The sequence below is a fragment of the Megalobrama amblycephala genome, linkage group LG20 (assembly GCF_018812025.1).
Source record: "Megalobrama amblycephala isolate DHTTF-2021 linkage group LG20, ASM1881202v1, whole genome shotgun sequence".
NCBI classification, from domain to species: domain Eukaryota; kingdom Metazoa; phylum Chordata; class Actinopteri; order Cypriniformes; family Xenocyprididae; genus Megalobrama; species Megalobrama amblycephala.
In genome coordinates, this window is record NC_063063.1 from 12944531 (window position 1) to 13088709 (window position 144179).

At 36.3% G+C, this 144179-nt stretch overlaps 2 protein-coding genes and 1 long non-coding RNA gene across 4 annotated transcripts; 1 reads left to right on the top strand and 2 right to left on the bottom strand.

The window, feature by feature from the left end:
- Window positions 1-9229: 9229 nt before the first annotated feature.
- Window positions 9230-13125, bottom strand: foxl3 (forkhead box L3). Its single transcript, XM_048170941.1, is given in 4 exon segments — window positions 9230-9986; window positions 9988-10389; window positions 10682-10850; window positions 11595-13125. Coding segments are annotated over 4 exon segments (693 nt in total). The 5' UTR covers window positions 11702-13125; the 3' UTR covers window positions 9230-9971.
- Window positions 13126-17684: 4559 nt separating this feature from the next.
- fam20cb (FAM20C golgi associated secretory pathway kinase b) lies at window positions 17685-85597 on the bottom strand. Its single transcript, XM_048169887.1, has 10 exons — window positions 84295-85597; window positions 83430-83605; window positions 81573-81651; window positions 33316-33408; window positions 29470-29585; window positions 25663-25843; window positions 24598-24707; window positions 24104-24185; window positions 22942-23001; window positions 17685-20251 (listed from the first exon to the last, which is right to left on the bottom strand). The coding sequence occupies exons 1-10, from the start codon at window positions 84810-84812 to the stop codon at window positions 19993-19995; spliced, it is 1674 nt and encodes a 557-aa protein (XP_048025844.1). The 5' UTR covers window positions 84813-85597; the 3' UTR covers window positions 17685-19992.
- A 10801-nt stretch (window positions 85598-96398) lies between these two features.
- LOC125255666 lies at window positions 96399-112913 on the top strand. 2 transcript variants are annotated; one of them, XR_007181961.1, is made up of 3 exons: window positions 96399-96488; window positions 107763-108805; window positions 112620-112913. It is a non-coding gene; the product is annotated as an uncharacterized LOC125255666 (long non-coding RNA). The 2 variants fall into 2 exon arrangements; XR_007181960.1 differs by having other exon boundaries at window positions 107763-107890.
- Window positions 112914-144179: the final 31266 nt, after the last annotated feature.

The window sequence follows — 144179 nt, forward strand, 5'->3', positions numbered from 1 at the left end:
AAAGCTCATTATGAAATAAATGTTTTTGGCACAAATATTTTGGAGAAAATATTTGTGCCAAAATTATTGGCACCCCAACAAATTCTAATGAGTAAAAATCTAACTGAAGTATATTCCCATTCATGTGGTATGTTTTTAAGTTCACCTTAGTGATCAGGAACACTTAAGAAGTTTAAATCAACTGGATATTGTAACGCACTGAGGGAAGATGGTTTGATAAGGATTAAAGTTGGAGAATTGCAGATGCTAGTTGGGTTTTGGGGTTAGAATGTGTCCAAAACTATGATCAGACCTGACCTATATAACCACAACTTGTTTGCAAAGGTTGCAATAAAAAAGCCTTTGGTGACATTAAACAGCAGCCTCATGCACCTATGGTTTGCCAGGCTTTACTGGAACTTTCAGTGGGACTGGGTTTATGGTCAGATGAGACCAAAATAAAGCTTGTTGGAAAAACCCCAGAGATGGTTTTGGCATAGACAGAAACATCTGTATAGCAATTTACACCCCCACTGTTAAGTATTGTGGTGGATCTTTAATGCTTTGGGGCTAATTTTCTTCCAAATACCCTGGACAACATGGAATCATAAACGCCATCAAGTACCAGCAGATATTAAATCAACAGCTGACGGACCCTGCCTGTGGTTGGATCTTGCAGCCTGACAATGATCCAAAGCACATCTCAAAATAAACAACAGGATAATTCACTGACCACAGAATGAAGGTTTTGCCATGGACTGTCCCCTGATTCCATAAAAAAACTGTGGGATGAGCTGAAAAAAGAGTCTACAGGCATAGAGCTCTGAATCTGAAGGATCTGGAGAGCTTCTGTATGGAGGAATGGTCTCAGATCTATTGCCATTTGTTCATCATCACTATTACGCATTCTAGGAGAAGATCCAGAGCTCTTATTGGCAAAGGAAGGTTGCACAAAGTATTACATGAAGGGTTGCCAATAATTGTGGAATACATATATTTCAGAGAGAAAATTATTATCAATTATTATTACTTTCAATTATTATAGTTTTGTTTGGAGTCAGTTGTTTTATTTGTGATAACAATGAAATTGTGCTGACAATTTTTTGGCCAGCCTGTCATATAAAGAACAAAACAAAAACAACAGAAAACCAACAAAATATTAACTGTTTATATTGTAGTCACTGTATGCTTTTTCCTGAGATCTTTTTGTTTTGTCAGCGGCTATTTACACTAAGTGCAAATAGCATATTTTCTTAGAGACAGATGCTATTTACAGTGAAAATAGCAATATATTCTATTTACACTAAGTGACAATAGTAGCATTTTCTTAGCATTATGCTATTTACACTACAGTCCCTGACAAAAGTCTTGTCGCTTATCTATTTTGTAGAAACACCTGCTATTAACCTGACTTTTAATTAATCAATTGGTGTTAGAAATAGCTCATATGAAAAGCTAAATCCGTCCCAAATGATGTTTAATGCACTGAAATAAATTAGTTTCACTGAAAAAAGATTTATCATTTAATCAAGACAGAAAGGTCAAATTTTGGCAAGACAAAAGTTTTGTCGCCTATACAGAAATTGAACAAATTTACTGTAAATACAAAAATATGTCAGCAAATTAAGTAGTGGTGCTGTGAGATCCAAATTTAATATCTTGTATGACTTCCATGAGCTTGAAGGACTGCATCCATGCGGTTTGGCAAGGATTCATACAATTTATTGATGAAGTCATCAGGAATGGCAAAGAAAGCAGTCTTGCATACCTCCCAGAGTTCATCAATATTCTTTGGTTTCGTCTTCCATGCTTCCTCTTTCATCCTACCCCTCATATGCTCAATGATGTTCATGTCTGGTGACTGGGCTGGCCAATCCTGGAGCATCTTGATCTTCTTCGCCTTGAGGAACTTTGATGTGGAGATGGAAGTATGCGATAGAGCACCATCCTGCTGCAGAATTTGGCCTCTTTTATGGTTGGGAATATAAGAGGTAGCTAAGATCTCTAAGTATTTTAGACTATTGATGTTGCCTTCCACCCTGCAGATCTCTCGCACACCCCCATACTGGATGTAACCCCAGACCATGATTTTTCCACCACCAAACTTCACTGTTTTCTGGGTGAATCTCGGATCCATGCAGGCTCCAGTAGGTCTCCTGCAATATTTGCGGCGACTGTGGTGTAATTCAACAGAAGATTCATCTGAAAAATCCACCTTCTGCCACTTTTCCAGCGTCCATCCTTTTAGCAGGCTGTGGGCCTTGGCAAATGCCACACGGTTTTTCAATTGTCTTTTGTTTAGTGCTGGTTTCTGGGCACTGATTCGACCATGGAGGCCATTTCGAGACAGAATCCGACAAAATGTTCTGGTTGACACCGGGACTTCAGGTGACCAGGTCTCGTGGAGCTCTGTTGCAGTGGAAAATGGGCTGGCCTTGGATTTTCAGGCCAACAAACGGTCCTCTCGAGCAGTTGTCTTGTGGGGTCTGCCTGACTTGGGCTTGTCAAAATGTCTCCAGTCTCTTCAAATCTATTTTTTATCCTCTATACTTGACGCTGAGACACATTGAAGGTGTCTGCCACATCAGCAGTGGATCTGGTCTTCAGCCTCTTTGTAATCAAAACTTTAGTCTCAGGGTGAATCTTAGGCATATTTGCAGAGGTCTAGTTGCAGTTGATGTGAAGGTCTAGTGTACTGGGGTTCTTTTTATACACACCTGAGACCTAATTGATCCATTATTAGTCATAGGTAAAGCTAATATGACAAGGCGACAACACTTATGTCTTTGCAAAAATTGACTCAATGGGCTTTACCAAGCTGTGAATATTAGAATACTTTTTGACAGTTTCGTTTTGCACTGAAACATTATTACAAAAGCTGTTGGGATTAAAATGAGCCATTTCTTGTAAAAAAATATTGATTAGAAATATATTTCAGCGGCACTTCAGGTCAATTTGTACACAAGCGACAAGACTTTTGTCAGGGACTGTAGGTGACAATTAGTGATAGATTCTATTTACACTATGTAAAAGTTTCAGTTTTTTGCAATAAGAGTAAAAAGTAATTGGATGCTATCTATACTTCATATTGGCAGATACTATTTGCACCTCAGTATTTTTGTACATTAACAGGATGCATTATAATATCATTGAGTGTAAATGATTATATTTATTAAAATTATTAAATAGATGCTGCCTTATTGGGAGAATAAAAACACTCCCTTCACCTTCCACCTACCCAATAAACACTTTTAATATTATTAAACACTCGTTCGCAGTTTATTTCCACTTTTAGATCATAATTTTCATTTTTATTGAAAATAAATGCGAGCTCGGCAAAAGGCGGATTCGAACCCGCGCCAAATGCGTTAAAAGCAGGTCTGCGAGTCTCACTCGCTACTGCTGTGCCACTAAAAATGTTGAATTCCTTCTGTCTTTTTTAAAACTTGAGTGGTCCAACCAGACATTGGTGGCGCGGAGCTAGTGTAAATAGTGTTTGCCAACAAGGGACGCTATTTGCACTTAGTGTAAATAGACACCCCGTTTATGCATTTTTTTTTTTTTTTTTTTGCATAGTAAAATAAAACCTGTAGCTTTAGTTTTTTGCCAAATGATTTAGTCAAGTTTAGTGTTCTTCCTTCATATTTGAAATATTTAAAAAACATAAAATATTTTCCTCATATTTTGATAGTTTAAACAAATTAGTGTCATTAAAAACAAAACATCCCTTAAAGGTGCTGTAAGTAAGTATTTGAACTACGCTGTTGGACATTGTTGATATTTGAAATCAACCCAAACAAACCCACCCCTCTCTTCATTGCTCCGCCTCCAAAACTCACACTCCAATCTTAACCACCCTGCTCCAAGTCAGTCTCGAACCCCGGCCCGATCGCTGCTGGCATATGAGGCGATTGCACTATCAATGATGCTAAACACCACATTCTCTAGCAATCGTCAGTGTGCAGTACTATAAATGCAAAACTCTCACTATTTGGCCACTGTTACACACGCAATGCGAGTGGATGTCTGTTTATCACAGCTGACACACAACAAAATGCTTCACGAAAAATAAAGCGCAGTTGATGAACGTACGACAAGGAAGCACAAAAAATGAACGTACAGTACACAAGAGTAAATACAAAGTGTTCGTTGTTAATCGCCAACAGCACAGCAGCTCCAGACAATCAAAACCCAGTGTTACTCACATGAGCGGATCAAAGCAGCCTCCACATCTGTTTTCAGGCCTTCCCACTTAGCTCTCTGCAGCGCTGGAAAGCTTTTCTAATATAAACATCATAAACCTTCATTCCAGTGATATTCTTTTGAGCTTTTGTATTGTCCAATTTCTCGTTCTGCAGTTTTTTCTTCTTATTTTCAAATCTCCCTGTTGCTCGTTCTGTCTCCTCGACCGTCATACGCCCCTTAATGCTGATTGGTTTAGATGTTTGTTGTTGGACTCAGCCGACTAACTTCCAAACAGTGTATTTAAAATATTACTGAATACCCCTTTAAATTACATTTTAAAATATATTACAATCGAAAACATTGATTTTAAATCATAATATTTCACTATTACTGTTTTATTATATATTTTTTGATCAAATAAATACAATCTTGGTGAACTTAAGAGACTTTAAATTACAAAAATCTACAAACGTTTGAACGGTTGTGTACTTAACACACAGACAGCCTAGAAAAGGCACAAGGTTCAGTTTAAAGAAATTTTTTCAGGAGAAGGAAGAAAGCACATTCAGAGCGAACCTGTTTCAGACTACTAAAAAGCTAGTCTGGATGAAAGCACAACTTTCAGCAGGAAATGATCTCAAACAGAAACGAGTGTTAACAGAAAGAGCAGCTCCACGTCTAAAAGGTGAGTGTTTCTATCATAACCACCTTATTTCAGAGATATTTTATTAATATTAATTCACATGACTGCCAGTGAAGGGGTTGCGTTGTTTCTCGTAAACCTTTGAAGACAAGAATCCTCTGTGCATGTGGACAAATTTGACAACAATTTAGAGGAAATGATGCAAGCACCAATGAGAATCAGGCTCGCATGGCACATTCCTGACTAAGGGTTAAAATTAAAACCTCTTGTGTTAGAAATGCTGTAGTAGTAAACACAACAAGTGCATAAACATTTTCATCAAGGGCGATGGAAATTAATTATTTCCTGATCATAGCGCAAAGGCCCATTAACGTGTTCCCTGCCTCAAATGACTAAGTATTGCATAGAAAACATGGCTTGACAGTCATGGCTTTGTGTTGATAGAAATGCAGGTTTGATGACTGTAACATTTTCAAGACATGGCTAGTTAGGTTTATGGTCTCCTGTGAATTTTTAGGTATTTAGACTTTAGAATGTTGATTACCACAAAATATCTCGATCACTATGTGTGTAAACATGATAATATTCAAATAACTTTCTAGTTACATTTAACCAGTGTCAGTCCAAAGCATAGCATCTTAAAGGTTTAAAAACCTCATAACCCGCGGTTATTTAAAGAGCTCTCTTTAGCTCTTTAGGTTATTCAGAAGCATATGTACACATCCGGCTTTATTCATTGGATCAGAAGTTATTCAATGAATGCTACATCCTTAGTGTGCACTAAAAATCACACCTTAAGGAAATCATGATTGTTAATCAGGGACTTTTTATTGCATTATCGGATTGCTTTTTTCCCCTTTTAAGAAGTATTTCTTAAAGGTTTCATCGTTTTTGTAATAATTTCCTGGCCAAAATCCAATTTTAAAACAGGGGAAAAGGCAATGAAAGCTAAACATTTTGCGTAAATTAGCTGTTTATGTTTATTATATGGGTGCTATTATCGTTGCACATCACTGATTTCCCAATTTCCTCTTTCAGTGCTGTTTACTTAGCCCTAAGCCTCTCATTTCACCCTGCTGACAATGCTTCAGTATAACGCAATAAATATATGCACAAAAAGAGGGTTTATTTACAAATATGAGGGGGAAAGATACAATTTTTATCTTAAGATTTGTACAACAACAGACAAGCCAAGCGAGCAACACTGTCACAATATTCCAAAACAAAAGGTGACACATTAATCTATGAACTGTAAACTGATTTTGATTAAAAAGCATAGCAAAAATGAGCTTTTACTCCTTACAGTAACAGTATTCCTAACGCCACGGCAGGGTAAAGGAATGCAGCCAGAGCTTGGAGTTTTTGGGGGGGTATCTTGGGCCTTTTAAGATCAAGCCTTGAAGCACTTTATGCTAAGTTAATTTACCCAAATATATCCACACCAGAGCGCACAACATCAACAATGCTGTTAATAGAAACCTGCTGATCCATAACAGTTTTAGAGTTAGATGTTCACTGGGGGCAGTGCAATATTTACCTTAATATCAGTGATCGATCAGAGGATTTGCAAGCCGGCATAAGGCGTTTAATTATAATTGCATCAGGATAGGTGTTGTAGTGGCAGCAGGATTTGAATAAGGTCACATCTCCGGCTAACCTTGCAAGTGTAATGCTATATTAAATGCCACTCATGTTAAGTGTGTTGAAACCTTTCTGATGCAGTCACTCCGTAATATAAAGGTTAAATTGAAAAATGTCCCCTCCTGAGCACAAAGCAAGCCATGATTGATACACCTTAGAAGGAAAATAAATGTTAACAGGCTTCCGTTCTAAACTCACAGCTTTATGAGTGATATGTATTCTAATAGAGTGTTTGGATCGCATTTAGTCAGACTTCATATAAATGGAAAAGGTCAGTCAGAGAGATTAAGGAGATTTGGAGAAGGTTAGACTGCACTTGTCTGACAGTTTGTTAATATTCAGTTATGTCTATTCAAATGTGCCAAAGCATTTCTATACCATTAATAAATATTTTCATGTCATGTGAAATGGACTTTCTTTATAAAAAGTATATATAAGTATATATAAATACACACACACACACACACACACACACACACACACACATACATATATATATATATATATATATATATATATATATATAGTATATATAAATACACACACACACACACACACATATATATATATATATATATATATATATATATATATATATATATATATATGTGTGTGTGTGTATATATATTCACAAATATATTTTATATATTTATGTAGAAAGTCATGAAATTTTTTATTAATGGTATACAAATGCTTTTATATATATATATAAAGAGGTATATAAGGGTATATAAGAGACCACTCTTTACATTTTTTAATTCTTGATGATAAATTTGTGCTTAATTTGAACATTATTAAAACTGGCTGAGATTTAGTGTTATTTATTTATAACCTGTTTGTGTTTAATGCTTCATTTTAATTATATCACAATTGTTTAGACAATTTTAATGTCTGAATATCTGTAATAAAATTGTTAGAAGATTAGAATTTAAATAGAAGATTTTCTCAAATCTTGAATCTTGAATGTTGTTGACTGGAAGAAATGAGGCCTTAAGCAATATATTCATATATTCAATAATTACTGCTTTATTGCCTTATATTGGCATTTAAACAATATATCGTAGATCTAAGCATTGCTCCTAAACCTACTAATTTAACAGATTTTTAATATATATATATATATATATATATATATATATATATATATATATATGCAGTCAAACCAAAACTTACTTAGACATTTTTGATATTTTTGATATATTTTTTCTAGTGGGTGCAGGACACTATAGTTAATTTATGTAAGTGCAAAATAAAGTAAACTGTGACATATTATAACCCAAAAATTCTTCATACAGTGGACTACCAGTAAAATTGATAAAAATTTGGAACCAGAAATTATTCTGATACTTTGACCTGACCATGTTTTTCTTAAGTGTTATCAATTTTTTCTGACACAGTTTAACTCTGAGATCTTTTCATATTTTATTACCATTTTTTAAAACTATAGTGAATAAATTGTATTAATGAATGAAATGTTCAAGGTGTCTGAATAAATTTTGTTTAGACTGTATATATAAATACACTCAAGGCTATGAGACACTGCAACCGAATCAGCAAAACAAGAATATTAGGACTGAGAATAGTGTAGCACATCTCACTTTTTCCTTTCGAAAAACTGTCATTCTGAAATCATCTTTGTCCAAAGTTTAAAGATGCTTTAAAATAAACAGAGATCCCCAAATAAAACATCAAAAGCAAAAAACACCCCGGGGAGGGCTTTAGATATGGAGAGCTCTGTTTTTGCCCAGGGGAGCATGTGCTCAGTCTATCAGTGATTGATACGGATCACAGACTGTCAAGGGCCAATGATACACATTATAAACAACATATGTAAACAATAGAGTCGTTCAGCAGTTGTGCAGTAAGCAGGGAATGCTGATTACACTAACCCCATAGCTATGTTAGAGCATTTGTTTGCAAACACTTCACTAACTACAAACCCATGTCCGAAACACCAACACACCTCAGGTGAGCATGAGATTTGTGGTTTATACTGTTTTTACTAGAGGAAAATTAAATCGCGAGTTATGTATTGGTAGTAAGGTCCTATTAGTTAACTTTAGTTAATGCATTCATGAGCAATACATTTGTTACAGCATTTATTAATCTTTGTTAACGTTAGTTAACAGTAATCCTCATGTCATGTTAGTCATGTTCATGTTAGTTCAGGTCCATTAAATAATATTAACAGATAAAGCTTTTGTTTTTAATAATGCTGTAACACTTTAGGTTACACTTTATTTGGTAACACTTTATTTTAGTTACACATGTTACATGTCGTTACTGTAGTAATAACTATAAATTATGCATAATTACATGTGACTAACCCTAAACCAAACCTTAATCCTAACCTTACCACTATAGTAAGTACATGTAGTTAATTGTCATTACTCGGTACTTAAATGTATAATTACACTGTAATACTGACACCTTAAAATAAAGTGTAACTCTTTGTAGTAAAAAAGTGTAAACAGTGTAATTATATATTTAAGTACTGAGTAATATTAACTAACAGTACTTACTATATAGTTAGGGTTAAGAGGGTTTGGTTTAGGGTTAGTTGCATGTAATTATGTATAATTTACTGTTATTACTATACAGTAAGTTATGTAACATGTAACGACACTAAAATAGTTTTACCACACTTTATTTTACAGCGACCTTGTTACATGTGTTACATGTAACTATAAATTAGGCATAACTACATGCAATGAATTCTAAACCAAACCCTAATCCTAACCCTACAGTAAGTACATGTAGTTAATTAACATTACTCAGTACTTAAATGTACAATTACACTGTAACAAGGACACCTTAAAAAAAAAAAGTGTAACCAATAATACATTAGTAAATGTTAAAAACATTAACTAAGATTAATAAATGCTTTAAAAGTATTTTCTATTGTTATTCCATGTTCACTAATGTTAACAAATGGAACCATATTGTAAAGTGTTACCTATGTTTGACATTAAAAGTCTAATTGGTTACATTTTATTTTAAAGCATCCTTGTTACATGGTGTATTTATGCACTTACGTACTGAGTAATAATAATTAACTACATACACGTACTATAGGGTTAGGATTGGGGTTTGGTTTAAGGTTAATTGCATGTAATTATGCATAATTTCTAGTTATTACTATAGTAACTACATGTAACATGTGTAACTGTAAAATAAAGTGTTACCGTCTAATTGACTGATTTAATCAGAGTCTATGCCTTCAAAAATTCATGACGAAGTGACCTTTTCAAAGTGAGCATTATACTGAAATGTATATTCTTAAACTCTTATTATTAATCATTAAATAATTCTATAGGCCTACTCATAAGTCACTTTGTGTATTCTTATTTAACAGCTTTGCTAACATGAGTGACAGCAGACTTACTGACAAGAGCACTAGCACACAATAAACTGCATGTGCCTACTGACAAGCCAATTTGCATTATGGGAAGGACTTTTTGCACACTATTGAAGCTTAATTTGTCTTTTTCAGGTATTTACTGAATTTGTTCTATAGTTTAGGTTACATGGTCCAGAAGTCGTAGATTGAGATGTTGTGGCTCCAGGTGGTGGATCACAGCTCCAGCTACACTGTTAGGGGCTCTGAACCCTGGCAGAGGGTCCGGCGTGGACAGAATATAGTCAATGCTGAATTTGATCTCGGGCTCAGGTTTACTGAGGGGTGGGTTGTTTTGGGCCGGTCTGTGACTAGTGTTCACAGGGCAGAAAGAATCTGAATCCGAGGATCTTACTGCAACGCCCTGATGAGTGTCCATGGCAACAAAGGGTTCGGCTGGCTCCTTCAGGCCCATTTTTAAGTTGCGTCTGCGGCGGCGGCGACGAAAGTTGCCATTTTCAAAGAGGTCCAGCATGGACTCGCAGCCTGTGGCGAACGTCCAGTAATTACCTTTTCCTTTCTCGTTACCTTCCGTACGGGGCACCTGAGGAAAACATGTAATCAGCAGCCAGTTACAGCAAACCCCTAAAGTTAAGAAAACCATTAGTAATAATGCCCTTGCAATTATAACTGTGGGTTTTCTTTACTTTTTCTTAAAACGTTTGTTGCAACTGAGCACAGATTTCAGAACTTCCAGTCATGCCTGGTTGCGCAGCATAACAAAACAATCTGGTTATATTTATATAATGAAAATTGTTCATCCACTTATTATTATTTTTTTTAATCTAGGTACTTTGCGTTTAGGTTTTAGCACACACATCCAGCCTCCGTAATACCTTTATGAAGCAGCTGTTTAGAGAGAGGTTATGACGAATTGAGTTTTGCCAAGCCCTCTGGTTGGATCTGTAATAAGGAAATCTCTTCATGATGAACTCGTAGATTCCAGATAGGGTAACTTTGTTCTCTGGGCTCTGCTGTATAGCCATCGCTATTAGCGCAATGTAACTAATAGAGAGAGAGAGACAGAAAACGCATGTCAGAGAAAGAGTCCGAGAAAATTTGTCCTTCAAAGAGGCTTGTATCCCCTAATTTAAGGGAATTAGAGATTTCATTTCATTCACACACACACCTACACACATAAATAATTAATAAGAAAATAATATGCTTTAAATGTTCTGAAACACGTTTTAATCTAGCTAACATTGCAAAAGCTTACAATATTTGCAAGTCTTCACTGATCAAGACAGCATAAAACTTATTGTCATAATATCCTTAATAAGTACAGTCAATTATTATTACATAATACATATTGTTGTTATTTTACATAGTATACAGCCTATATGATAAATTATATCTTTAAAATGATTTGATATTATTAATATAATATAATATAATATAATATAATATAATATAATATAATATAATATAAATAATATAATATAATATAATATAATAAACTTTCATTAATTACTTATACATAGGCCTATTATGCTCAACACTTTTTCTTATTAGGTTTTTTTTTTTTTATTTATATATATAAAATAATAAAAAACAATACAAGACAAAACAAAGTATTTTAAAATATATTTTACAATATTTTTAAAATATTTTAACAAAATATTAAAAATCGACAACTTTTACAACAAAGTATTTAATTTAATTTAGAAATTAATTGTAAAAGTGCTTAAATAAATTATTTGTATATCCTATAATATAATTAAAAAGTAATAAATAATAATACTGAAATACCTGTAAGCCGGACGACACACTTTCTTCTCTTCATCTGTGCCACAAGAGGGATATCCTTCTCCATCATAGTTAAAACAGTTATAAGGATATTGCGAGCTGTCAAACATCCTAAGACGTCCAGGGTGGCAAGCCTTGGTGATTTATAATGATAAAAAAAGGCTCTAGCTGGCCAAGACAAATGAAGCAGCTCTCATGAGAAGTGTGTGTGAGTGTGTGTGTTGTGGAAGTGACCGGCTGCTGCTCAGATGCTCATGTAATGGGCGTACATGACTGGAACTACTGTAAACGTCTGAACCCGGGGCGTGATCAACAAACTCTAGTCACTCATTCACTCTTTGATTCTGGGTGGTCCAGTCCTACTCGGGATTCGATGTTTTGTTTTGTTTTGTTTTGTCGTGTTTCTTTTTATAGTCTGACCCTCTTAACTATAATTGAATGACGAATGAAACATTAACAAACATGTTTGTCGTGTCTTTAGTCTTAACTCTTTCAGGTTGTTTGTGTTCCTCTCAAAAGTTGTGGCCCCTTGAATCACATATCTCTCGGCAACAACTCTTGGCTTCTGTAGATGCAATCTATAATGCGACATAATAGCCATAAATTGTGTTTCCGTGACTAAAAAGGGGATGTGTGTTCAAAAGAACATTAAGTGGCATGTGAGGGACTGAGAAACACGAGCAAACAGCCCGCGGCGCGAGATGTCTGTGTGTGGCCTGAGATCGATCTCGCTGCCTTGTTTGGACACAGCTCGGACATTGTGGACAAAAATCGTTCTTTTTTTAGTTATAGTCTCTACGCTTCGTCGAAATTTGGCCTTGATTTGACATTTTAGCAGGTGAGAATTAAACAATCAAGGATTAACGTCCAGTTGTTTTGCGTTATTTCGTTTTAAATGAAGTTAACAAACGCGAGTAATGATCACACAGATATTTGCGCTCATGTGGCGTTTCCTGTCTGACTCTGAGTGCACAGAGAGTGCGATCTGATAACGTTCCCTGCGGAATCCCGGTCCGTTCCCATGACGCCGTTTCCTCTGCTGGACCGTCTGCGGCCGCTCTGATTACTGCAGTCCGATTAGTGGTCCCTGTCCCCCCAGACCAGACTCACAGAAGACCATTACTGCACCAGCACAAAAACACTGTGCATCAGGGTCAGACATTAGCCAGGGCTCGAGGCAAAACTGCCCCAGATATTTAAAATGTGGGGGGCAAAAATGAATGAATTTCTCTATATTTTGTTTGTACCAAATGTTATAGGTATGGCGAGGCCAGAAATCTTAAAGTGGGTGGACCTTGGTGAAATAGAGTGGACCTCTATTTTTTGTCAAATATATATACTAAACAAGATAATGGTTCTGACAAAATTATAATTAAAAAATATAGCTACAATTTTAATTAATTATTGAAAAATATGTTTAAATAGATGATTAAATGATTCACTCATAAAGTTCAGTTTCATTTCTGGACAAATGAGCATTTTTGAAGGAATCTCTTGAATAAATGATTAAATAAAAAAATAATATTTTTTATTAGTCACTTGTGGCCACCAATTGATACAATCTTTATTTGAAGCGTCTATAATTTCAAAAAGATTTAGGCCTACTCAATTTTGATTTCTATACTGTAAACATCAGTTTATATCTAAAATATAAAATGTTATCCAAGTAGCCTATATTGTTCTGTATTATATCAATTTGAATGTTTGTTAGACAGAAATAATGCTGAAAAAACTTTCTGTGTTTTTTGTTTAGCCTATTAGGCCTATATTTTGAAACAGCCTAAACAAGATAAATATAAATTATAGCCTATAAAAAAACTAGAATACTGCTCAAATATTTAACTGGGATATTTAATTAGACATGATGAACTAAATAGTCCACTACAAAAAGGAAAAAGAAATGCCATATGGGACTCCGAACGAAGTGATTCACTGGAATGAATCAGACTTTCCAAAGCTACACATGAGAGGACCATTTAGATGAACCGATTCGCTAGACTGAATCTGTTTTTCCAAAGCGACACAAGAGAGGATGATCGTTTAAGACGAACCGATTCAACAGAATAAATTGGACTTAAAGGATTAGTTCACTTTCAAATGAAAATTTCCTGATAATTTACTCACCCCCATGTCATCTAAGATGTCCATGTCCTTCTCTCTTCAGCCGAAAAGAAATTAAGGTTTTTGATGAAAACATTCCAGGATTTTTCTCATAGTGGACTTCAATGGACTCCAAACGGTTGAAGGTCAAAATTACAGTTTCATTGCAGCTTCAAAGCGTTCTACATGATCCCAGATGAGGAATAAGGGTCTTATCTAGAGAAACCATCGTTCATTTTCTAAAAAAAATAAAAAATTATATACGTTTTAAGCTTTAATCTTAAACTAGTTCTCTTCTTTTTCTTCTCTATTAGAATTCCAGCAGTTTAGACACTGCTAAGTGTATTACTGCCCTCCACAGGTCAAAGTTTGAACTAATTGTTATATACTTGCACTAGCATATTGTATATGACAGTTTAGTTCCAAAGGTTCTGAAGGTATAGCATTCAATATATTTAATTTATAATGGATTTATGCCTCTGAATGCATTGACCTGCAGATAGGCTTTTAACATGTTTAGGCTTATAGCCTATTTAAATTACAAAATCTACATGAAATACATCAATGTATATTTATTGTGTTATTGAATATAATTTTCAGCTCCTTTTTATTTGAAAGAATTCCTTTTCTTTCAAATACCTTTTCTTTAATATTTTGAAAATATTTTATTTATTTACTTTATAATCGTAGTGTAGAAGTTTTTAACCTTTACAGGAACTGCTTAGCAAACTCATGGACCTCCAACATAAAACAAATTCCTGTGCTCAGTAACACTTCATAATACCTGTCGTTAAATACTTGAAAACATTATTAACATCTGCATTACTTACATTAATGTACCTAAATCTAATTATTTCTGAGGCTCTATTTCAGGGATGGGCAACTCCGGTCCTGGAGGGCCAGTGTCCTGCAGAGTTTATCTCCATCCCTGATAAAAACTCACTTGCCTATAACTTTCTACTAATCCTAAAGACCTTGATTAGCTGGTTCAGGTGTGTTTGATTAGGGTTGGAGCTAAACTCTGCTGGGCAGTGGCCCTCCAGGACTGAAGTTGCCCATCCCTGCTCTATTTTAAATACAGTCCCATTTTAGCCTATGTTAAAGTTGGACAGTTTTTAAAACTGTTCAGATGGATTATGATCATTAATTACCATTATGAGCTAATATACAGTATAACCATGTCATATTAACAGCCTAGAATTTTTCTAATCACTTTAATTGTAACGAGTGGTCATTAGCTGATCTAAAGATGATTGATCAGTTGGACAAATTTCTATTTCAAATTTAAATTTCAACAAATTTCTATATTTGATCACTTTAGAAAAAACAATTGCTCTAAAGGTGGTTTTGTAGCAATTAAATTAAAGCATATGTTTTCTGTAAGTACTTTTTTTAAAGATACAGTAACACTTCACAGCAAGGTTTCATTTGTTAACAGACAACATGAACTAACATTGAACAATACTTTTACAGTATTTATTAATCTAATGTTAATCTCAACATTAATTTCAAGATCAAAAGTTTATCTGTTAATGCACTGTGAACTAACATGAACATGAACATTTTTATTAACTAACATTAAAGGTGCCCTAGAACGTTCTTTCACAAGATGTAATATAAGTCTAAGGTGTCCCCTGAATGTGTCTGTGAAGTTTCAGCTCAAAATACCCCATAGATTTTTTTAAATTGATTTTTTTAACTGCCTATTTTGGGGCATCATTAACTATGCACCAATTCAGGCTGCGGCCTCTTTAAATCTCGCGCTCCCTGCCTCCCCCGAGCTCTCGACTATAAAACAGTGCATAAACAAAGTTCACACATCTAATATAACCCTCAAATGGATCTTTACAAGATGTTCGTCATGCATACTGCATGCATGCTTTGGATCATGTGAGTATAGTATTTATTTGGATGTTTACATTTGATTCTGAATGAGTTTGATAGTGCTCCGTGGCTAACGGGCTAAAGCTAACATTACACACTGTTGGAGAGATTTATAAAGAATGAAGTTGTGTTTATGAATTATACAGACTGCAAGTGTTTAAAAATGAAAATAGCGATGGCTCTTGTCTACATGAATACAGTAAGAAACGATGGTAACTTTAACCACATTTAACAGTACATTAGCAACATGCTAACGAAACATTTAGAAAGACAATTTACAAATATCACTAAAAATATCATGTAATCATGGATCATGTCAGTTATTATCGCTCCATCTGCCATTTTTCGCTATTGTTCTTGCTTGCTTACCTAGTCTGATGATTCAGCTGTGCACAGATCCAGACGTTAATACTGGCTGCCCTTGTGTAATGCCTTGAACATGGGCTGGCATATGCAAATATTGGGAGCGTACATATTAATGATCCCGACTGTTACGTAACAGTCTGTGTTATGTTGAGATTTGCCTGTTCTTCGGAGGTCTTTTAAACAAATGAGATTTACATAAGAAGGTATGTCTTTTCCATGTACTGAACTGTTGTTATTCAACTATGCCAAGGTAAATTCAATTTTTCTATTCTAGGGCACCTTTAACAAAGATTAAAGGGTTAGTTCACTAAAAAAATTAAATTTCTGTCATTTATTACTCACCCTCATGTCGTTCCACACCCATAAGACCTTCGTTCATCTTTGGAACACAAATTAAGATATTTTTGATGAAGTCCAAGAGGTTTCTGATCCCCAAGAAAAAGCAACATAATTATCAAATTCAAGGTCCAGAAAAGTAGTAAAGACATTGTTAAAATAGTCAACGTGACAAGAGTGGTTCAACCTTAATGTTATGAAGTGACGAGAATACTTTTTGTGTGCAAAAGAGAAGAAAATGTTGAATAAAGTCATTATTTTTGTTTTGTTTTGTTTTTGCGCACAAAAAGTATTCTCGATGCTTCGTAACATTAAGGTTGAATCACTGTAGTCACATTGACTATTTTAATTATGTCTTTACTACTTTTCTTGACCTTGAATGTGGTAATTTAGTTGCTTTCACTTGGGGATCAGAAACCTCTTGGATTTCATAAAAAATATCTTAAAGAATTAGTTCACCCAAAAATGAAAATAATGTCATTTATTACTCACTCTCATGTCGTTCTACATACTCAAGACCTTTGTTCATCTTCAGAACACAAATTAAGATATTTTGATTAAATCCGATGGCTCAGTGAGGCCTCTATAGACAGCAATGCCATTGAAACTCTCAAGATCCATAAAGGTACTAAGAACATATTTAAAACAGTTCATGTGAGTTCAGTGGTTCTACCTTAATAGTATAAAGCGACAAGAAAACACTGCTTCGGAGCTTTATGAATCGAATCAGTGATTCTGATCTCCTATCAAATGAACTGCTGAAATCACGTGACTTTGGCACTCCGAATTGCTGATTTGATTCGTAAAGCTCCGAAGCAGCGTTTTGAAATCGGCCCATCACTATATTGTTGAAAAGTCTTTTTTTTTTTTTTTTGGTGCACAAAAAATATTCGATTTATAGAACCACTGAACTCACATGAACTTTTTTTAAATATATTTTTAGTACCTTTATGGATCTTGAGATTTTCAATGGCATTGCTGTCTATTGAGGCCTCACCGAGCCATCGGATTTAATCAAAATATGTTAATTCGTGTTCTGAAGATGAACAAAGGTCTTACGGGTGTAGAACGACATGTGGGTGAGTAATTAATGACATTATTTTAATTTTTGGGTGAACTAACCATTTAATTTGTGTTTCGGAGATGAACAAAGGTCTTACGGGTGTGGAACGACATGAGAGTGAATAATAAATGACAGAATTTTCATTTTTGGGTGAACTAACCCTTTAATAAATGCTGTAAGAATAAAGTGCTCATTGTTTGTTAGTTAATGCATTAAACAATTGAGACCTTATTGTAAAGTGTCACCTAATGATCTGTCACATTTTCTATGAAAAAAAGTGAAAAGCAGTCTATTTAATCATATAAGTTATATTAAAAAAAAAAAAGATTATCTGTATACAACAGTTTGTTTAATCTCTGTTTATTGCACCATAACAAAGGGAAAAACTGAAACAAAAAGCCCAGTTAAGAGACAAAATGACAGCAACAGCAAAACATACTGTAATCCTCTGAAAATGTGAAAATACTAACTGTACCTATAAAGAAAACAAAAAATTGTATGAAACTGCAATGTAGCCATAGTATAATAAACCACGTTTATTCTGCTGATTACTCTCACATCTCCACAATTCAAGTATTTCTCTAATTGCACAGGCACTGGATTCACATGGTATTTACAGAACGTTTTCAGCAGATAGTAGAAATGTGTTTTGTAGTACAACAAAGGCTGTAGAGAGCTGGACATAAACACCCACATCCTTCCCACCCTGAACTAAAAAGACACTGAATGTTAAAATGTACATGCATGTCTATACATACGCTGGAGAATATCATATATACAAAATTAAACTAAGAAAAAAGCTCAATCAGCAAAACTAACATGACCTCTGTGCTACTGCTGACGACTACACCAAGAGGTATTCATGCGTCAGTTAACTGTCATGTACTGTTTCTTTAAGGGCTGTGTCATTTCTAAAACTGTTCTATGGTTCTAAATGGATAAAAAACTAACTGAAGATTTTAAATGATTTTTTTATTTAGTGTGGTCAAAAAGTCTAAAGCTACGGAACTTAGCTTTAGGAACATCATTCACATACTCATCTGAGCACAACAAACATTGTTTTTCAATTTTTTTCTTTAATAGCATGAAAACTCTAGTCATTCAGAGATTTGACATTATTTAATCAGTATCCTTGTGCAATTTAAGGGCTACATTTATAGGTCACATGTGGGTGAAAATGCAGCAGTCTTTGACAATATTGATATTTGAATGTTGAATTTTGATATTGCCTTAAATTTCACTGAAGAGATCTTGATGTGTAGGTAGAGCAGGCAAAGCCAGAATGATGCGAGTTGTTAAATGTTAAGGACATTTCTCTGAAATGCAGTAAACCATCAACTTTTTTCAAACATATACTGCACATTGTTACTTATCTACTCGCTAGCACAAATACTGCAACTGGTTTAATGTACCAAATGAATCTACCTTTTTGATTTTATGTAACAGAATGTTTGAGTGGCATGTTTGGAATAATAAATATGAAATTCAATAAATAACTTCTGATCAGCTATAACATGACAGACAGGACACTTTTGGGAGAAAACTCATTCAACTCAAAGCTTTTTGTCAAGAAAAATACATTGCTATATGAACGCACAGTTCCTCTTATCCTCCTTGTATGGAGAGTGTATAAAGAATTTTATTTGAAGACATGAAAGTCCACATACTGACAAAGGTGCACATGTCATGTACAGCGGCGAAAGAGTTTGTGAAGCTGTAGTTCCTCATAAGTTTGAACTGAAATGTTGCCTTCTTTAGCTGCAAACATTCTTTGTAGCGGTTGATCTGTCCTGCACAGCCGTCGCTCATTTCTTTAAAAAAAAAAAAAAGTTGATATTTCGCTAAAGTTCAAATACTTTCCCAAAGGGACAGCAAATACTGGTTAAATGAGGTTCTGCAAAGACATGGAAATATATGCGCTTTTGTTATGTCTTTAGATCCTTTTACAACAGTGATTCTCAACTGGTTTTTGCTTTGCATCTCACATAAGACATTAAATGGCAGCGCAACACAGGAGCAAAGTTATTTACCATATAAAAGTAAACAAAAATATATTTTTTTCCCGCTGAAAATTATTATTTGGCCTAACAAGAACTGCATAGGCCTAATAATATTTAATGCCAATAATGCTGTTTTTTTTTAACCTGATATAGGCTGAATAAGAAAAATGACCATTTTAAACTTGTTTATAACAATAATAAATATTTATTCATTATAAATAGTTATCCATTTTATTTGATTAATTAAATTTTATTTTATTATAATCTGCTATAATAATAATGATGATGATTTTTATTATTATCAATTGTATTTTATTATTTGCATTTAAGTGTTATTTTACAAGTCTGTGACCCCATTTTTAGGTGACGATCCACCAGTTGAGAATCATTGCTTTATAACACCGGCTGTTACATGTGAAGAGTTACATTTTGGATGAAATAAATGCAGGACTGCAGAACACCGTCTCTTTCTTTGTCTACTGTGTGTCTTTATTTTAACACATGGTCCATTGGTTGAGGAATGAGTCTTTGGAATTCACTGAATTCAGAAAAGTTTATCAACAAGAGCATCTCTTGCAAGACGTTCATGGTCTATAGATCTGCGGTGGGACTTCAAAGGACCCGCCGGGAGCACCTGAACAGTTTGTGCCCACTACCTCTGTGGGACTGTGCCCGTGTTCAAGCCCTCTGTGCCCTGGTCATCCTCTACTACATTGCTGTATCCCTCTTTCTCAATGCAGTCGGCAAGTACTTGGAGCACCAGACGCAGCCGGCGATCCATGGCCTCCAGATGAGGCCTAATGAGGATGGGAGTCAGCGTGTCAGTCTGTAGACTTTCCTCCATCAGAGCACTCAGTTTGAACTCCTCCTTAGCCAACAGCTGAAGCCGTAAATGAGTGGACTTCCTCACCCTGAGTCAAACAGATCAGTCAAAATCACTAACCAACAACTAAAAGTCATTTCCAATCATTGATTTAAAGGATTAGTTCACTTTCAAATAAAATTTTCCTGATAATTTACTCACCCCAATGTCATCCAAGATGTTCATGTCTTTCTTTCTTCAGTCGAAAAGAAATTAAGGTTTTTGATGAAAACATTCCAGGATTATTCTCCTAATAGTAGACTTCAATGGCCACCAAATGGTTGAAGGTCAAAATTACACTTTATCTCTTATCTCTTGAGATAAGTTTATCTCTTATCTCTTGCTGTACGCTGTATGTCCTACGCCTTCCCTATTCTACTTACGGAATGAACGCAGCGCTAGTTCCATTTTTTCTGTAAGTAGAATAGGGAAGGTGTAGGACATTCAGTGTAAGCTTTTTGAAGAAACGGAACCACTTGGAAAGCGATCATTTGTTTATATAAAGCACATACATTTACATTTTTTTCGAAAATGACTGATTGTTTCGCTAGATAAGACCCGTATTCCTCATCTGGTATCATTTAAAGCCCTTTGAAGCTGCACTGAAACTGTAATTTTGACCTTCAACCGTTTGGAGGACATTGAAATCCACTATAAGGAGAATAATCCTGGAATGTTTTCATCAAAAACCTTAATTTCTTTTTGACTTAAGAAAGAAGGACATGGACATCTTAGATGACATGGGGGTGAGTAAATTATCAGGAAAATTTTATTTGAAAGTGAACTAATCCTTTAACAGAACTTTTTTTTGTAGATTTCAAAATTAGGACTTCAATTGATTAAAATATTTTTCATTTCAATTAATCACATAATTATAATAACAGTTCATAGAAATAATATTTATAAATAATTTCAAATCATAATTAAATAAGTAAGGGATAATCCACGGCTAGCTGTGCATTAAACGAAAACTGTTTAATGCACAGTTAGCCTGTGGATTATCCCACTTATACCATGGTCATTTAAAGCTGTTATTGATGTTTGCAGCACAATATTTGACTGGAAGGGTAAAATAAGATGGTTATTTTTGTCAGTTAACGGTTTTAGTGGTTCTACGGTTCTTTCATCAGTTACGGTACTAGCATTCTACCCGCTTTAAATCAGACACGGAGATATAGTAGTGTGGTAAGACTACATTTATTTGAATGAATTATAGCATTTGTTTTAATTAATTATCAATTGTCGAGAGAGAAAGAAGCATGTGTGAATTACCTGCTTCTCTCTCTACTTATGATGAAGCATTGGGCCCTATCATACACCCGGTGCAATGTGGCGCCAGGCGCGATGCAAATGTTTTTTTTCTAGTTTCAGCCCGACGCAGTTATCATTTTCACGTCCTGTGCCATGTTGTTTAATAGCAAATGCATTTCCGCCCATTTGTGCACCCATGGGCGTGCTGGTCTGAAAACGAGGTGTGTTCAGGTGCATTGTTGGCGTGTTGCTATTTTGAGGCAACTGAAAACGACTGCACCATTGACCAACTGAAACCTGGTCTAAAGTCAATGACGCAATATATATATATATATTTAAAGAGCGCATTAGTAATATGCGCCTATATATGCGTGCACAATGCGCGTACACTCTGCTTATTACACACATGGGGACGCGCAGCAGCACACAAACATGTCAAATATTAAAAATAAAAGGATTACAATGTAAAAGATTATTATTGTGGGCATAAAGATAAAAATGCTTTGGTGGAATCCGGCTTTTCCCATAGATGGTTCCAACGAAGCGTTCAGTTTTTCCGCTTGCAAATTCTGCCATGTAAATAGCGAATCCGCCATGGTGCAAGCGCAACTGGCTTTTAAAGGGAATGGGAGGTGAGACTCTGATTGGTTTGTACTGCACGTTATGCCCAAAACACACCCATTAAGACTCATTAAGAGAATAGGGATAACCCTTTTGGACCATGCGCCAACCATTTTTCCCGTCCTTAAACTAGCAAAAGTGGATTCGGACACACCCTAAGTGCACTTACGCCGTGCGCTTTAGACCATGCACTTAGATCTTTAAAATAGGGGCCCTTTGAGTTTAATTACTTCAAAAACAGCGATGTTACCCTGTCATTGCAGAGATATATAATGTAACGAAGCTATTTTATTACTAAATGTCATGTGGCAGTGTTGATAACAAGTTTCTGTACGCCTGAATGTTTCTGTGTGTGCACAGTGCAATCTCATCTCTGACTTCAATGTCAGTGCGACCTTCAATGGAACTACCTGTGCATTAAATGGTTTTAATGCACACCTTCCAGTCAATCAGAATAGAGTATAATACATAACTTTTCCCACATCATCATTACGAGCAGCAGTCATTACGCCATCCCGGCAACAATTCTTCCGGCATCCCTCCACCTCCCCATCTCTATTTCTCTCATTCTCATCTCTATTTCTCTCATGTAGTACCGTTATAGGGGGTTGAGCTCAGAGCTCGGAGCTTGAACCAAGCCTCGGGTTCAAGTCTCTTTTGAGGACAGCAAGCCAAGTTTGTTTACCATTAACTATTAAGACTGGATGGGCAGGCAAACTCGTGAATTGATCATTAATTTCTACCATGCAAAGTGAAATGGCTTTTGTTAAATGCCACAATCACTTTGACAGTCTTAATCTAAACAACTTTTGGAGATTCTTGCAGACAAATACTGAATAATAAATAATTCATAATGCTAATACTGACCTGCAGCACTGACTCAAAGGCACCAGTATGGAGAGCTCATCATGAGAATGTTTACCAAAGCTGAAGATTAAGAGACAAATCAGACAGAAATTACATTTTTACGAAAATGCTTAAGAAAACACACACACACACACACATCCTTGTATATAGGAATGACCCCACTAAGATAGTAAGATCAGGAATTTATGATGTTGTGCAGTCCTTCAGTCGGACCCCACAAAGACATCATCTTAAAAATCATACATAAAAATGTTTGACAAGTCATTATAGTATGGCCCATCCCTAAACTATACCTAAACCTACTCATCACAGGAACCTAACGTAATTCTAACACACACACACATATATATATATATATATATATATATATATATATATATATATATAAGAATGTTATATGGTTCTTATAACATTCGTTCTTATAACGTTCTTATAACATTCTTATAACATTATATACAATGATCTGGCATAACATAATGACCACTGACAGATGAATTGACACTGATTATCTCTTCATCACGGCACCTGTTAGTGGGTGGGATATATTAGGCAGCAAGTGAACATTTTGTCCTCAAAATGGGCAAGTGTAAGGATTTGAGTGAGTTTGACAAGGGACAAATTGTGATGGCTAGACGACTGAGTCAGAGCATCTCCAAAACTGCAGCTCTTGTGGGGTGTTCCCGGTCTGCAGTGGTCAGTATCTATCAAAAGTAGTCCAAGGAAGGAACAGTGGTGGCTCACTGATGCACGTGGGGAGCGAAGGCTGGCCCGTGTTGTCCAATCCAACAGACGAGCTACTGTAGCTCCAACTGTTCAAGAAGTTAATTCTGGTTCTGATAGATATATATATATATATATATATATATATATATATATATATATATATATATATATATATATATATAAGAATGTTAGAATTATGTCATCCTGTGACAGGTAGGTTTAGGGATAGGTTCCTGTGACTGGTTTAGGTATGGTGTAGGGAAGGACGATAGTATACTGAGTCAACATTCAGTCTCTTATAAAAGGGTCCAAGTCAAAGATTCCGCATCTTTCATAATAAATACAAGCACACACAGACACACACACGTCACAATAATAAAAAGTAATTTAAGATGCTATTTTTATTATGACAGCTGAAAAAAAGAGAACAGTGTCTTACCCTCTTCCATTATCAAGGTGAATTATGAAAGTTTCATTTCCAAATTTTTCAAAAGTCTCATAATGATGACGATCCATATTTCCTGTGAAGATATATAAATATTAACATTTATTATATAAATACCTTGGCTGAATTTCAGCTTAAAGCAACACCATGGAACTTTTGACGCTTTAGCGTTTGATAAACTGAACTGTATGCGTCTTGCGGAAGAACATTGCAGCCGGAGCTACTTCTCTCTGTTTATGTCTATGACGAGTCATGCAGTTACTGTGCTACTCCACACCCGACCAGTCTGAAATAGTCCGAATATAAACACTTATTATAGGTGTACCGTAGTGATTCAGAATAAGAAAAAACACAGTTTGGAAAATGGATTCATGATGTACTTGCTCATTGTATAAATTCTGTAAATTTTGAACACTAAAAAGTTACACAGTGTTGTTTTAAGATCTGTGTTCGGGTACAAATGACGCACTTTTGTGAAATCGTCTTACCCATGAGGAAATCAAAAATGGTCATGTCCATGATGTCCAGCAGGCGTGTGCCGCTGTCATAGGGTGGCGTCTGCTTCACCTCTTCACAATAATCTGGATCCACCTCCCACCTACAAACACACACACATACACACCTCATTAGCTTACACTAACACACACACTGTACAAAGAACAACATGTAGAAGGTCACTGTAACAAGACACTTGAGGGCTATCATGATAGTAAGAGGAGAAACTGGATGATTAGAAGTGAGCAGATAAAACATGTGTTATCATACACTACTATATCAATATATTACTATCCAGGAGTTTTAAAATGAATATGTCTTATATTTCACCATTTAAATTCATTATTTCAGCACTGTTCCAATGAAAGTGCTTCATGTTATGACAGCTGATCTTTAAGGGTGCTTTCACACTAGCATTTTTGGTGCTCACCCGGGTTTGACTGATGTCAGTGTTCGGTTCGTTTGGATGATGTAAACGCTGTTTTCTGAATGGTGTTTTCGGTTGTTTACCTGAGTCTGTATAAAAAGGGTGGTCTGGGGTATGGTTCATGTGAACTCCGGTACAGTTCGCTGCTGATATGAAAACAATCATACTAAATTGTGGAAGTGAACCGCTTTTGATGATGTATGATTCAATAAAACTGTGTGTTCTGACTTACTTTCCTTACAAGCATGACTGACACACTGCAAGCAGGAGAAAGATCTCATTTCTGCTCACCTTCAGCATAAATTGACTCCTAAGTTCTTCAGAACATTTGCAGTACATTTGCAGCAGATAGTAGATAGTTATGTGCTGGTGCTTTGAAAACAAAATCAAAATATAACAGTGAGATGAGCAACATTATGCATTTTGCCATCTTCTCCTGCATTGTTGCTACCAAGAGCTGCTGCTTTGATTATGCAAACACATCGTAGTTCGGACCCAAATACTGTAATGTGAACTCAATCCAGCAAACTCGGGTTGGGACCAGGCACCAAGTATGAAAGCACCCCAACACTAATATGTAGTGTTTCTTGGATTGTATTTCTCTAAATGACGAGTGTGATGTGTTCCTCACTCTGCTTTCTTGCGTTTGTGATAGGATCGTCTCCAGGGGTTTCTCCAGGTTCTGCGCTTGGCCAGGGACAGATCGGGCAGAAAAGCTGCTAAAGAGCCCTCAATCTGGTCAGGCTTCCCGCACAGAGCATGCTCGGTGGAGCAGTAGTACGAACATTCACCGTAGAAACAGATGTTATTGGCTGCAGGGATGATAAAGCGTAATAAAAAAGCAAACAAACAGTTCAGTATATTTATAATGATGCTTTTAAAGCCAACATTAAAGCAGCAGTCTGTAAGTTTTGCCTCTTTGTTGCCATCTCTGTTCGAAACCTGCAATTGCAGTTATTTGTGGAATTATCATCTTTATGTGGGTTGTGTATCGGCACGGCTCCTCAGCATGGATGAATCTAATGTTTTGAGGAGAATGTGTGGCCGTCAGTCACCGCACCGGTGGATACTGTACTTCGGAATCACAGATTGTAGTTTTGGAAGTATGACCAAAATAAGAATTTTCACCGGAAAATGTCATCTGAACAAGTAAGTAACATGTCTGCCACTTTTGTTCTGACCAACTGAGGGAAAAAAAGCATTAATAAATATATTGCGCTAACAACAGTTAAATCTAACGGTCACTTAGCTCATTTCACATCAACTGTGCAAATTAGGGGCCAAGCACCGAAGGTGCGTAGGCATCTATTGTATCCGTTGGCATTCTTATTAGGGGCCAAGCACCAAAGGTGCTTAGGCACCTATTGTAATCGTTAGATTTCTTTTTATTCTTCTTCTTCTTCTTCTTCCGCTCTTGAAGTCTATGGCAGCCCATAGAACCGTATGGTAAAAAGTTGTGAAATTTGGCACACAATTAGAGAACAGTCTGATCTATGTCCATAGCAAATTTGGAGTCTATAACTCAATCCCTCTAGCGCCACCAGCTGTCCAAAGTTGCACTTATGTTTATGTTAATAACTTTTGAACCGTGAGGGTTCAACAAAATTCTTTTTTCCTCTGATTCCTTGGGTCAAGCCGAATCGATTGCACCCTATGACGTTGTGAAAATTTTTTCCGCCATTTTGAATTATCTGAAAAACCTACTTTTCGAACTCCTACTAGGCCATTACTCCGATTTTCAGGAAAACTGAACCAGATCATCTTCAGACAATGCCGACAAAAAGTTATGGAATTCAAGTCGATTCCTCAAAGCGTTTTCGAAAAACACGCAAACAAATTTAACATAGCGCTTGCGAAAATGGACGTAAGGCTGTATTTCCGCAACGCTTTATTGTATTCAGAACAAATGCACTAGCGTATCGTTACGAAACTCGGTATGGGTCATCAGCACAATGCCCTGAAGGAGCCTGAGAAATTTCGGACCAGCGACTCCTTGTGGTCAAAAGTTATAACAAAATTTATAAAAATTCTAATAACTTTTTACTATTTTAACTGATTGTAATGAAACTGGTCTCAGTTGATTCCTTGGGTCATGCCGAGAACACAGATATCAAATTTGCCATAGTCGGCTGAACTTTCTGTCTGCCATATTGTTTTTCTTTAAAAACATACTTTGTCGAACTCCTCCTAGACCGTTGCTCCGATTTTTACCAAAATTGAACCGTATCATCTTCAGACCATGCCAACAAAAAGTTATGGATTTCAAGTCGATAAGTCAAACCGTTTTCGTACACCGGAGCAACGAATTTGAGGCATGATGCAAAAACGACTCTTGAAGCTGTATCTCTGCAATGCTTTGACATATTGACACCAAACTTTGCAAGTGTCATTGTCACCTCAGTCTGACCATACTACAACAATTTGGACACAGCGCCACCTATTGGTTGAAAGTGATGAACCAGTAAATCCTCATTTTTTATCATTTTTCAGCTCTTTTGCCTAAAATGATCTTAATAGGTCTTTAATTGCTCACTGTTGCAGTTAGTCTGATGCTCCCAGCCGTGTTGGCTGGCTTCTTGTGCCGTTTTTGTGCTTGGCCCCGTAATGCTGCTTGCAGCTATATTTATTATTATTGTTATACTTTGTTCTCAAATTGTTAATGTTAACAACATCAGCATTGTGTGACTATGTGTTTTTAGTGTATTATGTAGATTTCAATTTCTGTACAGTCTAATCTAATTGTCCATTTGTCATACCATAGAATCCGCCATCAAAATGACAAGTTTAATTATTCCAGCTGCTGTGAGAAAAGGCTATAAATGATCCGTTAATGATTCCATTAATGTTAATGATCTGTTAATGATCTCCACGATTCCATCCTCACATGCCATATAGCCTACTAGCTGGGACTCGTTCTTTATGTAAACAGACGTGACGTAATGACGCAAAGACAAACGGCGACATGCTTAAATTTCCTGTGGAAACCTACCAGTACCATTTGTATTAGAAAACATTATTTTAACTTTATCGTTGTGAATCGAGCTAAAGTAAGGAGATAGTTTTGAACACTGGATGGTTATGTACTTGCTCAACAATTGATTTTGAATAATTTTTAACCAAAAAAGTTACAGACTGCAACTTTAAATCCAAATGCATGTCCCTGGCATTATTATGCAAGATTTTCAGAACGATTTTTATTTGCAATATATATTTAGCTAACTATTGTTGTTTATTTACTCTGTATTGTTATATAGTTTCATATAAATGAAAATGAGTAAATATCATGCATCCTCCTTAAGCATTTAGTGAAAAAATGTGCCTAGATTATTTTTAACTAGAAATGTAATGTGTTGTATTTCTTGCATTAAGCATTTTAAGTCTACTTTACAACACTGGCTAAATTAAAAAGAGAAAAAAAAGAAAAAATCACATGCAGTTCAATAGCAAACTGAATACTAAGATGTTATTTTAGTAATGTTAAACACTTTTAAAAAATGAATCAAATAACATTTTTTGTTAAATATTTGGTTTCACCCGGAAACCTATCACATTGTATTAGGTGTAAATTGCATTTCACTAACTTAAAATGATGATTATCAAATAACAGTTAATCAAAAAGTATTCTGATTGAGACCTTGTTAATATATATACACTACATTCTGCGGAAAGATTTTGTTTTGTGAAAGAACTTAAGGAATTAATACTTTTATTCAACAATGATGCCTTAAATGACAGTAAAGGCATTCATAATGTTACAAAAAAAAAAAAAATCTATTTCGAATTAATTCTGTTCTTTTGAAAGTATTAATCAAAGAATCTTGGAAAAATGCATCACGGTTTCCACAAAAATATCAAGTAGCACAAATGTTTTAAACAATGATAATAAGATATGTTTCTTGAGCAACAAATCAGCATATTTGAATGTTTTGTGAAGGATCATGTGATACTGAAACTGGAGTAATGGCTGCTGAAAAATACAGCTTTGCCATCACAGGAAAAAAAAAAGTTATTTTTAATTGTAACAATAGACCTATTTATTTCACAATAAAGGTCGAGTACATATAATTTCAGCCTATCAAGAGGATTATTATTTGTCACAAATCTGAAGCTGGTGTCAAATGAGGTCTCACTTGACAATTAATTGACCAACAGCACCATCTATTGGTTCTCTTACAGTAGTAAGACAAAATCACAGTCTCCTCTGATTAGATAATAGGATAAGTTCCACATAAAAGTGTTTAAAGATAAGCGCAAATGAGATGTAATGTAAAAGCTGTTAAAAAAAATCAGAAAGAGCATAGCTTGAATTGGTGATAAGAAATTATCTTGCCTCAGGGCTATATGGGTCAAAACAACTGATTTTTGATAAGCCCCTTTAGTCAGTAAATTGATAATAATGATAGAAGTGATGAGATAGTGACTAGTGGATATTGAGTACCTGGTGAAATGAAAAAGGTTCTCCACAGTTTTTTGTCACGGGTCACATCTCTGATCTCTTTGGTCATATTCACCAGTCGTCCAGTCACCGGCGGCACTCGGCGGAAATCCAGGATCCTGATTATCAATCAATGAGACATAAGTTAGTTTTTACATGGATACCACATACAGATACCCAAACAAAAAAATATACATGTTTGCTCAACTAAATTAAAATACATATAACCAAGTACAATACATACAATAGCCAAATTCATATAGCAAATTGTGGGAAGAAATTATAGGAGGTAATATTGGTAATAACATTCACCAGTAGAGGGCGCTCAAACTACACTACATAAAATACACTTCATAGATTGTGAATAATAAATTGATAATTCTTATCAAAACTCTTTTACTTACTGTATATTTCATAATTCATACTGAATAAATAATAATACAAATAATTTTGCTGAATTTACTGTATCTCTTGATGGAACTGAACTTGCACAAAGCCATATATATTGCTGAATGTAACAAATGTGTTAGCATTGATTCTGACTGAACTGGTTATGTGTGAGCATGGTCTGCTCATCCAAGTTTTAAAACATATTCACCCTGCATGCATGTGTAGACTTACTGCTGACAGGGCAGCTTAAAAAAAAGATCACCCTGAAAACAACTAATGGATGGGGCCTAAGGCATAAAAGCACTTGAAGCTACTAATTGCCCAGTCATGCTGACAGAGATGACAGAGAGAGTTTGTGTGCGGGTGCGTTTTCCTCCGCTCTCACTGTCCGATGCATAACTCAGTGGGAACTGTGGGGCAAATGAAAAGTTGTCCTTTCAAACTTCTCTTCTCCTTCAATCCCGTCTTCCTCCCTAAAGCCACGCTACAATGAGCGTTTCCCATCAGCTAAAATCAGATAATTAATGGTACGTTGTCAGATATAGCCGTGGTGGGCTTGCGAGGACAGAGAGGCCCACTGGGTGATGGCGCTTTAAAATAGAAATAACAACCTGCACTTTTGTCTAACCCAGATGAACTTTATTTAGAAAAGCTGGTGTTTTTTTCATGTTCTTGGTTTGCGCTTTCTACCCACACACATGCCTGTGTGTACTGACTAGATTTTACTCCCAGCCAGATGTGCAGATGGAAGTGAGGCGGACCAGGCCGGTCTGGGCCGGGCTGGGCCTGCTGAATGATTATATTGTGCCCAAGACTCATGCTGGGTTCAGTCTGACTCACGCTCGCACTGCCGGAGAGGAGGATCGGAGTACAGACCAGTGCCGGGTAGAGAACAGCACAGGACAAGACAACACGCCAATCACGTGAAGGACCTTCAGATTTTTATGGTTGGGCCCCATCTCCCAAGAAACAATAAGTAGACTATATCAAACAGGACGATACACTCCACAAATCATCTTCTTAATGAGTATTTGTTTTCTTGCTAAAATAAGCATTCTTAAAAAATAGTAAAATAATAGAGATAAATAATATTCAAAGAAAATAAATATGTGAGAAGCAAAATTGTGTAAGATAATAAGACTAAATATAAATTAGGGCTGCACGATTTATCACACGATATGAAAAATAACATGATTCTTAGTGCAAATATGAAATCGCAAAGACAGATTGTCACTGAAGTATGGCTCCAAATGCTAGTCCATCTGAAAGCACTGTGATTTTGAATAGTTTATAATGTACATTTGAAAAAGCATCACACGTCAAACATTTTTCCAGACATGAGAAGCATTTATTAACATCTTGTCCAACAAAACACATCATTTAATAACATGTTTTTATTCCAAACTCACAGTTGAGCATCCTTCTGTGAGATGATGTGGCTTCTTACACAGGATAAGGCAGTCGTGTGTTTATTAGTGATGTTTAATCTTTAAAAGCGTTTCAATCTTCTGTTTATTCAGCTACAGCAATAGTATGATGCCCATAGGGATTTCCTGGAATGATGAGTGTTATATACTTCTATGGCAGGGCATATTTGGAGTTTCTGCGAGAGAGCGCCCTCTGGCTTTCAGATGGAGAAGCATTTACTACTGATCACAGAGCCGTACAGCTCTGACAAGCTGCGCATAAAATAATCACAGCCTTTGCCAAATCGTGTGTGGTTTAATCACGATAAATCATGCGGCCCTAATATAAATATACATTTTTTTTTTACCATTTATTTCCATGAATATTTACCATAAATACTGTTATATTATATTTGTTCAAAAGTTTGGATTCTCTAAGATTTTTAATGGTTTTTTTAAATACACACATAAGTCTCTTATGCTCACCAAGGCTGCATTTATTTGATCAAAAAAAATTTATTCCTCTGATGGCACAGCCTAATTTTCAGCAGCCATTACTTCAGTCTTCAGGGTCACATGATCCTTCAGAAATCATTCTAATATGCTGATTTGCTGCTCAAGAAACATTTCTTATTATATATAAATATTTGTTAGCCTTCTTTATATACAGTGCAAAAGAACAGCATTTATTTGAAACGTTTTTTTAACATTATAAATGTATTCACTGTCACTTTTGATCAAATTCAGAATCAGAAAGTGTGTATTTTATTCTCCAAGTGTGCACAAACACACAAGACATTTGGTTTCCAGAAGCTCTAGATACTTACATACACGCACAAGAGAACAGAGAGACATAATTAAATAAAAACTTAAAGTAATAAAGATTTAAAAAAAAAAAAAAAAAAAAAGTATTAAGGTAAAAACCTTAAAGTATATATATATATATATATATATATATATATATATATATATATATATATATATATCTAGATGGAATTGATGGAGTGAACAGATGTTCACATTAAGTATTATATATACTAAGTATTGTATTGTATATATAAAAATAACATGTATTTACATGATAAATATTCTATTGCCTAACGCCTGATTTGCATAAACATCATAAGGATATTTTTATTTAAATTAAGGGTTCATCCTTGCTGAATCCTTGCTTAAAGAATTTATTTCCTTAAAAAAAAATACTTACTGACACCAAACTTATAACTGTATATTATATTATATTATATTATATTATATTATAGTATATTATATTATATTATATTATATTATATTATATTATATTATATTATATTATATTATATTATATTATATTATATTATATTATACGTTTTTTGTCCAGTGGGCCATCCTCTTCAACAGGGCCGGGACAATATTTCCGGCTGTTCACAGCCATCACAATGATGAGGAGAAAACGAGATGAGAATGGAAATAAACTCTAATGGCAATAAATAGTCTCAGATCACAATCGGGGAAAATCTGACTCATACAGCAAACAACCAATAAACTCGACTGAAATGAGCTGACAAGGACAGATGTACATGGGTTGTTGCGGCTGACACAAATTAAAGCCTCTCAATCACTAACTGACATTCATCAGAAGGGTAATCACCTATAAGCAGACATTGTTGGATGGAGCTCGATTGGTGATCAGATACTGACGGATGTGTTTGTGTTCATTCAGCGTAAGTCATTATGTTCACTCTGGATTTGGTGTTTATGAGAGTTAAACTGCAGGTTTCTGACTGCTTACTGCCCCGAGATATGCTCACATACTGTACTTTCACACATACATATAAACACAAGTTCAAACGTGCTGAAAACATGCAGGACACCACAAGTGTTACAGTACATTCACATGCACACAAAACATTCTTGCGCAAACAAATGCGGCCCCACAGGTTCATATACACAAACAGGCAACATATTTATAAGTGGCATGTGGTGCATGTATGCATACATATGTATTCAGGGCAAGACAAACATCTCACACACACACTATTCATGCCAGAGGCTGACATTTATGGCGCTTTACCTGTCTAGATGATATGCTGCGATCTCGGCATTGTGCCTCTCGAAATCAGAGAAGTAGAAGAAGTCTGGGGGTGTCTCCTGCTCCCGTGTCTGCCTGCAAGGCAAAGGTTAATCTGCTGTAAGCCCCTTTCATCAACAAAGCCATAATCGCAGCCCTAGCCCTTGAAACTAAAGCCACCCTGTCAAGAAAACTTTAAGAGACGCCCCTCCATTATTTCTGATTGATGTCTGGAAGAAAATGTCTTTTCTTAAAGGGTTAGTTCACCCAAAAATGAAAATTATGTCATTAATTACTCACCCTCATGTCGTTCCACACCCATAATGCCCAGAAAGGTACTAAAGACATATTTAAAACAAGTTCATGTGACTACAGTGGTTCAACCTTAATGTTATGAAGTGTCAAGAATATTTTTTTTGTGCACCAAAAACAAAATAATGACTATTCAATGATATCTAGTGATGGGCGATTTCAAAACACTGCTTCATGAAGCTTCGAAGCTTTACGATCTTTTGTTTCAAATCAGTGGTTCAGAGCGTGCATTAAACTGCATGATTTCAGTAAGGCTTTGTCACGTCATAAGTGTTTCGAAACGTTTTGAAATTTCAATGGTTCACGTGACTTTAGCAGTTTGATACACACTCCGAACCACTGATTCGAAACAAAAGATTTGTAAAGTCTTTCAAAAAATCGCCCATCACTAGAAATTCGTTGAATAAAGTCGTTTTTTTTTTTTTGGTGCACAAAAAGTATTCTCGTCTCTTCATAACATTTACCATAAATACTGTTATATTATATTTGTTCAAAATATATCTGAACCACTGTAGTCACATGAACTGTTTTAAATATGTCTTTAGTACCTTTCTGGGCATTGAAAGTGTTAATTACCTTGCTGTCAATGGAGGTCTCACTAAGCCATTCGGATTTTATCAAAAATATCTTAATTTGTGTTTCAAAGATGAACGAAGGTCTTACGGGTGTGGAACGACATGAGTAATTGATGACATCATTTTCATTTTTGGGTGAACTAACCCTTTTAACATATTTTTGAAAAAATTCCTTGTTTCATTCACATTGGCTCTCAAATAATTTACAGACACAATAAAAAATGCATTAAATAGACAAACAATTTAATTTTAAGTGACAAATCCAAATATGTACGGTGCTAATGCTAATCCCTTAATGCTATAAGGTCTTGTATATTAAAGATCATGAAATTGCTTGAAGATCACAGTTTTTCTTCCTGTATTGACTTATTACCTATGGAAAGAGGATGTTTGGATGGGACATATCGAATGGCTTGTCCCCAAGTAATCAATAGGCCATGATCCATGATCTTGTCAGTTGCTATTTTTAGTATTTGCAGGAGGTTTTAGGGGGAGGGACATTTTTGTCTAAGAGAATATTTTATTGGTCAAAAATCTACAGTGCCCTCCACAAATATTGGCACCCTTAGTAAATATGAGCAAAGGCGGCTGTGAAAATAAATCTGCATTGTTTATCTTTTTGATCTTTCATTAAAAAAAATCACAAAATTCTAACCTTTCATTGAAGGAAAATAATTGAAAATGGGTGGAAAAGCTCATTATGAAATAAATGTTTTTCTCTAGTTTATTTCGGCCACAATTATTGCACCCAATTATTGCAATGTCCTTTTCCCAAGATAACAGCTCTGAGTCTTCTTCTATAATGCCTGATGAGTTTGGAGAACACCTGACAAGAGATCAGAGACCATACAGAATCTCTCCAGATCCTTCAGATTCCAGCTCCATGTTGGTGCTTCTTCTCTTCAGTTCACTCCACTCATTTTCTTTAGGGTTTAGGTCAGGGGACTGGGATGGCCATGGCAGAAGCTTCATTTCGTGCTCAGTGACACATTTTGTGTTGGTTTTGATGTTTGTTTTGGATCATTGTCCTGATGGACGATCCAACCACTGCCCATTATAGGATTTCTAGCAGAAGCGGTCAGGTTTTGATTTTTTATCTGTTAGTATTTGATAGAATCCATGATGCCATGTATCTGAACAAGATGTCCAGGACCTCCAGCAGAAAAATAGGCTCACAGCATTAAAGATCCAGCAGCATATTTAACCGTGGGCATGGGGTACTTTTTATCCATGTGTGCACCAAACCCATCTCGTGGGTTTGCTGCTATTTTTTTAGTTTCATCTTGACCATAGAAGCCGGTCTCATTTGAAGTTCCAGTCTTGTCTGACAACTGAATATGCTGGAGTTTGTTTTTGGATGTGCAAAGAAGGATTTTTCTTGAAACCCTCTCGAACAACTTGTGGGGATGTAGGTGCTGTTTGGTAAATTTTTTTAGGCTTTCTGAGACTCAAGACTCAACTAATTTCTGCAATTCTCCAGCTGTGATCCTTGAAGAGTCTTTGGCCACTCAAACTTTCCTCCTCACCGCACATTAGGACGATTTAGACACACGTCCTCTTCCAGGCAGATTTGTAATGTCTTTAGTTGATTGAAACTTCTTAATTATTTCCCTGATGGTGGAAATGGGGATTTTCAATGCGTTAGCTTTATTCTTATGCCCATTTTCTATTTTGTGAAGCTCAACAATCTTTTGCTGCACATCAGAACTATATTATTTGTTTTTTCTCATTGTGATGAATGATTAAGGGAATTTGGCCTTTGTGTTTCCTCATATTTATACTCCTGTGGAAAAGAAAGTCATGGCTGCACAATTTCATGCTCCTAGTCACCCTGGTGTGCTAATTTCTAGGGGTGCCAATAATTGTGGCAAACATGTATTGGAGAAAAAATTTATTTCATAATGAGCTTTTTCCCCCATTTTCAATTCTTTTCCTTCAATGAAAGGTTAGAATTTTGTGAATTTTTTGAATGAAAGATCAAAAAGATAAACAATGCAGATTTTTTTTTTCACAGCCACCTTTGCTCATATTTACGAAGGGTACCAATATTTGTGGAGGGCACTGTAGTGCAGAATGAGTAATCAATAATCTCCCAGTCGAAATTTCCAATAAATTTTATATTTCTAAAGGCTAATTTTGTTAGCATTTAGGAGTACACTAGCATACTGATGGCTCTAAATTGTCTAACTGAAATGGCCTCAAAGCCACAAAACTTCTATTTTGATTTCATGAGGTCTTTAAGAACATCCAAAATTATGATATTGTACATGAGCAGTTAATAACAGACCAAACAATACGAAAACAATATCTTTTAATCAATACTTGTAGGTCAATGGAGGACATCTCAAGTTCCAGGCAAACATTTCTCCACAGACAAGAGCCAGAGAAACTATTTTTAACCTAGGCCGACTTCATACGGTCCCGCTGAAATGTTTTCAGCAGACTCCATTTCAAACATACTTGAGATTTCTCTCTTCTCTCTTCCCCTCTCTCTCTCTCTGAATGCTGTCCGAATGTCAGAACAATTAAATCCAGCTGGGTTTCTCGCCTTTCTTAACAGTCTTAATCATGTAAGGACGGTTCAAAACAAGGAGTTGTCTGGGAACTGAATCTTGTCACATCCCAACATCTTTGTGGCAAACTGGCCTTCTGAACCAAAGGCAAGGTAGCTGGTGAGAGGAGTGCCAGCTCTGTAATGGAAACAGATCCTTATCTTGGCGAAATCAGGCATTCAGTATCGTCCTCAGCTGGCGGCAGTCGTTCAAGGCGCAGCTGTGAGACTGACACGCTCACCGATCGTTAAATAACACAGCATGGGACCTGCCAAACGAGAGTCTCCAACTTCACATTCTTCTGCAGTTCGCTCCTCAGAGCCCCGGATAATATCGCTCCACTCGCCAACTGTGAACCTCTTTTCAGGCATGAAGAGAATTAAAATGGATTTGTGTTTCTCCCGGAAGAAACAGGCCTACTTCTGCAACAAACCCAAAAGCGTCCTGATGATGAACCCATTGGACCCTTGCCCTCAGATACTCAGATGTTTAATTGGCAGAGAAGTGTGTACGGGTGTATCTTCAGCTATGGGCACTTTTTTTGTGGAAAATAAACTCCCCTAAAGCACTTATCACTCTCACTATTTTTTTCCCATTTGTCCACTAGCAACATCTGACAGTCTATTTACAATTAGAAACATATTAAATATTTATTTTTACACATGAAATATTGTAACAAAATTACAGCTTAAATAGAAATGATGTAAAATAAAAATCTTGCTCACAGGAGATATTTATTCACACACAGGCTCTTCGTCAACACCACTGTCTCTTTGAAACACTGTAATTTAAGCATAAATGTTGGTTGGTAGAAAAAATGTCAATCGACGGGGGCAATTTGCGTAATATTTTAGATTATTTTCAGACGTTAAATACGGTTTGTGTTAAAAATGTTCATCAATTTAAAACTAATTTTAAGATAGAAAAAAACAAACTACTGTTGAACACTTATTCAGCAACGATGCATTAAACTGATCAAAACTGAAAGTAAAGACATTTATAATGTTGCAAAAGATTTCTATTTCAAATAAATGCTGTTCTTTTGAACTTTCTATTCAGCAAAAAATCCTAAAAAAATAGCATCATGGTTTACACAAAAAGCCGCACAATTGTTTTCAGAGTTGATAGTAATAAGAAATGTTTCTTGAGCACCAAATCAGTATATTAGTATAATTTCTGAAGGATCATGTGACACTAAAGAATGGAGTAATGGCTGCTGAAAATTTAGCTTTGCCAACATTTAGGAATAAATTACATTTAAAATATATTAAATGGAAAACACATTTTAAATTATTATAATATTTCACTTTTTTTACAATATTTTTTATCAAATTAATGCAGCCAACTTCTTTCAAAAACATTTAAAAATCTTACCGACCCCAAACTTTTGAATGATAGTGTATCTCTAAACATTTATGGGTCAATGATGTGATGGGTCATTTTTTTTGTTCAAAGGCCTTAATAATAATAATAATAATAAAAGATCCAAAGTATGTAAGGTAGTATAACTAGATCTCTTTTATTGAATCCAAAAGGTTTTAATTATATTTTAAAGGTATTTTAAAGATTTTGAAGTGTCAAAAGGTCATTCGGTTTAACCCTTAAATGCATGACTGTTTCGCCAATCATTCTTACATATTCGGGTCTTTATCGACCCGGATCTGTATCTAACACGGAAGGATCTCTCCTGTCGCGATAATATAAAACTCTCTGATATTAGAGTAACAATTATAGAAGAATAAAATAAATCATATTTTGTTACCTTTTGGAGCCTGAAAGGGCTCAGTTTGAGCAGATGTTTTATGCCATCACCACTGTCCTCGTCAGAGCTCATTTCCCAGTAAATTCAGCAAATAATGGGCTAGTTTTATGTTTGAGGTCACGAATATGAGCCCATTCGCGATCTCAAACGTATTCTCAAAACTATATAATTTTCAACATCTTCAAAATCAATATTTCGATCGCTAACAGCTTCACCAGATTCATCCTGTAACAGTTACAGTCATATCTGATTGCGTTCAGTACTTGCTCTGTAGTAAATCGCTGAGCCATTTCATGTTTTTCTTATTATTTCGTTTTCTGTCTAAATGAGTCGTCACTTCAGCATTGCCACCTTGTGGAATAAAGGTGAATTGCACTTATTCCGTCATCTAAGATTCAATTATTGTTGTGCAGAAAAAATACACGTACACTCATACATACCTCGGGTCGTTTGCGACCCTATACAATTTTTACAAAAAATGAATACAAAAATAGGCATTCTTTTATAATTTTTTCTTGTTATATTCTTTATAATGAATTGATTGAGGAATACCAAGAAGGATGATGTCTAATTTTAAAAAATGAACGAGGAGGAGGGTAGTGAATGACGTCCCGGGTCACTAAAGACCCGAGGTATGCATTTAAGGGTTAACTGTCCAAAGGCCAATACAGCCATTTCATTTGTGATTAAAATATCTTAAAGGGGTCATGAACTGCATTGGTTTATTGTTTTATAATATTTCCTGGGGTGCACTTATAATGTTAGTATGCTTTTTACATCCAAAATTGTCATAATTCATGAATAAAAGGCATTTTTCCTACCCTGATTTTAGCCTCTGATTTGAACGCTCCATTTTAAGGGGAGTGTCTGCTGTGAGACTTCAGTGTAAACGGCCACTGCTGTGATTGGCTAACATCTTTGCATATCTAAATATCCAAGTATTACTCTCTCTTTTAGCGCGTTATTACTATTACAGCTCTAAGGTTAACTAATCATGAAAAGTGTTGCATTATATTTAGATCGTGGCATGAAAGGTTGCAGAGATGAACATTGTAGCCGATCACAGACAATGTTGAGCGCATGAAAGCAGTGATCTCGTCATTGCAACTCAATTTCTGTACACTAACAAATGCTTTCATCTTCACTAACAGTGCAAACGCGATATAACTAAAAGATTCGTTGAATAAAATGGGAGTTTTGCGCATCAGTCACTGATAAACCCGCGCTGTTTGATTGACAGCTTCAGCGCGCGCTGCTCCAGCAATTGGGTGGTGCTTGCTGCCCTTTGATGTCATAGATCCCCACTTTGTAAATCCTGTCGTTTTCTGGGTCTGGTGTCAATTAAAGCTTTTATTGGACTAACAAGAAAGTTTTCAGCTCTATCCTGTAATATACTTACAGGATATTCTTATAGTATGATGATCTCTTATGTCAAAAGCTCAAGGAAAATTTGATTTCTCATGTCATGACCCCATTAAAATGTAATAAATGTATATATTTTTTATTCTGGCATGATTTTTTAACATTATATATCAACATAATGCAAAATGGTATTAAAATTATGTGTAGAATTTGTTGCTTTGTTATGATAAAGAATGTCTGGAAAATATAAAGAGACCATTTTGGATCAAGTCACGCGGTCAATATTATGTGAGAGGATGTGACATCATTCAGACACCTGCAAAGGACCACATGGTTGTGAAGCAAAGTAACTAACTCTCTCTTAACTATTTGAAAAATTAATGTTTTCACTTGCTCATACGCATGTCCCGAAACATCAGGTCATTCAGTACAACCGCTATGAAACATGGAAAATGTTGTAATTTTTTAAAAACTTGTACTAAATATAAAATGTTTGATTGTCTTTTTGTTAGCTAGCTAGCAAGCTAACTAGCTAGCTAGCTAGATATCATCCTGTTAGCATTGTTTGAAAATATCGTTCATTCGGTATAACCAAAAGTATTATTCGGTAAAACTGAAATTTTGGTTAAACCGAATGATTTTGGTGACAAATTTTGTCCATCTTGTAAAAAAAATGATAAAAGCAGTGTTAATTGATTATAAAAACCACATAGCTTCCACATAGCTAGCTTTAATAAAAATCATAACCGGACATAAACGTCTCTGAAGGAAACACAGTGTACCACAATTTCACTTGCTTTAGCTCATAATTTCAGTACTCTGGGAACCGCATCACCCTGTTTTCACAGCTATTATGTTAGCTCACTGTCTAATGCACTGCAAAGTAATATTAAGTCTCTAAGCACTTATTGAGCACCACTGTGCCCAAGGACTTGACCCAGCCTAGGCCTCCGCTGCGGTGACAGCACTTAGCATCTGCACACATCTGCCTCTGTTATGTAGTGTGCTTTTTATCAAATAGGATTCCATCAAAGCAAATTCAGTGCATAACATCAACTCCATAACACAAATGGTCCCAACAGTAGAAAATAAATAAACAAAAAACGCAGGCTTTTAAAAGCTCACAGACAGCAGCTGATGGCAAAACCCTCTGAGGAGTGTTCCGTGGGTGGAGAACTCGAAACCCCCTTCTCTCATGCTGGCACTCCAGACAACCTTGTTAAGCTGGAGCTTGAGAGCTCTCATTTATTCCCGTAAAACCCCAGAGAGACACGAGGAAAACAACACTCAACTGGCTGTTGGAGCAGAAAATTATAACAAAGGAAACCAGACACAGGCCAGCCTGTCAAAGGGTCAAAACAATCCCTCCGAAGAATTTTGTAAAGCAAGTTTCCTACATTCTACACAAACGACACCTCAGATAGAGAGGAAAAATTCCCTCAGTATTAGTAAGACAAGTTTACGAGGCACTAAATATAAAAAAATGGCGCAATCTGTGTGCGTTGGGTGTGGGGGGGATTCAGATAGATTGAAAGCTCAAGGTGATTTTTTTCTATTTTCCACAAATGTACGCTCAGTGGATGTGGTTCACCATAAAAGATGCCGAGTGAATTGTCGCCACTCTTAACATACACTTAAATGAGCCTCAAGATGGGCCTCTGGGATGTGTGCAGACATCTTAAAACCAACTCAGCTGAGAGCAGGATGTCTCTAGTGATCAAAATACGCTGAGAGAGCGCTCTCCATGACCCTGCATTTCAAGGTAAACACACTGTTTACTCCTGCCAGGCCGACAGATTATTGGTGCATGCAAACAGTCTCACAAAGACACTAGTAAATTCTAGTTCTCGACTGATATAATGGCAATATAAATGGCAATATTGGAATAAGCAATGAATTGTTAGGGGTGCACCAAATTTCACAAATTCTTTATGATTGTGATAAGCCAATAATTATTTTTAGGTTATGGACCAATAACCATAACTGGCTGATGCCTGATATTAAAATTCAATGATATTTTGTGTAAATGAATTTCAAATAAAACAATAAAATCTCATATTAATCATTGTAAATGCTAAAAGTGAACTTAGGCGTCACAACATTGTAATGTAGAATATTAAAAATGGATATTTGAGATTTTCTGAAGATTGCATTAACATTTTATTAACTTGTAAGTGGGTCAAAGACGTGACGGGTCTTTTTTTTTTTTTTTGTCCAAAGGCCTTAATAATAATAAAAAAAACAAAGATATGACATGCAAAGTATGTAAGGTAGTACAACTACATCTCTTTTATTGAATCCAAAAGGTTTTAATTATATTTTGCTACATATAAAGGTATTTTAAAGATTTTGAAGTGTCAAAAGGTCATTCGGTTTAACCGTCCAAAGGCCAATACAGCCATTCATTTGTGATTAAAATATCTTAAAATGTAATAAATGTATATATATTTTATTCTGGCATGATTTTATTACATCATATATCAACATAATGCAAAATGGTATTAAAATTATGTATAGAAGTCGTTGCTTTGTTATGAGAAAGAATGTCCGGAAAAATTTATTTAATTGATGTCATTTGGAGTAACCAATATAAAGGGACCATTTTGCATGAAGTCATGCGGTCAATATTATGTGACAGGATGTGACATCATTCAGACACCTGCAAAGGACCACATAGTCGTGAAGCAAAGTAACTAACTCTCTCTTAACTATTTGAAAAATTAATGTTTTCACTTGCTCCTATGCATGTCCTGAAACATCAGGTCATTCAGTACAACCGCTATGAAACATGGAAAATGTTGTAATAATTTTAAAACTTGTACTAAATATAAAATGTTTGATTGTCCTTTTGTTAGCTAGCTAGCAAGCTAACTAGCTAGCTAGCTAGCTAGCTAGATACCAACCTGTTAGCATTGTTTGAAAATATCGTCATTCGGTTTAACCAAAAGTGTTATTCGGTAAAACCGAAATTTGACATGAAAAATGTTGTAATATTTTAAAAACTTATACATTTGTTAGCTAGCTAGCTAGCTAGATGTCAGCCTGTTAGCATTGTTTGAAAATACCATCATTCTGTATAACCAAAAGTGTCATTTGGTTTTGATTTTGATTAAACCAAATGACTTTTTTGGTGACAATTTTTTTCCATCTTGTAAAAAAATGACAAAAGCATTGTTAATTGATTAAAAAAACCACATAATCTCATTGTTACCACTTAATAAAACTTAAACAGTAATTATATCTCCATTAAGTTTTTTACACTTTTAAAAACATTATTCGTCAATGACCCAATAACAAATCCAGTGTCTGTAAAACACTGGCTCTTAAGTGATAATGTACCTATATATTGTGCATCTCTAATTATTGTTATTCATTAAACTAATTAACATAGTTCATTATCTTAAGCCCGGGACACACCAAGCTGACGATGGGCCATCAGGCAACGTCGGGCAGTTTTTAAGCATCGGCCGACTAAGTGTTCTGCACCGTTAGCTCTAGTCGGACACCGTCTGTTTGTTTTTTTGGGCCGATTCAACATGTAGAATCGCCGTCGGGCCATCGGCGAGAAAGAGAGAACTCTGATTGGCTGTTCTGTTTAGTGAACGAGTTCGAAGCGCGAGAATAATAGCAAAACAGTGAGCAAACCAGTCAAGGCAGTACAGACAGAAGGCTGTTCTAATTTTACGTCATGTACCTGAGTGTTCCTGGACGAATGTTTCATATTAACGTGAGCCGAGTGGAATATATAAATTTTATCAATGCTAGTTCTTTAGCATCGGTTTGGTGTGTCCCTCCCTACCCTTAATTGTAGGCTGTTTTTGGATGACAAGCAAGCAACTATATAGAAATATAGAATTTAGAGTAATCTATAGTCAGTTTACAACAGTTTCTAATGATTCTCATTCAATTAACAAACCAGAATTTGGTGCTGACACTAAACAGACACTAGGCACTTTTGTTAATAGGTCCAAATCAGGCACGAAATAGCCAAAAATCAGCAGATCAATCGCCCTGGCCGAGATATATCAGTCTCTCACTGTACACATATGGTTTCAAGGCCATGGCTACATGTAAAAGCTGGCCTTGCAAACAATAAAGCAGCTGCAGATGAGAAAATTGCTGATGGACAAAGTGCAAAAGGTACAGACAACTACAAAAAAAAAACCCTGATCTATTAAGAAAACACTCAGGAGCAAATAAATGAATCAAACAGGACACGGTATCTAGGACACTATATTCTGCCAAATCCCTTTGTTGGCCCTACACTGGACAAACACCAAAAAAGCTCACACAATAGCCATGAAAGCAAATTCATCTCACAAAGCCTGATGGCTGCGGCACTTGTAAAAGCTTATCCCAGCATTCTTAGGTGTGTTGGTCAGACTGCGATGACGAAAGGAGAAAAAGCAATATTCAAGCACTTCTGAAGCCTTAAAGGGACAGTTCACCCAAAAATGAAAATGATTAGTCATTATTTACTTATTCTCGCATCTTTTTAAACCGGAACGGTCCCCATTCATTTTCATTATATGAAAAGGAACAGCTTGGACATTCTTCAAAATATCTTCTTTTGTGTTCCACGGAAGAAAAAAGCCATACTGGTTTGGAACAACATGAGGGTGAGTAAATGATAACAAAATTATCATTTCTGGGTGAACTTTCACTTAACAAGAAAAGCTGTTGGTGCGAGTACTAAATTTGGTCACTTCCCAAGCTGTTTTCCACAAGAGCCATGCTGTGACTTTTTGACTGTGAATGATGATCAAACGGAGCATTGTTTAAACTGCAGAAGCATGCAGAAATGACCTTTGGAGCGAATGTCATGGCATTGGGAGCAAATATTAGAGGAGGAGGCACCGGGACGAGAATAAAGCTGCATTTCTGTGGCTTGTTTGTGATAACAGGTAACAGGTAATGTCAAGAGGCGGCTCGCATTACAAACTTCAGCAGTCACTATTTCTCACAGCACTGCATAATAACATTAGAGCTTAAAAAAAAACACACGCTGGTATATATTTAGCCAAGCCTCTTTCCTACCTTTTTCTGCACCAGTGACATGCAACAGAAAAAGCCAAGTTTGTTTCTAGAAACTTGTCAAAGCAAACAGCGGTGTAATTTTTCTTTGTTTGTAAATGTAAGTGGTTAATGCTGTTACATCTCTGAAGGGCGACCTCTCCTGAGTTAGGACTAAGGCCAAATCATTCCTCCTCTCTTGCCTAGAAGTGCTACTGGCAGGTCAGCGGGGATGTCTGGTATTTAGTGTTGCATCTGACAGGGGCGGTAGAGTTGTTGATGAGCGTGTGAGAGGTGACTGATGTCGGCCTTGAGCTTGCTTTATGTGAGGGGATATTCAGACCTGCTGTAAAAATTCCACAGAGAAACAGGTTTTTTTTCTGCCTCTGGATGCTGCTTTTGCATCTCTGTTTTATTTTAAAGCTCTGACAGGTTTATTCATGTACATCCCTATGTTTTCTTACGCACAAGGCCAGCATATATTTTTGGTATATAGGCTGTATGAATTTAATGTGCTTGAATGTGAGCGTTAAAAGGCCAGTTCACCCAAAAATGAATGTTTTGTCATCATTTACTCACCTTACATGCAGAGGTGTCAAGTAACGAAGTACAAATACTTTGTTACCTTACTTAAGTAGAAATTTTGGGTATCTATACTTTAGTGGAGTAATTATTTTTCAGACGACTTTTTACTTCTACTCCTTACATTTTCACGCAATTATCTGTACTTTCTACTCCTTACATTTTAAAAATAGCCTTGTTACTCCTATTTCATTTCGGCTTGTTTTCCGTAAGTAGAACAGGGAAGGCGTAGAACATTCAGCGTAAGCTTTTTGAAGAATGCGGAAGCGGAAAGTACGTTCAAGGCGATATTTTGTTTATAAAGCATAAACGGTTGTATTTTTTTCGAAAATGACCGATCGATTCGCTAGATAAGACCCTTATTACTCATCTGGTATCATTTAAAGCCCTTGAAGCTGCACTGAAACTGTAATTTTGACCTATCAACCTGTTGGTAGCCATTGAAATCCACTGTAAGGAGAAAAATCCTGGAATGTTTTCCTCAAAAACCTTCATTTCTTTTCGACTAACGAAAGAAAGACATGAACATCTTGGATGACATGGGGGTGAGTAAATTATCAGGAAAAGTGTATTTAAAAGGACTAATCCTTTAATGGCATTTTTTTTCCCTTACATTATACTTTTACTTTTATACTTTAAGTAATTTTCAAACCAGTACTTTTACACTTTTACTTGAGTAAAAAGCTTGAGTTGATACTTCAACTTCTACAGAAGTATTTTTAAACCCTAGTATCTATACTTCTACTTGAGTACTGAATGTGAATACTTTTGACACCAGTGCTTACATGTCACTCCCACATGTATTTTTGTTCATTCATAAAGCTCAGGTTTTGGCATGAATGAGATTGCAAAAATAATGGATGAGGTTTCAGGGAGTGTCTGTGACACATGTTTGAAAGCAGTCATTATTTTTGCAATCTATTCATCAAGGCCAGTAGAATCAGGCAAAATTATGAAAAATGTAAGATCTGGTTCCTCCCTGTATGTGAATTTCAATTCAATTAACCATAACCCACAAGAAGCTGATTGGGAATTTGAATTGGAATGAAAGGAAGAGGAATTTACTGATGGTAAAGAAATTCAACATAGGTGATGCCTTCTGGGTAATGCAGTGTTCTTCCATCCTGGTCCGCAAAAACTAATTTATTAAAGGTGCCCTAGAACTTCTTTTTAAAAGATGTAATCTTTTAAAGTCTAAGGTGTCCCCTGAATGTGTCTGTGAAGTTTCAGCTCAAAATACCCCATAGATTTTTTTTATTCATTTTTTTAACTGCCTATTTTGGGGCATCATTAACTATGCACCGATATATAGGTTGCGGCCCCTTTAAATCTCCCGCGCCCCCACCCCGGAGCTCGCGCTTGCCTTGAACAGCATAAAAACAGTTCACACAGCTAATATAACCCTCAAAATGGATCTTTACAAGATGTTCGTCATGCATGCTGCATGCATGCGTCGGATTATGTGAGTATTGTATTTATTTGGATGTTTACATTTGAATGAGTTTGAGGCTATGCTGCGTGGCTAAAGCTAACATTACACACTGTTTGAGAGATTTATAAAGAATGAAGTTCAACATAGGTGATGCCTTCTGGGTAATGCAGTGTTCTTCCATCCTGGTCCGCAAAAACTAATTTATTAAAGTTGCCCTAGAACTTCTTTTTAAAAGATGAATATAAATATAAGGTGTCCCCTGAATGTGTCTGTGAAGTTTCAGCTCAAAATACCCCATAGATTTTTTTAAATTAATTTTTTTAACTGCCTATTTTGGGGCATCATTAACTATGCACCGATATATAGGTTGCGGTCCCTTTAAATCTCCCGCTCCCCCACCCCGGAGCTCGCGCTTGCCTTGAACAGCATAAAAACAGTTCACACAGCTAATATAACCCTCAAAATGGATCTTTACAAGATGTTCATCATGCATGCTGCATGCATGCGTCGGATCATGTGAGTATTGTATTTATTTGGATGTTTACATTTGAATCTGAATGAGTTTGAGGCTGTGCTGCGTGGCTAAAGCTAACATTACACACTGTTTGAGAGATTTATAAAGACTGAAGTTGTGTTTATGCATTATACAGACTGCAAGTGTTTAAAAATGAAAATAGCGACGGCTCTCTTGTCTCCGTGAATACAGTAATAAACGATGGTAACTTTAACCACATTTAACAGTACATTAGCAACATGCTAACAAAACATTTAGAAAGACAATTTACAAATATCACTAAAAATCTCATGTTATCATGGATCATGTCAGTTATTATTGCTCCATCTGCCATTTTTCGCTATTGTTCTTGCTTGCTTACCTAGTCTGATGATTCAGCTGTGCACATTCCAGACGTTCTGCCCTTGTGTAATATGCTGCATATGCAAATATTGGGGGACGTACACCCCGACTGTTACGTAACAGTCTGTGTTATGTTGAGATTCGCCTGTTCTTCTGTACCTTTAGGTCTTTTAAACAAATGAGATTTATATAAGAAGGAGGAAACAATGGAGTTTGAAACTCAGTGTATGTCTTTTCCATGTACTGAACTCTTGTTATTCAACTATGCCAATATAAATTCAATATTTAATTCTAGGGCACCTTTAATCTATCTACCATTCTTTCAGTCCACATAAGCTATAAACAATAGTCACTTTTCCACTGTCATGCCGAATGTTTCTCATTGCGTAACTGTTGCAAAATTGCAGATTTTTGCTCAATTTAGGTCTCTCAATAAACTGAGGTGTGCGAGTTCCATATTTTCACTATATCATGATGTATGAGCCAAAAAATTCATGATGTATCAAATATGATATATAACAAAAAACTTTTTTTTTTTTTAGATGTTTTAAAATATTTTGCTAAAGGTTCAATAAACTGTTCAATTTCAAAAATTACATTTTTGAATTTTTGAACAGAGAAAAAAAATACACCACCTTTAATATCAAGTGTAATGTTTGTATTTCACCTCTCTCTCTTTTTTCACACTTTCACAGCTGTGCTCCAGGGTATGAGATGGAGCTCCGTGACCCAGCTGTTTTCTTTAAGTCCAGCACAAATGTGAAAAATGGCTTGACGTGAATACGAGACTACAACTTGCAAGAAAAAAAAAAATCACCCCTCAGGAACAGGCTGCTTTTTGTACAGAGCAAAACATTTGCTATGAGAATCTTGGCTAGGCTGAAAATAATGAAAGATCCTTTGCACATGTATTGTGTTTCTGAGATAAGCATTGAGTGCTCTCACAATCACTGAACATGAGACTTCTGAGATGACAATGGACTAACAGATCTTGACTGCAAAGAAAACCCAAGGCGCTCACAGGAAACAGCACACACACACAAATGGAAGGAGTCAAAGAGGAAGAGCTGGGGGGTTGATGAAGAGAGAGAAAGAGAGAAAAATAAAAGAGAGAGCACACACTAAGCTGACAGACAGGCAGGCCTAAATAAGCGAGACCACAGCATCAGCCTCTCATGCGCATCATCCCTGTAATGGCATCGTGTAAATATTCCAGCCAGATCAACAGGCCATAAAGAGGAATCCATCATCTGCACATAATCTCTGACAGATTTACTGGCCCAGGCTGACAGGCTTCCCTGTATGATAGCACGTCTGGGATAACACCCCCCCACATACACACACACACACACAAGCCTCAGCACATCTCCTCCCTGACAAGTGGAGGTGATGGCTGCACTATCAGGTTAAAGTGTGCAATGTGTGGACAGTATGCTCTCAGCCTTGATATGGGCTTTCAGATGTTGAAGGCCTGGGTTACTTCTATACAATATTTGGGCAAAAACAAGATACATTTAGTGATAAATGATGTTTTGAGACGCAACAAGTATACTGATGCATTGTGATATATATTGTTTCATTTGACTGCACTAAGACTTTCGTATGACAATTTCATGGGTCACTATAAAAGAAAACCTGAATAAACCTGAACCTGAAAAAAACAAAACAAGATACTGTACAAGTAAAAATGTTGCCAGAGTACTTATCATCATCATTATTTACTATAACTGAGAACTAAATGCATGTTTAAAAAATTATTAAAATAATAAAAAATAAAATAAAAAAATAAAATAAAATAAAATAAAGCAAAGTAAATAAAAAGAGAACCTAGATACAAGTTAAAATAAAAATGTTGTCAGGATTATTATTAATATTATTTACTATAACCGAGGATTAAATGCATGTTAAAATAAAAAATTATTAAAACAAAGTAAAAAGAAAAAGAGAACATAGATACAAGTTAAAGCTGCTGTCCAATTAACTTTTTTGGTTAAAAATGATCCAAAATCAATTTTTGAGAAAGTACATAACCAGCCAGTGTTCAAAACTACCTCCTTACCTTAGCCCAATTCACAATGGTATAAGCTTGTAATAGTGTTTTATAATTTGGGTGGTACTGATGGGTTTTCGCAGGAAATACGAGCATGCAGCCGTTTGTCTTTGCGTCATTGCATCGCGTCTGTATACATAAAGAACGAGTCCCAGCTAGTGGGCTATGGCATGTGAGGTGGATCATTTATAGCCTTTTCTTACAGCAGCTGCAATAATTAAACTAATCATTTGGATGGCAGATTGTATGGTATGACAAATTAACATTAGAGATTAGACTGCACAGAAATTGAAATCTACAGGTAACGCTAATACACACTAAATACACATAGTCACGCAATGCTGATGTTGTTAACATTAACAATTTGAGAACAACAGTATAATAATAATAATAATTTGCACAGTTTGACGTGATCTGAGCTAAGCGATTGTTAGATTTAATCACCATTGACAGCGTGATTTATTGTAATGCTTTTTTTTCCCTCAGTTAGTCAGAACAAAAGTGGCAGGCATGTTACTTACTTGTTCAGATGACATTTTCCGGTGAAAATTCTTACTCTGGTAATACTTCAAGACTACAATCTGTGATTCCGAAGTACAGCATCCACACCGGTGTGGTGACTGATAGCCCACACTCCTCAAAACATTAGATTCATCTGCGCTGAGTCGTCGTGCCGATGCACAACCCACATAAAGATGCAGGTTTCAAACAGAGATGGCGTCAAAGAAGCAAAACTTACGGACTGTAGCTTTAAACTAATATAAAAATGTAAATTTTAAATAAAAATAATAACATGCATTTTTAATGCATTAAGTTCTTGGTTATAGTATATATATATATATATATATATATATATATATATATATATATTTTTTTTTTTTTTTTTTTTTTTTTTTTTTTTTTTTTCAATGTTGTAGTGTAATTCTGTTTATATGTGTATATCAGGATCGCACGCTGTCTGAGGCGTCTTTGTGCGCACGCTTCAGATCTGTCAGTCAGCGCAAATAGGATCGATTTGTTTACATCAGCATGAGTTTGAAAATCACATTACATTGGTTCAGACTCATGCCATCAACAATTCCCTATGAATGCTCACAAAACTGGAATGCTGCGCTTTAAAACGATACCAAACTTTGACTAATGAGGAAGGGGAAATGCTGTTGACTAATGCTGAGGGGAAGCGCAAGTGGTGAAGCGAGCAGAGAAAAACAGCATTTTCAGCAATACACATTGACCCTCACTGGATCACAAACCTCTGAAATCACTGAAAGTCTTACTGGAGGTCTCAGAAACTCTCAGAAATGTTCTAATCTTCCTTGTATTTCATTTCTCAAATTTAAGATGTCCAAGTTAATTAAAGCCTTTGATTTAAAATGGGCTTATAAATACGATTTCCTATTTCACACACGGCCTAGTATCATCCTTGAGAGACAGCATACTGAAATTCCATGATCCACACAGGCCTAACATCCAGAGACAAACGGCTCCTATCTCTGCCCTGCAGGTCTGCTCGTCTCCTCTCTCACTGACGGGAGTCCCTCTCTCATTGGCTGGCCGACCTCATTGAATCAAAACCCTCACTCCTTTATTCGTTTTATTTTGGTCATTCGAACATAAACGTATATTGTTTAAAAGCAGGTCTATGGGGCGTTTGGCCATAAATGCCGCCCCCAGGTGCCTCTGATGTGAGGGGTGAATTCTGGTAGCGTGCACTGTGAAATAGAGCCATGTATCCATGATCAAGGCTGTGACCCTGTCAGTCTCTATTACCGAGCTTTATCACTTTCTGCTCGGTCGTAAAAATCCACAGGGTGCGTTAATGATGAAATGGTGAGATGGGACACATGATTTGTAATGACCTAAAATCAAACGTGACAGTGAACGCTAACCAAGAATAACAGTCATAAACCAGGTGACAACAAGAGATTCAAATCGATGAATCACATTGCCAATACATCTGTCAAAATGACCAATAAAGTTTAAACATCAAACATCTGCTTGTCAGTTGCTAATTATTTTAAGACTTTTTGTTAAATTAAAACATATTGTAAAACATACTACTGTTTTCACCTGTAGTGTTAAGTTGGTTGATAAAACAGAGGACCTCTGCCCTGCAAGGAACCAAATTTATGCTAAAATTAATATTTAATTATGGGTAGGGTCATAAATGAACTTTTCCATTTAGGGGCAATATTGCCTTCCGGGGGCAATTTTTATGATTACCTTATTAAATGTATCTATGAGGTCTTTTACATCAAATACTTAAACTTAATTAATTACATCAAGCAGAATACTACAGACTGTTCAATGCAATTTTATCAACATCCACAAAAGTCATCAGTACAGTGCAAAGATGGAACAGAAGCTGCATCTGACATGGCATGTTTATTTACATGTACGTGTTTATTTACAATGTAGGAATTAACCCTTTGGAGTCTGAGGCTGATTTGGGGCCTGGAGAAGTTTTGACATGCCCTGACATTTGTGTTTTTTTCAGTTGTTCATAAACATATTAATGGAAAAAGTGTCATTACACTGTATTCAGCACAAACTAGGCTACCATAATATGTGAGGAACATGTATGCACATGTTTGTGTTTTTGAAGGAATAACGTTTATGCGTGGTTATTGAAAAAACAAAAAAATTAAGTCACTGAAATAAGGAGGTTGTAGGCTAGAGTTTTTGCTTCAAAATTATGTAAAAATTATAATGCCTACTTGTTCATATAAAACAATATATTGATTTAGTTTTTGTAAGACACTTTTTGTCAAGAAACACAGTATGTGTGGAGGTGTGAATCATCATGAATAATGGGTCATTTACATCTGAGAAGACAAAAGAATCGCATAAAGAACCTCTAATGGTGCTGCATAATATGAAATCAGGTAGGCTGTGAAAAAAAACCTCTGTAATCATGTCTCAGCTCAATTTAAAATAATGGTATTCTATTATATTCTTTAAAATATAATGTATTTCTGTGATGCAAGGAGTCTGACTATAGGTTTTTAGTTTAAAAGCATGCACATTTGGAGAAATATTGATGGATTCTCATATGTTTATGTCAATTTTCTATACAGATTTTATTCTATACAGAGTTTATTCTATATTCATTGTCATCACTATGAGCGCTGGTGTTTTCAATTCATTCTTGCAGCCGGAGGGCGCTCTGTACACCTTTAGTCCACAAATTATTCTAAAGAAGAAGAGGACATTTCAGGAATGGTGTTTTCAATTCATACTTGCAGCCGGAGGGCGCTCTCTGTGCACATTTAGTCCACAAATTATTCTAAAGAAGAAGAGGACATATCAGGAACTAACGGCATGTCTTCCAGAGGTCATTAACCATGGCTTTTACATACAGATATACACTTTTCAAGACAATAAATACATGATTGAGATGATGTATGCCTGTATTGACTCTGAATTTGCCTCTGAATAGGATAATGATAATGATAATGAGCTGAAAAACGGACTTCTGACATGTGTCTCTTTTCATACAGATTACATAAACACAGATTTTTGTTTTCGATTTGACTTGCACGATTTAAAACCTGACATTTCAACGTTTCTTTTGACATAAGTCTAAAAAGCACAACATTTTGTTTTTACTCTGAGTGTATACAAATAAAAGAAGATATTCTATAGTTTCAATTGATATATTACTTATGTCTCTATGACAAAAAATGACGGAGTATTTTAAGTCTGTTTTGCTGCAATGTGAAAAAAAAACCTGCAAAACGCGCCGGCGCGTTTTCAGACCTCAGGGAGTTAATAACAGGGCAGAACCGCAATATGAGAAATGATTATTTTGTTGATTATTGTGTGATATTGTAATAATGATTTATGAATTATGAATTAATTTATTGCTTTCTATGCATTAGAAAATCAAGATTTGACATTGGTTGTCTTAGAAGTATGAAGAAATAAATTATATGCAGAAAGCATACAAAGAACATTGCCGATCACTGGGGATCCATGACTTCAGTCCAGCATGAGTTATGCACTCTTTCAAAAACTTCCATTACAATCATTGAAGTTGTCTATACTGTAAAATGAATCGTGTTTACATCTTATTTGCACTTGAGTGCAGAATTCAGTAAGCGTGTGCAGTAAACAAAACTCTTTATCACTGGTGTCTAAACTAAACGCCTCTGATTGGCCATTACATTCATACGCTCAACAGAAATGCATGTGATTGGTTATGCTAAACGCTGCAAAAAAATAAAAATAAATAAATAAATGTGTATAAGAACTCTTGTTTGCAATGTGAACAGATCGAAATGACCACAATCTACACTTTCACTTGTTCACACTTTACTATTTTATACATGGTGAATGGCACATAGTGCACTATATAGGGGATAGGGAACGATTAATATGCTTTCCATGCGGGCAAATTAAGTGTGGTTTTACGTTAGTGTCACGCAAAAAGCCGCAGCATGCAGTCTGCTCTGGTCCAGAGACAAGGCGCAGTCGGCGCAGACCAGAAAATGGATCAGACCCATGTGAATTCTGAAAAGAATGCTATATTTTAAAGCGATATGGAGGAGATTAGGTTATAGATTAGGTTAGGTTATAGATTAGGTTATAGATTACGAGGAAAACGCGGTTTTACCAAGCTCAGCAGCTCTGGCCGAGCTGTGATATAAACAAAATGCTATTGGCTATTTTAAACAAGGAGAGGAGCTGTTCGATATGTTGCGCCCTGCCGTCCTGTTTCAGTGGAAATTACGTCAACACACTGAATAATGTGGCGTGTTTCAAGGCACTTCAGTGGGCTTTTAAGTGAGCTCTCAGATTCAATGTGTTTCCAGAGTATTGGATTTTAGAATGGCTTACTTTGCAAACAACATGACTCGTCAATCTCCTTAGAGGTTTCTTTATAGTGGAAGCCAAAATGGGTCCACACTTCAGCTCTGTACACCGCGGCAGGAGCTGGTATAATTCTATCGTCTTGTAAGCTGAGTTTGCTAATGTTAACGCTAGCGATGCACCCTCGCTTCACAGTTTCCATTCTGAGATAACACTGCCATCTGGTGGTCAGCTTTAAATCAAACACAACGCCACTGACGCGAGTCTTGGATGTAAACAAATAAATAAATATCAATACAGTGTTTTGAGAATCGATACAGCATCGCCAAACATAATGTCGCGCTATTCACGTGTATCGATATTTACTTACACCCCTAATAGGGACATTTTGGTGGCATTTTGCCCCAAGCCCCTTTTAATTTCTAACTCTGCTTATGGGTCATGTCAAGTTTGTGCAACACTGGAGTTCCAAGCACCTCCATGTAATTGGAATTGACTGCTCCATCTCAGCCACTGCTTTCAAGCAGCAAGAAAGCATCTGCCATTATCATTTATTATTACAAGTGACCCATGGGATCTGTGAGTATTTTTCATTGATTTCGGTGCTTTTGAAAGCAAACATGTCCTTTTCATTGCTTATAAAAATAGAACAAAGCACTGACGAGGTCAATGTTAAATGCATCATCCGAGATTTTGCTTTCTGCTGAAAACAAGTATAATGAGGTTATTGTGATTCCCATCAAACAAAGATCTCAATAAAAATATAATTTTTTTCTCCTTAACATTTTTCAAGGCACTTTAACCATTGACTTCAGTATCTGGACTTCAACCTTGTATAAATCCATGATCTTTATTTTCTTCTGTTTTAACAGTAGCGGCATCCATTACAGGCTTTTACAGCTCGATCTAAAGTTTCTCTAAACAGTTTTACAGGCTCCATGAAATCGAGATTTTATGGCTTTACATTTAGATTTTAGCTTTGAGGTCATCTACAGTGGTGTGAAAAAGTGTTTGCCCCCTTCCTGATTTTTTTTTTTTTTTTTCATGTTTGTCACACTTTAATGTTTCAGATCATCAAACAAATTTAAATATTCATCAAAGATAGCACGAGTAAACACAACATGCAGTTTTTAAATGAAGGCTTTTATTATGAAGGGAAAACAAAATCCAAACCGACACGGCCCTGTGTGAAAAAGTGCTTTGCAGAATTGTTGTAATTCAGCCACATTGGAGGGTTTTCGAGCATGAACCGCCTTTTTAAGGTCATGCCACAGCATCTCAATAGGATTGAGGTCAGGACTTTGACAAGGCCACTCCAAAGTCTTCATTTTGTTTTTCTTCAGCCATTCAGAGGTGGGCTTGCTGGTGTGTTTTGGATCATTGTCCTGCTGCAGAACCCAAGCACTTTTTCCACACAGGGTCATTCATAATAAAAACCTTTATTTAAAAACTGCATGTTATGTTTACTTGTGTTATCTTTGATTAATATTTAAATTTGCTTGATGATCTGAAACATTAAAGTGTGACAAACATGCAAAAAAATCAGGAAGGGGACAAACATGTTCTCCTAAAATTTGTCAAAAAATAAATAAATGCCCCAGCTCATGCAAAGACCAGTTATTTTTATTCTCTTTATTGAATCTGTATAGAACGACATAGAAGCACATCTAACCTCAACATTAGATGGCTGTAATGCTATACATACAGAACAAGAAACAAAAACAAAAAACAGCAAATGATGATCTTTAAATAAAATAAAATAAAATAAAATAAAAAAATGACCAGCAAGTAGCAAATTATCTTTCATGGTTGTGACATAACTTAATCTTATTGGCTATTTTTTTAAAGGAGGATGAGCACTTTATTAGTCCGACTCCATGTTCTTCTTTCAATTCGAAAAACAACACCGGAAAGAAAATGTGCAATTACATGCTGTATTTAAAATGTCAGGTAAAAAAGCTTTAAAAACACAAATGTAAGGATCAGACAATACAACACCTTTTCAAAAAGCCCATTAATCACTGCCGCCTCTAAAACAATCACACGTGTTAGCATGCTCCTGGTACACTTCAAAGCTCTGAAAGGAAAGTCGTGTCTTTAGATGTATGACTTACAGTACAGAGGAGAAAACAAGTAAATTGCTTTGCCTATACAGCAATTAGCACTAATTAGTCAGGCTGAGTCCTCCATTTTGGATTTGGCTCTCAATGCACGTCGCACACCTTAATTGTCTCTCCTCAGACTAAAGCCTGCAGCTGAGAACACAAAGGCAATTCTTCAACCACAGGAAAACAATGCTAATGCTAACCCGGGGAACAGCAGAATAACTGCTCAGGGGATGACCAACACTTCACTTTACAAGGGAACGTTTGCTTTGTTAAAAACAAGCTATCACATCAGCCTTTGTCTTACAGTAGGAGGGAGGGAACTCTGGGAAAAGCCTTTTTACTGAGGCGAATATCAGTCCGCAGCATTAGGTGTTATCTTCTGCAACACAGTCAAAAGCAAAACAGCGGGATATGACAGAGCATCTCGGGAGAAGGCTTTACATAATTTATATCCCATATTCCCCCTCCTCTCTTAAGGGGCATTACCAGGAATGTCTAGCATTCCAACAGCCTAATGGTCATAAGCTGCTGTGTGTGTGTTGTGTGTATGTGTGCATTTAAAGGTCGATTATTTACAGCACAGGATGAGTCAACTAGACATTTTACGATAACTAGGCCCACACGGAATCTGTGCCTGCAGAACTCTGCAGAAAGCTCTGGAAATGTCCAACAAATGACTACACAATCTCAACACTGTTTATTTATTTAACATTGAGAATATTTTGATTGTGTTTTCAGCTACTCTTAGCTCTGTTTAACACAGTTATAGAAGTCTGACTGGGTCTTTCAATAACCTGCGTAATCCAAAATTTTTTTTTTTTTGGTCTCTCCATTCTTCTGTACAAGACATCTGTCAAGTCTTGAAAACAAAAACAAAACAAAACAAAACCAGCAAATGATCTTAAAGTGCCCTTATTATGCTATTTTAAAGGTTCCTAATTTTGTTTTGGAGGTCTCCTACAAAAGATTTAATTGCATCCAAGGTCAAAAACACTTTAATTTTCTCATAATATACATTGCACATTACCCCATTTCTAAAAGAGTCTAAAAATGGTTTGTTCGAAGATTTAATCTCTCTAAATCCCTCCTTTCCGAGTCTACTCTGCTCTGATTGGTCAGATGGCCCAGTCTGTTGTGATTGGTCTACCGGTTACAGCGCGTGTCGGAAATTAAACGCCCATTACTATATCTGAATTTCAGCTCCAGAGGCTTCCTCAGCGCTTGTATACACAGTGATATGAACAGTGACAATGGCGCCGTGTAATTCCGTATCAATTCTAGCCCGAGTCCTCATCCTTTTGAAGTGCATGCAAAGTGGATTTGCAGCACTGAAAACAGCATCTTCTCAACATGTCGACAACATGAACCAAACTCTTCCAGGCCTAAGCTATAACTACAGTGTTTGAGGGCAGGTCAAAATAGAAGTTGTTGGCGATCAGCCAATGTAGACCATAGTCTGGCATTACGCAAATTTGTCACATTGTTACATGGGTTTTTAACAGGAAATGTGACTGGAATTGCTGACGACTCATTTCGGCAGTTCAAAATCAATTCTTTCTTTTAGGAGACAAAAACTTTATTTGTCATGCAATTTGATCTTTAAAACTTTGCAGACATTTTACATTAATAAACAGCTATTACACACTGCATGAAAGGTATTATTCAAAAATGCATAACGGGGCACTTAAATAAAAAAAAAAAAGGCCAGCAAGTAGCAAATCATTTTCACAGTTGTGACATAAATTATTATTATAAATCTTTTTTTTTTTTTTTTTTTTTTTTTTTTTTTTAAGGGGAGCTAATAATCCAAGTATTGGATCATTATTAAAATATGTGAGCTGACAAAATCTCTAAAAATGTTTAGCTGATATAATAGCAATAATTATTCTCCTTTTCACCAGTGCATTCAGGGAGCAGTTTAGGAGTGCTCCTGAATCCATGTGTATAAGCGCATGGGAAAATGGCTTAGAAAAGTGCACGTCTGTGTTGTGAAGGTAGGGATTATCTCTAGACGGCATTCAGAGAGCTTTTTAGTGCTTTACACTGAATATCATATCCACCCCACTCTACCTTCCCCTTAATAGGATAACCCCAACGTCTAATAAAAAGCACATAATTTGTGCCATTCCAGCGCCCGCCTCAGCCATGCAGCAAACACAAGCCCCGCGGAGGGCAGATACACAGACGGGCAGGTTAATGATGACACAGCCAGAATGTCAGGGTGCCGAGGGCACTCCATTCCTTCATATTACAGAGCTGCTGGAAACAGCTTAATGGACAGGATCCGAGGCCAGAGCGCAGCATGAGGGCAGAAAGACAGCGAGAGAGATTGAGACGAGTGGGACATGGGAGAGAAAGAGAAGAAAAAACCTCTCCGGAGGGGATGGTCATTCTGAAGGCAGTGATATCCCTCTGGGCAGGAAGAGAGAACGGCTGTGGAGAATAGAGGGATGCTGTTAAGAGCCAGATTTGGCACCAGATACGGAACATGAAAATACATACACCAGACCTCTCGCTGGGAATTAGGACTCAGCAACACAAAAATATTTACAACTTTTTTAATCAATATATTTTTTTTGAAATACAATGTTGTTGGCAAATGTTTTCTTTATCCAAAAAATATAAGGGTCAGTTCACACAGAGCGTGTTTTTGCTGTTAAAAACATGAGACACAGGAGAATGAAAGTTGAACTTCTTTTAACTTGAGTTTCGTGTTTTTAGAATGTTGTATCATACGCAAGATTTTGCAAAAGACACAAAATGCAATGGAAAAGTACAGTGGAATAAAAAAAAAATGTGTTCTGAGTGAAGGGCCCCTAAGGGTCATTCTCAAAACATTTTGTTCAGTTTTCTCCCATCTAAGTTGATGGAAAGAAATTAACATCTTATCATTATCAGATCATAAAGACTCACTTTGAACAGCCTCTTCTTCCTCTGAACTTTTAAATTATTTGTATTCCTAATTACCTATTTTGTTAAGGAAGGAAGGAAGGAAGGAAGGAAGGAAGGAATGAATGAATGAATGAATGAATGAATGAATGATCAAACAAAAGTGAACAGATGAAGGGAGAGAAAATATTTCAATTTAAGTACCTGAAAAGGCGCCTTTTCAGCCACTTAAATTGAAATATTTTCTAAACGTGCTTAACAATAAGAGTGAAACAGTTTATTTCAAGTATATTTATTTATATTCAATTTAACAAATATTCAATAATTATAGATATCTTTTCTTGACTGAAATAGTTTACATGACTGAAAAGCCAAAGCGCCTACTGTACAATATGAATATAATTATAATTCTGGAAATTTTACATATAATGTCTATAATATAACTCTGTGACAGCTTTAAACACTTTGGCTAGAAAATGTTGGCGTATTCTGCAAAACATTACTGATTTGTTTATCATTAACAACCTATTATTACTAAGGCCTCTCTAAGACATTATCTATTATACAAATTAAGACAAGTTTTTGGTCTCTCCCTGAAGAAGCCGAAATAAATAGGGAGGCCTTTAACATTTTATTTTTGTCTGTTACTTTACCTTCACTTATTTTACAGAATTCACTAAACAATATTTAAAGGGACCTATTATGCCCCTTTTACAAGATGTAATATAAGTCTAATGGTGTCCCTAGAATGTGTCTGTGAAGTTTCAGCTCAAAATACCCCATAGATCATTTATTATAGCTTGTCAAATTTGCCACTATTTAGGTGTGAGCGAAAAAACGCCATTATTTTGTGTGTCCCTTTAAATGCAAATGAGCTGCCGCTCCCGGCCACTTTCCAGAAGAGGGCGGAGATTTAACTCCCTCAGGTCGGCGGTCACGCCGGCGATACCACCGCGTTTTTTTTCTTACCAGTGTGAAACAGACTCAAAATATTCTGCTATACACCATTTTAATCTGTGGAATATCTTCTTTTATTTGTGTACACTCAGAGTAAAAACAAAATGTTGTGCTTTTTGTAAAATAAAGAAAACTAATGCGTGATCTCTCGTCTCCCTCTGAACAAAGTCCAATCTGATAGTTCTCAGAAAATGAAGTGTAACTTATTGAATACTAATGACACAAAAATGAGACTTATGTCTAATAAAACATTGAAATGTCAGTTTTAAATCGTGTAAGTCAAATCAAAAACAAAAATTCTGTGTTTATGTAATCTGTATGAAAAGAGAGCCATGTCAGAAGTCCGTGATTCAGCTCATTATCCGCTAATGCGGCCACGCCCACAGAGCCAGCGCTATTCAGAGGCAAATTCAGAGGCAATACATGCATACATCGTCTCAATCGTGTATTTATTGTCTTGAAAAGTGTTTATCTGGATGTTATAGCGATCTCTGGCCTCTGTTAGTTCCTGGAGAGTCACATGGTTGTTCTTCTTTAGATTAATTTGTGGACTAAAGGTGCACAGAGCGCCCTCCGGCTGCAAGTATGAATTGAAAACACAGTATCCAGCGCTCATAGTGATGGCAATAAATATTGACTAAACATTACTCCTCTGTATAGAAAATTGACAAACATATGAGAATCCATCAATATTTCTCCAAATGTGCATGCTTTTAAGCTAAAAGCCTATATGAAATGCCATCTGGTAACATAATTGTTCAGACACTTTGCATCACAGAAATACATTATATTTTAACAGCTTGCGCTTCGGTTGCTCAACAACAACAAAGTTGGAGAATCTCACACAGCCAAAATGATGATTGTCAGTTACGGTGTTTAGCCGTAATGTTCAAACCGGAGTCAGACACTGATGGAGAGTCTCAGGAAGAAGTTACAACTTATAGAATGCATCTGGACATTTCTGAATGGTTAGTAGATAAATTTATGTTGTTGCTGTGGAGTTGATTTAACTCATCGACTAGCATGTGCCGTCATGTTAATCTTTTGTGCAAATCCAGCATTGAATTGACCCTCATTTGTGAAGCAGTCAACCACCCCTTTAATGCATCACAGAAACTTAATGTCTGCAAGCCATACAAGCATACTCACATACTGCTTACATACAAAGCATTTAGTGATTGCTGCTCTAAGGTTGGCAAAACTGCCGTCCACATTCAAAACAGAAATATGGCGGCGATAAACAAAAGGGAATCAGCAGGATGTTAAAATGCTTTTTCCTTCTATAATAGCCTGTCAACAGTCTTCGGATCAAGCACTTGACATTTATCGACATTTCAAGAGTTTTCTCAGGTCAGGATGGTGTCAACCTCAGCTGCAGCTGCACAGATAATTCAGAAGAGCGACTGCGAGTAAAAGGCATTTCCTCTTTTGCTGGGATGCTGGTCTCTATTTTCCTTGTAAACAGCTTGGCTACTTTGCCCAAAGGGATTTACTGAGGCCACGCTGAGAATGGAAGAAACATCTGCCTGCAGAAGGGTGTTCTGTTGTTTCCTGTCCTTGGTGCTCCGACAGCAGTGGTAAAAATGTCACTGCTGAGAAAGACTCATACAAGAGGCCTTGTACTGTTTATGACAAGAAAACTTCTTTGCTTTCAATATAACATAATCACACTATTACGTGTCATCTTTTGTTATGCTCCTAAACCTAGCAAGCTGCCTACAGTGGCAGCAATTTAAGGCATCATAGCTGTGCTCCAAACAGATGGTGATGGTGAACAAAGAAAAAGAAAATGTAGATTAAAAATACTCCTTTTTCTCCCTAAATATTGAAACCAGGGTGCGAACTATGGGGGAGCTAGGGGGAGCTCGGCTCCCCTTAATAAGACATGGGCTCCCCTGAAAACGTGATTTGTGAAATTTTGGGGGGTCTCAAAAAATAATGACAATGTGTTATCTTGACGTGCAATTTCAGTTTTGTGTGATGTGATCATCATGGATTATTATGTTTAAAATTGCAAAAATATCATTCATTCATGTATGACGGCAATTTAAACCTAATTCACTTCAATAAAGATAACTATACATGCTATTCTTGTCATGAGCATGTGGGTGCGCTGCGGTGCAAATTACACTCATGTTTAGTACATATTAACTCGAACAGCAAAGGAAGCTGACCCCAGGCCTGTGTTAAGGTGAGGCATGTTATTCGCAATTATGTGTTGTGGCTGGGTTGTTATAGATCTGCGTGACTTTCGATGTATTAGACCTAATGTAACAGAGGAATTTTGGTATTCCGTTGTTCTTGTGAACTCAAAGACTGCCTGATGCTTTGTTTATTTGTGGGTGGCTGTTTGTTGTTACACCTATAAGTTCGTGTCGATAATGTATAATAGGGTAAATCCTGTAATCCTGTATAGTGATTTATCCTATATAGTGCTTGCATAAAAGCTAGTGTACACAGGCGTACCTGCTACGTATCTTTGTAACTCATTGTAAGCCGCAAGCGCACGAATATATATTTATTTATATATATATATTTCAATAAATGCAGCTCTTTTGAACTTTCTATTCATTAAAGTATCTTGAAAATATCACCATTTCCACAAAAATATTAAGAAGCACAACTGTTTTCAACATGGAATGTTTTCTTGAGCACCAAATTAGCATATTAGAATGATTTCTGAAGGATCATGTGACACTAAAGACTGGAGTAATGATGCTGAAAATTCAACTTTGCCATCAGAGAAATAGTTTACATTTTTAAATATATTAAAACAGAAAGCATTCATTTTAAATTGAAATAATATTTCACTATTATTGTATTTTACTGTATTTTTGATCAAATAAATGCAGCATAAAAAATCTTACCAACCCCAAACTTTTGAGTGGTAGTATAAATGTGTGTCACATTTACCGTTGTTCAGTGAATTTTCGCAGATGAAATCCAGGCATTACAATAAGAATCCATGAGATCAGGAATTTGTGTGAGAGCGAACGTTTTCGTCAGGCAGATTTTGAAATACACTACACTATATTGACAATAGACAATGAAACTTTTTTGCACATGAAATTTCACAGAAACATTGCTAATGTGACAGCACCCTAAGTAAAGAATTCTAAATTAGTCAATTATGAGGTTCAATTTCAGTTAACTTAGGCAGCTGCCAATGTAGACAGCAAGGCAGCTCACTAGGTTTTGAAGTCTTCACCCCTTCTGTCTCCTGCTATCTCCTTTTTCTGCTATAGTGTGCATTTCCCATAGGCGGGCAGTCAACACCCACTCCTCAGACTCACCCCACCTCCTGATTCCCCAGGCCCTGAGGGGGGAGCAATCAGACGACAGACAATAGCAGCACACTGCACCTGCACCAAAGACGCTCTTTTGTCCCGCCAACGAAGCTTCAAGATCAGTCTCCTGACGCCCGACTTAATTACTGTTTGACCTGTTGCGTGCTGAAATTCTTGATGACAACAACATACTGCACTTGAAGTGCCTCAAATGCAAAATCAATCAGCTTTCCTGTGCTTGGAAATGATTAAGACATGAGAGCAAGTCTCCTTGTTTGCACTATTTTAACAGGTCTTCTGAAGTGAAGTGAGGCTTAAGCTTTGGCACATCAACAAACTGGAGACACACCATTTTTGAAGCGTTCCTCCCAATATTTTAAAATCAAACGCTCCCCAGATAAATTCTATATAAAACATCTTTCAGTTGCTAAGTGCTTATTTGGTCCCCACTGAGTATAATTAAAGATGTTCCCTGAATTCTTTCATGTCTGGCTTCAGATTTATTGCTGAGACAATTAGAGTAATTATACTGCTGGAGTCTGGTCTGGCTGTTGGTGGCAACAGTGCTGGCAAGGCCTGACTCGTGCCCAACATGTTTTCTTATTTTCTCATACTTAATTGCAAAAGCAGCATCCCTTTGTTGTATATGCCATTAAAATTATTTTAGTCATATTTTTGCATATTTTTATATATAATCTTTTTATTTATAATCTCCCTTTCGAGTACCATGGGCAAAGCATGCTGGGAAATATAAATCCCAGCCCAGTTTCAGTTAAACGTAAGTTTGTCTAAATTAAAAGAAATTAGTTCATAAACTTAAAACAATGAAACAGTTCAGTCTACTTAAAATATGTAAATTCCGTGAACTCGAAAGAAAAAGGTGCTAAATACTCATAAAAGATAATTTGACTGAACTAATTAGTTTAATTTAAGTTTGTCGTACTCAAACTAAATAATTATTTTGGTTGAATATCATTTTTTATTTAATGCATATTTCATTTTTTCCACAAAGCTTAGATCTAATAATAATAATTGCCAGACCACCTGCAGTAGTTGCAGACTCCCTGATGGAGACTAATGCAAACCTCCTCTCTATAAATACACATTAGATTACTTTCTGTTTAAAAAGTCAACACATCACAATTGCAGTGCTTTTATCCAGAGTAATATTTTAGTATTCCTTCCAGCCCCCATAACAAACATCATTCCCAGGTAAAATGCAGCCGTAAGCAATGAACAGGAAAAAAACTCCCTGAGTCTGTGGTAAGCATCCCACCATGAAATTAGGTAAATTAGTGGGTGGAAAAGTAAAGCGAGAGTTGATAAGCAGAGCTCTATAAATTAAAGGGCAAGAAAAGGCCCAGCCCTGGTTACAACAGTCTAACGTTAAACAAACACTGGTGTTCGCAGACATTGCGCTTTCACTCCTCATTTAGATGCGAGGGCTTCCCTTCACAAGTGTTTTAAAAATAATATTCCGAGTTCAATATACGTTAAGATCAGTCGACAGTATGTTAAACATAATGTTGATTAACACAACACACTTCGATTCTTCCATCATTTTCTGTAAAAATGTATTCAGAAAATATGCATTTAATTGATCAAAAGTGACAGTAAAGACTTTTATAATGTTACAAGAAAATTCGATTTCAAATACATGCTACTTTTTTCAAAGAATCCTGAAAAAATATATAGCACGTTTTCACAACAGTGTTAAAGTCCCCCTGTAGTTTTATCCCTTAAAACTAATCTTTGATCATCAAAATTACATATTTAAACATTTTGTTTTTTCCTGTGAAAAAAAAAAATGTATTCATGCCTTAAAATAGCTTGAACGTAGCTTGAATGTAACTCTACACCCTTGCTTCATTTAGTATACCCAGATTTATGAATATGCTAATTAGCTCCGCCCCTACCCACTCGGCTCAGAGATCCACTTGGTCAACTTACTGAGGTAAACGCTGCACAATCTTTTTGCTTGACTACGTTATCAAACAGCTATTAATGTGTTGCTAAAGTTACACGACTCCCTTGCTTCAGAGCGGTCATAGTTAATGATATGCTAAAGCCCGACGGGACATTGACATGATTGGTTACAAGGTAGTTTGTGACGTCAGAAACACCAGCGATTTCAAACTGCGTTTTTGAAACTGTCTTTAGATCACTGCAGTTTTAAAGACAGAATACTGACTTGTGAATGTGCACATGGTTTGTATTAAAGCATATTAAAAACTCCACGAAGACATATAAACAACATTAAAAACTTTATTTTCACCACAGGTTGACTTTAAGCAAAATTAAGCAACTGTTTTCAACATTGATAATAATAAGAAATGTTTCTTGAGCACAAAATTATATTAGAATGGATTCTGAAGGATCATGTGACACTGAAGATTGGAGTAATGATGCTGAAAATTCAATTTTGCTATCAGAGGAATAAATTACATTTTACAGTTTTTACTCTATTTTTGATCAAATGAAATTAAGCATAAGTGACTAGAACTGTCAAAAACTTGAACAATTCTTACCGACCTCAATCTTTGTACATTAATTTTTCTGTTAAAATGTGTTTTAGAGTTGTCCTAGTCATTTTTAATTTTTTTAACTTTACAAATAAAAGCTATTGAAACAATATTTTACTACTGAATATAGTTTACAGATTGGCCCTATTTACTTCCATTGTAAGTGCAGCTGATTGATCATTTATTTTGAACCTAGAAAATTCCTTTGGGGTTTTTTTCTGATTCTTTTATAGTTGTGAAGAGTTGACAGACGGACAACTGTAATTAAATCAAAACACAGACTAAAAAAGACAAAGGCTTCTGCACTTCTGAGAACTCCCACAATGAAATATAGCTTTTGTGAAAGGGTCAAAATACTCTAAAAATTCAATTTAAATCACATGCTATTGACCGTGCGGTGAGAACATGGAATCCAGTAGCTGGCCGTAGCACAATAAGAAACATATCGGCCACACTGAGGAAAGCAGTGCCAGAATCGAAATCATTAAACATTTATAGGAACAGTCTGAGATGCTTTATAGAGGGGAAAAAAACAAGTTTGTGAGAGAAAGCTTGGATTAACTACACATTTGATGCTGGCTTGGTTTGAAGAGTTCACATTTTCCAGCTATGTAGAAGTTCCTTTCATAATTCCCAGAGCATAGACACAAAAGACAGGGGAAAGAAAGAAAAAAAAAACACAAAAACACATTTGCTAGGCTGCAAGCCCTGAAATCCTCAGCAGTCCCACTGGTATAGTAAAGTACGTGGCATACTGCCTTTCTGAAGAGCGAGTAGATTACAGGCTATATAGATTATAGAGGAAGAGTAGACAATAGAGAAATATTCTGCATCTCCCTCTCTCTATACAGCATGTGCATACGGAATGTTTTTTCGGTGATATATATTTGTAGTGCAAGTTTTCATTGACTTTCTGACCCAACAAAGAACTTCATACATTTTGCTCTTGGGATGACTCATTAGGCTTATAATGTGTGTTGGTTAGGCTGCTTTTTAGGAGAGACTGTGTTTGTAGAGACAAAGATTATGAAGAACTTTGAGACAGTTTCTCAATAAGAGCTTTTTGGGTGTTGGCCATTGTGAAGGTGTGTCTAACTGTGAATATCCTATGGAACTCCTCCGCATGACAAAAACAATCTCCTCTGAATCCTCTAACTGAGCAACAGCATTATTCTAATGCCCAAAAATATAATGGGTGCACACTGCTTTGCATGATTTGAGATTAGACACAAAACCATGTGCATCAACCAAAAATTAGATTCCAAAGCTCATATTTGCATATGCTGTACCACAAATGGGGTCACATGTTTTCTCAGGTCTATTGCCTTTTTCTGCAATCCTGAGTAAACAGATCAATGGGTTCCTGCAAGCTGTTTTGCTCTATCGCTGTTCAGTCATTAGCCTACATCTCCCAGTCTAACAGCCCATTACAACTATGCCTTAGGTTAAGATGCAGACAATTGTCACTCTTTCAGTTTTAATTTAACCTATTATTAGGTCATTCCTGTTATGCAGTACCTTTTGACTTTTTAAAAAGTGTAATATATTTGCGTTGTAATTTAAGGAAGTATTTCTATGAAAGGGTATGGCAGGCTTTCAAAAATATGCTCTGGTCAAGCTCAGCTACTTACACTTTAATCATTTTGACTTGGCAATAAAATTAACAGCATGGAATCTAACAGGGCGGAAATAAAGAGCTAAGGTTAGCCATTTCTCAGTGAGGATTGTCATATAGCTATGTCAAGTTCATTTTGACACATTTTTAACTTTCTTTTGAGATGTCGGTATTATCATACCAATTTTTTTATATTATCGTATTGATTTATGTGATTTTGTCAAACAAGATTGAATGAGAAACCAATTAATCTCATCGAACATTACAATTTTTAAAATCCATAGCTAATACTGATGTTTGTGCATATTTAACAAGTTATAAAGTAAAATATCTACACTGTAAAAAAGAATTGTTGGCTTAACTTAAAAAAGTAAGTTACCTGGTTGCCTTAAAATTTTGAGTTCACTGAAATTAAAAATTTGAGTTAAAGGTGCAATATGTAATATATTTGCAGTAAAATATCCAAAAACCACTAGGCCAATGTTATATATTTTGTTCACTTGAGTACTTAAAATATCCCAAATGTTTGCAACTATTTGTAAATCGTGAGAAAATTGCAATTTTAACCAAGGCTCCGGGACTAGTGAGGAGTCGCCTGTCAATTGGTTCATACCCGCATTACCCTCGGTTTCCGGTTTTATTTTGTAGAAACCATGGAAACAACAAAGACGCTTTAATGTATTACATGTTTTAAAAGACAAGGGAACAACTGTTTTGATATATTTATAGACAGAAAACTAAATATTGTTATATCGCTCAACACATTTAGTCTTATTGTTTAAATCTAATTTTCTTGATTTTTCAAGTAATGCTTTCTGCCTCAGAGAAAAACATTATTTTGTCAAGTAGCTAACATATCATACTCAGATGCAGCTTTATTTTTAGTAACAGTAATACAGCATTTTCTCCATCGTACAATACGTTTTAAAATGAATTGCATGCCATTTATCAACACAAGCCATCCAATATTTAATATGATATTCTAAAATCGATCTATCTTACTGCAGTGTGCAACAGTGTCTCACAGCAGCCGCCAAGCGAACAGAGTAAGGTTATAACATCATTTTCAACACACTCAAATGTATCTAATAATAAACAGCGCTGTGTTACCTCATACTCATGAACGGAGAAGCGGCGGCGGTGACTGTGTCATAATAAATGTTCTGCTGTCGTGAGGCATGTGTTGCGAATCGCTAGCGGCCTCGTTCAGCTAAAACTCGGTCCTGCTTCATACTAACCTTAATAATCGCATCCATGAACATGACTTCTTCCCGAAGTCCTATCCCTATTCTTTTGCATTGTCCGTTGAGGTGGAGGCCACATGTCCCTAGATTCCACGCTCAAACTTGGCGTCATCAAGCTACGCCTTTGTTTTGAATAGGCCTCTAGCGACCTCTAGCGGACAAAACTATTACATACTGCACCTTTAATACAATGAAGGCAATTGGTTTAATCAACAGAAACTCAAAATATTGTGTTATCTGAACCACATTAATTATTGAAGTTGATTTGACAGAAGAAAAAATGATACAAATCATGAATATACGTTGCGTCAGTTACGCTTTTTTTATAAGTTGTATACGGAAGGTGTAGGACGTAGTGTAAGCATTCTGAACTGCGAGAGTTTTACACTTTGTAAGTTAAATACAGAAGGCGGTATGACGGAAGCTAGATATTTTACTTTAACTTGTTAAATATGGATATTTTTCTTACACAAACGCATTGTTTCGCTTCGGAAGGCCTTTATTAACCCCCTCATTTATTACTATAAATTTTTGTTCATCAGAAAGAAGAAAGTCATATACACCTAGGATGGCTTGAGGGTGAGTAAAGCTTGGGGTAATTTTCATCTTAATCCTCTGGAGTCTGAGGCTGATTTGGGGCCTGGAGAAGTTTTGACATGCCCTGACATTTGTGCTTTTTTCAGTTGTTCATAAACATATAAATGACAAAAGTGTCATTACACTGTATTCAGCACAAACTAGGCTACCATAATATGTGAGGAACATGTATGTACATGTTTGTGTTTTTGAAGGAATAATGTTTATGCGTGGTTATTGAAAAAACAAAAAACTTAAGTCACTGAAATAAGGCCAAAAAAATAATATTAAAACTGTGTTCACAAGACTTCTGGGTATTGGAGGTTGTAGACTAGAGTTTTTGCTTCAAAATTATGTAAAAATCATCCGATATTTCGATTTGACTTACACGATTTAAAACCTGACATTTCAACGTTATTTTTAGACATAAGTCTAATTTTTTTGTGATTAGTATTCACTAAGTTATAGTTCATTTTCTGAGAACTATCAGATTGAACTTCGTTCAGAGGGAGACGAGAGATCACGCATCATGTTAGTTTTCTTTATTTTGCAAAAAGCACAACATTGTGTTTTTACTCTGAGTGTACACAAATAAAAGAAGATATTCCACAGATTAATGGTGTATAGCTCTTAATTGTATGTGCAACATTGACGGAGTATTTTGAGTCTCTTTCACACTTGTAAGAAAAAAAACGCGGTGGTATCGCCGGCGATACCTCAGACCTCAGAGTGTTAAAGTGAACTAATCCTTTAAGAGGTTATTACAAAAAGACGAGTAAAAAAATATATACATATAAATTACTTTTGTTCAGCAAGGACAGTAAAGACATTTACATTGTTACAAAAACGTTGTATTTCAAATGTTGTTCTTTTGAACTTTCTATTGATAAATTGATAGCAATAAGAATTTGTCATCACAGAAAATAAGAGACTACATATGATGAAACTAGAATTGGTACTGAATCTAGAATATTTTTTAATAAACTGTAAATTTTTTATGTCAGAAGTGAGTGGTCAAGTGGCATCCGCTCAAAGCAGAGTGGTGAAATGAATAAAATATTACCCCATGTTCACATAACTGTAATACCATGATAAAAAAAAAAATGAATTCAATCCTCAAAAATTGTGAGATTCACTATATTAAGACATATGATTGGGACATAAAAATGTACCGCACAGTAGGAATGACCCTGTGATGTTATTCTCTGTGCTCTTGATCCTTCACTATGAAAGTGTATGGAGAGGAGCAGAGAGCCCAGATGCAGAGGCTTAAGAGGTACAATGCACTGTGCTTTTCCTGGATATAGTGAAGCGCTTATCACAACACAAACAAGTATCTGCGGTAATCCTGGAAGAGGCAGACGGAGAAATAGAAAGAATGTGAGAGAATAAGCGAGAGAGACAGGGTAAGAGGGAGGGAGTCCGCCTGCTAACACAGATTAGTTGTGGGCATTTGAATCGAAGGCCAGTTACATCATTTATTTTGTCTACCCAGCCTCAGCGTTACTCCAACACAAGCGAAAGTAAAGTAAAGGGGAAAGTCAAGGCCATTCAGCCGAGCAGTCCACATCCTCCACAGATCAGCTCTATCTGAAAGCTATCCCAGAGTTGCAAAGAGAAAACAAAGTTGCGCTCATTCAAAGCTAAGCTGTAGAACAGATGTCTTCAAAGCTTCGCTTGAGTTTGTAAGCTGCAGTTCACTGCAGTGAACTACACTGCTTCACAGAGTTCGTATTAGTGTACTCTGTTTTCCCCCAGTTGTGTACATTCTGTTGTCCCCCAATTATCTCTTTTATTCAGTGTTATGTTTCAGATACTCTGGGACATTCAGGGCCAATTAGTGAGTTTGTCCTACTGAGAACAGATAAAATCGCGTATGTAACGCCTGTGCTGTTATAATTAAGAGTGACGATCAAGAATTTTAACAACTGTGAAAACAGTATTTTACCTTGTGCCTCATTATCAGCTAATTATTCCCCGAGGTGCCCGACTGACAGTAACTACAGGTTATAAAATAGATTCGTTTTCTGCTGTTGTGCTCAGTGTTGCTGCTTATATCTGCTTTTAAAACTACACCAACAGACAGACACTAAATAACAGAGACTGGCTAATATTGTTATGTAAACAGCGAATAAAAAAAAAATAAAAAAAACAGACCATTTAAAATATAAATTAATAATGATAATAATAATAATTAGTAGTAGTAATAATAAATATAAAAATCCTTAGTATCACAACTATATATAACGTAATATTTTTTATATTATTATTATTTTTATTATTATTTCTTTTTAAAGAAATAGTTCTCCCAAAAAAATCATTTACTCACCCTCAAGTTGTAGGAAAAAAATACTATAGAAGTTATCAACTGGTTACCAACATTTTTTTAAATAATCTTTTTTTGTGTTCAACAGATGAAAGAAACTCATACAGGTTTGGAACAACTTGAGGGTGAGAAAATGATGACAGAACTTTCATTTGTGGGTGAACTATCCCTTTAAATTGTGCACTTAGTGGTTAAACTTAAAGGGTTAGTTCACCCAAAAATGAAAATTCTGTCATTAATTACTCACCTTCATGTCGTTCCACACCCGTAAGACCTTTGTTCATCTTCGGAACACAAATTAAGGTATTTTTCATAAAATCTGATGGCTCAGTGATGAGTCCATTGACAGTAAGATAATTAACATTTTCAATGCCCTGAAAGCTACTAAAGGCGTATTTAAAACAGTTCATGTGACTACAGTGGTTCAACTGTAAGCCTCGTACACACGCCAGCGTTTTTCGAGTTCATACCCAAGCAATTTTCACTGGCGATGCGCAGAATGAACTTGCGAATTCACTCCCTGAAGGTATATGGCGCTTGTGCTGAACAGTAGTGCAAATAAACATATTTATGATATTAATAAAATTAAAGAAGTTAAAAATACAGATATAAAATGGCATATACGTGACATGAGGAGATGGTAGTCAGAAACGTAATGCAAATAAATCACAATGACAGTAGTGCAAGTGAACAGTAGTGCAAATAAACATATTTATGAAATAGACATTCTCAACTAGAAAAAAAAAAACAGTAAAAATACAGAAATATAATGGCATATAATACACATCTATTGGTGTGGCCAAGAACTGGCAGAGCACCCATAGTTTGTAGGGGTCTTCCTCGCCTACTTGCTTCCTCTTTGTCGTCTTGATATCAATGTGTGCTCGTCAAGATGTTTTGTGCTTGAGCGCCACCAAGTTGTGTTTTACTGTAACTTCAGCAGCTCCAGGCACTTGAACAAAAGCGGCAATCTAATTGGTCGGCCAGTTTTTAATGCGACGCGTCAAACAAACAAACAAACAAAAAAAACGAACCCGAGGTGTTTTTTTTTTTTTTTTTTAAATGACGCTTTTACGGCTGCCGTTTTTCGCGTCGGTGTGCACACTCACATTGCCGCATTTTTTTTAGTCATGAGGTGCTAAACGTCGGCGATAATCGCACGATATTGCAGTGTGTACAGGCTTTTAATGTTATAAAATTTTGTTTTGAAATTGCCCATCACTAGATATTGTTGAATAAAGTCGTTATCTAGTTTTTTTGGTGCTCAAAAACTCTTCTCGTCGCTTCATAACATTAAGGTTGAACCACTGTAGTCACATGAAGTTTTTAAATACGTCTTTAGTACCTTTCTGGGCATTGAAAATGTTAATTGTCTTGCTGGCAATGCAGGCCTCACTGAGCCATCGGATTATCTTAATTTGTGTTCCGAAGATGAAGGACATGAGGGTGAATAATTAATGACAGAATTTTCATTTTTGGGTGAACTAACCCTTTAAAGGCAGGGTAGGCAAAAAAATGTATAAAAAACTTTTTTTCAAAATTTGTTTAAACTTTATTTATATATCAATACATAATTAAAATGTAAGTACTCTGAAAAAGAAAGTATAAAAATCGAGTGTCTGTAGACCTCTCACGACTGTTTTAAAGACAGCTCATTATTTCCATTCACTCCACCCCCTCCCTTCTGGGCTCCTTCCAAAGCCACGCCCCCAAAACGCATGAACGTGTGACTCCGACCACTGAGCTGGAAGACGCATTATTTACCTGAGACGAGCGGAGAGGAAGGAGCACGGCATGTAGTGACATCATGTCAGAATCACATGTAATAAAAATAACTTTATAATTATGAAGATAAACAAACAAGATGTATTTTAGTACTCACTATCAAGCTAGCATATTGATATTGGTAAAGTTTAAAATATATATTTTTTGATTCGCTAACGAGCTATCTATAAGGCAAAGCTAAAAACAGGTTGCATGATACACGTTTTTCCATTACCATCATTTACACTGTGATGAAGATGAATTTCGTGTAAGATTCATAACATATACGTTGTTCTACAGATCAACAGAGTAACATACACTCAAATATCAACTCACAACTGCATTGCAGACACAAAATAATAACACACACATACAACAAAGTGTGTACGACACACACAGATACAAGATAAAGACATCAGTAAACATAGGTAGAGAATATAAAAACAAAACAAAGGCGAAAAAAAAACGTGCAGGTAAACTTACAGGTGAACATGGTAAAAGAGTTAGACAGAGGGTAAAATTATGCACAATTCAACACTATAGCTATCATTATTTATCGTCTCTACTACGGCTCGCTAAGTAATGTTATGTTAGCTATATTACGCAGCTACGTGTGCTAATGACACATGCTTCATGAAAAAATAAACAAAAAAATATGTATGATCAAAATACAAAAAGAAAGATTTACCTGTCCAGCAGAAATAAAGCCATCAAGGAGTCACTTTTCAGCCCCTTGAGTTCCCTCAGTTCTCGCCATCGCTGGAAAGCCACGCCGATATTAACTCGCGTTTTATTTCTTTGTTTATCCAAAGACTTTTTGTTCATTGCCTTTTCTTGTACTGTTACTGTCTTCCTTTTTTTGCCTGGTTTGCCTTCACTAACTGCATAGGCCGATACTGTGAATTTAGCTTGCTGTTTCTCTGCCATTGTTTTGGTATTCCTAGGATCCATGCCTCTTGGATTCCCCAAATCAAACGTGCGCGCGCAAGTGGGCAGGTCATGTGTGGCAAAAGGGTGGTTGCCATGGTTGCGAGAGAGTGACAGCCGCCTAAGCCAATCCTATGTTTCGTCCCGGATGGAAATAATGAGCTGTGTTTAATACAGATTAAACGGTCTAGAGTCACTCGATTTTTATACTCTTTTTATCAGAGTTCTTACATTTTAATTATGCATGTATATATATAGAAAGTTTAAACAAATTTGGAACAAAATTTCTTACCTACCCTGCCTTTAAGTCAACAAAAAGTTTAAAATAAATATGTAACCATTTAGACTGCAAAACAACAACAATGTATACCATTATATTTATTTTCATCTTTGTTTTTGGCTATGACTCACAGCTAAGTTTAAAATGTTACAAGTTTCCTGCTTAATATGGCTATTAAAAAATGAAGTTACTTCACATGTGAACACTTCCTTTTGAACGCACTGTGCCATTGACTGGTGCAAATCTTTAGAGCCACTAAATGCTGCAATTTATCGATGGTCCAAATATTGAAGAAACGTATCAGTAAATAATATTGGTCAAATCAATTACCTATCTCTAATAAATTAACACTGCAAACAAAACTGAGAAAATGAATTCTTTACAGCTACATGCGGTTTTGGAATTTCATGGGGCATTAAGCTGATATGAATCCCTTTTTATGAGTCTTGCCAAAGGCCTGCAAAAAGGCCTTGATAAAGACAGGACAAGAACTAAGCAATACTATAAATGTGAGTGAGCTCTCAGCTGTCTTATGAAAGACTTAAGATCTGTCATGAGAGTCATATCTTGGATGGGAACAGATATGTGGAAACCATACTGCCAGGGTAGATATCATTAACCTTGTGGATGCACAAAACCTCAGAGCATTCAGACGGTAATACATTATGACAGACACCCCTGAAGCACATGCTTCTGAGACTATGAATCAAGCAGTACAAACCACATGAAATAACTAAGACGCTTTCAGCGAGATCCTGTGGCAACTAAACAGAATAAACACAACACATAAAGACACATTAATTCCAAACGGACAGGTCGAGTCTCTCGCCTTATTTTCCAACTGGTCAGTCAAACAGATAGTCCCACCCAAACTCTGTGATGTTCCGTAGGCTCAGAACCACAGTGTTAACATTTTCATATTCAGGAAGTGAGACAACAACAACAACAAAAAAAGATTTATTTATATAAATCTGGGATATAAGAAAGTATTTGAACAAAAAAAATAAAAAATACACATTTCAGCTTTATAGATTTTTTCACTTGTTGTGTAATTTAATTGCGCTGCTTTTTCCAATGTAAACATGCCTATTCACACACAGTACAAAATCAATATCAACTAGAAAGTAAAGCGGGCAGTAGTCTGTATTATATGCATACGTGATTTAGTGGGAGATTATCTGCTTTGTGTTGTGATGGTCTGGCATTGGGCTCAGGCTATTTTTCAGTCCCAGTCCAGCCCTAGTTAATGTAAAAGCAAACATTTGGCTGGGAGCTGTTTTCCTACTTTTTGGCTTTATACCAGCAAAGGCTAAACATTATTGCATTATTCCATGTGTCCTTGTAATGAGAGTCAATTTCAAAACAGGAATAAAATATGACAAAATCTAGCAAAATCAGACAACAGTCAGTCTCGTAAATAATACTTGTTAGTTGTTGTATATATATTTTTTTAACCAGGGTGGTCCAGCTAAAGCAGATGTTCTACAGTAAACAACTAACAAAAAGCTGATTGGTTCTTTCAATTGAGGATGGGACTTTCATTTAATTTATTTTTTTTTTTCACGAGTGGTCTGTCTCTTTCTCCTACCGTTCGTTTGTGGTGAAATTCATAACTCTAGAATAAATTTAACATTAGCATTTCTCATCAGTCAAACAGCTCAATGAGCAGCAACCAAATGACTCATCAGATTAGCTTAATCAATGACAGCATGTTTGTCCAAAAATCCTGTCTAGTGTGACCAGGGAGGAGCTAATTATGGATGAAGCATGTCAGTGTTTCTGAGGAAGTGTGGCTGCAGTCAGCTACATGGTGAATCAACACTAACAGAGGTTTCAAGAGTGAGAAATAACATGCAAACACTCATCTGATTCATTCAAACTCTCTGTAACTCATAGTCATGCACATGTTCTAAGATTTTCTTTATCTAGTTGTTCTCATCAGGTGGGTGCAGACAACATGGGAAAAAAACTATGCTAAATGTGAATAATAAAATGTACTTAACCCAGGGTTTCTACACACTTTTCATTTATTTTTTACATTTACATTTTACATTTATGCTACTGTACATTACATTTTTACATTTATTTCAAAATTCCATACTTCTCCAGACTTTCAGACCATATTTAAAGGGTTAGTTCACCCATTAATGAAAATAATGTCATTAATTACTCACCATCATGTTGTTCTATAACCGTAAGACCTTCGTTCATCTTTGGAACACAAATTAATTAATAAATTAATAAATCCGATGGCTCAGTGAGGCCTCTATTGCAAGCAAGATAATTAACACTTTCATATGCCCATAAAGGTACTAAAAACATATTTAAACAGTTCATGTGACTACAATTGTTCAATCTTAAAATTATAAAGCAACGATAATACTTTTTTGTACCAAAAAAACAAAATAATGACTTTTCAACAATATCTAGTGATGGCCGATTTCAAAACACTGCTTCGAAGCTTTACGCATCTTTTGTTTTGAATCAGTGGTTCGGAGCGTCATGTGATTTCAGTAAACGAGGCTTCGTTACATCATAGGTGTTTCAAAATTTCAATGGTTCACGTGACTTTGGCAGTTTGATACGCAAATTTTCATTTTTGGATTAACTAACCCATAATACAGCATTATATTCAGCATTATAATTGGTATATAGTACAGTCACCTGTAAATATTCTTATTTTCTCTGTTTGTTTTTTTTTATTAGTTTTCTCAAAGTGATAGTATGTGCTTACATGATGAGAAGAAACTTAAAATGTATTCACATCTGACACATCAGTAATCGTGGTTTGATGTTGAATGATCACCAAACAGCAAAGTACAGTCAGATGTAGACGTTTGCTCTTTATCTGTTGCTGGTTTGAGTGGCACACGCACATTCAATTAGTGAGGTTCAAAAGAGACTCGCTAATGGTAAAACACGAAGAGCTTTGTGTAATGAAAATGTGTGCCTTGAATAAAGGATCACTAAACATTTGCCATGAATATAACCTGCTTGTATGATACATTTCTTTTTAGAAATTCTTAATTGTGACCCTGGAACACAAAACCAGTCATAAGGGTAAATTTTTTGAAATTGGGATTTGTACATCATCTGAACAAATAAGCTTTCCATTGATGTATGGTTTGTTAGGATAGGACAATATTTGGAAGAGATACAACTATTTGAAAATCTGGAATCTGAGGGTGCAAAAAAAGTCAAAATATTGAGAAAATCGCCTTTTGAGTTTTCCAAATTAAGTCCTTAGCAACGCATATTACTTATAAAAATACATTTTTTATATATTTACGGTAGGAAATTTACAAAATATCTTCATGGAACATGATCTTCACTTAATATCCTAATGATTTTTGGCATAAAAGAAAAATTGATAATATATTGTCGGCTATTGCTACAAAATACTTGTGCGACTTAGGACTTAGGTTTTGTGGTCCAGGGTCACAATTTTAAATTTTAGAAAACTGAATAGTGGCCATAGTCTGGAAATATTTTTCCATATTCTGTTTTCTTTTTTCCATACTTATCCAGATCTGGAAATTATTCAAATAAAATTCCATACCCACATAGGAACCCTGTTAACCGTTATCAACCATAATTAGGATAAAAAAAAAAACAAATATACCAAATATGCCTCAAAAACTAACAACTGAACTACATAAGGTAAAAAAAAGAAGTGGTTTCTGCCAACCACTAACTATTTTTTATTTATTTACACACCTAAATACAAGAGAAAACAAAACTATCCAATTCAAGCTATATTAAAATAATCTGTGTATAATTTGTAATTTTGCATATTGTTGAACCTGTACAGTTAATAGTAATATTAATACATTCTCAGAAAAAAATCTTTCGTCAAATAAACAATTTTGGTACTTGAAGTGACATTTGATTTCCACTGGACAGTCTCGGCCCTAAAAAAACGGTTGGGAACCACTGTATGCTTGTCACGTGATATTTACAGGCAGATGTCAAACAGCGCAAGCAGATGAGAACAATTGTGTTGTTGTCCATTTGCCTCTATCTCAGGACAGAGGAAGATCCATTTTTAAGCATTTCATGCCTCAGAGAGCAGCCTTTAAGCAGCGTCTGTTTGCTATTGAAATCTCCTTTATCTTTAAATAATGCTTGAGCAATGATGCATTCAGAAGAGCTGGCCTCTCCTACATTGAGTTCTTGTATCTTTTCTTTATTAAACCTTGAGGAGCCCTACTGTGGAAGTTCTTAAAAAACTATCACCCCCTCTGATCTGTCCACCCACTAATCCACTCACGCACCCATTCATCACAGAGTTTCATTAATTCTGTTAAATAGCCTAAGTACTTCTGCATAAGCAGATGCTTAATCTGACAAACCACATAAGAATTCCAGACCAAATTACCTGCTTTTGAGACCAATCAAACTGCGTTTATTCTATCAAATGACCATATTGAATTTGCTGAAAATCTAGCCAGTTTTCTATTTCAGGAGCTCAGTTACTCTGCCAAAAATACAAGATACAAATGAATAAATGAAGGAGACGTTTAATGTCGTTTAACATCTGTATGGTTTTCTTTGTTCTGTAGATCATAAATGGAGATGTCATTTATGGTTTTAAGGTTTTTCATTTTCATACAATGAAAGCGAATGGCAACTATGGACCAAAAATGATTTTAAAAAAGAACCATATGACCTCTAAATCGTTATCCACTCTCATTTTTGGAGTTTGACAGCCCCTGGTCACCATTCGCTTTCATTAAGTGGAAAAGAGCGGCAGGAACATTCTGCTAAACATCTTATTTTGTGCTCCACGGAAGAAAGAAAATCATACAGGTTTGGAACAACATGAAGGTGAACAAATGATGATAGTTTTCTTGAATTTCTCAGCTACTATGATTAAAAGAATAAAAGCTGATTAGGCAATTTCCTCAGGCTGTACAGTAATATACTGTAGGACGGTCTGAGTGTGTGGCATATTTGAGCACGCGGGCATGAATCAGACGAAGGGAACTTGTTCAACTCAACCACACGTGTTGCAAGAACACGTCCTTGCCTGACTTGTCAGAGAAGGCATGGAAAGCACGTAGACAAATCAGTTCATGAAAACAATATTTACAAAATGTAATTACAAGCAAAGGCAGAGATGTATGAAGTTTAATTTTGACTTTGATTATATTAACAATGCTAGCTGGCAAACATCTCAGATCTTGTCCTCAAAGAAGGTCGTGCAAGTCCTAGGTTTCAAAATATCAGTGAAAAAGGAGAACGCGAGAGAAAAGATGAACTCAAAAGCAAGTGTTTAGCTTGTGGCTGGAAGAAATGAGTGTGTCTTTGTTGGTCTGTGCTAATTATAGCAGGAAGAGGCCAGGCTCAGACCTCCTCTCTCTAATAACATTTATCAGCTTCTTGTCACCAAAGACCCATTGTTCTCATCTCTCCTTAAATACTCCCCAAGAACAAACCAAGAACATCTCTGAACGACTGAATCCTCTGAACACGTTCACGCGCCTTCTATTTGGCTTCCTTAATTCGGAAAACATTATCGAAGAATACAGAAAACAACATTGACATTTTATATTCGTCTATATAAAATTCAAGAATATCGATCATCTCTTCGATTTCATGCTCACACACGGAAATGCATCTCATAATAAAGTCTGTCAATGCTAAAGCGTGTCTTTACGAATACAGGATGTCTGCAGTCTGAACACCAGCTTCATGGCCAATAAAGGCACTCATCTGGCAGGACATACGCTCGACCAGCACATTAGTAATGATTCAGTCACCAAGGCCCACATCCTGTATACATTACTCTTTAACTGGTGGTGTTATGAAAAGCCATTGAGGAAACAGAGTGGATCTCAATGATAGTAATGAGACCACTAAGACATTAAATACCAATCTGCCAGAGAAAGCATAAGCAGTGTCTGTGAAACCGATAGTTAAGGCGCATACAGATGGAGGGGCTGCTGCTCTGAATCTGACAATGACACCAAAGATTTACTTGCTGCCATTTATAGATCCGGAAAATTACAGGGAGGCAACTATTATTTGTGCTGAGGGGTTGTCAAATCCGTAAAAACAACCCCCCTCCCTTTGTAACCTACATTTCAAATGGGATGTGATCCGTCCATTGTGGATCACGACGCAGACGACTATAAATCCTTTTTCAATAGCTCTGATCCGAGCATATTATCACACGATTATAATAACAGACATATCCAAATAGAATTGAGCAGATGAGCTAAAAGTACCACACAATGGTGTCCGTCAGAAGATTTAATAACAGAGTATGGACAACTATATTGCACAGGAAATATTCCCATAAGACAATCAGACGTATTCTAATTCTGGAAAAAGAAAGAGTTACTAATAAAGATGTAAAAGCTGCTGAGATTATAGTCGTTTACACACAACTTTTATATTTAAGCATGGGAGATTAGCAATTTCATCAACATTTTCCTATTACTGTATCACTTACTTCATGGGCTTGAAGAGCGCCTGGCCATAGTTCTGGAATGTCATGATGAGCTTCAGCTGCGTGCCTCCAGATTTCATCGCTACAGAGAGAACAAGAGTGGCGCTAAACACTCGTCTCAGGAAAATAACTTGAGCTTTCTTACAATGAACCATTTAAGATAAGACTCATTATGCAAGTAGCAATAACAATGTGAAAATTCAATTGTGCAAATTCTTTGTCCTGTAATCACAGATGGTTATAGTCTTGTATTTGATTATACACGGTTGAAAAAATGAAAGTGTATTTTGGCCATACACACTATCTTTTTAGGGAAGCTGATAAGACCTTTTTTTAAAAAGCTTGTTGTAATGAATATGCAGGCAATCACAAACAGATGAAGGAAAACAAAGGGACACCGCCTCAAGTCACTTAAGAGGTTGCTACGCCCATGCTAGTTTTTTAAAGATCACTATCACCACATGCAACTTCCTTTAGATATAAAATAAAATAAACCTAGATCCCAACCAAAGCGGTCTTGGTTCCTGAATGGATCATCAAAAATGATCGTGATTTTAACGGTTAACGAATGTAAAAATGCTACGGTAAAAACCTGTTAATTGGTTAACAGTAAGTTTACTTGCAATATAAGGTGAACAACTGTAATAGATCTAACCTTATATTTAATGTAATTTTACAGTAAAATACAAATTAAATTTACAGTTTTTGGAAGTGAAAAAAACAATTCATTGTATAATTTACTATGAAATAACTATGTATCTTCGTAGTTTTTTCTAATCAGTTATGTACATTATGGTTTTATGTTACATCTAATGTTGTTAATGTAATGTTTATTGCATTACTTTAGTGTCGTGTGTTACCATGATGGTGAATAACACTGTGCACCTTCTATATATTAGCATTTACCTTCTCAGTTTACGGCAAAGCTGCTTGTGATGAGTTTTGATTCATCATGTGACTTTCTCATCACCACTTGTTTTTGGTGGTTATCAGTGTATTACAAATGTACAAAACAGATATTAGTACTGCAATAGATTATATTAACATTATATAAGTTAATGAAATATGTTTTTTTTTTTTTTTTACTATAAATTTAAGTTAAATAGAAAAAGCCTAAAATAATGCTACCATATTTTTTATGGTAAATTTCTGGCAACCACATCTGCTGTTTTTTTACCATGATAAATGGGTTTATTTTGTGATAATGTCCGGGTTACTGTGCATTCTCTAACTTATTACACAGCTACTTAGCAAATAAGTAAATAAATGGATATGAAAAATTGATTTGAGGATTTATTTTATAATCTGAGAAGAAAGAGAGCGGGTTGATATGAGCGAGATTGGTTGCCTAGGACACTGGTCAAATATGCAGAACAGTGGTCATTATACAAAAATATTCTGACCACTGAATACAGCGATCATCCAATCAGAATCAAGTATTCAGGAGAGCCGTGTAATAATTTGAGAAATTGACCTTGGGGCTTCACATAAATGCAGCCCATCAAGCACAAGTCTACTTGACGATATGAATGCTTGGAGATACTTTTCCACAGCATGGCGTTTGATTAGGTCTAAATTGCAAGCTCTTCTCATTCATTTACCCTGCTTGAATCCACTACCAGTCCAATTTTATTGATGCATCCTCCACCAGAGTGCAGGAAGAGTCTAGCCATTATCTTGGAGAAACTTCATTCAAAGAATCTATTTAAATCTGTTAGGAGGAGCAGCACTGAAAGATGACGCTGCACTCAAATCATGCATCACAACCACTGCAATCTGAAAATCACCTCCCATTTAAAGCTTAACTGTAATGGTACTTCCTGTGCACTGATAATTGCTTAATCTCAAATACTGTCTTACCAACACTTGTGATCCTTTGCGACACCAGATCCTTCAGCATTGCATCAATGACCGGGTTGTGCCTGGAGTAAAGCTCATACCGGTTGATCCCAATGTGGAAGCGGAGCCAGTTTGGGTATGAGTCTGAGGACATCTCACCAGTAGGAGCATAATCCCCATCTTTACCTTCCCCATTCCTACAGAAACACAACATGTCCCGAATGCAATGAATGATGTGCCATTTTTCAGAAGCCATTACAGAGATTAATCATAATATGTTGATCTTAACGCCATGAGTTTTTTATTTATTTTTTTTTTTTTGACATCATTAAGATCAAATGTATGATGATAACAACAATAATTTGAATTCAATTCACATTTATTTGTATAGCGCTTTTCACAATACATATCATTTCAAAGCAGCTTTACAGAAAAAATGCATGTTTCTGCTTTACAATTTAGAGTAATCTGTTATCATGTTATCCATATATCAAAAAAGTACAATTCTAAGAAAATAAAAATAGTTATTATTATTATAAATAGTAATACTACTACTACTGTTGTTACAATTATTATGAGGAAATCAATATTAGGTAACACTTTATTTTACAGTGCCGTAGCTACACGTTACTACATGAACTTACTATAGTAATAACAGTAAAATATGCATAATTACAAGTAACTAACCCTAAACCAAACCCTAACCCTAACTATAACTCTACAGTAAGTACATGTAGTTAATTAATAGTACTCAGTACTTATTTGAGTAATTACAATGTAACTACGGCACTGTAAAATAAAGTGTACCCCAATATTATTTGGGGAAAACATGATTCTTTGTAGGCATTTAATAGTTTTGTGTGTGTTATGTATTATCCCAACCTACCACTCTGGGTTCTCTGCAGCTTTAGGGTCAAATCTTATATCAGTGTTGACATTGAACAAAGTGTCTTCGTCAGTTAAAGCAGGCAATGGCCTGGTGTATAAAGGATGCTCAAATAGCGCAGAGAGCCTCGAACCCTTGACAACTGCGTTCTTCAGGCTAGAGTCCCGCGTCGCGTGCCTCTTCTCGTCACCTGTCAACTGCTCAAATCTTTTCAAAGCCTCGGATCTCTCCCCAACGGTGATCTTTTCCAGCGAGTGAGAGGACAGGTTTGAGTTCGGCTCGTTGCTGAAGTCTTGAAGTATTCTGAGTGTGTGTTTATTAGGCCAGCCGGACTCTGATCCCGGCTTGGCTCGATGCTTAGCCCAGTTCTGCGGCTCTTCGCTGGGTGTGTGTGAGCACGAGCACGCGCTACTGCTCCGTCTCTCCAGCTTCGGTAACAAGTCTATCATAATGTGCATAGAGCAGGCTATAAGAAACACCATCAGAATCAAGACGCGGAATTTTCTAAAGAGGATCATCTTCAGGGTCTCCTGTTCGAGAAATGACTTGTTTGGAATGGCAAGGATAAAAGTGAGCAAGCGCACTACATCGCCAACAGTACATAAAACACGGGCTCCCAATTTTATGAGAAGAACACATGGAACGTTTTCGTTTTCATTTGCCAGTTTAAGTGCAGAAATGGGGATTTATTTAGCAAAGCGCTCATCCACATCCATGCGAAACAATAATCCAGTTATTTACGTGCGCTTGCGATTAAATTCCTCCCGTGCAGACGCGAGAACAATCTCCGACACAATTGCTCATAGTCTATTTTAACATTTAATAGCTGTTACACTGCAGGTATTTGCGAAATATAATTAAGCCTCAGAGAAATTATCCATAAAAGTGCGTGTTCGCGGTCCACCTCACATCTGACGCTATTCATACAACGCACGAGATCTCTTTCACAGCTGCACAAGTTCATTCGCTTTTCTTATCCAGTACAAATCGAGGCTGTTCAGTCGTTGAAAGCGATGATACGCATGGCAGCCCTGGCAGGTTTCGAGAAAGTCTGGCATCGCATCGAAGCTCCTTCCGTCGATAAATGTGATCTTTGGAGAAAGTTTCAACGTTTCAGCCTGAACATCCAGCTCGTATGAAGGTGATGTCTGCCCGTTGACAGGCGCTTGAGGAAATACCTCTGTCGGAGTTCAGGGTGGGTGTGTTAAATATCATGATGCTGAAGCCCCTCGCACATAGTGGATTGGCTGGGATTGAAAACAGCAGTACAGAGACAGCCCAGGCTCGCTTCCTGTAGCGTCAAATTGTGCAAGAAGAGGGCGTCTGAACACACACTACTACCCATTATTGTCTGAAATGACTTTTTAAGATGTACTTAACACGCACGCCCTAACCACTCGCTACCACCTATTTCGGTGGAAAATGTCTTCACTCTTTCTCCAGTAGGCATATTGCATATATATATGATGAGGTAAAATAATTTATTAATTAATTCATTTATTACTCACCCTCATGCCGTTCCACACCCGTAAGACCTTCGTTAATCTTCGGAACACAAATTTATTTTATTCATTTATTTTAATTTATTCAAAATATTTTAGTTGAAATCCGATGGCTCCGTGAGGCCTCCATAGGGAGCAATGTCATTTCCTCTCTCAAGATCCATAAAGGTATGTGACTCATATATATATATATATATATATAAAATAGGCCTACATACATGCATGCACAGTTTTAATGCAGCTTTAATCGCCTTTTCGGATATTTCTTGACTTAAAGGTGCTCTAAGTGATGTCACGCGTTTTTAGGCCAAAACATTTTTGTCACATACAGCAAACATCTCCTCACTATCCGCTAGCTGCCTGTCCCCAGAACACACTGTAAAAAAAAGCGGTCTCTGTAGTCGCCACAAGCTCTGAAAACGGCAATAAAAACAAACTGGTGCAGCCTGGACCACGAATCATAATAAACATGCTCCAGCCAATAACCAACAAGAATGATTTTAAATGCGAGTTCATGACTGTTTCAGGAAGCACGGAGGGGAGGGGGAGGAGGAGGAGGAGGGAGGGTCTAGCTAGCCTCTGTTTTGTTTGACAACACTTCGAATGTCAACAGGAAGTTACTCCACCCAGGATCACTTAGAGCACCTTTAATAGACGACAGAACTACGACGTTGCATGCTCGTAGTTTCTTTTGCGCTTTATTTATAGTGAGTAATATACAGTGCGCCATATTTGCGCGTGATTGAAAAGTGTGCGGTCTTGCAACCCACCAGTTGACAACTGTTCACTGTTGTTCTGCTGAAGCTCATTCGCCTGGCGCTGAGGCGAAGTTGAAGTACGCGTCTGAAAAGTCTCCCGTTTTTTGTGATCTTAAAGAGACTGTTCTGCATTTAAATAAACGCAATTCTTGTCAACAAAAAAGGTAGACAGAAACAGCAGTTGTGTGGCCAAGTTTAGGCCGAGGGTGGCCACGGCCACCCCTGGCCACCCCCTGGCTCCGCCTAACCCTAACCCTAACCCTAACCCTCCCCAGGTAAGCGACCCACACGCACCCGGCCATCCTCGTGATGTAAAAGAAAATGTGATTCATGAGACCAGGCCACCTTTTTCCATTGCTACGTGGTCCAGTTATGTTGCTCACTGTTGGCGCTTTCGGCGGTGGACAAGGGTCAGCATGGGCACCCTGACTGGTCTGCGTCTATGCAGCCCCATATGCAACAAACTGTGATGCTCTGTGTATTCTGACACCTTTCTATCAGAACCAACTTCTTGAGCAATCTGAGCTATATCTTGTCTGTTGGATCGGACCACACGGGCCAGCCTTCGTTCCCCACGTGCATCAGTGAGCCTTGGCCGGTCATGACCCTGTCACTGGTTCACCACTGTTCCTTCCTTGGACCACTTTTGATAGATACTGACCACTGCAGACCGGGAACACCCCACAAGAGCTACAATTTTGGAGATGCTCTGACTCAGTCATTCTAGCCATCACAATTTGGCCCTTGTCAAACTCGCTCAAATCCTTACACTTGTCCATTTTTCCTGCTTCTAACACATCAAATTTGAGGACAAAATGCTCACTTGCTGCCTAATATACCCCACCCACTAACAGGTGTCATGATGAAGAGATAATTTGTTTTATTTACTTCACCTGCCAGTGGTCATAATGTTATGCCTGATCGGTGTATATATATCTCCCATGGTTTAGAAATCATTTTAAGGCCCCTTCAGAAGTGCTGTGGCTCCCTAGTGCGTCGCGACCCCCTGGTTGAGAAGAACTGCTCTAAATGCAATCTTCATTTCGTCGACAGGGTGAATTCCACAATTCCACGCTGTAAAGCTTCAATATTTAAATAATATATAAGATAGACACAAACAATAAAATATAAGCAGCAAAGTTGAATAGGAACAATAAAGGAACGATACAGACCAGAACAATCAAGATAATGGAATAAAATATGTAATTAAAATTCACTTTGATCTGATCATGAAATGAACATGTGTCTTCCAATACAAAGAGCAGGTTCAGTACAAGACAGAGACATGTCGACAGTACTAATCACTTAATAATTAGGTCAAATGCCACATTTCAGACAAGTGAACTGTCATAGATGTCAATGAATGGCTGATTGTCTGCGGAAGGAGTTTTCCTTAAATTCCCAGCTGAATTTGGTGACAATACTCCAAAAACAGAGCATTGTTTGGGTTCTTGCCTGAGGAAAGAGCTAATTAATGATCACTGATTTCAAACAAGGATCGATTTCACTGTGAGAGAGCTTCTGTTCTTTTTCTTCTAGTCACATCATTGCATTTTGTATGATAAGAATCTGAGCTTTAACTTTAACTTCTTTTTTTTTAATAGAAACTATAAAAGTTAGCCTCAGGGTCTGGCTTAACACAAGCATAACTCCTTCATAACAATAACTCAGCCGTGTCCTTCGCCTATGTGTCGTATTAAAGAAGCATGTCAAAAATGACTGAGACAAGCCAGTCAAAGCAGAATGCACAGCTTGTGTCAACACTCGGTCCACCTCCGTTGCATCTCTCAAAGTAAGCAGGCCAGCAGAATGGCACTGGCTTGAGATCTCCACAGATGGCAAAGGCAACACAGAGGATTTGTTCCTTTCAAAGCGCTGACTACAGCAGAGGCTGTAAATAAGCCTGAATAGATTTATGACCACTCCTGTATGTCTCTGCAAGGTATCAGGGTGGACCATTAGATACAGTTCTGTGGACAGAGATAGGGGATTATACTGAAGATAGAGATAGAGATACAGATACAGATAGGGCGAGGGCATGAAAGCATTGGCTGACATGTCTATTCATTATTTAGTCAGAGATTTATGCTACAATTTGCTCGGATGGCGATAGAGAGTGAGAGCGTGGGTTTGATGGAAGCTGAAATTCATTTAAAGTATAGTCAATATGCTTCAACTTCAGTCAATGATCAGAAGAGAACAGTGAGGAGGTGTAATGAGATTGATTTCATTTTAAAATTAGCATTAAAGTAAGCCACATTTCAGTGGCTGGAAAATGATTTTTACTTGACCTACAATTCCCAAACTTGGATAAAAACGCACTGAAAATCACAAAAGTAAAAAAGACACTAGTGACTCAAAATGGTGTAGAATTTTCACATAAAAAGTCAGTCATAATTAAAAAGTCAGATACCTATGATTATTTCCATTAAAGTCAGTTTCCTAAAAGATTGCACCAGTTTACTAACTAACTGAATGAATGAATGAATATATATATAAAACAAATTTATTTAAGCCTTTAATAAGGGAGAAACAAGCAGGGAGAAACATGAAATATGTTATGACCAGGTTGCGACTAAAACAGATTTGAGGTGTGAATTAAAACTTGTCTTCAAACAAATAAACACCATGCATTTGTAAATTAAACACTTTGGAATGTAAGATTTAATGTGAAAATTTAGGTTGTGTAAATAAAATCTAAATAAATTACAAGAACCAAAACATGATAACTGTATTAGAACTATATTTCAAAACACTATTTTGTGCATAAAGTGCAGCATATAAAGAGACAATCTTAGAATTCAGATTGATTTACTGATGGCACTCTTTAATTAAATTATAAAGATGAAAAATATTGACAAAATAAGGGTCATTTTTGTTTAACCTTCATATGAAATCAGCTACAGTACAGTAAACAAACAGTGTCTTGTGATAGCTAGAAATAGGATGATTTTTATGATAGCAGAAGAGGTAAACAGTCATGAAGAGATTGTACTCTTGGGCCAGCAGATATGTGGTAACACACAAGCCTAAAATAAGCCAGAGCAGTAACATTATGAAAGATCTGCCTGTCCCTGCACTCTACGCTGTTTCCCTTCTGTCTTCACCTTTTTTATTTATAGCAGCATTTTGCAACTACACCTTTTTCGTCTATATGTTTGTTTAAGCAAGCGTCGAGAAGTGAGAGGTCGCATAACCAAAGCATGCAATGTTTATGTCTTGAGTGGATGAAGCAGAGAAATAAGTTGCGCACTACAGGCCCCATATAAAACTATAATTAGCTCTGCGCGGATGGTTTTAATGAGTGTGAGGTTTGACAGTGAAGCTTTCTAGCTCAAATGATTTCGTTAGGCTTGTGTTTATTCCAGTGTGTGGGTTTTAATGTGCATCCCTAAGGATGGCTGGTCAGCACTGATTATAGTAACAACCCTCTTGCCCTGTCCAAATAACAGTCATCTGTTCCACACTGTTTGTTATTTTGCTCAAGTACTATATATATATATATATTCAACTGAAAATGACAGCCAAGGATTTTTGGTTTGTTGTCATAGACTAGCAGCGTTAAGCGAAGGAACTCAGCTGGATGATTTGAATAAATGTAGGACTTATTCACTCATGAATCTGACTGTACAGCCGAGATTAAGAATATTATTGCATCTGAGAGCTAATTTGCATATTTCATGTTAATTTGAAGGGGGGTTGTTGTCATTAACACATAAATTAGCAAATCCTACTTGTGCGAACATGTCCAGCCACACACATCTGCTTAGGTACGGTGGTAAGATGACTGCTAAGATCTACCTTATACCTTAAGCTACTCATTCTGTTGAAGATTAATATGTATTATTCAATGGAATCATTTGTGCTGGTGCAGATGATTAGGGCACTGAGCTTCCTGTCTGAATGTGGCCACAACGTGTGGGCCACTCACCTTCTTATCCGCCACCGCCTGCTATTTTAACCTTGTGATGAGTCAGTAATCACCAGTGGTCGGAGGGTTGGTCCCTGGAGTATAGACGGCTCTTTCCACGAATAGGGTACAAAACAGGGCCTGAAACTATTACAAAAAATGAATTAATTACAGTAACAGTAACAGGGTTGCAAATTTAGCTTTAATTAAACTGTCACTCAATATGGTAATAGCCAGTTTGGGACTAAATGTTGGTTTGTAGTTATGAATAAACTTATATTTCACATAAATTAAACAAGAATATTTGCGTGATGATTTTGTCTATTTTTAAATTTATTTGTTTAGATGATAAAATGTACGAAACAGCTAAATATTGTGCTTTTGAAAACTACACTCTAAAAAGTAATTCAGGGGGCCTGATACCACAACTTAAATAAATGCATGGTTGCAAGTTAAAAAAATCGAATTTATTGTATCTTTTAAGTTGCAAACATTATTTTGTAGAGTTCTGTTGACATAATAATGTTAATCATTACATCAACTTAATATCGTCTGTAATTTAAACTCAAATTTCTGCATTAATTGGCTTTTTTTTTTTTTTTTTTTTTTTTAAATAGGTTGTAGTAACTTAATAAGATAGTTCACTTAAAAATTAATTACTCACTTAATCATGTGACTTTGGCTGTTTGATACACGGTCCGAACCACTGATTTGAAACAAAAGATTTGTAAAGCTTTGAAGCTTCATGAAGCAGTGTTTTGAAATCCACCCATGACTAGAAATTTTTGAATAAAGCCATTATTTTGTTTTTTAATTAAATATCTTAATTTGTGTTCCGAAGATGAACAAAGGTCTTACGGGTGTGGAACGACATGAGGGTGAGTAATTAATGACAGAATTATTATTTAAAAAATTAAAATTCTGTCATCATTTGTTTCCCTTCAAGTTGTTCCAAACCTGTATGAATTTCTTTGTTCTGATGATCACAAAGGAAGATATTTTGCACAATGTTTGTAACCAGGCCGCTTTGGGGCACCATTGACATTGAAAAAAATACTATGGAAGTCAGTGGTATCCCAGAACTGTTCAGATTCCCACATTCTTCCTTTGTGTTCAACAGAACAAAGAAATTTATACAGGTTTGGAACAACCTGAAGGTGAGTAAATGATGACAGAATTTTCATTTTTGGGTCAACTGTCTTGATAACTTTTGAAATTAGGCAGTGGATTTCTATTTCCCAGCATGCTTTGCATAGGACTGGATAAGGAGAATAAATGTTGAAGTTAAGTGTTAATTTATTTGTTTTTAGTGACGGGAAAGACCTGTTAGTGTTTAATGCTGTAATGTTTGACATTTAAAAGAGTTTCTGTAATGTTGAAGTTTTTGTGGTTACCACTGTGCAGAAGAAGCTAAACACTACATTGACTCTAAGCAATCACTGCGCTAATGCCAGTGACATATCTTACTTGTTCAATAAATATACATGTTAAATAAGATATGTTAGCATGTGCTATGATAGCTGTTGATTTGAACTGAAATAGATAAGATGAATTGGTTCCAGGGCTACAATTCTGGTAGTTCGAGCGACTTAATTTTTTTGAAAAATCAACTTAAAAATTTGTGTTTATGCTACAAATGATTAAGTTCCTCTAACTCAGTGTAGCTTGTTGGTTGAACATAAATTCACTCAAACATAAATAAAAATGAATGTGAATTAAATGTGAAATTTTAAAGTAGAAAAGTATGTTTTCTTGTAAAACATACTCCAATAATCTGTTTTACAATTTCGAAAAAGATTTTTTACAGTTTGCTAAAATTACTAAACATCAAACAAAAATGAAAATGAAAAATAAAAATATAACCAAATACTACATTAGTATATAAATTATACTAAAATAACATTTAGATCATTTGTGCCTCTAATGCTCAAACACATATACCTTTCTCTTCTTCTGTCATTTCCTGATGAAAAATTAATTTAAATGTATGGTGTATTATATCATTCACAACAAGCCCTTGACATGCATGTCTGACTCGCCTTATTGATGTTTTGGCAGGCTTTTAATGTCCAGCTGTATTGATATATAGCCATTATAATTTACTTTATGAAGTTTTCCCCCAAACTTTCCAAAAGGCAAACTTTCTCTCTGCTGTCTTGACTGTTTCCTTCTCTCTACAATCGTACCACTCACAGCTCCCCTACATTGCAATTATATGAATGCTGACTCGGCAGGTTATCTTCTAGGAGCTTCTCGCAGTTATAAGTTAGTAGACACTTGGCTGTGGCAGGTAGCAGTGCTTGCTAAGACCTTTATTACCAGGGCTGTCTCCCTGCAAAATGTCACCATGGTGTATTGTTATAGGAGGCTATTCAAACACCTGCATAAACATGAGGTTACAGTGCACTGGCAGAGCTGTTCTGCCTGAGTTAGGCCGAGGGAGCTGTCAGGTCATGGTGACTTGACTCATACTTCAGTTATTTAGTACATCACTACATGAAGTACATCACCATGTAGCAGACACAGCAACAGAAAACCAGTGAAATACTCGCGACCTCAGCGTGCAGCTGGTGTACAGTAAAAGGGCTGTGCTCGGCAGATCTTGATTACCTTTTTCCTTGCTTTAGCATTATTCTTAACATATTTCACAGCACATACTTCATCATTTCATAAAAAGATGCTGCTAAATGAGAACTGTGTATTTATCTAGCTCTCTATATACAGTGAGACTGTTATTAGCATTGTTTAAATGGGTGTGAAATGTCTTGCTTGAGAGAAGCTATAGACATTTTGAGGTTCTAGACACTCTAAACGGATCCTAATAGTCTCACACATATTTAAGTGGTTTTGCGCGTTTGCCAATTAAAAATAGTCTCTTGTAGAAGTCTGAAGACAAAATGCTAATTCTGGCACTGTGAGGTCTGAGATTAGACTTGCGGGCTAGAAGTCTAACGGTGTCATATCTGTTATCAGTCTTACAAAGAGACAGTGTGTATAAAGAGAGAAGAATCTAAAAATCAGAGCATGTATAATGCACAATGAAAAGAGTACATAAATGCATGCATGTGTTACATATTAAGCAGGACCCACGTCATGACTATTGGAGGACAGAGCTAGATTTCATGAGGGTTGATCTTTCCTCAAGTGTAAAGTAGACTTGACCTCTCTGCTTAAGTGTGAGGGACTTTCCCTGAGGGTAAATAGGAGCATTGCTAGTCTCTTACAGCACAAAAGCTTTATTGAAGAGCGATTGTGATTCTGTGTCCTCAAGTTGCCTCATCAAATGTCACAAGAAATCTAATGTCATGTTGTGTCCTTTTCCTTTACTATGGAAGCTTGTTTCAAACATGGAATAAAAATAAAACAGGTAATTGCGACTTATTTTCTCACAATTCTGACTTTTTTCAAACAATTCCAAGTTTATCCCCCAGTTTCACAGACAGACAAGCATGTTTGAGCTGTTTTAACTGAAAACAACTTGTACTGACATATCTTAAAATATGTCAGTGCCACATGTTCGCAAAGACCCACCCCCATTTAAGTTACTACGTCTGACAAGCCATGCCGATCTCTCTCCACACATCATGTTCTCACACAGTGAAAAATACATTGCGGAGCAAAGAGGACACTGAGAAATATACTTAAAATTGCACTTAAGCAGCTATACTTGACTTATACTGACAGAAAAGTCTAAGTATATTTGGCCTAAACTTGGACTCAGTCTTTTGATCGAGATATACTTAAAAGTTTATTTATAAAAGTAGAAAAGTACATTGTTTGAAAATATTGATTTATAAAGAAAACAGATATATTCCTAAACTATAAGTGTGATGTTATGATCACTTAAAGAAAACTTACAAGTATACTTGCACTAAACTAGTAGTTTACTGAGAGTATATTTCAAAGTGTACTTTCATATAAAAATGTACTACCAGTATTAAAATAGTAAACTACTAGTATACTTATAAGTTCAATTGTAGTACAGATGCAGTACAAATGAGAAATTGTGTACTTAAAGTTTACTACTGTTACACTTATAGTACACTTAAATGTATTCTTCAGTTGGGCTAATTTAGTCCCAAGCGGTATTAAAATAGTACACTTACAAGTTTACTACTAGTACATTGATACTAGTATACTTACTACATAAAGTATACTAAAAAATATCCTTGAACATTACTTATATATACTTGATAAAATTAACTTGAAGTGTACTTCTTTTTCGTAAGGGAAAGCAGGTTACTTTTGATATGAAACGAAGTCTAAAATTTCAAATTTTGTAATTTTTAAAGAAATTTAAACAATAAATACCGTTTTGTGGCTCTTAGTGTCGTGACAGATCGCTGCGGTGCCTCAGTTCAAGCGGCTCATAAACCGATCATCTCTTCCTACTAGTTCATTTATAGCATCAAATAAACATGAATGAACATCATAAGGAATGTTGTTTCAATCACGGAAAGACGTCAGTACACACCATTTTTCAAGTTCAAGTACGTTAATCTGCTAACTCCCCTGACTGCTTTGTCAGACAAAATGGCGGATTCGGCATTATGATTGGTTACTCCTTGCGAAGGGTTAATTGAACTAAGGCCTAATCCTGGTTTAGGCTAAGCTATGTCTGTGAAACCGGGCCTTTATCTCACAATTTGGACTTTATAACTCATAATGAGAATTATGTAACTCAGAATTGTGAGATATAAACTTAAAATGTGAGTTTTTTTCCTCTTTTTTGACTCTACTTTTTTTTCCACACAATTCCAATTTATATCTCACAATTCTTTTTTTGTTTTACTTTTAACTGGCACCATCCACAGAAGAAAGTCATGTAAACTATTCTTCTAAAAGTGGCAGTTTTCTCAAAAACAAAGCATGATGACAACTTTTAGGAGACCTGCCGTTTGGAAGGTAGCATCCAGATTTTTAATGGCCAAATGGTCAGAATTTGTCTGAACAATATGTATAGCTGACATAATAAATTCATTTAAGCACTGATTTTATAATTACACTCATTTACACAGAGGTGATAATCTATTTATTCAGTTGAGCAGAATTAATTAATGTATTATTTAATCATTTGAAATATAAGACCTTGACCTTCAATTTTGAATTGTTTGCATACAACACGATGAATGATGCACTCTAAATAGAACAAAAGACTGAAGCTGATGCACATGAACAATATTGTATATAGGCTAACACTTAAAGTCACCATGAAATCAAAATTGACAATTCTTATTTTTTTAAATGGAATTGCATCAACCACAACGATCCAATTAATTGCCAATTTGAGTCCCGCCATAATTTTTTCTTGTTCAAGAAGCTGTTTCACTCATCACAACAGGGAAGAAAAGACTATAAGCAATATCTAACAAGCAAGAGTGTAAAAAAGCATTATTATTATTATTATTATTATTATTATTTACTGTTATTATCATGATTGTTGTTGCTGTTATTTTTTTTTTAACCTTTATTGTCTTCCTTAGGAGAAATTCTTGGGCACAGCAACTATAGATATAATATATATCTATGGTAGCAACACATAAACAAACAAAATACAATTAACATACAATATTATATATTTCTTTAAAACAAAAAAGTTCAATTAGCAAGATGTTAACATTGAGTAACCAGGGGCGTGCCATGGTGACTTGGCTGCCAGGTCAAGTCAATGCAATTTATATAATTGTATTCATTGCATGCAGGATTAATGGAGTTAGCCTATATTACTATGTGTAATAAATAAATTGTATTGTTAAATAAAACAGAAAAGTAAGTAAATTAAAGCGACCTGGTTGTTATATTCGTGTCACGTAAGATCAACGGTGCTGCTATTCACAACGTGATTGTGCAGTGTTGAGTATTGTAACCAATCACAGATTTCTGTTGAAAATAATGACCAATCAGAGGCGTTTAAGTTACCGGTTGTCCTAACCAGCCACGATGGTGACACCCAGAAATGGTTTCTATTTTTGGGGGAAGATGCGGCTAGAACAACAACACAAAGTATGGCAATGATAATCTCAGGTAATGTTTATGTGTTTTATTCAGTGTTAAAAGCGTGTAATGTGACTTTGAATATCATTTAGTGCTCCCAGCTTTGTAGCTGTAGTAAAAACAACAATGGATAATTCACCTCAGATCTTGAAATTAAATAAATGGAAGCAAGAACATTCAAACTGTGAACAAACAAGTGTATTCTATGACAAAGATTGTTTTAGTAGCTCAGTATGTATTTTTAATAATGTTTAAATGGTGTAGTATTTGTGAAACTGATTATGTACTTATCCATTCCTTGCGAGTGCAGTCAAATTCAATCCTAATCTCTGGTGCAGTGCAAATACCGCGAGAGCCCGCCTACGCTGTGTTCTGATTGGCTGTGGTTTTTGATTGATTGACTTTTAGTTTTACAAATGAGGACAATCTTTGTAGGATAAACAAAAATGTTTTTGGTAATCATATTAAAAATAACACTTAAATTGATAATATTCAGACTTTTGAGCCTTGAAGTGCTGGAAAAAGTTGTTTGAAGAAAGTGGGACTGTGACGTCATCAGGGTCTGCCATACCCTGGCTTTTGGTGAAATGACGGCAATGTGAGTAACCTACATTTTACAAAAAAATATTGCTGAATACCGTGCAAATTGTTTCAAACAAAGCCACATGCAAGTCGTCGTGCATCTCCAAGCAACAGCAATTCATTCCTGAATGAAACAGTGTTTTGAACGAATCGTCTGAGTGCTTTTAAAGTGGCATGAAACGGAAGTTGCAATAGACGTTTCTTCCCTATTGTGATGAATATCCAAGTGAAACAGCTTCTTGAACAAAAACAAATGTAGGGTGTGACTTGATTTTGTTCACTGGGAATTGATTGAAGGCAGTGGTAGCGATAGATGCTATGTGCACTAAGTGTAAATAGCTTTAAAAAATCATAATAATAAAAAAAGCTGTAGATGCTATTTACACTAAGTGAAAATAGCAATATATTCTATTTACACTAAGTGACAATAGCAGCATTTTCTTAGCATTATGCTATTTACACTAGGTGACAATTAGCGATAGATTCTATTTACACCATGTAAAAATATCATTTCTTTACAGTAAGAGTAAATAGCAATTAGATGCTACCTATATTTTATATTGGCAGATACTATTTGCACCTTTGCACTAATTTTAATATTTTTGTGCATTAACAGGATGCAATAATATCATAGAGTGTAAATGATTATAGTTATTAAAATTATTAAATGGATGCTGCCTTATTGGGAGAATAAAAATCTTCCCTACACCCTACCCAATAAACACTTTAATATTATTAAACACTCGTTTGCAGGGTGTTTTGAATTTGCATTGAATTTTGTGCGTCTATTTTAAAACATGAGTGGCCCAACCAGAAATTGGTGGGCGAAGCCAGTGTAAATAGTGTTTGCCAACAATGGACGCTAATTGCACTTAGTGTAAATAGATACTCCGTTTGATGGGCAATTGGTTTGCTTTTGCAGTGATCTCATGTAATGCTACGTTCACGCCATGTCGTTATTACTGTAGGCTCCAGATGATAACACGTGACATTTTACTGGAGCTGTTCATGTCCTCTGACTGGGAATTATGCGTTTCTATAGCACCACTATCATCGCCAAATGAATCTGCAGCAGTCACGTGGTACAAGTAGGAGCTCTCAGAAGACTCCCATTTTACAAGCTGTAATTAACCTCGAAATTATGTTAATTTCAACATGGCGTATAGGTAGGTGCAATAGGTAGGAGAAGTTACAGTATTTTGTTGACACATGTGCACTGATAAATCTTTTAATAATACAACAATATTCCATTAAAAAAAAAAAATCACTTGTCGCCACCTACTGGTGTAACGATGTAACCTGCAGAGAGAGTCCCTGAAAAATCACTGGAAAAAAAACAGCGAAAAGTCCTGATTACATTTTTATGGACTGGAAGTAACTGTTAAGATAATAGCAGTAATATTTCAGAACAAATAAGACAATGAAAAGAAGTATCGCCTTTTATGAAAACCCACTCTGTTTGTACAAAAGCAGTAGTCTACCTGAACATCAAACCTGAAAATACCATCTCTTCATATTAAAAGTAAGCCCTCCATTCTTTATTTCAACTTGTATCTGAAACCTAATATTCTCTGGTTTCAGTAGTGGACATGGAACAAACGAAAGGAGCAATTTACCTCATGCCTGTGTTTGTGAATTAAGCACCTTTCTTCTTCAATGAAAGGACAATGCAAATTGTTAAGACCAAAAAGGTCATTCTGTCTGTGGCAGCAATCTGAGAGCGGAATTTTCCAGGAGAAATCCAATTAGGACATTACCTAATCTGGTAGTCGGGGAAAAAATGGCCCAAACATACCCACCTTTGTTTAACAAGACCTTTAACTTTAGTCTAGCGTGTTGCTGCATGCACCTCCTGTGCTTTTCACCTGCAGAGGTGTGCTTTGTCAGGAGGTCAGGGTATATCAAACATCCAATTAGAGCATTGTAACAGATACCCACACACACAGACACACATTGGTCTCTTCTCATTACATGTGGGAGCTGAACCTCTGTCTGTTAGCTCTGGCCCTGCAGGCTCACTTTCCCCTACAATATTAGATCAGCCATCAGAGAATGCAACATGGGTCCTTCAACACGTTCACAGTCAAATGCCATGGAGCTCATTTCAGAGAAATATATGTAAGATGAAAACACAGAATGATGGCTTCCAGCATACATTTTCGTTTTCCACCCCTCCATAAAATGCATTTTATGTGAATGTACTTGTAATAAACATATTCAAGGTTAGTGCACTGTAGGGTGAGTTTTGAATAATGATATCATTAAAGGGGTCCTTTATTATGATTTCACTTTTTTAACTTTATTTTGTGTGTAATGTTGCTGTTTGAACATAAACAACATCTGCAAAGTTACAATGCTCAAAGTTCAATGCAAAGGAAGGTATTTTCTTTTACAGAAATCGCTTTTTAAGGACTACAACAAATGGCTGGTAGGGACTACAACAAGCTTCTTCTCATGTTGGTGACATCACAAATCCTAAAATTTACATAAATCCTGCCCCCGGGAACATGCAACAAAGTGGGTGAGAAAAGATTAACAAAAGATTAACATCACGGCAAATGCTAGGCGAGTTTGTTTCCAGTTACTAATAAAATTGCTACAATTAGATGTCAGATGACAATTGTACGGAAGAGCAAGCAATAACAATAATAAAAAAATAAAACCATCTCGAGATTAAAGTTGTTAAATTTCGAGAAAAAGGTCGAGATAAAATGTTGAGAATAAACTCGTTAAATACGAGAAAAAAACTCGTTAAATTTAGAGAAAAAAGTCGAGATAAAATGTTGAGAATAAACTTGTCTACGAATTTGTTCTCATAATTTAATGACTTTTTTCTTGTAATTTAATGACTTTATTCTCATAATTGAATGAGTTTATTCTCAACATTTTATCTCGACTTTTTTCTCGAAATTTAACGACATTTTTCTCATAATTTAACGAATTTGTTCTCGTAATTTAACAACTTTTTTCTCGTAATTTAATGACTTTATTCTCAACATTTTATCTCGAATTTTTTCTCAAAATTTAACGAGTTTTTTCTCGTAATTTAACGAGTTTATTCTCAACATTTTATCTCGACTTTTTTTTTTTTAATTTAATGAGTTTTTTCCTCGTAATTTAATGAGTTTATTCTCAACATTTTATTTACTTTTTTCTCGAAATTTAACGAGTTTTTTCTCGAAATTTAACAACTTTAATCTCGAGATGGTTTTATTTTTTTATTATTGCTTGGCCCTAATCCTCTTCCGTACTATTGAAATGAGCAAGTGTCCAAGTGATTTTTTATTTAATCTAACAGAATAAAACTTTTTAATTTTGTTCTATGCAAATCCAATCTGATCTCATGGGAAAAAGTTACAAGGTGGTGATTTCGTATGAATTTATGTGATGTGAAACATACAAAAATGTACAATTATTAGGAAGAAAAAAGTGAGCATGAAGGTCCACCTCTAAACATACCTGTCATTGAGGCATAAGCAGATCGTAAAAAGTACACAAATTTAAATAGCCACCAATTCACTAAAACATAAAATAGTTATAAATTGCCATGAGATTCGGTTGAAAAATCACATTAAACTTTTGACTTTTTTCAAATCCTTTTATGCGTAGATTTTTATCAGTTCAGTCTTAAACTATGAAGATCTATTGTAAAAATTTGAATTATGTCAAGTTTAAAACTATGAAAGCATCTTAAAGGGTTAGTTCTCCCAAAAATGAAACTTTCGTTCATCTTTGAAACACAAATGAAGATCTTTTTAATGAAATCTGAGAGATTTCTGTCCCTCCATTGACAGTCAACTACCACTTTGATGCTTCAAAAAGTTCATAAAGAGATCATAAAACTAATTGAGTTCAGTCTACATTTTCTAATGAGACACGACCGCTTTATACGATGTACAGATAATTTAGGCTTATTCACATATAAACATTCATCAACTCACACATCAAGCATGTATGCTTGATTTGCAAGAACCAATGAGGTTCATTCTTGTGTGTTATGCAGCACGTTTAAGCTTCCGCATGAACCAATGAAGGTTGTTCTTGTGTATCAAAGCAAGTATAGTTGAGCTGTTTATGTGTGCTGATCAATGTTTATATACAATAAATGCCTAAATTAAATCTGTTCATCATACAATATTTTGAAGCATCAAAGTGGAACTGTAGTTGCGTAGACTGTCAATGGAGGGACAGAAATCTCTCATATTTCATTAAAAATATCTTCATTTGTGTTCTGAAGATGAACGAAAGTCTTACGGGTTTGGAATGACATGACGGTGAGTAAATAATGACATAATTAAATTTTTTGGGTGAACTAACCCTTTAAGAGTGAAATAAACAAATCATTTCAATATTTACAGCATCGTATGAAGATGCTTTATATTTATTTTACAAAGACTATCACTGTCCCTCAGTTGTGGCATCATTTCCAAAACACCCAACAATTAAACTAAATTTTTCCAAAGTTAGCATACAGTACTTGTTTACTAAGGACACAACTGTGTCAGTAAAATTTGAAACCATCATATTATGAAATAAGAAAATAAAAAAAGTATAAAGTTAATATGATTTATGAGCAGAATATTTTACTGCATCATTTCCAATCACAAAGTAATTTTGTCAAAAATGTGAAAAAATATTTAATTATAAAAAATTTTAACTGTGTATTTTAAGATAAAATGCTTGGTGAATTTAGCCTTTGCAAGACAAAGGACCATTTTATTACAATTTTTTTTTTAGAAATGTCATTTCCACAGAATCATACAACATATAATTTAAGATGTGGTGGAAATTATACTTTGGAGGGAATTGTCATTACTTAAAAGAAAAGAAAATGTTAAAAAATAAACTAGTAAGAGTATGAAAAGTGTGTTTTAAGAGAGTTTACTTGACAACACACACACACACAGTCATTATTTGAACACATTCTGTGTACTGTTGCATATCTCCTTTGTGTATCTGTCAGATGATAATATTATTTAGCCGATCATTTATCTTTCCCCTTCTAATCTTAAGTCGCTTTGAATCACAAAGACACCCCCAGTACCTCCCCCTGACCTATGTAGTGCCCAAACAGTAATTGTCTACATCAATAAAGCTTTCATATTGCATCCAATTCTCCCCTTTACACTGTATCACTGGGTGGAGGACATCATAATTTCATTGAAAGGAAAATGGGGCAGAGGCTGAAATAATATCTATATTACTCTCAGAGACGAGGGGGGAAGGGACAGAGCTGTCCGGTTTGCGAGAGCCAATGATTTTTCTTTCTTTCTTTCTTTATGATCTGGCCTCCCAATTACCTGGCAGTGATCTTGTGTAGAGGGAGGAAATGGATCTATAACTCATTTACACTACTGTCAATGAGGCCACAGCGGGCCTTGGTTTCTTAGTAGCCAAGAAGAGGGGATAGATTACTGTCAAAGATGATGCGCGCGTAATAGGAAATGTCCCTCATTTGTTTTGATATCATCTTTTTGGTCCCTGAATGACTAATGAAGTTATTTCTAATCTTAGTTTAGTTCTAAATGGCCCATGTTTGAGATGAGATATATAATATAAACTATAATATAAAATATTTTTTAAAAAAATGTATAAACAAGTAATCCTCAAGTTCTTCTCTGTTGAAAAACATCATGGCTGGTTAGGTATGTTTTGGAGCATGGCAGCTGGTTTGAGCTGGTTTAAACTGGTCCTGAGCTGGAGCTGCTTAGGACCAGCTTAGGACCAGCACTTGACCTGCTTAAAGCAGCTCATGACCAGCTAAGGACCAACTAAGGACCAGCTTAAACCAGCTGTCATGCTTCAAAACATACGTAAGCAGCAAATGCAACAGGGTTGATCAAGAAATTGAGAGAAAAATCATAAAAACAACCAATTTTTGCAACCAAAAATACCCATCACTTATCCTAGGAGGTTATTAAAGGGTTAGTTCACCCAAAAATGACTCACCCTCATGCCGTTCCACACCCGTAAGACCTTTGTTAATCTTCGGAACACAAATTTAGATATTTTTGTTGAAATCCGATGTCTCAGTGAGGCCTGCATATAGCCAGCAATGACATTTCCTCTCTCAAGATCCATTAATGATTTCAAAACACTGCTTTGTGAAGCTTCGGAGCGTTATGAATCAGCATGTCAAAAAATGATTCGGATCGCATATCAAACCGCCAAACTGCTGAAATCACGTGATTTTGGCGCTTCGAACCGCTGATTCGACACACTGATTGATTATGCTCCCAAGCTTCCTGAAGCAGTGTTTTGAAATCGGCCATAAATATATAAGTCGTTATTTTGTTCTTTTGGAGAGCCAAAAATATTCTCGTCACTTTAAAATATTAATATTGAACCACTGTACTCACATGAACTGATTTAAATATGTTTTTAGTACATTAATGGATCTTGAGAAAGGAAATGTCATTGCTGGCTATGCAGGCCTCACTGAGTCATCGGATTTCAACAAAAATATCTTAATTTGTGTTCCGAAGATTAACGAAGGTCTTACGGGTGTGGAACAGCATGAGGGTGAGTAATTAATGATATTATTTTCATTTTTGGGTGAACTAACCCTATAAAAATCACTGTCAGTATTCATTCTCATCTTAATAATCTCATCTTTTAAACAACTGATTGCTTTTTATGAGGTTCGAAAGCCCGGGGTGTGATTTTGACTGACCTTTGAGTGGATCAGAAGAGACTTCATCATTAACTGCTGGCTACTGATTCCTGTTCATTCAAATCACTGATGTGTCTTATAAAGCACAGTTTTGATTAAGACTGCAAGATTAAGACATGAAAATGAAATTCAAATTGAGATGTGCTTCAAAAGAAGCTACATCAGCAACTGAATTTCAATCTAACAGACTGAGCAGAGGACAGAAAGTTGAGTGGGAAGCTCATTGTGATAAAAAAAAGTCTCATTTGAAGGATGTCCAACACCACTGATAGGTGCTAAATATTCTTATCTGACATATTTCACAATGACTCCTTTCAAAATCTAAGATCCCATCAATCTGTGACATGGCTGTAATGTTCTATTGGGAGTTTTCAGAACATTAATAGTTGATAGTCCTGTTTACCCCATTAGTTTCAATAAACATTTACTTTTATATCAACATTATCCAAATTAGATGTTTTAAATTTTATTCCCGAAACATAAAAGTATTTTAGACTAAATGTTATAAAGACAGACAATAAATGTAAATAAAAAATCCCCAGAAAATTCAATTTTAGTGATAAAGTAAACTTAAAGACAACCCTACCATGAGACCTACTAAGATTTTTAGTGGATCTTACATGCTTCTGTAATAACACTTGAAGTCAAGTAATTTTGACGTGCAAAATTGTGCAGAATTCCTGGTGAAATATTACCAAGGAGATCTATAATATCTGGAGAAAATGTAATCGTATCTGTAAGCATTGTCATTCATCTCAATGGCAGTCATTTGGCACCGGGTTCTCCGGATGGAGGATGCCATCTTTGCTTCTGGGCACTGAATTATAGGAATATTTGTCATGTGACTGATCACATGACAAATGGCAGTGGGCAGGGAAATATGTAAGTCCATTTCACACTTCTGCAAGCTTCCAAAAATGTCAATGCTAAAACTTGTCAATAAAATTAAATATGCTTGGATTTTTATTTATATATTTATTTGTGAAAATGCGTCATTTTTTTCCATTTTAATAGTATAGTTACACTATCTTCAATGCAATAAAATACTTTTTAATTTTATAAGGAACTCGAGGCCTGCCCGCAACACATGCATGACCTACTATGACACTTTGGGCAATGAATATAACAATAAAAATCACAAAATATTCTTATTATACTTTCTGTAGACAATAGTTTTTATTCTATCGTCATAGCTGATTATCACATTACATTACATTACATCCAAATGAGGCACAGCCCATCGGGAATTGTCTCCACTCTCCTGATTAGCCACTCCGGCCCTGCTCTGTGAATACACTCTGGTAATGGTATAGAGCTGCAAAGCCAAATAGAATTAGTTAAGAAGCAGTAGAGATATTTGTATTTCAAAAGCAATATCTCATTTGATATAGTACAGCCATATGGTTGAAGCAGATGGTGGAGAGCTTCCTCAAGACCTTTGAGAGAATTGTGTTATTGTTCCCCAGCATTACTCTTCACATCCCAGAGTAATTATATCTGCTCTCAAAGATCTGCACACTGGATTCAGTTGAACACTTCTTGTTATAAACATACTGCAAGGATAAAGGGGTCTTAAAAATGGAAATACATAACTTTTACACGTACATTTTTACAATTTTATACTTTTTAAAAATTTATTTCATCTAACAGTAAATATTATTACAACTGTTTTCAATGTTAATTTTAAAATGTAATTTATTCCTGTGATGGCAATTCAGTTGTCTGTCACCAGTAGTCTCAGTTTTCATTGACCTGTGTTCCTTTTTTGATTTTTCCCACCACTCCTTTGTTACAGGTATGATTAGTTTGTTCCTTTCAGCTGTGTATTGTTAATTACCGTTTGTGTCAGTACTTAAGTTCTTCCATGTTCCTGTGTTTATTTTCCTGTCTTTTTTGCATTAGCATCTTCTGTCTTGCCCTGTGGATTTATTTTATTAAAACTTTGAATTTTGAACCTGATCCTGATCTGTCTGTCTGCACCTTTCTAACAGAAGACCTGACCAAAGATTTGCTGTGGTGGCTCCGATGAACCATGATTTATTGAGTTAGATAGAGAATTTCTGCCATCTCGGCATCACCTGCCCCTACGACGACAAGATCCTGAAATCATTGTTCTGGATTGGGGTGAATTATAACCACCCCATTGACCTTCCAGACACCACAGGACTTGACTGGAGGGAGGCCATCATCAGGTGTCTAGAGAGCATCTACCCTCAATCCAGAACACAGCCAGACCCAGAGCCCAGCCCACCACCTTCGACCACGGAGATTTCGCAAGTGCCCCCTGCAGAGGGAGAGCGACTGCCCATCGCAATAAGTGAGCCAGAGCCGAGGAAAAGAGGACAGCACCTACCATCGCCCGGAACCAGAGCCCCAGAGTGAGCCAGTGTCATCAGCAGCTGAGGGAATATTGGTGGAGAAGGAGACCGAGGACTTGCTGAATGATAGGCATATGGAGGTACTGCCTCCCACCGTATCCCACCTGGTATTATCTGTCTGTTCTGAATCATTGCTGTTTAAAGGCAGAACTGAGACTGTATCGTTGACAGGTATGGACTGTGATCTATCTTTTTGTTCTGAATCATCGCTGTTTCAAGACAGCACTAAGAACTGTATGGACTGATCTTTTAGTTCTGAATCATTGCTGTTTCAAGACTGAGATTGTTTAGTTGGTTGTTGGGAAGGGGAGTTACTGTTCACATCAAGCTTGCCTCTGTCAGCCTCACTACAAAGCTCAGCTAGTCCTCCAGCCCCGCTTCTGCTGAACACTCTGCTGAGCCCTTCGTCTCCCCCTGGAATGCCTTGCTGTGATGTAAAGACTCAGGTAGTGCAACCACCAGCCTTGCCCAAGCGAAAGGATCCTGCAGCTCTGCCTCTGATCCCTTCGCTTCACCTCTGTCCATTGGCTCTGCCTTGGCTCAGAGACCCTCGGCCTTGCGGATCCACCAGGTTCCCTCATCCCACCGGCTTCCCCTTGGTCAGTCATCACTCTACTTACGCCATGGACTTACGAGCCCTCCGCTATGCTCAGTCTCTCCACTTGTATGGCTACAGAGGGTTCCTTCTTCCCTCTGGGCTCCCCCTCTGTCCTCTATCTCATTGGCTTTGCCTCAGTCCTCGGTACTTTGGCTCCACCTCAGACACTTGTTGCCTTGACTCTGCTTAGGTCTCCAGTGCCAGTGGTGTCACTCAAGACCATCGTTGGTCGTCCTCGGATCTTGGCTCCTCTCTCCGTCGACTCCACCATGGACTGTTGTCACTGCTGAGCTCTGGGTCAGCTTCATCTGGCACTTACCATCATCGTCGCCGGGGTTTAGTCATCGTCTCCCATCCCTTCACCACCTCCTCGTCCACCTCCAAAGCCCACACTGTCCCTCCGTCTCCTCTACTCACCTAGTCCAGCAGTCTCAGTTTTCATGGACTTTTAGTTTGTATTTCATTAGTTCCTGTGTTCCTTTGTTTTGTTTTGTTTCTTCCCACCACTCCTTTGTCTCCATGGTTACAGATGTGATTAGTTTGTTCCTTTCAGCTGTGTATCGTTAACTACCTTGTTTGTGTCAGTACTTAAGTTCTTGTTCCTGTGTTTTTTGCCTGACTTGTTTGCGTTAACATTGTGTTGCAGTATCTTCCGTCTTGTCCTGTGGATTTATTTTATTAAAACTTCCTATTTTGAACCTGATCCTGATCTTCATCTGTCTGTCTGCACCTTGCTAACACAGCCAATGCAGTCTTCAGTGTCACATGATCCTTCAGAAATCATTCTAGTATGCTGATTTAGTGCTCAAGAAACATTTCTTATAATTGAAAACAGTTGTGCTGCTTAATGTTTTTGTGGAAACCATGATACATTTTTTTTTTTCAGGATTCTTTGAATAAAGAGTTCAGCAGGACAGCATATATTTGAAATAGAACCCTTTTATAAATCTTTTAATTAATGCATACTTTGATAAAAAAAAAATATTTTTTAAATCTTTCTTCTAACTAGACTTCTAACTTTTGAAATGTAGTGTAGAAATTGCAACTCATCTGTTTTTCTTCTTTGAAAACAGATGGTGATGATGTTTAAGAAGATTCCAAACAGAATGTTGTGCCATATGGGAAAAAAGAAAGAAATTCACATCAGCAGCATCTTCCTGCAGCGCAGTTCCCGGGTCCGACTCCTCAGCTTCCACACAGCGTGAGCATTTCATTAACAGAGGGGAGTCTTGTGTCTAACTTATGGTCAATGACTCTGTAATTATATTAATTAGCCTGAAATCTGCCATGTAAAGAAACCCTGAGGGATACATGAAAGACAGAATCCTGTGTTCTCTGTGGCCAACATGGCGTCAGCCCCAAATGCAGTCAGTTAGGCCTTATCTCACGCTCATAGAGAGGAGCTAATGGTCAAGGCTGGAGGATGAGGTTTTTGTAAAATGGACGGAGCAATTAACGCCTGCCAGTACTCATTATCCTCCATGTCAGTTGGTAGAGGCTGGAGGCCAGGAGGTGGATTAGAGAGAAAATGAAAGGAGAATTAAAGACACTTAATGGATGCTGCTTTAGATTTCTCTGCAAGTTCTATTAACCCTAATTTAAATCAATTTTCTCCTTTCTGCAATTCTGTGCTAATAAAGCTATCTGTCTGACAGTGACTTTGTGTGTCCCAGGCGGGTACATTTGAGATACATTAGCCTGGGCTCATTTTGCTAAGTGCCCACAAAGCACACAATGTTGTTAGCAAGCACAGACCTAGTCACTACCCAGCATACAGGGAATGTTCTCAGAACTTTGGCTAACATTCTGGCAAGGTTCTCTATAAGGTAGGAACAAGCATTCTTCCACTTACATTAATAGAACATTCATTCAGTTATCTGGTCTTTAATATTGTTCTTATCTTATTATTGTTCTTAATATGATACAAATAAATGTACATTTATAATGAAGTTTTTAAAAAATGTTTTATATGTGTCTGTTTCCTTCATGTCGTTCTCCATCCCTAATACCTTCGTTCATCTTCGGAACACAAATTAAGATATTTCTGATTAAATCCGACGGCTCAGCGAGGCCTGTATAGACAGCAATGGTTCTTCCTCTCTCAAGATCCATAAAGGTACTAAAACATATTTAAATCAGTTCATGTGAGTACAGTGGTTCTACCTTAATATTATAAAGCGACGAGAATATTTTTTTGTATAGCAAAAAAGCCAAAATAATGACTTTTTAACAATTATCTAGTGATGGCCGATTTCAAAACACTGCTTCATGAAGCTTCTGAGCTTTACGAATCAAATCAGTGGTTCGGAGCGCCAAAGTCATGTGATTTCAGCAGTTTGGCGGTTTGATACGTGATTCGAATCACTGATTCGACTCAAAAGATTCATAACGCTCTGTCTTACGGGTGTAGAACAACATGAGGGTCATTTTTGGGTGAACTAAACCTTTAAGCATTAAACACATTTCTTACCTATGAATTATTTTAAGCAATATGAAAAGCATGATGAAAATGTGTGTGTATCACAACAAAACAAAACAACTTGAATTATTCTGTTTATAGTTATACATTAACTGCATTATCTCCCATCATATCTAGATTTAAATTGACTCGCGAGGACTTGTCGCCCTGGGTCACATCACCATAAACGATTAAATTACTTCTTTGAAGTGACCATCGCATGTTCCCTTCACTAACAGACTTGTAGAAGAGCCCTTTGTGAAGGGATTCAGTTGTTCAGTTTCATTTGGAACACCTCTACAAATAGCGCCCCTTTCAAGGGTGGAAAAAATGCAGTTTGGAATTCGCCCATAATTCTTGCAAAATGATGAAATGGAATGGTCCCTTAAAGTTTGTTTTTAAAACATTTAAAAAGTAGACATTTTGAACATTCGGGAATAATGTTTTCATAACTTAGCAACATCAGCAAAACGTTCTTAGAACATATTTTTGTTAGCACCGGTGTCCTCTTTGCCCTTTGATACAAGGTATATACATCTCGTATTTGTGGCTTTGCACGTCAGTCACATGTCAAATATAGTAAATTGTTGCCATTTACAGTACAGGAAATCCCTGTCAACACCAAACTGCTTAAAAAGTACATTAGCATCAGTTAACAGCTTTATCTCTCCTGCAGACAGATGATTATGCACTGAGTTATGTCATCCGGCTTGATTATGTAGAGTCTGAAGTACAATATTATATATTATTGGGTCTGATAGGGACCTAATTAGGAGCATAATGGTATGGTAACCTATCAGTCAAGGCTAATTACTCTGGCTTTCATGCAAGAGTAATTGGGTTTTTAGTTCAGGAGCTGAGGTTTGGGACACTGGTATGAAGCAACAATTACTGGCGACAGAGATCAGAAGATTTATGGGTTGAAATTCAAGATGGAAAATGATGACATGTGATTCATCAAATCGCTTTAGCAACCCCCACCTCCACCACACACACACACACACACACACACATCACAGTGTTCAGAGCTTTGGCTTGTCTGACAACCCATTGAGCGCTGATGCCACTGAACCGTGCTATTCCTATGTTCATATATTCGTTAAATGACATGGAATCTTATCTGTTGTATTTATTAATGGTTAATGAAGGTTGAAAAACAATATGAAACAGACAGTTCCGGCTGTATATCGTGGAATACAAAGTTGGGGAGAATCTAAAAGTAGAGATTCTACACTTTCCAGTAGTATGAAAGTAGCTATTTTCATAGTAGTCTAACATTTTCCATTAACAAGCTACAATGGCAGTAGTGCAACCAAATGCTAAAACGGTTTTATTGTACTCACCTAAATGGCCCCTCTCTCTCTTATATGCTTGTTAAGTTGTGATGTAAGGAATAGCTACTGTTTCCAGGTTGAAGCTCATTTCATTTGAGAATGCTCTCTCAACAGCCATTTCTGAACACTATTTATTCATATCACACATTTAAGCTAAGCTTTCAAAAACTCACTGTGTACACTACAGTCTCTGGACTACAGTCACCATCCCAGACATCAATATTTTAATGATTCATTAAAGATGAATCACCGTCTGGCCATGTGAGATTTTGGTATGGATAAAGGTTAGGATCATGATTTTTAAGTAGCATAGCACCATTTGTTTGCTTTTGGTATCGGATAGAGCATTTGCACCCTAAAACGGTGACATGTAACGTCAGACTTAACTAGCAGATAGCACTGGAAACGCCAATTCGCGGATTGGTCATCTCTCTCATATGAAGCAGAAAGTTCGATTCATTCTATGAACTGGTTATTTCCAACAGTGGCCATGGTAATTTGTAAGTATTTTATGTTTTGGTGGAATTTGTATAGTATGAATAATCTCATTGATACATTTTGAACGTCTGCTTATGCCACACTGAGGGTTATGTTTAGGGATGGACCTACATGGGCTACATTTTTTTTTTTCTTAAAATTGCAGGTTTTCATATGAATCAAATCATGAATTTATACAAATTCGCCACCCATTCTTCAAAAAATAGTTACATTTTCTCATTACACTGTGTGGTTTGTTCAGACAGTTTTCACAAAAATACTTCACTGATTTGACTGTACTATATACTATACTTTTTTAAACTTGGTTATGTAAATTAGAGTGTTTTTGTACCCATTTAAATTTCATACTGTCACCCTGATTGAGATTAGCAAGATATATATCAAAAATATATTCACTCAGCAACTATATTCACAGTGTAGCCTCTAATGTATGGCACCTCAATAAGGAAAGGTATCAAAACATTATTTTGTTTTTTCCCTTCATAATTGAAATTAGTTATAAATAGCAAGACAATAAAATGTAATTATATTTTCAGCTTCGGTTGTCTGCGGTGTGCTATCTGTTCACCACTCTCTCGGTTTCTTCTTTAACATGATGGATGGAATGAGAATTCAGAGCTCCGGGTCATAAGGATGTCTGAACCTGACGTGCAATTTCAACTTGTTAAACAATAGAGAGTGTCCTGGGGATGTCTTTTATTAAAATGTTATTTAAAATATTTCTATTTGAAAGAAACATATATTTCCAAATCTTATTTTAGATGTAATAAAAATGCATTCTACGCCAGAATTATTTCTGATAATTAGCCCTGCTGAGGAAAACCTCTTCTACTGGATTTCATGCAGTGTGGTGAAGGACAGACTTCTACCTCTGTGGAGTTGAAGTATTTCTTTTCTTTGTTTTATACTGCAGGGATTTGGTACATCAAACAATGTCTATATTTAACTCAAATCTCTATTTCTTTCTATCTCTTCATGTTTCTGATTGATACACCCATTCCTCACAAAGATTTCACGCCCCAAAGAGTCTAAATGGGTCTGCTCCCATGGCAAACAAATCAATTGTTATAGACTTTAAAGTTGCTGGTCTTGAAAATTGTTTGAATACCTTTGAAGAACCAGAGAAAGATTCTCTAATCCAGCCATTTTTGGCACTTTGGATTGGTATCGACGAGCAGACCCCACAATACTTTAAAAGACGTGACACATCTATCTTACAGCTCCATAAACTGAAAATTGCTATACACTGGACTGAACCGTACGTTTCTAATGATGTATGATGCATGGTCCTTCAGTTATAAAAGTGTACTTTCCTTCAAATTTTGCTTTCCTTCAAAGAAATTGATACACATGGTTTGTGTATTATCATGTTTTTGGCTTTTTATGATTTGTATGATATATAATGCTGTCACTGAGTGGAGTTTATCATTCGGTTGTAATGAAGCTTCATGATTAATTAGTCACCTGCTGTGGTTTTGTTTTAATGGTGCATCATCCAGCATTTTAAACAAAGGAAATGAATCTGAGCTTTAGAAGCACCTTGCGTTTGCACATTGTAATTCTTTTGTTATTAAATCATTAGATTGTGGAGTGTATCAAGCTTCTTCATCATACTAAATTCGTTTGCATTATTTCCCCAGATATACAACCCTGAGAGATTCATCATCAAGCTGGAATTTCATCACCAGACCCCTCTTTGATATATTGCTGGATCTATCCAATTGCGTGTTTGTGTGTTCAAGCAGAGAGATAATCATTTGAAGGTAAATATGTTTATTATAACTTGTCTGTCATGAGGATTCAGTGCAAAGGCGAGATCAATAAGTATGTTGGCGTTGCCTGACGTTAGTAAGCCGGATATTTGTAATTTGCTGTCTTTCATTGCAAGAGAAAAAAATGTCACTTTTCTCTAACAGCCACTCGAGTGTATCATGACTTATAAGTGACAAGTCACTCTTCTTTCATGCTAATGGTGACTCATGTGTCTTCATCTTCATGTGTGAACTGAGCAGTTCATAATCAGAAAGAAGATTGTGCAGGAAAACATGTTTTTCTCCTCAACAATTATTAAGTGCATTCAAATGGAAAATATGATAAATCATTATTTTCATCCAAGATAATAATAGATTAAATATAATCCATCAATACCTCTGAAGGTTGAAATGAACTATTATATGTATCTGTAATAAGATTATAATTATTACATGAGATTTTAGATAATTACTAAATTAAGACACTAGTTAATTATTTAGATTTTGTTTGATTAAAATGTGAGGTAAACGTTAGGACTATAATAAGTAAAGGATCCAGTTAGAGAGTCCACAATATAAACCCTGACAGGTCATTGTCAAAACAATCCAAAATTATGTGATGTGCCAATTGAATCTGCATTCGATAGACAGGAAAGCAGCACCGGTTTTCAGTTAGTCACCATGAACACAAAATTGACAGTTCTTATTTTTTATGGAATGTTGCAGTGTTTATTATCAATGATTTATCCGAGCACATAATTTTTTTTTAAATTCATGTGCCCTCTTTTTTCAAAACCATTAACTTCAGTGACCCAGCAAATGACAACAATCCAACTATCAATTCCCAGTGGAAAAAGTCAAGCCCTCCCTAACATTTTCCCTCGTTTGAGAAGCCATTTCACTTGGATATATGTCATAATAGAGAAGAAAATACAATCACAACTTCCGTTTCATGCTGACTTAAAGCCACAACTTTTACTTCAGACACAACACTGAACAGGAAATGATGTCACGCCCGCTGGCTTGTTTTTTTATATAATAAAGAATAAAATAATACATAACTTTAGAAGATTGTGTTATTTATATTGAGTGAAGAGGTGTGGTGTTCAGACAATGTTCAAATGCATATGAATGGAGGTCAATGGAGTGAAAAGTCTCTATTGTGACTTTGGTTTTACACAGCGCTACTATGGATGACATATCAGAAATTTCATTAGGAAATATCAGACTCGAGTATTTCAAAGAGCGGTGGTAAAATTATAAACATAAATTATATTATTGTCAGGTTTGGTGAATGTCCTCATTCATCAAACCTGACAATATTATAATTTATTATGTTTACATTCCCAGTAGAGATCGTAAACAGAAACTACATCTTAATGTTGGGAGGAGGGAGAAACAGAAGAAAAGTCGATCAGAGGGGGGAAGGAGGAATAGTCCATGGGGGGAAATCAGAGGGAGGACCCAAGGAGGAGATGATGCAGGGAGGAGATGATGCAGGGAGGAGCCAGGGAGTGACCCAGAGCAGAGCCATAAGACAATTGACAAACCATGGCAGAGCTGGAGACCTGGAAGCCCAAGGCATATCTGAGCAGCAGAGCGAAACCAGTGAAGGAGGAGCCGAGGGGCTGAAAGGAGGCAGCGGAGGTGGGGCTGAGGAACAGGATGGCATTGGCAGAGGCGGAGGGAACGGGAGGCTGGACGGGACCAACGGCATCAAAGGAGACTTGGAGATGGGCGGAATCAGTGACAAAGCAGACTTGAGACTGGGCTAACCAGCAGAGATGAAAACGACTTGGCAGAGCCAGTGGCGACGAAGATGACTTGGGACTGAGATTGTAGACCATAAAACACTACATCATCCAGCTCATCTAATAGTACCTCAGTGGGGACCCAGCTCAGCACACTCAGTTCAGTGGTGGGAGGATGGGCGGGATTTCACTCCATGCCCTCAAACTCCACTAACACACCATCCATGATGAATGTTGTTGCTGACTCTCACACCTGGGGCATATTCTTTGTACCTCTCTTAATACATCTGAGATGATTTGACAGATGCCAGATCTTCTAATCGTGATAACTGAACTCTGGCTAATTTGGTTCTTCAAACGAATTTGCAGATTGGATTAAAATATCTGGATTAAGTTGTCTAAGATTACTGCGTGTTCTCGTGTTCCATGAAAAGGGCAGATGTATCGATACACGAAACCACGATCAGCAATGCAGCGATTGGCTGGAGTCAAGACGGCAACATAATGACATCATAGAATGAGAAAAGACACCTGACGAAAAACTTGACAAATTTCTAGACATTTATAAGGAAACAGCCAAGCGAATAAATGACAGAAGAACGACATAAATGTTATAATAGATAAATGAAATGTGCACTATTTTTTTTTTTTTTTTACATGATTACCCAATTATTTAGGCTATATTCACAATTTCTAGTATTTGTACAGGCAATTTTTTATTTCAGTGTTGTAATTAGCAACTAATTTACCTTTGAAGCACATTTGACAGCATTGATTAAAGTTTCTTAAGGGTCAAGATCAAGTTATCTGCATCTCCTGCACTTCATCAAGCCACTCCCATAATATCTGTCGCGGTTCAAATGCACAAATGCATGTACGGCATAGACATCTGTACATCGTGTGTAAGACTCCAATAAAAATGATTACGTAATTATTCCCTCACGAATGAATCTCTCAAAGAGTAAAACTGTCGGTGTCTATATTATGACACTACACAGCATTATAGTATTATTTGCAAATTTATTTTTAAATCATATTGTCCCTGGTTTACATTAGGGTACTCTTGTGGGAAAGTAGCAGTGGCTGGGACAGACTAAGCATCACCTCCGCTTAAAAAGATGCAATCTAATCCTGTTTACATGAAATAAGCCTGCTCCCGAGCAGGTTTGAACTTACGGACCTGTTGCTATGACAGCAAGTCCAGGATGAGCGTCGAAGAACCGAACAATCCAAGATCATGCCAAATCGCCATCAGTCAAATCCAGCTAAGTGAGTTAGCAACGTACGAAGAATATGCCACTGGTGAGACTCCAAGGTGGGCTCGGGCTCCAGGACAAAGATGGGCTCTGGCATTTGCTCTGTATTTGTGGTGGGCACAGGCTCCAAGTGAGGCTCGGGTGTGAGGACGTGGGTACGCGGGTGGTGATATTAAAGTCCTCTTCAACCACCCCCACCATCATTGGGGAACCTTCCAGTGCATAATCAATGTACTGCTGCAGTGTGCATGTGGAGTTCCCCGTCAGCATCACTATCACTATCGTCGAGCCCACTTCAGAAGCAGCTCTTCAGTGTGTTATTGTTCCAGGGCACATGATGACTTAGATTCAGGAACTCCTCTACGTAATCTTCCCAACATGTTCTCCAACCAATATGACCATATGTCAATTGTCACTTCCCTGAAATACGACCCATAGGAGCGTTTACTAAAGTGACGCCCCTATCGACAACAGGACACTTTCATTTTAATTCATGAAATACGACCCATAGGAGCGTTTGCTAAAATTGCGCCCCTTTCGACAACAGGACACTTTCATTTTAATGCATTGTTCCCTTTTATCTGCATCATGTTTCGGGTTTCGCGTAGCTCAATTGCAATAACAATATGCAATCATGTGATCATGCGATCGTGTGTTCGATCCCAGGGAACACATGTGCTCATAAAGTGTGTATGCACTATAAATCACTAAGGTTAGGTTTAGGGATGGGGGTGGGTGTAGTCGTTAGTAAAAAATTAGTTTTGCTAAATGGAAATAGGAGATATGGTGTAAAAAATCCACACATTGCATTTAAATGAACACGCATTTTGATTGGTAATGACAGTCATACGTCATTTCATGACGACAGATGTAACATGACACTGTCATTATTTTTACGCCCACTAGAGGGCGCATGACTTCAAAACGTAAATATAGGTCGTAATAAGGTGCTTGAAAAGCGACCTATAGGGTTGTTTTTTTTTTGGAGGACAGTCTCAATCTTCCAGAGGACGCACCCCTGGATTAGCTCCAGAATACAGTCCTCTGTGTGAAGGCAAGTTGCTGCAACCACATCCATTTTCCTTACTGTTCAGTTTGGTTTTCTGTCACGTTTAGTGAGTGAGGAGAATAAAGAAGGCAATGAGCAGAAGGATCACTGCAGCAGACTTCTAATTTTATTTAACTAATAAATCAAAAACAAGTAATCTACGACAAGTAAATCCAACTCTCAAGCACAACAGTTTTACATAATATGCACAGACAACATCGAACAATGAACAGAAAGAAATGAGGGCTTAAATACACACTTATGATTAACTGAACAAGAAACAGGTGCACAGCTCAATTGGTAACCATGACAACTAACAAGTGATCGGAACACAGGAAAACCAAGAAACAACACTTGACAATTTTATAGTTGAGATCTGGTCTAGCAACACCTTAGAAGACTGATTTATAACTGGTAATGTATCTTTAATAAGTTACTTATTAGATTTTTTTCTGATTAAAGTGTGAGGATCACTTTAGGACTTTAAATAGGCAAGGCAAGGCAAGGCAATTTTATTTGTATAGCACATTTCATACACAATGGTAATTCAAAGTGCTTTACATAAAGAAGAACCAAATACATAATAATAATGGAACACATAAGAAATAGATATAACAGTAAAAACAGAGAATTTCGCTATCTAGATGGAAGAGTTAGGAAATTTCATGGAGTTTTTTGTTGTCCGTCAGAGCGGATCTAAATGGATCTATCCATCAGAGCGGATCTAAATGAATCTTCCTCACGCAGAGGGATAACTGTTTTTTTTTTGTCAGGTAGCTGTGCGTTTAAACATTACCCTTACAGACAAATCTTCCTGGACTAACTAAACAGAGCTGCATCCAGGGATAACTAAAAATATTTGTCAGGTAGCTGTGCGTTTAAACATTACCCTTTCAGACAAATCTTCCTGGACTAACTCTAAATAATAATAATAATAATAATTTAATAATTTGATAAAGCATTTGTATGTCTGTCCAGCCAATGTGGAAATCACTTCACTATTATAGTTGGACACAGAAAGCACCGCTTATGCTGTTTTATTTTTAACTCATTAAACATAGATATAACCCAGAGGTAATTACAAATATTGATATTATGTAAATGATATGAAAAAAAAAATTTTAATTAGTTCTGGGAATTATTTCCCCATTTACAAGACAATTGCTCACCAGACAATCGCGTGCCTCCATTATTGCAGGTCCAAAGAAAAGGGGCCAGCAGCCTTTAATAACAAGAGCTTATTATTGTCCCTTATGATCTTGACACTTGAGAGCGTAACATTTCCATAAAATGAGGGAATAGCTCTAAAGTCAATATTTCCTACAGAGCAAGGACACAAGCTCACAAAAGCTGAGATCACACATGAAAGAACACCTTATTCCTTTGTCGAAGACTGAAAGAATAATGCAGTCCGTGGATTTGTTTCATATGTAAAGGACCTGATCAGTCAGCCACTTTTTTACCCAGGTGTTTGATGTTTCCAGTGATGCTGATGGGAGTTCAAGGGCGAAATGTGGAGGTGAAGCATAGGCCTTTTTGTCCAGTCTTCAGACGTTTACCTGTATCTGCTGGGGCTCTGCAGAGAAATGACTGTTTGATTCTATTACACTTTCATTACAGCTGTAGTTAATGGTTGTGTCACAGTCTATTAGCTGCATTCATCTTTCCTGTGATACACAGCGAGACACAAGCACACAGAACAAAGACAAATGACTCTGACTCACGAGAACAGCATTACAATTCAAACATTATTTTCTATACGGCTATAGCAACAGCCGACCGAGCCACGGTGTGTGCTAGCCGTCCTGGCAGTCATGTCGTAATGGCATGGAGAAATGCTTTTTCTAATCTAAACAACTCAATTATCTGTAGCCCCTAACATCCTTGATCAAAAACATTACCATAACCATATTCAATTTTAAAACACAATATTGCAACCAAAGGGGACAGAAAATAAATCCTGACTGCTCCAGTGCTGCTCTGCCTGTAATCTCTCAATGTGACTCTGGGGTTTGCAGTAAGCCCTCACTCATTTTAAAGTTCTCCTCCGCTTTAGCACTTTCCCACTTGCCAACGGTAATCGATTTAAAAATGCTTTTAACAACTTCATTGTTGCGATATTCTTTCTCAATTTATGAACACCTAATCGATAAACAATGGAGCATCCACACAGCGAATGGCAATCAGAAAACCGCTGGGAACATCAAAAGAAGAATGCTGATCCGTTCCTATGCAATGGATACCGCTCGTGAAACAGATGTAATAGATAGCACTCATGTGACTGCTGGAGCTAATTTCAAAATATAAAATTCATAAGATCTATGAAAGCTGATATTTGGTGCTTGACTGCTGGGCCATTAGCCTGTAGTAACACCATTTTGTGTACACAAACAGATTAGCCGACACTCAGAGAACGACACGCGGCCCCTTTCCGAGTTGCAGTACACAACAAATTACGCAGTCACTAAAAGTTTAATGAAGGTAAGTGCTAGAGCACTTTTTGATCTCATTTAATTAATATTTATTTCCTGTCAGCCTTCATAACAGCCTGTATTAAATTGTATTCTCTGATGAATTGCCATTGACATGGGACAGGAGCCTCCATTAAATCGCTCTCGCTGTAAACACATGGCAAACTACACGTTCAACAGCAGTGTATCTTTGTATAATCACAGTTTTTCAGTGTTAATGGCTGCTATATTTTTATTTAATAAGGTGTAATCATTTTGTCTGATAATTAAGTTTCAGAAGTATCATGTTGTGTACACGACCATGTGTCTCATCACTCTAACTGCATTTTAATTTCCTATTTGAGATGATGTCTTATTAGATTCATATATTGTAAACCCTCTTCAGTATTGCAAAATACAAAATTTTTGAAGTAGGAAATGAGTTTTCAACAAAGCTGCATAAAACAAATTAAAAACACAAAATTAATAACACTCCCAACAAAAGACATCAATGTTTGTTATTTCGGACAATTAGACTGTCTCGGTTCCTCAGTTGATATTGAAAGTCACTTTCATGTCATTGTTTCTCTACACCCTGGAGCAAAACCGCAACAGAATAATTTTGTAAATATAAACCATATATCACAGCCAGTAGCCTGTTTAGTATTTTTGACAGCTCACTTCAACATAATTGAACATTTCTTAAGCTAACATGTTTTATTAAACCTCTCAGCATAAGCTTTCATCTCTTTGTAACTTGCCTTTTGAATTATTGCTAATAGCTCAATGTTTTAATTAGCGCCCTAGGCCTTGGGATCGGTGCAGTGAAGTGTTGTTATAAAATCAAGCTCATTACAATAGTAGGCACTTTTACAGGGCACTGAGGCAAAGCTAATTCATTTGAAAATATCTCAAAAATCTATCAACATACTGAAGTATTAATAACCACGGTCAACTTGTCAGTGAACTGTACTTTTTATCCAGCTAAAACTTTTCAATACTCTCACACACCTACATTTATATCAATGGTTTTTTTTTTTACAACAAGTAGAAAGGAACTAATAAATCATTATTAACTGCATTATTAATTTTATAAAATGACCCTGGACCACAAAACCAGTCATAAGCCTCACGGGTATATTTGTAGCAATAGCCGACAATACATTGTATGGGTCAAAATTATTGATTTTTCTTTTACGCCAAAAAACATTTAGGATATTAAGTAAAGATCATGTTCCATTAAGATATTTTGTAAATTTCCTACCGTAAATATATCAAAAATGTATTTTTGTAAGTAATATGCATTGCTAAGGACTTAATTAGGACAACTTTAAAGGCGATTTTCCCAATACTTTGATTTTTTTGCACCCGCAGATTTTCAGATTTTCAGATTTTCAGATTTTCAAATCTCGGCCAAATATTGTCCTATCCTAACAAACAATACATCATTGGAAAGCTTATTTATTCATTTAAAAAAATGACCCTTATGACTGGTTTTGTGGTCCAGGGTCACAAATGGTTTGAAATAAAATGTTATTGTTACTATTTGAAAACACAGTTGATAAGCTGGTCTATAGAACACTGTTAGTGTTAGCATTAGCACAATAGCATTAAGTCAAGTCAATCATTACTTTCAAGTAACCAAATTACTTTTATCTTTGATGATCTCGTTTGATGATCTTCCCTTTACTTAAATTATACTTTAGCTTTCAAGAATACTATTGACATTGCCTAGCTCTGTTAGTGTAGAAAATTGTTAAAACTGTATAAATTTTGTCAAAATTTCATGGTAGTTTATAATATAATATAATATAATATAATATAATATAATATAATATAATATAATATAATATAATATAAAAGGTAGGCAATTTTGGAGAGGCTAGCAATAGCAAGCTAGCTTTGAAAGAGTAAGAGCCCTCTCTTTTGAGTGCTCTCCAAAGCCACGCCTCCTCCAAAACACATGAACACACACAGCCAGAGCAGAGTCTTCGAAGAGTCACGAGAGACAGCATTGAATTACCTCATGTTTAAAAGCACATAACATTACAATAATAATGAATGTAAACAAGCTCTGACTTGTACCACTTGACTGCTGCAGATTAATTTCAGCATTGATAGTGTTGCCATAGAAACACATAATTCCCGGTCCAAGGACGTGAACAGGAGTGGAATGTTACAGGTTGTCATCTTATGATAATTACAACATAGCATGAACAAAGCCCTTGGTATACTTAGTTTCTTTGCACAGATGAACGCACAGCCTTGGAAAGTAGCCTATACTTCATTTGACTCATACGCATACACAGGTGTTCGACACATTCGCAGTTTTGAGCAATCTCTCACCACAACTTACAACCCATATAAACATCTTTGTATTCTTTCATGCTAGAGTTGTACAAATGAGGGTACTTTCTAACCTCTTCACACAATTTGTCGCTGTAGCTTGCATGCGTTCCGCTCTCTCGATGCTCCCAGGGCACGGTTGCCTCCTTGTGGATAAACTAATTACCACAAAAAAATAAATAAATAATGCGCATGTGCGGCAGTGTGCATACAGTACGTGCGTACTCTTCTGATGACAAAATTCGCGTCACGCGCACTACACGATGACTCTTGCGTATGCGTAAAAAGTGAACTATACTTTGGGCTTTAGCTTGCTGTTTTGGTTCAGGAGGAACTGTAAAAGGTGACTGCAGGTGATTTGCAGCGCTCGGTAACTGTCTACAACTCTGCATAACCTCGAACACACTGATGACGTGTGATGTTTGCGCGAGCAGGGTGTGCGGATGTATGGAAATACATATGTTGACAGGCAGATAGGCCATCGGACCGAATGCAATGATTGGAAGAACATCTTTTAGTCCTAAGACTTCCACAGAAGATATATGTACATTTTTTAATATTTAGACTACTTCTAATATTGACTGCCATCAGGATGTGAAGAGAATTTCAACCATTATAACAAAAAGTGTTTATGAAAAACTTTGCCTACACTACCTTTACCATAATTCCTTCCTGTAAAAAAGGGTGTCATTATCCTAGTTTTTCCACTCCATAATGTATCTACGCTGAATACCATTACAACATTAATAGTACTTCTTAAATGGAAAACAATTTCCTTCACATCAATTAAGCAAAGCAGACCCATTAATGTGAACTAGAAGTAGTCAGAGCTCATCCGTCAGACATTCTGTTTCCCTGACGGTATGTTCCTTTTCTCGCTGACACTGATGTAGACTGGGAGCCCATGACACTTTCTTGGCATGATAGAGATGCTGTCTCTCAGCAAAACCTCATCACTCTTCCTGTTTAACACTAACCTGATACAACTGTATGTCTGGGGCCAAGACAGCATGAGCAAACAGAGCACCGCTGCTCAGCACCTTTCCAGCTGAGGTTTCTGACTGTAATGAAGTTGTGTGATAAAATAGGATGAAGATAATGAGAAAGCGACATAATAAAGAGATAACAAGCAGACAATATAAAACACTGTAAAGGAATAATTTTCACGCACAGCAGACAATTGTGAATATTTTTTCTTGTCAACGCTGTTATGAAAGCCGCTCTCATTTTTAATCCATGAAACATGACGCATGTGAACAATTGGTGTGGGAGTCAAGTGTCCCAATCTCAATGATTGATTCTGCCGTTTAATGGCGCAACACACCTCCGAAGCTCTAATTCCAATTATCTGGCATCCTTCCAGATCCGATGAGACAAGGCGTATTCACAAATAGCTGATTGAAAACAATCTGGGATTTAATCTACAGGGCTATCACTGCCATGATCAGTAATTACTACAGGCTGTCAATTTACCACCCACTCGCAGAGGACCTTGGGAAAACAGTAAAGAAACTCTCTACGCCTGTACTTGTGCATTTCACAAACACGCTTGCATACTTTCAATGTCTGTGCTGTTCATTTGTCTCAATTGCCAGGGTGTGTCAAGTGTGTTCATTTAAATGAGACACTGCGACGGCAGAAGCAGATGGAAAATTTATGGCTTACCTTGACAGTTTCAGACTCCTAAAAATTATGCTATCATCATTTTTTGCCCAATTTGCAGGGAGGAAAGTTTTGGATATTATCTCTGTTTTCACTCTAAATGAGATTATACAGCAGATAGCCAGCCTCTATAAATGGCTAAACTTTAAATCGAGTATAAAAAGCTACAGTATGAGTGAGTTTTTAGCTGCATTCGTCAGGGCTAAACCAAGGTCAGCCAAAGCATGGGCTCGCATGACAGAAAAACAGGATATTTAGCAATTAGTGAGGTTTTTTCAGCTATTTTAGCTCAGGTTATGTTAAGAGCAGATCTCTCATGAGAACTGAATTAAAAGATATGTTTACTACTAAAAGTCAGGGACAAGGCCATTCCTCTTGTTTCCTGCAGAGAGGGAGAATTGATTTATTGACATTGACAACTGTATTACTGCTTTTAATTATAGCTACAGTAGAGAGTCCAGGTACAATCTACCAATCACATACACGCCGAATGAGGTTATTTGTCCTACCATAACCTGACACCTTGATTAATTTGACAATTGTTCCCAGTGTCTAGTGTAACTACAGTTCTAGGTAGATAAGAATGTTATTGCGGATGATTATGTGGCTCTGACCCTCTGAGGCAAGAGCACACTGTACATATTAAGAGCTTCAATCTCTCTTCTTCTTTTAATCTTCATTTCTTGTCACAATAAGGCATATGGAGGGCCTGACCTTTGTAAAGTATGTGAGGAGAACATCCAGCAGGATATATGGGAAGGTAGAATAACAGTGCCATGTAAAACATCTAACAGATGAATGTGCTTCATATCTTTCTTGATGAATGCGTTGGAGTCCGTACGCAAGTCAGTTTTGCCAAATATTTTGTAAAGTAGCTTGCTTCTTGCCTAATGGATTTACATAGCCCTTAAAGCCCTTTCACACCATGAACAACAACTATAAAGATAACTATAATGCTAACTATATTATCATCCACACCAACAAACGATAATGCTCTGTTAATTCTAAGTACACGCTGCAGATATTTCACCTGCCACTTTAAATGCTTGAGCTGTTTAAAATCTGGGAATTCTGACTGGCTATCAATTTTTTGTTGTTCATCAGCTGGGGGGAAAAAAATCATTCTGAAAGTGATTCCAACGATAACGTTTCTCTGTGGCATTTTCGTTATTGTTGAGTTGTGGGCTTCCCTATTCTCATGGAATCATAACAGTTATTAAAGGTCCCGTTCTTCGTGATCCCATGTTTCAAACTTTTGTTAGTGTGTAATGTTGTTGTTAGAGTATAAATAAAATCTGTAAAATTTTAAAGCTCAAAGTTCAATGCCAAGCGAGATATTTTATTTAACAGAAGTCGCCTACATCGAACGGCCAGTTTGGACTACATCCCTCTACTTCCTTCTTTAATGACGTCACTAAAACAGTTTTTTGACTAACCTCCGCCCACAGGAATACACAAGAGTTGCGTTTGTAGAGTGTGTTTGTCGCCATGTCGTTGAAACGCTGTTATTTTCATCCCGCAGTCCAATCACCGGGTCTGATTCCGGATCAAATTGATAGGGTAAAATTAAAGACATGTTTACAATAACACTGAGCGCATGCATCTCCACGTTATGGTAAGAGGCGCGACCTTTCCGGGCAAGATGCGCTAAACTGCTGTCGAATCACAACACAGGAACCGCTGGCACAATCAAAACTCTTTACGTATTTCTGAAGGAGGGACTTCATAGAACAAGGAAGTCATCAGCCCGTTTTTATGACAGTGGAAACAGCGGTATACAGATAAGTAAATTATGTGAAAAATACTGTGTTTTTCTACACGCGAAACATGAACACATGTTATATTGCACACTATAAACACAATCAAAGCTTCAAAAAACCACGAAAAATGGGACCTTTAAAATAGCTAACATTGGTGTGAACGGGCCTTCAATGATTAACTACATTTCTGGGTAGTGAGGTGGTAATGTAGCTATTTTTTTAAATTATGAAGAGTTTCGGTGGCAAAGATATTTTATTTTATATGTAGCTTGGTAGTGTTGGGAAAGGCTACTTCACATTTTTCCTGACTATATTTCAGCATTAAAAAGATTTTATCCATATTCTCTATTGGTTGTTTAGAATCTAAGCAAGTTGTGCTTGTTTTGCGAATAAATAACTCTTTTGAAATGGTTCTTTTCCACCAATCTGAATTTGCAAAATAATACCCTGCATTCGAATATGCCTGTACTGCCTAATATACTGTAGGTGAAATACAGTATGTCAAAAGAATACTAAGCCTACGGCCAAAACAGTGTTCATAAAATAGTAGGCGAAAGTATACTACTAATGAAGAGATTCCTAAGTTGTGAATGGGAGTAAAGCAACTCAACTGATGCCATTAGACTGGCCAACCAATGATCTGGTGGGTGTGGCCCGATTCGAAACTTCTGGTAAATGACATTTTGTCTAAAAAAAATCTTCAATTGTGTGGTATCATTACGATTATTTTACTGCTCCTGATTGCATCAGAGCCCCCACAATCCCAAATCGTAAATATCTAACATGTTTGATATTTAAGACTCTTGAACGTGAACGCCTCTGACGTGATACCCATGATAACCAGTGAGAGCGAGCATGCCACAAAAGTGGAGTACTGAGAAAGATCACCCAATTTTTTTCTCCTTTGTTTTTCTTACCATAAAACAAAACTCACACCAGGAGAACCAGCTGAAAATGTCGGTCATCCTCCATTTATTTTTCTTCTCAAGTCACGTTTGATTTTGTGAGTCTCCATGAGATATTGTCTCACTGTGACAATGTTACTACAATCGACAGGTGTGTGGTCTCGTGGTCTGGATAAATCTTTAGTGTGTGCTTTCGGAGGATATAATTCTAAAAATTGGTTGAAACTGACCTTATGTCTGTGGTCTCCCACCGTTAAATCGGTTAAGATTTGAAAATCATCTAGTGTGGGTCAACCTGGTTTTACAAGCTAACATAACTTGACAAAAACCCAATAGGATTTTTACAGTGGCTTTTGGATTATTGCAGAAAATAAGCTCTGTGACCAACAAAAGTTTATGATTCTTACACGTTTTATTCATTAGGATAACTTTTATGAATTCTAATAGAATAAAACATGAAAATGTCTTGAGCTTGTATTAACCACTGACATTTTTTCACACAACCAAAACACCCTTGACTTGAAAGCAGACAACAGAACAGGAATGGCTCAAATGCTAACTTGTTTCTGGGTTTTGTCTACAAAAACAAGTCATCCTTGCAGCACTTTAATTCATGCTTTCTTAAAGGTGCCCTAGAATCAAAAATTGAATTTACCTTGGCATAGTTTCAAGCTGGTGTGTGGTGGGCGTTCTGGCGCAATATGGCTGCCGTCGCATCATCCAGGTGGATGCTGCAATTGGTGGTGGTTGAGGAGATTCCCCCTTCAATTTACCTTGGCTATATAAATGTAAGGAATTATTATTATTATAGTTGAATAACAAGAGTTCAGTACATGGAAATGACATACGTTGAGTTTCAAACTCCATTGCTTCCTCCTTCTTATATAAATCTCATTTGTTTAAAAGACCTCCGGAAAACAGGCGAATCTCAACATAACACCGACTGTTACGTAACAGTCGGGATCATTAATATGTACGACCCCAATATTTGCATACACCAGCCCATGTTCATGGCATTACACAAGGGCAGCCAGTATTAACGTCTGGATCTGTGCACAGCAGAATCATCAGACTAGGTAAGCAAGCAAGGACAATAGCGAAAAATGGCAGATGGAGCAATAATAACTGACATGATCCATGATTACATGATATTTTTAGTGATATTTGTCTTTCTAAATGTTTCGTTAATATGTTGCTAATGTACTGTTAAATGCAGTTAAAGTTACCATCGTTTATTACTGTATTCGCAGAGACAAGAGCCGTTGCTATTTTAATTTTTAAACACTTGCAGTCTGTATAATTCATAAACACAACTTCATTCTTTGTAAATCTCTCCAACAGTGTAGCATTAGCCCATTAGCCACAGAGCATATAGCCTCAAACTCATTCAGAATCAAATGTAAACATCCAAATAAATACTATACTCACAGGAATCGATGCATTCATGCAGCATGAATGACGAACATCTTGTAAAGATCCATTTGAGGGTTATATTAGCTGTGTGAACTTTGTTTATGCACTGTATAACTGCACTTATAGTCGAGAGCTCGGGAGGGCAGAGAGCGAGAGATTTAAAGGGGCTGCGCAGCCTGAATCGGTGCATAGTTAATGATGCCCCAAAATAGGCAGTTAAAAAAATTTATAAAAAAAAATCTATGGGGTATTTTGAGCTGAAACTTCACAGACACATTCAGGGGACACCTTAGTCTTATATTACATCTTTTGAAAAGACGTTCTACGGCACCTTTAAATACTGCTTTATGTTGTACTCCTGTTAAAGGTGCTTTGTCTTGATAGAATGTGGTCATGTAATGTCACATTATTTATTTCTCCTCAACAAACATACGCACAACAAATGGATAAGTTTGTTTTACACCTCTTTTTTTAATAATTACAGCTTATTATTTTTAATATATCACAAAAAAAAATATTTAGCATAAATGTAGCAAGATAGAGTACCTTTTCCATGTAGCTTATAGTGTTAAGTTCATTTTTGAGCAAATTGCCCACAGTAGTGCTTTGTATTGCACAGGGTCTCTTTTGAAAATGTATTTGGGTAGTCTTGATTACTATATACTGTATATTCTACCCTATATTTTAATTTATGCATAAATTGTGGTGTTTGCTGAGAAAAAGCATCTCTGGAACATAATGAATATTAATGGCTTATGCTGAAAAAAGCATCAAATCCTTTACATCCACTTTTGTGTAAATTTACAATTAGGATCTAACATTAGTCATCAGTCTGCTTCAGCCCAGCTGCACGGTCCTTTCCTGTGTGCTTTCCAATCAATGTGTACATTATTGGATGTTGTCTCCCTAGGGAACGGGACTGGTAAGGGTACAGTAGCCACAGTGAAGGATACAGTAAGGGCATTTAGTCCATTAATCATGATGCTGCAGACATTTACACGCTGTTGGCCGTCTATGAAAAAAAGCCACACTGAAGGCATTGGCAAGTGTGCTTTGATGAGAATTGCTTTTTGTGCCTGGTAACAATTGGTGAGTTTTTCCTTTTATTCCTATGACAAAATAATACTGAACACCATTGAAGGACTTGAATTACTTGCTTGTTGATGAAAACTGAAGGGCAAATTTCAGACATAATCTTTTGTCTGCTTAGACTAAGACAAATCAGTAAGAACACAACTCAGGTGATAATCACAGCTGAAGAACTGAAAAGCAATTATACCAGCTAATTAGCATTAGAACAGCACTCTTAATGGAATGAAGTTTCAGAACAACCCACGTGACAGAGCACAGCAGACTTGATGGGTCTTCTTTATCTCTCTTAAGCCCTACCACTCTTCAAAGTGCCTGCCTCAGCATAGGACTGTGTGGGACTGAATTTGGTTTTACTGCAGATGTTAAAGGGATAGTTAAAAAAGTGGGGTGGGTGGTGGGATATGATTATCTGTTTGACCAAATATTTGTTTTTATGTAATCATTGGTTATTGGTTCTTTAACTCCTAAATGCATACCTCGGGTCTTTAGTGACCCGGGACATCATTCGCTACCCTCCTCCTCGTTAGACATCAACCTTCTTAGTATTCCTCAATCAATTCATTATAAAGAATATAACAAGAAAAAAATCATAAAATTATAAAAGAATGCCTATTTTTGTATTCAATTTTTGTAAAAATTGTATAGGGTCGCTAACGACCCGAGGTGTGTATCAGTGTACCTGTATTTTTTCTTCACAACAATAATTGAATCTTAGATGACGGAATAAGTGCAATTCACCTTTATTCCACAAGGTGGCAATGTCTGATACACAATGCTGAAGTGACGACTCATTCAGACAGAAAGTGAAATAATAAGAAAAACATAAGTGGCTCAGCGATTTACTACAGAGCAAGTACTGAACGCAATCAAATATGACTGTAACTGTTACTGAATGGATCTGGTGAAGCTGTTAGCGATCGAAATATTGATTTTGAAGATGTTGAAAATCATATAGTTTTGAGAATACATTTGAGATCGCGAATGGGCTCATATTCGTGACCTCAAACATACAACTAGCCTATTATTTGCTGAATTTACTGGGAAATGAGCTCTGACGAGGACAGGGATGATGGCATAAAACATCTGCTCAAACTGAGCCCTTTCAAGCTCCAAAAGGTAACAAAATATGCTTTATTTTATTCTTCTGTAATTGTTACTCTAACATCAGAGGAGTTTTATATTATCACGACAGGTAAAGATCCTTCCGTGTTAGATATAGATCAGAGTCGATAAAGACCCGAATATGTAAGAATGATTGGCGAAACAGTCATGCATTTAAGGGTTAAAGTCAGGTTTATCTATAAATGCCACCATTTGATGGGTCTCTAAAGAAGAGAACTGGTAAAGAAGAGAATGATTGGCTTCACAAAGACAGCCAAAACTATATAGAATCACTATATATTAAATTATATGATTAAATATAATTTAATTTAATATAAACTATATGGTTAAATTATATGATTTTTATATGCACATGGGCACTTGCCAGCACTGACAAGTTAAAGGTTCAGTAAGCAATTTCTTTGAAATCAACTCAAAAACAAAAACACCCCTCCCTTATTGCTCCACCCCCAAAATTCAAGAACACACAATGCAAGCAGACTGTCCTCCAAAAAAAAAAATTAAAAAAAAAAATAACGACCCTATAGGTCGTTTTTCAAGCACCTTATTACGACCTATTTTTACATTTTAAAGTCATGCGCCCTCCTAGCTGGCGTAAAAATAATGACAGTGTCGTGTTATGTCTGTCGTCATGAAATGACGTATGACTGTCATTACCAATCAAAATGTTCATTTAAATGTAATGTGTGGACTTTTTACACCATTTGTCCTATTTCCATTTAACAAAACTCATTTCTTTATTCAAGACTACATCCACCCCACCCCTAAACCTACCCTTAGTGATTTATTGTGCATATACAATTCATGAGCACATGAGTTCCCTGGGATCGAACCCACGATCGCATGATCACATGATTGCATATTGTTATTGCAATGCTCTACCATTTGAGCTACACAAAACCCAAAATATGACACAGATAAAAGGGAGCAATGCATTAAAATGAAAGTGTCCTGTTGTCGATAGGGGCGCAACTTTAGCAAACGATCCTATGGGTCGAATTTCAGGGAAGTGACAAATGACCTATATTGGTGTATTGGTTGGAGAACATGTTGCATGCAAGAGTAGATGTCTCAAAACAGCAAAAACAGAATAATGCTTCGTGAAAAATAAAGTGAAATAACAAAATGAAAATACGTACACAAGAGTACAAGCAAGAGTTCATTGTAAGTCGCCAGCAGCGTTGGGTGTAACGCGTTACTGTAATTACGTTACTTATCCACTGAAAAAGTAAAGTAATAGATTACGGTTCATTTTTAAGTAATTTAATGACAGTTACTTATAATGTACTTGCGTTACATACTATAAATTAGTTCAACAGTTCTGTTTTAAATCAATATTGAATATAAAATCTAAATTTGTCATCTAAAGGTAAAAGTGAACGCTGCCTCTTTAAAATCATTAGCTGTAGTGCAGTTGCGCGTGAGTTCAAAAAACAAACATGTAAAACGTGTTACTCATGTCTGGAGCACAAACAAAGCAACCTTGCCATCCATTTGCAGGCCTTCCCGCTTAGGTCTTTATAATATTAACATGGGTCCAAAAGCTCTTGCCTGATCATAACCCTTCTTTTTCCTTTTCTATTTGTCTCTCATGTCTCTCAGCATCTCTTTTTCTCCAGTCTTTCTTCAAATCTCCCTCTTGCTCACTCTCTCTCCTCCCTCATTGTACGAGCATATACGCCCCGTACTGCTGATTGGCTACAAGTTGGTTGTGGTGCTTGTTCCAATCCACTTTCAACAAGCGTTTCTCAGAAATCACCTACTGCACCTTTAAAGCTGTTATTGATGTTTTCAAAATTTGCATTAGTAAAAATTTGATATAGCAATCTGCACTCTTTAAATACAGAGATGAAGTAGTGAATGCAGTAAGATTATATATTTTTTAATGAATTCTAATATTTATTTGAAATTTAATTACCTGCATCTGCATCACATGTACAGTTTCTCTCTCAACAATGAAGTTCAATTAAAAACATGACTTTACCGACTTGCTCCTGAGAAATATAATGTCTTGATAGTTTATAGTGATAGTAATGAAGCTAATTTACTAATAAGTCGTAGGGCATTGTTCTGTTGTCCTGAAAGAGATATGTGGTCTCGATCTCTGAACTCTGTGTAGGAGTGATGTGTGTTTCAATGTAGGCAGCGCATTTATACAGAACGGTGACTGAACTGAATGGAACTAGCTGTGCATTACACAGTTTGAACGCACACCTTTCAACCAGTCAGAATTGTGTGTATTGGGGGTATTTCCTCCAAGGAGGCATATTCCTGCAATGCAGTTTTAGGACTGCATTTTTTTTTTTTGTTTATACTATTTTATAGCACTTACTATTTACTAAACATACTCGTTGGTATCCCGCTTGAAATATTTAACCAAATTTGTTTACAATATCCAGCAGCACAACAAACTGTTTTTTGCACAGCTAAATAATAACTGGAGACTACTGACACCGAAGTTTAAAATGGCCATGCACGTTCTTACGTTAAAAATAAGGTTGAAAGATAGTAAAAAAAAGAATAATTGTGTCTAGTCTTTGCATCTATTTGTTTGAAGTTTTAATTTGGTCTCCTCTGATGGAGTAGAATTGGCTAGGTAGTGCTGTCGCAAAAACAACAACAACAACAAAAACCCTAGGGTCCTAGAAATGCGGTTCTGAAACTCACTGTCTCCAGTACTGAAGGAATAATAATATAATATTGAGGGGGGCAGTGCCAGTACTGGATGAGAAAAGAATCCGTTGTAAAAAAAAAAAAAAAAAAAAATTTATAAATCACTCATTTTTCTAAAGTAACACTGTCCAACAGTGACACCAGCAGGTAAAGTTACAGCGGGAGGCACTCTCTTGCCTCCTCTGAGCCCATTGACTTTTTAAAGGTCCCGTTTTTTGTGGTTTTTTGAAGCTTTGATTGTGTTTATATTGTGCAATATAACATGTGTTCATGTTTCGCGTGTAAAAAAACACAGTATTTTTCACATAATTTACTTATCTGTATACCGCTGTTTCCACTGTCATAAAAACGGGCTGATGACTTCCTTGTTCTATGAAGTCCCTCCTTCAGAAATACGTAACGAGTTCTGATTGTGCCAGCGGTTCCTGTGTTGTGATTCGACAGCAGCTTAGCGAACCCAGAGCCATAGAGAGAGCGCACCTTGCCCGGAAAGGTCACGCCTCTTACCATAACGTGTGCTGCACATAGTTTTACATGTGGATTATTGTGGTGTCGTGCCGAATGAACACAAAAGACAATAATTCCCGAGAGACTGAACTCTTTAATCTCCACAAGCAGCGACAGAAAATGTACAACGTTAGCACTCACTCAGAAGAGTACCTCATACGGAAAACAGCCATATACATAAGCATAGTCCCCTCTTGTGGCCATTATGTGCACTGCAGTCCAACATTAACTATTGCAGTAAAGATACCACAATTATAATTTTCGGGAACCGAGTTAAACATAAATTGTAACCATTGAGCTCTAAGTACAGTGTCCCTGGGAAGGCCAAACAAAGGTGATTGGACTGCGGGATGAAAATAACAGCGTTTCGACGACATGGCGACAAACACACTCTAAACGCAACTCTTGCTCTTCTCCGTGGGAGCGCAACAAGACCACGCCCCCTTTTTTGTGTATTCCTGTGGGCGGAGGTTAGTCAAAAAACTGTTTTAGTGACGTCATTAAAGAAGGAAGTAGAGGGATGTAGTCCAAACTGGCCGTTCGATGTAGGCGAATTCTGTTAAATAAAATATTTCGATGGCATTGAACTTTGAGCTTTAAAATTTTACAGATTTTATTTATACTATAACAACAACATTACACACTAACTAAAGTTTGAAACATGGGATCACGAAGAACAGGAACTTTAACAGACCCCCTAAAGCATATGGCGGGTTTGATGGGGGGTAATTGAGAATGAATGAGAGAAAGTCACGTGAGAGGAAGTAATGCCTCCATCGCGCTACGATTGGATATAATTGGTTATGATTGGCTCATGCGATAAATCCTGCCTCTTGTTTTCGTATGTGTTCCGCGTCCGTGAATCATTGTGAATGAATAAATTATGCCGTTAATGGAAAGATTAATTAAAAAGTATGTAAACAACATACTTTAGTGTGTTTACATGAGCAATGAGCTTATGAGCACATTACATTACATGAGCAATGAGCAATGAGCTTGGTGAAATTAAAGGTACATCTCCATGTTTGTGACCAGTGTTTACCCGGTAACACTTTAGGGTCCAATTCTCAATATTAACTAGTTGCTTATTAGGCATGCATATTACTAGGATATTGGCTGTTTATTATTACTTATAGAGCACATATTAATGCTTTATTCTGCCCAATACCTAAATTTAACAACTACCTACTAACTGTTAGTAAGCAGTAATTAGGATTTTGAGACAAAAGTCGTAGTTAATAATTTATTAATAGTGAGAATTGGACCCTAAACTAAAGTGTGACCAAATAGGTTCTTTAAATTGTTATTGCCTTGATTTATTATTTTGGAATAAATGTAAAAATGCTTAAAAACTTGATGACATTTATACTTGCTTTAATAAATAGAACATTAAACATTAAAAACATTAATTACATTGTTAATGTAAAAATACAACATAGAATTGTATTTGGTTTCTTTCCTCTTTTTATGAGACATGAAAAAAACTGACACATGAATTTACATTTGATTTATATAAAAAATGCATATAAAAACTGCATATAAAACCACGTTTATTAGAAAATGATTGAGTACAGTCTTCATCTCATGTGAATATACACCATTTAGACTCTTCACACTTTGTGTAGATCTTTTTAAATTAGCACCGATCTACTAAATGTATTAATTATAATCATCATCATGATGCAATAAAAAAATAAGTCATTATATAAGACTCATAGCTGTATGAGGTGTTGGAACATGCAATAATCACTACTTGGCCACAGAGATAATTCAGGATCATGATCAGTCTGAATCCTATTACATTTGGAATTTGTCATTGGGATGCATCTGCCTTCTTGTTAATAGATCATGCTGCTGTAATGGACAACAGAGTTAAATGGTGTTGTTTGACTTTTCTCCAGGCGATCGGGTGGACAGACAGAAGAGAGAAATAGTGTGAATGAAAGGCCTCCTTTTCTCATAGCAGTGCGACGGCTGAGCCCTGTTTGAAATGAGGGCCGCAGTTTGATGGCTATCAGTGAGATGGAAAAGCACCGCTGAGCTAGCTTCCCTCTGAGAGTATTAAGAAATAAATTGTGCCTGTCATGTCAATGGGGATAATATTAGTCATGACATTACATTAGCCTGCTGATGAAAATAGAAGCAGACGTACTTTCCAATTCAAACGGAGCACAGGAAAGAGATTCACCAATTTTTTATGCATTCACGTATGCTCTATTGTTCCCTCTGCTCTATTGAACATAATAATCATATGCGCTAATCAATCACAAGGCAAATGGTTATAAAAAATGATACAGAATTTGATATGACATTGTGTTCTGTAACAGACTTTTTATTAGCAATTTCACAGTTTAAGAAAGCATAAACATTATTTTAAGCCACCTGAATTATTAACCCTGACACATTTTGTGTTGAACTTTTTTGTTCATTTTTTTATTGAAAAATATTTTATATATTTCTAACAAAGTTATGCATATGTGTTTTTGTATCATATTCAAACCATATATGCTTTTATGGCTCATAGTGACAACACTGAAGAAAAAAACTGTTTTATTAAAGGTGCCCTAGAACCAGTTTTTACAAGATGTAATATAAGTCTAAGGTGTCCCCTGAATGTGTCTGTGAAGTTTCAGCTCAAAATACCCAATAGATTTTTTTTTAATGAATTTTTTTAACTGCCTATTTTGGGGCATCATTAACTATGCACCGATTAAACGTGCGGCCCCTTTATATCGTGCGCTCCCTGCCCCCACGAGCTCTAACCTATAAAACAGTGCATTTACAAAGTTCACACAGCTAATATAACCCTCAAATGGATCTTTACAAGATGTTCGTCATGCATACTGCATGCATGCGTCGGATCATGTGAGTATTGTATTTATTTGGATGTTTACATTTGATTCGGAATGAGTTTGATAGTGCTCCGTGGCTAAAGCTAACATTACACACTGTTGGAGAGATTTATAAAGAATGAAGTTGTGTTTATGCATTATACAGACTGCAAGTGTTTAAAAATGAAAATAGCGACGGCTTTCTTGTCTCCGTGAATACAGTAAGAAACAATGGTAACTTTAACTACATTTAACAGTACATTAGCAACATGCTAACGAAACATTTATAAAGACAGAACTCTTGTTATTCAACTATGCTAAGGTAAATTCAATTTTTGATTCTAGGGCACCTTTAAGAAGCAAAAATGTGTAATTTGGTGCAGATGCTGTTATTTATATAAAAACGTCAGATGAAAGGTAAGATTAAATTCTGATAATCTGGTAATGTAAATGTTTGTCATGAAATATGTAAGCAATAAGGCATTAAGAGGCTGTGCTTTGTCGTGAATAAGTCACGGCTGAAGGGCGTTGTTAGGCAGGATGCGAAGCTAATAATAATGCCAAAAAATCTGTATCAATGCAATTTTCATGAAGTAAAATCACTAAAAACCTTCCTTCCGCCGAAAAAATAGTCCCTCACTGTGAACAGTAACAGAAGTTACATTATTATGACATTAGATGGCGACAAAGACTGTCTTTATGAGTGTGTCACTCAGTAGCGAAGACATTTATATTGAAAAGACTGAATTGTTGTGAACACGGAACAAGACACAAATGACAAATGCTTTGACTAGAGCTGTAGGTCACGGGAAAACCCCTTAAAGAGATAGTTCACCCAAAAATGAAAATTTTATGTTTATCTGCTTACCCCCCAGCGCATCCAAGATATAGGTGACTTTTTTTCTTCAGTAGAACACAAATGATGATTTTTAACTCCAACCGTTCCCGTCTGTCAGTCAAATAATGGGAGTGAATGGGAACTCGGTCAATAAGAGTCGAAAAACCTTGCATAGACAAATCCAAATTAAACCCTGCGGCTTGTGACGACACATTGATTTCCTAAGACAAGAAACAATTGGTTTTGTGTGAGAAACTGAACAGTGTTTATATAATTTTTTACCTCTAAAACACCACTATGTCCAACTTGTCTATGCAAGGTTTTTCGACTCTTATTGATCGAGTTCCCATTCACTCCCATTATTTGACTGACAGACGGCAACGGTTGGAGTTAAAAATCATCATTTGTGTTCTACTGAAAAAAAAAAGTTCACCTACATCTTGGATGCGCTGGGGGTAAGCAGATAAACATCAAATTTTCATTTTTGGGTGAACTATCCCTTTAACTGTTAAAAGGACAAGATATTGCAGACATTTAAATAGATTTTTTTTTATTATGACTGACCTTGAAGGAAAATGCTTAATCTGAATGCAGGTAATAAACTCGCTCAGTCGATCTTTTTCGCACAATACTCTAATACATAATACAGTAAGCTTCAATGAACAATATCAATTGAGAACAAACAGTTTACTGTGCTAAGAGTGGTTGCTAAGGGTGTTGTGTAGGGATACAGAGAACCATTGGTTGAAGCAGTCATAGCCGTGTCAAGGACAGGAACTAACCGTTTTATAATACTAGTTACAACATAAAAGTTATTATTACATTTACTTTATAAAAATCCTTAAAGATTTCACAGCAAAAAGATACCTGTACTGCGACCTGCAGAGGGATGTATTTTAAAACTTTACTACAGGGTTTTTACTTGCTTAAAAATTAAGAACTGTCAGACAGCAGAAGGCATGTAGTAGATTGTGGACAACAGGTTTTTCATCAAAGTTTTGATCATGTTGATCATTTAGAGAATTTCATGCATCAGATATCATACATAAGCTTTATAGAGTTAAACACTATTAAACAACAGCCTCTAAAATCACATCTGAGACCACTGAACTCATGATCCCATTATATACAAATGTTGGCAGTATAGAGCCGCGTCTGTCAGATTGTAAAGAGCAGGAGGAGGATTTGCTTTGTAAACTAGATTTAGTTGATTTTCCTTTTGTTTGTTTTTCTCTCTAGGGAGCGATGCTTTGCTCATTAGCTTGAACACATTGCTTGTAATGGAAGCTAATGGTTTATGCATATGGAGAAATCAGCAAGTGCTGCTATGATGTAGTGTGATGTTTGTTTTATGGAAATCAAATAGCAGGATAAATCGAGGCCTTCTTTGTGCATAGACACTAACAGAGCATACAATACGGCTGTGTATTGTTCCATAATTTGAATAATTTGTCTGCATGACAAAATGGTTTATTCAGAAAAAACTAGGCAGGCCTTTAAAAAATTTTTACATGATTAATTACACAAAAACATATACCCAACCGGAGCAATCAAAGTATAAGCAACCACACTGATCAAGTGCATCTCTGAAATACTATAAATAACCTCACCAGAGCGATTACAAACACTACCTCAGTGAATTGAGGTATGAAATCTGTAATTAAATATTTAATCAGGGATTCCCAATGCAGAAATATCTGGTATTTTGATGAAGCTTGGCTAAAGCATTGACTACATCATTAGCTTTTATTGTGCTTTCCTGATAGTGCCACGGCCCTGTTTAATAATCATTATAGGCCATAAAGAGAAATGGTGCAGGGAATGTTTCATTAAGACTGTAATCCCAGGATACCGAAGCGTCAGTCGGTCGGGTGACAACACGTTGCTGTGCTGCTGATACAGCAGGATGTCAGAAAATAGCCATTTGGAGAGCCATCCAGAGCTGTGTTTAGCATAAAACATTAAGAGAAAATAGAACAGGATTTCATCATAGCAAACCAAATTAAATATCTGGTTTGGAAACAATGTACTAAAGATAAGCCATTCTGAATAATATTAGAATTTCAGATGAACATCAAACCAAACTCATACAGCAAAAATCATAAGTAGGCCCAGATGGAATCTGTAGGGTTTTTTTTTTTTTCTTCTTTCAGATTTTCAGCATTGATTTGTGTGGAAAATCTGTGGATTAAAATTGACTTAAAATGGTAAAATGTGTTAAATGAAGCTGAAAGTACACTTTTTTTGTTAGCTTTAAACAATCAAATTGGACATGTAGAACATTTTAAATGATGGGTATTCTGATTATGGAAATTAGCAGAACTTTGTGTGGATTATGCACATACAGATTTAATGTGGGCCTGTTCACAAAATGGTTATGATTCTATTATGAATAAAGCTATTGTATTGGATATTACGAATATATGGCAGACTGAATAGTAGTAATTTTGAACACCCATTAACTATATTCTCTGACCTAAGCATTAAAAATAAAGCAAGTCTCCAAACTGAGTCCCCAAAAGGATCATGCCTATCTGCAGGAAGCTGTGATTGGCTGAGATCAGCTATCTTCCCTGAGGGCTACACCTCATACACACACCTTAAGGAGCCGTCTCCCTTCAGTGGAGGTGGAAATGAGCCGGACTTAAGATGCTCCTGGTGTCGGTCTCTCAGGACAACTAGGCAGAGAGTCTGGGAATAATGTCTGCAGTACTGCAGTGCAAAAGAACATGGGAGTGCACTGTTTAATGTACTTTATCTAATTAACACACCAGCTGGATATTATCATTTTATTCAGTCATTTCAGTTTCATTTGCATTGCATAAATATGACATTATAACAACACTAAAAACATTTGTGGGATGATTCTTGTTACTTACCTTATCAGCTCTTCATACACTCTAAAAAATGCTGTGTTAAAAACAACCCAAGTTGGGTTGAAAATGGACAAACTGATTAGGTTGTTTTAACCCAGTGGTTGGGTTAAATGTTTGCCCAACATGCTGGGCAGTTTTATTGAACCCAAATATTGTTTAAAAATTACTATATGGCTGGCTTAAAATGCATTCAAAATAGGTTGGAAATTAAAAATCAGACACATAATTACTAGAGGCAACAATAATAATCAAAAGGTGAACATTTATTAATAAGCAATTTAAAAAAGGTTTATTGTATAATTATTGTTCGTTAAATTGTTCATTAATTAAACATATTAATAAATGTTAATTTCCAACATTCTTTGGGTTAATTTTAAACAAGCAATATGGTAATTTTTAAACAATAGTTGAGTTAAATAAAACTACCCAGCAGGTTGGGCAAACTGCTGGGTTAAAACAACCCAGTTGCTGGGTTTGTCCATTTTCAACCCATCTTGGGTTGTTTTTAACCCAGCATTTTTTTTTAGAGTGTATAGGTTACTATATGAATATTTGAGCTTTTTGATCGATGTGTGTTCACTTCAAGGTAATCTATATGTTATTGTACTTCTAAACATTGACAAAATCAATTTCAGCAGATAGGCCTACACGCATTTAAAACAGTCTTTCTCTTCCAGGAAAACAGACCAAGAATATTGATGACTCATCCTGCACTTCACAGATTTTCATCCAATTAAATATTCTCTTGAATGAGATACCATCGACTAGCAAGTAGCAATTAGATATTTTAACAAATGGACAAGCCCCTTGATATGCCCCACCCAAACTTCCTGTTTGAATAGAAAAAAAATCTGCACTCATTAAGCTAATTTATAGGGTGTTTCCAATTCAAGTGTGTAATTTATGTGCCTCTAATGACACCAAACAAAATAAAAACAATGACTGTTTTTAAACAGGTTTGCCGAATACTTAAAGGTGCCCTAGAATTAAAAATTGAATTTATCTTGGCATAGTTAAATAACAAGAGTTCAGTACATGGAAAAGACATACAGTGAGTCTCAAACTCCATTGTTTCCTCCTTCTTATATAAATCTCATTTGTTTAGAAGACCTCCGAAGAACAGGCGAATCTCAACATAACACCGACTGTTACGTAACAGTTGGGATCATTAATATGTACGCCCCCAATATTTGCATATGCCAGCCCAATGAGCCCATGATCGAGGCATTATACAAGGGCAGCCAGTAACGTCTGGATCTGTGCACAGCTGAATCGTCAGACTAGGTAAGCAAGCAAGGACAACAGCGAAAAATGGCAGATGGAGCAATAATAACTGACATGATCCATGATAACATGATATTTTAGTGATATTTGTAAATCGTCTTGGTAACACTTTATAATAACTGCACACTATGAAGCATTAGTTAAGCATTAGTTTATAGTTAATTCATCACTTATAAAGCATTAAAAGACATTAGTAATGTTTATAAATACAGCTATAATTGCTTTATTCTTGATTTATAAGCATATCTATAATGAGTTTAATAAAGTATTTTCATACTTTATTAATAATCAATTTATTATTTCTAAATTAAGTATTACATTATTTACAAACCAGTTATTAAGGAGTTTATAGTTCATTTAGGAAGTGTAAGTAAATGATTAATAAACTATTTAAACATTCATTTATACATATTATTTAGACATATAGTAATATTTACTAAGTGTGTTAGTAAAGTTTTATTAACACATTCCTACGCAATTCATAATTAATTGGTCATTATAAAACATTTAGAAGTGCAGTTAACTATTTTTGTGAGCTCATCTAAAGTGAGGACTATTTATGCTTTGTAAAGCTTTTATAAATGAGATTTAAAGGTCAGATCTTCTGCACTGCTGTTCTCTATAATGTTTTAGTTAGTACAGGTAGTTTTGACACTAGGAAAGTTAATAAAGCATTTATTAACAACTAAGTAACTAATACTATATGTCTAAAAATAAGATGCATAAAGTACATTTAAATATTTTATTAATCATTTACTTACACTTCTTAAATGATCTTATGAACCAGACAACTCCTAAATAACTGGTTTGTGAATAATGTAATAATATTTACAAATGATAAATTGACATTAATAAAGTATGAAAATACAATTATTAAATCATTATAGATATGCATCAAGAACAAAGATAACATGATAGTCTATTAATGATATTTGTAAATTGTCTTTCTAAATGTTTCGTTAGCATGTTGCTAATGTACTGTTAAATGTGGTTAAAGTTACCATTGTTTCTTACTGTATTCACGGAGACAAGACTGTCGCTATTTTCATTTTTAAACACTTGCAGTCTGTATAATTCATAAACACAACTTCATTCTTTATAAATCTCTCCAACAGTGTGTAATGTTAGCTTTAGCCACGGAGCATACTATCAAACTCATTCAGAATCAAATGTAAACATCCAAATAAATACAATAATCACATAATCCGACACATGCATGCAGTATGCATGACGAACACTTTGTAAAGATCCATTTTGAGGGTTATATTAGCTGTGTAAACTGTGTTTATGCTGGTTAAAGCAAGCACAAGCTCCGTGGGCGGGGGAGCACCAGAATTAAAGGGGCCGCAACCTATATATCGGTGCACAGTTAATGATGCCCCAAAATAGGCAGTTAAAAAAAATGAATAAAAAAAAAAAAATCTATGGGGTATTTTGAGCTGAAACTTCACAGACACATTCAGGGGACACCTTAGACTTATATTACATCTTGTAAAAAAATGTTTGATGGCACCTTTAACCCATCTGCCATTGGTCAATCTAAAAGATAGCCCTGTCCCAAACTTACACCATTGTTTGAGTCAGTGTTGCTGGGCTTGTCAGGATGCTCAAACAAACAGCTGTTTTTTTTTTTTTTAAATGTGCCACAGTGTTTACACTATCTGGGGAAATAAAATTTCCACTGGATCACTTGTCTCTGAATTTTCAGCTGGGGCAGGAGAAAGTATTTAAACACAAAAATGTCCACACATTAACTTTAAATACTCAGCATTCTGCAAATTCCCACAGGAATCCATTAGTGTCAGTCAAAGTTGTGTGATCTATGATGAAGAGCAGAGGACCTGACGGGCTGGATTCAACCCAAGTAATGTTCACTGACATTTGGACAGACTAAGTTGATTATCTTCTGTAGCTGCAGTGTCAGCGTTTCTCCATCAAAACACATTTATGGAATAGAAAGTGAGATAAGTAAAATACAGTAAACAAGTTTCCATTTTGTTCATCTATGGGCTGATGGACAAGAGGAAGTAACCCTGTAACCGTGTTTTGGACAATTCGAGAAAAGTTCACTGCTCAGCCACTGAAATGATCAAGAGATTTACAGTGTCTCTATTCTGCCCTTTAACAAACATAGGTTTTCTCCATCATGATGTCCCCTAAACCCCTACGATGGAGACTGAATTGTGTGTGGTCCTTTCAGGTATCTCCGCAGGCAATCCCCAGTCCACTCAGCCAGCTGTCAAGGTGAGACAGTTTTACATGTTAAAGCTCCAATGCCCTTGTCCAATTTCACTTTGCAGTGAATCTGGGCTGAACACGCCAATCCTCATATTACCAAACAAATTAAATCAGCGAACTGGGAGGAGAAGCGGGGAGAGATCCTGTCAGATGCACAACGGCCTCTCCTCCCATCCTGTCAGGAGATCAGGGCACTCCGAGAAGAGCTTGGTTAATTGGTTTAGGACGTGAAGTGTTTCTGACAAGCATCCGAAGACAGAGGAACTGCAGAGAATGATCTCGGGAGGAGCACTGGGAAAGTTCAGGTAATGAAGCTAATACTTCAGCAGAGGTTCATTTCAGAGAATGTGTCTTTTAGCCTCAACAAACAAAATGACACTCTCCAACCTGCTGGTCAATGAAATCAGTGATTATTGGTTCAGGATATGAATTGGTTCATAATGAATGTTACTGCAAGGCACTCAAATGCTTATACCTTGACTAAATAAGCTAAGGACAGATTATGGACAAGAGTAATGGGGCAAAATGCTCAGGGCCTCTGTTTGCCAGGGGCTTTAAGATGAGAGGCCTGAAACCCAGAAACAAGCCAATGGAGATGTATAATTTCAAGGACCAAGAAAAAGTCATTTGAAGGAGTGCCATGTGCTAGTACCGAAAACAGCCGAGCTAATCAACGACAGATTATGGTCCTGCGATGCCTTTTTGGAGGACTCATTTTGAAAGATGTCCAAAGAAGATATAAAGTTGCAAATTCAAGGAGAATCCCGATGAACTCTGGTCTGTCTATTTCAAGGGTGTCCAATCCTGGTCCTGGAAGGCCACCTTCCTAAAGAGTTTAGTCTGAATCCTAATTAAACACATCTGAACCAGCTAGTCAAGGTCTTCAGGGTTACTGGAAACTCATAGGCAGATATTTTGGAGCAGGTTGAAGCTGAACTCTGCAGGAAGGTGTCCCTCCAGAAACAGGATTGGACACCCACGATTTAGATAGACCAAAGTTCACCAGAGGTCCCCTTGTATTTACAACTTTATATCTTGTTTTTTGGACATCTTTCAAGCGGGGTCCTCCGAAGAGGCAGGTGCAAAACCTTTCCTTGATCAGCTCAACTGTTCCCAGTACTAGCATGTGGCGCTCCTTCAAATGACTTTTACTTGGTAATGCACCACAGAGCATCACCTTGAAAACTTTTGCCATTAATTTGTAACAGCAGAATATAATGGTTGCTCAACTGTATGAGAAATCTGCTATTCAGCAAAAACAATCCCAATTCAAATCCTGTGTAGAGGCATTAAATGACATTTTCTTCGGTTCAAGGCACGCTCGGTAAGATCGCAGATAAGACTCACACAGGACGCTGTAATTTGTCTAGGGTCTGAAAAAAGAGGTAATGTTTGTG

What these genes read in the sequence shown, in the direction of transcription:
- fam20cb (XM_048169887.1), bottom strand. Translation starts at nt 84,812, where the DNA reads ATGATCCTCTTTAGAAAATTCCGCGTCTTGATTCTGATGGTGTTTCTT. An exon ending in GCAAAGGATCACAAGTGTTG is followed by an intron (nt 81,652 to 83,429) that starts GTAAGACAGTAT and finishes TTCTCTCTGTAG; the next exon opens with CGATGAAATCTGGAGGCACG. An exon ending in CACAAACGCAAGAAAGCAGA is followed by an intron (nt 24,708 to 25,662) that starts GTGAGGAACACA and finishes GTGTGTTTGTAG; the next exon opens with GTGGGAGGTGGATCCAGATT.